The following is a 144,179-nucleotide window of genomic DNA, read 5'->3' as shown; positions in this document are numbered from 1 at the left end:
CTTCCTCTACCTGTGTTGGGGAACTTTGGGGTTATCTAGAGAAGTGTGTTGTGGATCTGGTCCTGTGACCTTATTGACAAATGAAAATGTGGTCCTGGTGGTTTCTCCTGAGCCCCTCTGGCCCCACCCATCACTATGTCAGAGCAGGAAGCAGAGATAGAGATGTGGAGGAGGATTAACACACAAACCCAGGGCACCAGGGAACCTGGACAATTCCAATGCAAGAGGTATTCAGGCAACTGGAATGTCCATGGGGAAGGAGCTAAGACCTTATCTCACCTCGATCTCATCTTCTGTCTGGTTCCACGTTCTTCTGCATGAAACCATACACGCATCTCTAACCTGGGATACACCAACCATGACCTCACTTACATAAGACAGTGCACTCTGTGTCTTGTCTGAGGTTGCCCGTAGGTCCAAGGGCCCCTTGCAACGCTCAGGAGCCAATGCTGTGACCCCAAAGAGCTATCCCTTCCTCATTCAGGGCCTGGAAATCAGAAACTTCTTAGCAGATATTTCCAGAATAAACAAAACATTTTTCTAAAACATGGCTCATGGCACTCAATCATTCAAGAAGCCATTACGAGGGACCTTCTCCGTGCTCAGACCACACTAAGAATTGCAGAGACCATCAGAGAGGTGTCAATACCAGTTCCACTATCCAGGGAGCCAACAGGTCAATGACAGATAATCAGAATAAAACTGATGGAAACCAGTAAGACGGCATGTGATCGGGGCATGTGGGCTGTTCAGAGTCACAGCAGAGATGAGGATGTACAGAGAGGAAGTAACATGGACCAACCAGTCCTATCTCTTTGGGTCATCACAATCCCTTTTGCAAAGAGAAGTCTAGTGTAATGAGTGATTCTCAACCATAGCTACTACCAATGTCTCGTGGGCAGAGGCCAGGGATGCCCCACCTGACACGGGATAATCCAGCCGTTCACACTGGCAAAACTGGGGGTATGAAGTTCTGCTCCAGCATAGCAGTTAATAAATCAGTCGGGTTTCAAGCCATCCTGACATGGGGCTAGATACTTAAGATACTGCACTCCTCAATGCCCTCACCGGCACAATGAAAGCGGAGTAGACTCTCTGAGGCAGACTCATTTTATCCCGTGCAGACGGAATGAGATGGCATGAGTTGAAGGCTGCAGGGCAGCTCCTAGCTCATGCATTTAAACGGTTTAGTTCTCGCAGTGGCTATGAACCTAAAAATTGTCAAACTGGAACAGAAACTTATGAGCTTCACCCCTCCACTCCCAGTTTTCTTCTCCCCCCACCCCAGCCAAGGAAAGTTCCGCAACAGGGTATAAAGTCCAACTTGGAACTCATGCTGGTCTTCCCGAATGGGTTCAGGTTACTCTCAGCACACACACTTCCACCATCCCCTGGTGAGATGCAAGTGTTCCCCACTGACCTTGCACCCCAGAGGCCTAAGACCCTGACTCCTATCCCTGCTATTGCCTAGCAGAGGAAGCCTTGGAGTCTCAGTGCCTGAGACAGTTTTGGCTTCAGACCACAGTTTTCTGCAAAGATCTTTCTTCCTTTGATTCATGTGAAGAAGCTGACTGCTCCTGTGGAGCCCCTGGGGCTCCTGCCTCATGAGGCACAGGTTGTACCAGTTCCCACCAGGAAGAGCAAGGGACAGGGAGGCTGGGGGAGGTGGGGCTGATGGGATAGATCGGAGGTGTACCCTGGAAACCTGGGCTGAGCTATGGAGTCCCAGGCCCATGAAGATTGAAAGCATCAATCAGGGGATGTGGGAGTCTGTTCAAGGAGCTTGTCTTCAACCCAGAGCCTTTCCTTTGTGTCTCCCACATCATCTCATTTTCTTCCTCCCTTGTTTTCTCCCTTCCTTCATCTTTCCCTTCCTCCCTCCTTCCCTTCCTTCTCCCAGGCTTGATCTTGGCAGCAGGGTGGCCATGGTCCCTGATACTTGTGCTGCCTCCCCACCTGCTCCTCATCTTACCTAGTCTCCCTCGTTTCTTGAGGAATCTTCTTCCAACACCTACACCGCCCCCTTCTCCAGTGACAATCAATCTCCTCTGGCACACCAGCAGCTGTTAGTAGTACCAGAGTCCAACCATGGCATTCCAATTCCCAGGCCAGGCCCTGAGAGGGTTCAGTGGGTACAGGAGTCTGCCACCAAGTCTGATAACCTGATTTTGAGCCCCAAAATTTACATGGTATAAAGAGAGCGCCAGCTTCTACACATTACCCTCTGACCTCCACATGTGTACTATAGCGCACACTTTGTACCCCCAACACATACAAAATAAATAAATCAAAGACAACCTCCCAGGCTACTTGCAAGCCCCATGTGGCCATTTGCTCAAGAGCCCGTGACATGCTGTCCATGCAACCATGAGCAAAAGTGACCCACTTCAGTGAGTCCTCGCCGCACACAGCCTGGCAGCAGAGGGACATTAGAAGACCATTTGTGTGCAAGTACAAAATTATGGCTGTGACGGTAAAGACAGAAGTGGGGAGAGTAGTCAGGTAGGATTGGCTTTCTGGAGAAAGTAAGAACCGAGTAGGAGGGAGGAATGACAAGAGGGAAGAGTAAACAGAAACTGGGCCCTAGTGTTGGGGAGAGGGGCGGGAGCCCTGACAGCAAGAACAGTGCTTGTGGAGAAGGAAGGTCGCATGGGTGTTGAAGGCCATCATGAACATGTCGGTGTTCATCCCAAGAGAAAGGTATAGCTATAGAGGGGACATAGAGGAACGCCAAAAGAATGTCTCAGACTGGAGAGATGCCTCTGTCAGAAAAGGGCTTGTCTTAACAAGCAGGAGAACTCAGTTTAGTTCTGCTCATTCCATACCTTTCAACAACTGAAGACCCAGCTGGAGAGAAGGTTCCGTGGATAAGGTGTTAGCCTCATCAGCATGATGAGTAGAGTTTTTGAGCCTCAGAACTCACACAAATGCTGGGCAGACGTGGCTGCCTATAACCCCCCAGCACCCAGGAGGTAAAGACAGAAGATGCTGGGGAAAGATGACTAGCTAGACAAGCCAGAATTGGTGAGCTGTCTGTTTAAGTTAAGAGTTTGTCTTAAAGTAGAGGGTAACCAAGGAAGATGACAACCTCTAACACCCACATGCATGCACACACATGTGCACATGCACATACATGTACCCACACATGTATACACATTCATACATGCGCACATGTGCGTGTGCACACACACATGAAAAAAATCAGGTGGGTGTGGTGGCAGCATCTATAATCATCAGTGGAGAGATGTGAGGTGACGGCAAACAGAACTTATCGCTGGAGCTCAGTAGTCAGCTATCCTTGCCCAAACTGGTGACAGCTCAGTCCCAGGAATGATTCTGTCTTGAGTAAAAGGTGTAAGCTACCTCATAACCCACACTTAAGGCTGTCCTCTGGTTCAAGTGTACACAAACACATGTCCAGTCATGCACATGAGCACAAGCACGCACAGACACGCACATGCACAGAAACACAGATCTAGCTGCTATACAAATGATATACTAGAGAAGACATGAGAATGGGGACGGACCAGAGGGACATTGCAGAGGTACAAGAGATCTGTCAGGGCAGCCAGGGCCTCCTAGGGTGGTAAGATGGGGGCAAGTTGGAGGTTAGATGTCTCCAGAGACTTGCATCTCAAGAGTGGGTTAGACACATGCTGAAGATAAGGGAGGGGACTTGCTTATGAAACGCTAATTGATGGAGAGCCCAATGGCTGGGAAGAAGTAAATGGGGGAAAAAACCAAAGATAGTGGGGAATCCTGATTGATTTAGGGGAGAGGAGGTCTGAGGGTTTTCGGGACATCCAAGTCCTCTCCTCTCTCCAGCCATTCATTGCTCATGTCCACCTGGCAACTACTCCCTCTACACCAAAGCATACATCACCATGCCTTTCCTCATTGAGGAAGATAATTTCCATCCCTCCCTCACCCCAAGCCTGGCTTTCCCTCCAAGGCCTCCTGCAGGGCTTTCATCTAGCATCCCAGACAGAAGCAGCAATGTGAGACCTGACCACCATCTTCCAAAACAAAGTTCCCAAAGAACCTTTCCCACACACAACCAGGCTCCACTCAGGCCTCTCCTCAGCTTGCTCTCTGATTATTCACCTGGGCATCTTAGTACCCTGCCTGAAGGACAGAAACTCTGCCTTGTAGTACAGGGGCCCTTCACGGACCCATGCCTGAGGTCTTGCTCTGAGTTGTCACCCGGTGCCCTTGTTGAATAACAGTCCCCCTTCCCGACTGATGGGGGCACAGCCGCATTTACATGTCAGGGTATGCATTCCAAATGGGCAGAGCGAACTGCTTGCTGAAACACCATTCCATCTTATGCTCCAAGCCGAGGTCGCACAAATGGATCTGTGCAGAAAACGCTCTTTAAAATGCATTGCGTGCATGAGTTTAAAGAGACGCCGGCTGCTCGGTGAATTTCAAAAAGGAGCAAGCCAGTGATGAACGACCTCAGGTTGTTACCAGGCTAAGGAACAAGGGGGCTCTGTCTGTCTGCCGGTAAATAAAGTGCAGTCATATATCACCAAGGGGGCTCTGCCGGGGGAGGCTCCTAGACCAGCAGGACAGGAAAGTACAGATTCCAGTTCATCAAAATAGCATGCAATAAGGATCTTATTTGGGAAAAGTATGAAAAGAGTCATGCTTTGGGGCTGGAGGCTGCCCCATATCCATTATAAAAGATAGGACCTGGGGTCCACCGTCCTGCTTGGACACATCTAAGCATGAAGGCGACTTCTGTGCAGAGAGGAAGTACTGAGAAGACTGCTTCAAGGATCGGGGCAGTTGTCGGAGTGGAGAGTGGGTGTTTATGGATGGGGTTGTATGTGTACGGATGTAGGTGTGTGGAGAGCAAGGTTTGGAAGCAGATGTTTTCTTCTGTTACTCTCCACCTCATTCTTGGAGACAGGGTTTCTCCCTGAATCTAGCCTCCATCTGTTTTCAAGCAGCCCTACAGGCCCTCCTCCCTTCACCTCCCCACAACTGAAATGGCAGATGCATGCCACCAGGCTCAGCTTTATAGGAAGGTTCCTAGGGCTGCCAAGGCCCTTTTGATCTCACAGTTCAACACCTTACCAACTGAGTCATCATCCCAGCCAAGGTTGTTGTTATTCTTGTTGTTTTAAATCTAACCTAGAGGGATTCTACCTTCAAAGTTTCCACCCTGGGCATGTGCTGCTGAGATGCATGTATGCAGTTTTAGGTCAGCCTGGCTTAATGAGTAAACAAATGAGTGGAGGCCATTGATGGTCTGTTAGCAATAGCCTTCTGTGTCTTCTCCTAGAGCTAGCTGTGAAATCCAAAGCAGAAACCATTAATAACGTTTCCCAAGTCCAGAGTAGCCTGACAAGGAGCATAGGGTGAGCTTTGGGGCAGCAGACATGCTCCCAGTGTTCCTGGCCTCTCCATTCGTATGTGGGAAGCTGGAGAGCTGTGAAAGGGCTCCACGTGAGCAGATGAACAGAAGTAGGGTGTATGGTCCCCCAAACTGGGTTTGGGGATAAAGGGCAGCTGTATCTCAGGTAAGCCACATCGGTAGCCTGTTCACACTTCTGTCTGAAGGCTTCCTTCCCATGTATTACAAACTGTCGCAGATCTCCCTGGCCCGGAAGCCACTGTTGTCACAGGGAGACCTACAGAGGCAGAGGCAGGATGAAGGATGGGCTCCGTCCGTCCTGTCAAGGTGATCAGGTGTGTAATCACCCTGGAGCCAGTGGTTTGGGTAATTATTCATACCGACTATTTTTTTTTCCAAGATGGACAGCTTCTCATCGGGGCTCAGGGGAGCTAGGTTTGCGACCTTGGACAAGTTATTTGCTTCTGGGAACTCTACCTCGTCGCCCCCACCCCCTAATCTGTGGATGAGCAGTCCTTGCCAACTGGTCTCCAGGGCATATCTGTGAGCCCTCCCCATCCCAAGCGCTTCAGTATTCCAGCCCATGCCGGGGGAGGGACATGATGAATGATGCATGGGCACCAGACTTGGCCCTGAGATGGAAGGCAAGCTCCTTGCTCAGCTCCCCAGGGTCAGCCATATTCATTAAGCATGTTCTTATTGAGTGTTTCCAGGGTGTCAGGAATACGCTAGCCACACAGTGCTGCACCATAGGTATGCTGTCTCCTGAAGCCTTCTCGGTCTGGCAACTTGGGATTTCTGGGGGAGGGGGGGTATTTGAACTCAACTCCAGAAGTACTTTTGTGGCAAGGGCCATACCCACTGCCTGCTAAGGAGACCACAGTGTGAGCTGTTCAAGAAGCTTCGTCGTTCCAGTGCTCAGCTTCCAATCTCAATGTTATCACACACAGCGCCATGATTCGAGTGTTGGTGTTCCTGTCTGAAGAAGAAGCAAGCTGCTGAAATGGCACTGATATGGAGGGACCCCCAGTAAATAGATCTCTCACTACCATTGCTAGAACAATTAGGCTCTTCTGTTGGGGCTTATGGGTATGCATGCCTGTAAAGTTCAGAGGTCCCCTTTGAGGGCTCTCTCCTGGCTTCTCAGGGGTACCTGTGCTCACTGGTTAGGCTAGCCTAATGCCGACACCTCCTGTACACCCGTCTCTTCCTCCCCAGCACCAGGATATGATAATCAGACCTTTCTCCTTTAAGTCGCCTTTGTCAGAATATTTTATCCCCACAGCTGGAAAGGAGACTAAGACCCTCGGCCAGCGTTTTGCAGACTGAGCCTTCTCACCAATACGTTTCAAATGCTATGAAAGAAAAAAAAAAAAGAAGGTTATCCTTGATACCATATGTGCTCTGGTAAGGCACCTGACCCTTGGTCTTCTTCCCTGAACGCCTGTGGCACAAACCACACCTCGATGTCGTCATTCTTACATGGTGGCTCTTGGAAGCACTTCTCTCTGGCGCTGTTTCTGGGAATAAAACATGGAATTCAGGCTCCCTCCAAAGTCCCACTGACAAGAACATCTGGTATGAAGAAACCCTTCATGGAAGATGAGATTGAATGCATAGCATTGGGAATTGGAGGTACTTGTCCCAGCAAACCCCACCTCCAGGGCTCTGGGCCCTAGACCAGGAAACTCTTGCTCCAAATCCCAAATTGCTGCTGTGTGGGCAAGACCAAGAACTATCGATATGGTGGCAGAATAAATGTTAGTGTGTCGATTTATGTGTTTCTTCCCCACCACATTTAAAAAAAAACATCCATTTAATATATCTCAATTTTCAGATTCTTTTATATTTCAAGAGAGAAGGTCTCACCTAACCCAGGCTAACTCGGGCTCACTCAGTATCCACCCGAAGGTGATGCTGATCTTTCTGGTCCTGTCTCTGACTCCCGAGGACTGAGGTTATAGACATACAGATATACAGACAGAAAACATCATATCCTGTTTAGGATTTCATGCAGATCTAGTTCTCCAGTCTAGCCCTCCACACTGCACAGTTCTCAACACTGTAGCCAAGCTTTAAAATCTCCTGCAATTAAATCAAGTGTTTCCAAATCCTAAGCTGCAATGAAGTCAATAGTGTTTACACCTCAGTGGTACTGGCCGTGTGTTGGCACCAAGAAACCTTATAATCCACAGCCCTGGCCAACCCAACCCCAACCTCATGCTTAGACCCCAGACGATAAATCAATTTTGACAGCAACCTGCACAGACACAGTCTGAAAGCATGGTGCACCACCATGGGCAGGATGTGGGTCTCATGCTTGAATTTCTTTCAGTGGTTTGAGAACAGAGCTCTATGCCTTCCGTCCAATAATATCAAATCCTAAGCAAATAGGACCTATCTTGGTCAGTGTGTGAAAGTGTTTTATCCATGCATGGCTCTGTTCCTTCACTGCTGTTGTGCTCTGGAAAGTTCGCTAATCAAGGCGTCCCCTGAACACCTGATCCCACTTTGCAAACCCCAGGCCTTCCCAGATTCTTTAGCGCTGTCTGTTCTATCAACTATCCCACAATTGTTTCCCTTGAGTACCTGCTGAGTCTAGAAAAGAGCCACCAGGACTATTGACAGAAGAGAAGAAAGGTTCCAAGGTGGCTTTCGAGCCTCAAATGAGGCAGTAAGTCTTAGGACAGCATCCTTGCTGAACCTTCCCCCCCTCCACCTGCCCTGCCTCTCAGGGCAAGAGTAAAAGGCAGAACAGCATCCTCAGAGATGCTCACATGAGGGGCCTAACAGCTTCCTCCACCTGAGAAAAGGGCAGGACATTTTGGAATCTAGAGATGACTCCGAAAAAGACTCAGGGTCAACACTTCATACATTCATCTGTAAACATGTAGCCTCTGTTGGGTGTCTGTCAGGTAGCCCAGAGAGAAGGCATGACTAAATGAAGTCACTCAGCAGTCCCTGGGTCTCCTAGTCCCTCTGAAGCTCAGGAGAGAAGATGACAAACACTTCCGTGGGGTTGAATTTCAACATTTGACAAACTCAATCCATCTGCTACTCCTCTAGCCCAGGACAGCCTCAGTCTGTGTTTTAGTTGAGGTTTTACTGCTGTGAACAGACACCATGACCAAGGAAACTCTTATAAGGATAACCTGGGGCTGGCTTACAGGTTCAGAGGTTCAGTCCATTATCTTCAAGGTGGGAGCATGGCAGCATCCATGCAGGCATGGTGCAGGAGGAGCTGAGAGTTATAAATCATCTGAAGGCCGCTAGGAGAAGACTGGCTTCCAGACAGCTTGGATGAGGGTCTTAAGCCCAAGCTCACAGTGACACACCCACTCCAATGAGGCCACACCCACCCCAACAGGGCCACACCTTCAAATAGTATCAGTCCCTGGCCCAAGCATATTCAAACCATGACAGTTTGTGATGCAGCTGCTAATCCTCCTCTAGCCCAGCATAGCCTCGATCTGTTGTTGAAGCCCTGGCTACACATTTTCCCACTGTGTCACCCTCCCTGCATGTTACAGAGGGCCAGGAACCTGTCAACATGCTCTGATACAATCTCTGAACTGAATGATAAGAGAACCTACCCTGTACGCAGTAACTAATCTTGCTTATCAGTTTGACAGGATTTGGAATTACCTAGCAATAAAACCGTTTGAGTGTGTCTTGAAGGAAATTTAGAGCTAGGTTTAACTAAGGGGGAAAACCACCCTAAGTGTGGGTGGCATCATTCCACTTTAGAGGTTCCTAGACTGAAGAAAAGGGAGAAAATGGTTTAAAATACCACCTCTCTGAGTCCCTCTGTGAGTGCACTGTAAACACCCATGTTATGCTCGCACCCCGGTCCTTCCTTCATGATGGCCTGTGCCCCTTCAAACTGTGAGCCTTCCCTGGGTTGCTTCTGTCAAGTACCTTGTCTCGGCAATAAGAAAAACAACTATGATGAGTGTCGTTTTAATGTCAACTTGCCACAAATGAGAGTCATTGGGGAGCTTCAACTACCCAATGATCCTGATGGCTTTGATTGGTGTGGGAAGACCCACCCCAAATGTGGCCAGCACCCTTTAGTAGCAGCGCAGACTAGAGGGGGCTTGGCAGAAGGAGACGAATATATCCTTTACCTCTTCCACTTCTCGATTGATGCTGACTTTATTCACCCTCATCGAGGCTGCTCATCCCCCCCCCCCCCGCCCCCGCTGGAATCAAAACCAGTGTCCCCAAGCTTTCAACCTTGAGTAAAGACCAGATGCTCTCTAGGAAATCTCAAGGGTTCTGCTGTTAGATTGGGGTTACTGAAGCACCCAGCCTCATGGACCAAACAGCATCCAGAGTCTCAACCTGTCAGCCTTTCAGGTATGAAACAGCTGTTTTGTTACTATTTTAACAGAAGCTAATTTCATAAATTAATTCTCTTTCTCCCCTTTATCCTCTCCCTCCCTCTATACATACACACACACACACTCTCACTTATCCTATTGGCTCTATTCCTCCAGAGGATCCTAATTTATTCAATAACTAATACAGAAAAGTGATACTGAGGAGAGATTTGTTGCTGTGATAAAACCCTTGTGGTTAGACTTTAGAATTGGTTTGTCGAAGAACTTAGAGCTACAGGTTAGAGAATCCCTGACGTGGTGCTTTCAACAGGGTAGACTGGACTTTCTGGTGAGACTCTAGAAGGCAAGAGTACTCATACACAGGCTGACAGCAGAGGCCCAGCTCAGGAGGCTTCAGAGAGGAACAGAGAAGGACTCCACCAAGACCAGGTCTTGGTATTAACTCTGGCCAGGCAACTGGCTGCTGACTTCCTGTGTTCTAAGAACTTTAAATGAGAAGGGACCCAAAAGTAATGGGTGGATGTGTTTGTTGAAGAAAATTTCAAGACAGACAGCATTCAGGCTGTGGCATAGTTACTGCTTGCTTCTCTTTACCAAGTTTACAGTGGAGGAAACAAGTAGGTTCAGAGAGATGAGAAATGGTGCTGTTAGACAGGCACTGTGTGAAAGTGTGAAGCTGTATACAAGGTGGAATGCAGAAATCTGGAACTGTCAAAGAGATTAGCATCATCAGTAAGGATCCTGGACTTAGCACTGGGAAAAACAGGAAAGGTACCCTGAAACTCATCTCACACTCCAATTTACACAAATTCATTTCAAAGAGGAGAAAGATCCTGAGCAGGAAACGCTGTGGAAGAGGTTCCCCACTCAAAACCTATTAGCCGGGAAAGTGTTTTCTCAGGTTCAGCTACCAAGGCACACAGAGGTCACTGCAGCTGCAGTAGAAGAGGCCAGACAATATCTCTGCCTCAGGTGGCAGCAGAGCCCAGAGCCTGGTAGCAGAGGTCCAGCTCATGATGTTTCATAGTAAAACAAAGGCTCTACTGGGACCTCTACCTGGTGCTGGCGTCCTGGGCATGCACCGAAGTCCCAGAGAGCTGCTCAGACCCTGAAAAGACATTGCTTGAAGCTGCAGAAGCAAAGCTAAATACGGTGGAGACTGTGGGAGATGCTAGGATTATAAGACAACAAAACCTTCCATCGTGGAGATGAACCAGCCCAAGAGAGAAGCTAGGTATGCAGTGCAAATCGTAATTGGAGGGAGAGGGAGGGAGAGTAATTACAAAAGCTGCTGGAACCTAAACAATGACACTAAAAATCCTAAATGCTAAGTGTGGGGCTGTAGGGCTTGTTGTTCAGCCAGCTTCCAGCTCCCATTAAACCCAGTCTTGTCCTGCAGTGTTCCCCCTTCCCCCCCTTGCCATTTTGTTAGAATATATAAAATAGGAGCCAGGAATGGCTAGCTGCCCATTAATGGCCCACACCTCCTTCCTTTACTCTCCATTTCCCCATGGCTTTTACTGCAATCAGAGAAGAGACTGTGCTAGAAAGCACACAAAAAAAGTGAGCTTAAAAGAAATAAATGTATCTTCATTTTGTATCTTTGACTTACAGGGGCTTACAGAGAGAGGCCCTGGCTCTCAGGAGAGAGTCTAGGCATGACTATTGACCTCCCCCCCCCCCATTATGGGATGCACTTGAGACTTCAGGGACCAGGAGCAACTGTTCTAATTTAAAAGTGACACTTCTGTGTGTCAGGTTAACAAGGGGTAGATATGTGCTGATAAGATTTGATTGTGACTTTGAAATGATTCAGATCTAGGAGACATGATCCATGGCTGTTTCTGTGAAGGATTTCCCAGAGGAAAGACCCTGAACGTGGACAGAAGTATCCCATAAGCTGACTTCTGAGCTGGATAAAGATGAGAAGGAGATCCAAGAGGCAGCATCCACCTCTTCCTGTCCTTGCTGTAGACACAGTCTAACCAGTTGCCTCAAAGTAACTCTACTGTGGACACAAAGTAACTGGCTGCTTCAAGCTCTCCCACAAGCCTTTCCCCGGTGGTGAACTTACACCCTCAGATATGAACCCCTCTTCTTGAGTTGCTTTTGTCTGGCAGTGAAAAAGAGGTGTCTTTTCTGTAATGATTTGGGGAAACGTCGGCAAATGGGCTGGGGAAGTCCTTGTGGTTGTCCTAGCCTCCTGGGAGTCAAGGGGGGCTAGCTGCCCTTTAGTGACCCACATCCTCTCTATTTAATCGCCACTTCGTTATGGCTTCTATTGCAGTGGGAGAAGACTCTGTGCCTTAAAATACATCAAAATAAACTTAGAAGAAATACATGTGTTCTCATATTCCTCACGCAGCTATCTCTGATGTTAAAAAAAAAAAAAAAAGTGGGGAGGTTCAGCAAGAAACGTAAATGAGCCTGTGATGGCGATTCTTGGTTGTCAACTTAACTACATCTAGGATTAAAACCCCCAAACGAAGGGGACTGCTGTGAGAGAGTCTCGCTTAATTCAAATTAGGGAGATCCTCTTCTAATCCAGATCTTTGAGGGTAGAAATGTATATCTTTAATCCAGATCTTGAGGTGAAAAGACATACCCACATCTTTTTGGTTTGTTTGTTTTGGTTTGATGGTTTGTTTGTTTGGTTGGTTGGTTGTTTTTGTTTGTTTGTTTGTTTGTTTGTTTGAGACAGGGTTTCTCTGTATAGCCCTGGCTGTCCTGGAACTCACTTTGTAGACCAGGCTGGCCTCGAACTCAGAAATCTGCCTGCCTCTGCCTCCCAAGTGCTGGGATTAAAGGCGTGCGCCACCACGTATGTCTTTTTTTTTCATACCCACATCTTTAATCCAGATCTAATCTGGGCCACACCTTCTCTGGAAGCCCATATAATCGCATGGTAGAAGGAAGTGTTTGCTCTTTGCCCGCTTTATCTCACCTAGCTAACCAGTCCAATCCTTCACTGGCATTAGAGCCTTCTTTGGGATCCAAGTGTATGCTGAAGACCAGCTGAGAATCTCTGGATTCTTGGATTTTCTGTCCATTGCCCGTCATTATTAGATTAGCTGGACCACAGCCTGAAAATATATACAACCCCTCTCATGTGTATATATATATATATATATATATATATATATATATATATGTGTATATATATATATGCATATATATGAGAAATAGATATAGTATAGACATCTATCAATTATCCATATGTGTGTGTGTTTGTGTGTGTATGGAGAGTGACACAGACACACACACACACACACAGATTCAGTCTATAAGTTCTATGACTTCTGTTACTCTAGAGAATCCTGACTAATACAGAGCCAGTAGATTCGGGACACTGGGGACCTGGCCCTTTGTCCCGCTCTGATCATGTAGTAGAGTGTGTGCTGTCTAGTTAGTTGCACTTGACCTTTAGAAAGGTAAAAGATAACTAGTTTTTGACATCTTGTATTTACAGGGGTCTGTTCTGATACTCCATATTGAGGGGAAATATGGAAAGACCCCCCCCCTGAACACACCTGTGTCACCCTTAATCTCTTCATGTACACTCATAGATTTCAACAAGGACATATTAGATTTTCCCTAAGGCCTTGCTAGTAAATATTTTATACACAGATGTACAGTTTGATAGATAGACAGATACATGATAGATAATAGATAGTGTCTTAGAGTTTTACTGCTGTGAACAGACACCATGACCAAGGCAACGCTTATAAGGGCAACATTTAATTGGGCCCAGCTTACAGGTTCAGTCCATTATCATCAAGGTGGGAATGTGGCAGCATCCAAGCAGGCATGGTGCAGGAGGAGCTGAGAATTCTACATCTTCATCTGAAGGCTGCTAGAACAAGACTGGCAGCTAGGATGAGGATTTTAAAGCCCAAGCCCACAGTAACACACCTACTCCAACAGGGCTACACCTTCTAATAGTGCCACTCCCTGGGTTAAACATATACAAACAATCATATTCCACTCCCTGGCCCCCATAGACTCGTTCAAACATGAGTCAGTGGGGGCCATACCTAAACATAGCATAATGCAAAATACATTTAGTCCAACTTCAGAAGTCCCCATAATCTATAGCAGTCTCAACAATGTTAAAAGTCCAAAGTTCAAAGTCTCTTCTGAGACTCATCTAATTACTTAACTGTAACCCCCCAAACAAGACAGGAAACCAGCAGGGCAAACTCCAGACTCTGTATCTCCATGTCTGATGTCAAAGTGGTCTGCATATCTCCCACTCTTTTTTTTTTTTTTAAATCTTTGTTGATGCAACAAACTTCTTTCTTCCGGGCTGGTTCCACTCTGTTAGCAGTTTTCCTCTGCAGATATCCCATGGCTCTGACATCTCAAACATCTTGGAGTCTTCAAAACAACTTTAACATTACAGCTTCTTGTTCCAATACCTTGGATCCACACATGATCTTCTGGGCTTTTGAAACAGACTTTGGTCATGTCAACACTACCCTCTGTAGCACTATAGGCTCTGGTTGACTCTACTGCTTTGTGGCTGCTGATCCTGGTGGTTAGCCCTTGGTACAATCATCTCTAATATGCTGGAGTTTCTTACTGTAACTAGGCTTCACAAACAGCCTCTCATAGGCTCCCTTTATGGTACCCAGCTTCATCTTCTTTGCATGGCTCCTTCAGTCCTGAGCCTTCAAATATACAATTAAGGCCACACATTCACCAATGGCCTTCTTTGGCCTCTCACAATGCCAAATCTCAGCTGCTTTTCACGACCCCTTTATGCTTTCAAAACCAGTACCACTGGGTGATTCTTACACATTACCAAGTCCAGCTGCAGCATGAGGTACAACCTTGGCTATCTCTGGAACAAAGCTTCTTTGTGCTCTCAGAAAACAAAACACTTCCCAGAAAATTTCATCTCAGTGATGCTGGTTTCTTAATCACCGATAATTTCCTAGTTCAAGTGAAGCAGCATCAACTGTCCCAGTGATCTCCTTCTTCTCTTGACTATAAAGCCAGAGACCACGTGGCTGAAGCTGCTAAAGTTCTCCTGTTTGCTGGGACTGGAACATGGCCCCTTTTATTCTGTTACCAGCCTTCTGTTTTCCAACACCCTCACTGCCTAAGCTTGGCTATCCTGGAATGTGTTCTGTAGATTAACCGTGAACTCAGAGATCTGCATGGCTGTCTCCTGAATGCTGGGATTAAAGGAGTATACCACCATGCCTGGATTTAAGATTTTCTTCACCGAGAACTTGCTCTGTTCCAGGCTAGCATTGAACTCAGAGATGTGCTTGTCCCTGTTCCCTGGGATTATAGGTTTGTACCACCCACCGTGCTTGAACCTAAATTTAGCTGGGTTAGATCTTTACCCAAAACACCATTCCCATAATCTGTTTATCTCCTTGAACATGGAATTCAGCTCCATTCTCCTTACTGGTGTCTTTTAATACTTGTACCATAAAGTGAACTTTAGTAACCACACAGCAGAATTTATACCAGGTCCTTTTGAAACTTCCCTTTTCAAAGCAATTAATCTAAATCTCTTCACATTAGCCTCAGGCAGACTCTTCAGACAATGGCAAAAAAAAGCAGCCTCATTCTTCACTAAAATACCACAAAAACAGTCTCTAGGCCACATACTGAAAATTTTCTCCACTGAAACTTCTTGGGCCAGGTCTGCATAGTTCAAATCACTCTCAGCAACAAAGTCTTCCATACTTCTACTAGGAGAGTCCATTAAGTCTCACTTAAAGGATGCCACTGCTTTTCAAATCCAAAGTTCCAAAATCCACATTCTTCCTCACAAAAGCATGGCCAGGCCTATCACAGCAAACCCCAGTCCCTGGTACCAACTTCTGGCTTAGGGTTTTAATGCTGTGAGCAGACACCATGACCAAGGCAACTCTTATAAAGGACAGCATTTAATTGGGGCTGGCTGGGGGCTGGCTGACAGGTTCAGAGGTTCCATCCATTATCATCAAGGTGGGAGCATGATGGCATCCAGGCAGGCATGGTGCAGGAGGAGCTGAGAGTTCTACCTCTTCATCTGAAGGCTGCTAGGAGAAGACTGGCTTCCAGGCAGCTAAGATGAAGATTTTAAACCCCAAGCCCACGGTGCTACACCTACTCCAATAAGACCACACCTCCAAATAGTGCCACTCCCTAGGCTAGGCAAATGGAATATCCCACAGATAGATAGATAGATAGATAGATAGATAGATAGATAGATAGATAGATAGATAGATAGATAACCAAGACAGAGAACCAATTCCCATCTATCAAGGAAAATATACTCCTCCTAATTTTTTTTTCTTTGCAGCCATTGAAAAATTTAAAAATTATCCAAAAGATGGGATGTAGCCTACAGGCCACAGTTGGGGCCTGGGACCCAACATTCTTACCCCTAAATCCTCTCTTGACTCCTGGCCTTGCCCACCAACTTGGTGCCACATCCCAGGAGTCTCCTGTGAGACAAGAATTCATGAATGGTACTCTCTCTTCACAAAGCTAAAGAATGAAGGAAGGGCTGCCATCTCTTATCAGGGGAGGCACAGGGCTGGGACGTGACTTCTTCCCAGATGAGTGCGAATGGGTGGATCCTTGCCTCTGGCTACCTTATAAGTCAACCTTTATCATATTGGTCTTGCTGCTGCTGTTTTTGAAACTGGGTTTTGCTTTGCACCTCAGGCTGGGCTACACCCTCCTATCTGGCACCTTCCTGTTCTTTTGCAGTGAAGAGACATGGCTGTGGAAACCCTTAGAAAGGAAAGCCTTTAATTGATGCTTGCTTACAGCTTCAGAGGTCTAGTCTATTAGCATCATGGAGGCACAGACAAACATACTGCTGGAGAAGGAGCTGAGAGTCCTACATCTGAATTGTCAGGCAGCAGAAAGAGAGAGCCTTCTCCAAGCTTCTTCTTTAAGCTTCTGAAACCTCAAAGCCTACCCTCAGTGACACACTTCCACCCAACAGGCCACGCCTCCTAATAGTTCCACTCCCAAAGAGCCTATGGAGGTTACTTTCATCCAGACCACCACAGCTGGTCTTGAGCTTGGAGATCCTCCTCTTTCTGCCTCCTGTGGCCTGGGATTTGCAGATGGGTATTCTCTTGGTGTTGTCCTTGGCAGCCCTCAGCTCTTGATCAGTCTACTCACCCCCACCCCCGCTTGTTTTCCACAACAGGAGAGGGTGTGGCCTGGGCTTCATTCCTTGGTGGGGGGCAGGAGGGACCACAAAGTGCAACAGAAAAAACTGATACCAGGTTCCACTGACACCAGCAGATAAGTGGGGTCTGAGTCACCCTGTGGGGTGGTAACTTCCTGGGATTTTGGCTTTCATGGATTCACCCCCTGAGCCGTTTGCTGACTTGCTTCTTGTTTTCTGGTCAGATGAGTTAGTTACATCAGCTTTCATGGTGGAAGTCACACTGGATGTCTACTGTGCTCCCAGCAGGTGTGCATGTGTAGTGACGTCCCCTGGGCTGATAAAGCACTATAAGACACATGTCCCTCCAGGCTGGGTATCCACTGGCCCTGGTAGTCCTGGTCCTAGATCCATATAAAAAGGAGCCAGGAAGAGCCAAGTAACCAGCCTTTCACAGGCTGATGATAGACCTGAGTCAAGGCTGGGACCGTGCTTATATCACTCTGTCCCAGTTTGCTTCCTGCTGCTGTGATAAAACATGGACCAAAACCAATTTGGGAGAGGAAAGGGTTTGTTTGACTTGCAGGTTCCTGTCTATCATCAGGAGAGCTAAGGCAGGAACCTGAAGAAAAGAACTGAAGTAGAGGACATGGAGGAACAATATTTGTCCCAGGCTCACGTTTAATTTCCTTTCCTTCCTTCCTTCCTCTCCTTCCCCTTCTCCCTTCCCTCCCTCCCTTCCCTCCCTCCCTCCCTCCCTCCCTCCCTCCCTCCCTCCCTCCTCCTTCCTTCCTTCCTTCCTTCCCCTTCTCCCTTTCCTCCCTCCCTCCCTCCCTCCCTCCCTCCCTCCCTCCCTTCCTTCCTTCCTCTCCTTCCTCTTCTCCCTTTCCTTCCTTCTTTCCTTCCTCTTCTCCCCTTCCTTCCTTCCTTCCTTCCTTCCTTCCTTCCTTCCTGCCTGCCTGCCTGCCTGCCTGCCTGCCTGCCTGCCTTCTTCCTGCCTTCCTTCCTGCCTTCCTCTCCTTCCTCTCCTGCCTTCCTCTCCTTCCTCTCCTCTCCTTCCTTTCCTTTCTTTCTTCACATATTTTTTTCCCAGCTACCTTTCTTATACAACCCAGACTCAACCTGTTTAGGGATCGTGCCACCCACAGTGAACTGGGGCCTTCAATAGCTATAAGTAATGAAGCAAATGTCTCCAAGGTTAAGTCCACAGGAGAATCTGATAAAGACAGCTCATCAAATCAGGTTAGCTTTTCCTATGTGTATCAACTAGACCACCAAGGTTTGGCATCCGAGACTTAGAACTCTGCTAGACCAGGAGAGTGCACATGTCACTTCAGCAGCGCTGACGCTCAGTCACTGGTTGTCTGCATTGCTCTTGGGGATCCAATGATTCTCTTCTCTGAGATTTGCTCTGAGAAGGTAGTTTCATTTTGATGTTTTTAAAATAAGAAGTGCCATTGTCCCGTTTGTTAGGTTTATTTTGTGTGTCAGTCTCTACAACCCTGGATCTAGCAAGCTGTTCCTTTAACATCTCCAGAGTAATATTATAGTATGTAATCTGAATGTGGGAGAATGCCCCCGATGCACTCCAAAATAGTTCATGATGAGCCCTCCCCCCTGTTAACTGCAAGGTTCTCCATGAGGTCTACAACACAAAGCAAGGCAGAGTACTTCATGCTGATCCCAAAGATGATGAGAACACTCTTAGGTCCGGCCAATGGGCCACAAAAATGTTGTTTTATGATAAGGCTGGAGCCGTAAGTTGGTGGAAGGCTTTGCTAAAGCCTTGAAGAGTCTTCTACTGGAGTACCAGCTACTTCTCAGAGAGTTAGCTAGAAGCTGAGGGTGGTTGGCTCTCAGAAAGCTAGCCAGAGATTTGGAGACTAGAGAAACTGAGGCCAAAAAGCTAAAGATAACAGGCAATCTACTACACCAACACAGAATATTCAGAATTTAAAAAGCAAAGGCAATGAGCCTAGGATCCACTGTGTAACCCTTGCCAGGCACGAGTGGGAGACACACAGGCAGGCTGAAGTGTCACTAGGTTGGTCTTGAAAATTAACCTGTTAAGATTAGATTCTTATTCCTTTCAAGTGGGTTTTGAAATATTAGAATTTTTCTTTTCTTTCTTTTTTTTTTTTTAAGGAAACAAATAATCCTATAGATCCGCCCCCCCCCATCAGATGCCCATCTTTGACATGAACCATCTCCTCAGTCCCCCCTGAAGTGCTCCGGTGTGGGGTGTGATTCCACAGCCACACAGAATGTTAACTTTAAAATGTGATAGAGGGGAAAAATTAGCATTTCCAGCGAAGTGGGAAGAGTGCATCTGATTTCAAAATGCATACAAAAAAAAAAAAAAGGTGCACCCAAATTGATTCTACTAACTCCAGGGCCATTTTGCCCCGTCAGATTGGAAATGCGTTTTTTGCAAAAGGACATTTATTTGTGTGTGTGTGTGTGTGTGTGTGTGTGTGTGTGTGTGTGTGTGTTGGAAAGAAATATGAAGATCTAGGCAGAGGGAGGGGGAAAATAGCACTGTGGAATTAATATAGCTTGGATTAATCAAAGCGCCTGCTTTTAAGCTGTATGCCCCCACAGAGGAGAGAATTAATGAGCACTTTATGCAATGAATATATTTTTTTTCTTTCATTATCTAGGTATTTCAGAGTAACGTGATTCTTCTGACTGGAATTCTCCAGGTACTTCTCTTTCACTTTGCATGTATAATTACAGCCTCAAGTTGTTTGGAGAGGAGTCTCAGGGTGGAAGAAAACTTCGGGGGCCCCTACCCTCATGCAAATGAAGACGGTCCTCACCATCCATTGCAATTCTCAACTGACTCCTTCTGAGCAAAGACGCCATTTTGGGATTATCCTCAGGCCAGTCTCTCCAGGACTGGTTAGGGGAAGGGGTGCTTTGATAAGAATAGAAATGCCCAGCCCCTCTCCAGGAGACTTAACTCTAGCAGGTTTGGGGCAAAACCTCAGAACCTGTATTTTTTTCAAAATCTATCTGGCAGATATGCTAAACCACCATAGTTAATGCATGAACCGCATTACAGTGATTTGTCAATCACGGCTGAACCTGATGTCTGTGTCTCAGACTCAGTTGCAATGTGAGACCCCCTAAGCATGTGTAGGCTCTGCAGAAAGGACCTGGTTTACTACCCATCCAGGCCCAGTGGGTCCTGGTTATACAGGCTGTGTCATCTGTCTCGGGTCTTCATATTCCCCAATTGTTCCAGCTTCCAGAAAATGGGGAGAGAGCCAGGGACTAGATGGATGGATTTCCCCAAACCCAGGCTCATGGTCTTATCCCTCCTCTGCAGCTTCGCACAACGGTAAAACAGGTGGCCAGAAGCAGAAGGGGAGCCCATCCAAGAAGGCTGGAGCCATTGAAAGCTCTGGGCACAGATGTCTAGTTGGTGGAATGTCCCCGTCCATCAGCAGGCATTGGAAGAAGTACCTGGCCATGTCCTCCACAGCAATGGCTTCAGCCATCTTCTGCAGGGCCCTCCTGAGCCACCTCCTTCACCAAGCTCCCTTTTAGACTGAAGTAGGATTGGTCACATGATTGGAGAAAAGGGGTGCCCTGGACCTGCCTCCCTTTAATCCGTACCCCTTGGTTTCATTTGTCAGCAGGCTCCAGCTCACATGACTAGGTTCACATAATTCCCAAAGCCCCACTCAAGATTAAAGAAAAAAGGAAAGAGCTGGTTCAGGAAACAGGCTGAGATGGCTCCTTAGCAGATACCTGCCCCACCTCCACTCTTTCTGAACCCAGAAACTTCAAATTCAGGCAAATACTAACAGCCCTCCTTCTGGCCACCTTCCCTTGGCCTCATTTCCATTAGCACAAGCAGTGCACCTTCCAAGGCCTGGGCTTGGGTAATTATGCTCTCATCAGTTCCTTTCACCTGCAACCTTCATTAGACACTGGTGTATAAAATGGCCATCTCTGTACACAGAGCCAACTGGGCAGAACTGGCCTCCCAGACCTCCACCCACGCCTGCTTCCTCCGAAAGGGTTGGCTGGCAACAGTTCCTAGTTCGCCCTGAGTGCTGGAAGTGACTTAGAGTGGGGCAGGGGCTTTGTGCCCCCTGCAGACCCCTGTCTCTCAGTGCTCACCAGTGGGGGGTGGGGGTGGGGTCAGTGATTAGAGTTGACAATTGTTCTTTTCTTGGCGTGGAGGGGGCAGGGAGCTGTTGGGTAACTGCAGCATCTTCAGTCCCCATGTCTTCCCAGTGCAGGTCCTGTCTCTGGGACAGACAGCTGAGGGAGTCAGTATACCGGCTGGCTCCCAATGCTGCCTTGGTCCATTCACCCAGTACCACGCATCAAATGCCTACGTGGTGGCAGCCACTGGTACGGAGGAGTAGTTCAGCAGGGACTCATCTCCGTCAATCCCACCAGGTTAAAAAAAAAAAAAAAAACAGGACATGAGCAATATGTAACTGTCTTTAACCAGCAGGAACCGAAATCTCTCTTGGTTAGACTTGATGCATTTTGGTATGGACAGATAACAAATCACAGCTGCTCGGCTACTTGTGAACATACTGTGGAACCTTGGTGTTATAATAAAAAAAATAATAAAAAATAGAGAGAGAGAGAGAGAGGCAGAGAGGACAGGACTGCCTGCTCGACAGACCAACGGGACCAACCAGACCAATAAGGACAGGCAGGGTGGAGGCAAGCATCAGGTGACTGAGGGGTAAGAGCTGGAATGGAGAAGGTGGAATTCACCAACATCTCCCTGGGGAGTACCCATCTACACCCAGGAGGCAAAGGTCTTGATGTTCCTGGAGACAAAGTCACTCACTCCCTACAAGCAAACTTGGGCTAAAGCTAAATGCCTGACCATGAAGGCAGAGACTCACTACCATGGACCTCTTCCCAGATTTCTTTGGTAGATCTGCCCTCTCCTCTGAGAACTGAGATGTTAAAATGCCCTACAGTGTGGATATGCCCCAGCCTCTCTCTAAGGAGCCTGGATTCAGAGCTAGCATCTATGGCCGTGTGCTCTGCACTCCCTTAGACTCCCGGCTTGCTGCGTCTGTGCCCCTGAGCAACGGTAGTTACATCATCTTCCCATCATGCCTTGAAGGTGATCCTGCCTCTGGAATCAAATCTGGATTGGAGACCTGTCCCCAGTGGCCCCTCTCTTTGTGACTGTGGCTCTAAGCAGAGACCTTTAAGAATGGTGGGGACAACAGTAGCCTACCATCCCAGTTAGGTGACAGCATCCTTCATTCAGACCACATCAAATGGTTTGGGGTCCCTGCATTAGCCAACAGGCAGATGTAGGAGTCTCCCTGGACCCAAGCCTACTTGCATCTATCAGCACAATAGCCAAGGTTATCTTTAAATCTCAAAAGGCTGTTCCATTTCTGTCCTAGAAGGATCATGGACCAGCCAGAGCTGGCTTTCCCAGATCGTGGTCCATAGCTAAGATGCTTGTTGGGAAGAAGGATGGGGCCAGCTTTCCAGTAGAGGAAAACGTGCAAGCAGACAAATGTCTCACAATGGGTAGTTACTTAAGTGCGAGTGTTAGGTAAAAGGAGTGGCTGGAAGACATCTCCTGGGTGATAGCAAACTCTGCAAACACTCAGCTGGAGTTCTCTTTGCCCCAGTTAGGAGAAGCCATTGTGCCTGCTCTGTGGGAAGCCTCCCGTGTCCTGCTGGGTGTTTCAAAGGCCACAAGCATTGACGAACCCACAAAGCCAGCATCATCAGCATCGCCTTCTCAAGTGTTAACTGGTTATTAGACCACAGATCTTTAGGTAGAGGACTTTGTTCCCTAACCTGTCTCTGATGGTCTCTCTGATATCCCCAAGAAAGGATCTCAGGCAAGTGTGGCTCTAACCAAGCCCCCAGAGCTCATCAAGGCCTCCTGTCTCAGTTTTGGATGCACAGCACTTAAGGCGTAATTGGCATGACAGAACGGACAGTACATTCTAGAACGGAACACAAAATACACTTTAAAATGGAATAGCAACTGAAGGCCATCCCTGCTGTTCAGAGGTGGACAGGAAGAGCACAGAGCGTCTCGTACCTTGGGGAGGCTGTTTCCCCACATCTGATTTGCTGCTCGGCGAGTCGCTGAGAGCTTACTGAAAATGCGCATTATTTTCCTCTCTTCCCTTGATCATATTGATTCAGAGAGTCCGAAAGGACAGGACATTGAAAGCAATGTACATTTACTGGGAAAAATGGGGGCGGGAGGGTGAGGTGTGTAAAACCCTGAATTTCAGCCATTGCAGACCTAGTTAATATTTCCTTCATCTTGTTTTGTTCTCTCTTTATTTAAACACGTGATTTGAAAAGGAAATTTGACACTACCATTTTGAATGGAAAAATCTGAGTCATTTGCCACAAATAGGGAGTTCTCCATAGTAATAGTCCATAATGTGTTTATTAGCATAATAACACTCTAGTTCCCTAAACCTACTCCATTTCTCATTAGGAAGCAAGGGGTTGAAGGAGGGGGGGGCTTTGGAATATGTTTTGGTCTGTAACTAGATGACACCATATTCTTTGGAAGACCGCCCCCCGCCCCCCACCATCACAGAACATTAGCAAAGCAAAGAATCCTTTCAAAACAATAGCAAAAAATGAATCAACCATTCTGGGAGCTGAAGCCAGGCCCAGGTTTCCCAGGAGACAAGGATGCTTGAGTTTGTGGCTCATCATTCACACCTTAGCTGTTTTCATAATAAATTAGTGCCGGGTGTTTTCAGTTAGCTTGTTTTGTTTTTTTAAGAAATTAAAATTTATACTTTGACTTTGTTTTGAGGATTTTACTTCTGGTTTAAAAAAAAATCAACACACAAGGGGACAAGGGAGAAAGTTCGGTCAGTTAAGTGGTTGTCATGAAGCATGAGGACCTGACTTCAGCCCCCACACAGCACCTATATAGGAAAGGATAAGATCCAGGTACAGGGATGGGCTCTGTAAGCACTGCTGGAGGAGGAAGGTTCAAGTGGATCCCAGAAGCTTGCTGGTCAGCCAGTCTATCCAAATCTGTGAGCTTCAGGTTGAATGAGAGACTCTTTGAAAAATTAAGGCAGAGGGCAATGAGGAAGACACAGACATTGATCTCTAGCCTCCACACGAATGCACATACATGTGCACATGAGCCTATATGCACATGTGCACAATCCCCTCACACACACACACACCAACATATGCAAAGGGCAGACTTGGAGGCATTCCTGGCCCTTCTGCTTAGACACACACAAGGGGCACACAGTGGGTACACACAGTCATTGCATAGGTGTACATAGTGAGCTTCCCTCCTTTCTTATCACACGGCAGGCAGGACAGAGACTATTCTGTTCTTTGTTTCAACAATGCAGTAAGAGGGAGGGAGGGCTGCCATCACTATCCAATGAGTTTTTTTTTTTTTTTTTCCTCCTGGCCTGTGTCGTGACTCCATTGTGTGGAGGAGGGGCAAATGGGGATATTGAACCAGCCCTTGCTGATGGTCTCCTTAGCAGCATTGTGATAAACAAACTTGGGTACCCATCGCCCGAGTGTCTATGGACAGTGGCTGAGTGAGTCCCAAGCTCTGCAATCAGCATAAGCTTTAAAAGATCATTTAGTGCTGGTGTCTGATGTCCCCATCCCTATGGGCTGGGGGGGCTGTGGCAAGGAAGTTGAGACAGGGAAATACAGGCTCAGAAAATTTCCCTTTTTATTTTCTCCATGTCAAGAAAGAGCTTCTTCTAGCGTCAGCCTGGAGAAGGAGGAGAAAAAAGATAATTCAATTTGAGCTGCGTACCCCCTGACTGGGTTCTGTATGAATTATGGATTTTTAAAAAGACAGGAAGGGAGGTGAGATATTGAATTTCCCAAACTGGTTTTATCTTACTCAATTTAAAGTTCATCTTCTTGTTCCGATTTAGACTCTGGCGTGAAAAGTGGCCCCACAGCATCTCTCCTGGTCTTCTCGCAATTAGTTGGTGGGTGTGCACAATCCCAGGAAACAAGGGGTTTGTTTTTCTGTGTTCAGTGGCTCCTGTCTATGGCTCCCATCGGCCCTGTCAGTGTTTGCAGGAATAACCAGAGTTCTAGACCTAGGCTTTGATGGGGCTTAACAGGGCTTTTCAGACCACCAAGGGGCTCACATTTGGGTGCAGGGCTGTTTCCAAGGGGGCAGACACAAATGGAAGATTTTTAAAGACAGAGAAACACAGGCAGTGACTCAGAAATGCAGCAAGCAGGATCCTGACATGGGGGACTGTCATCTTTATGAAGTCTTTTTTCTGAAACATCAGGCAGGCTGGAGCCGAGGGGTCTGTACCAGCTGTGACCTTGGGCGCCCCCACAGGACGTTTGCCCTTAAATCTGGAGACATTTAGGTTTCTCACTACTTGCTGGGGTGGATGGGGGTTGGGAGTGCTATTAGCATCTAATGGGAAGCCAGGCCAAGGACACTGCTAAGCATCTCACTAGCCCAGCAATGGTCTCTACAATTAAGAATGATCTCACCTAAATGGTCAGTGGCTCTCTGTATAGAAATCCAGCCCTAGCCCAATTCTGAGATAAAAATCAAAATTATGCAGGAACTGATAGCTACCTTGGAGCATTGGAAATATCTTCTCCACATATCCTAAGGGCTGGGAGGATGCTGGGTGTGTCCTGTATCCATCACTAGTCAGGTAGCTGGCACAGATGGACCCTCCCTGAGTCTCCCTGATTTCTATGCTACAAAGCACACACAGAATCTCAGAGGGGAAATGCACGAGAGAGAGAGAGAGAGAGAGAGAGAGAGAGAGAGAGAGAGAGAACTCAGAGAGCTTTCCCAGGATAATGTTACTCCATATTCCTATAGGCGCTCACCCTCACCTTCTCGGTGCACACATTTTCCAGCTAGCCCTGGGTCAGAATCGATAAGTCCTGAAGCCCTTTTTTATTTTTGCAAAATAAACAGCTCTTCTTTTTCTGATTATAAAAATGATACATGCACATTCTTTCTTTAAAAATTCCAACCGTACAGGAAACCATGAGAAAGAGACATGAAAAAAAAATCCTCCTTACAGCAGGAGATAAACAAGTGGAGACATCTTGGTACTCATCTTGCTAGCTCTCTCTCTGTGGTGTGGGCTTGTATTTATTCTTCTGAAATCCTGGGCTGCCTGTGGGGCCAGAGGGGTCGGGAGGGGGTGGGGTGGTGACTCTGTTCTCAACAGTTACTGTGCCATGGCTGAGTGGTCCTTTAGGGTGTTTGTCCAGTCCTTTGCAAGATACTGAACAGTCTCCTTAACTCCTCCAGGGAACCAGGCTCAACTGTGACAACTAAAAACTGTCTCTAGATATCGCCACACGTTCTTTGGGAAGAACAAAATTACCCCAGAACCAGAAAAGGGTCTAAGTTCCAAGTTGTTGTTGGGGTTATTTCGTTGTTGTTTTGTTTTGTTTTGTTTTTTTTCCCTTTCTTCTTTTCAATTCTTTCAGACGGATGGAAGAGGCTAGCCTCAAACTCTGAATTTTGCCTGCATCTGCTTCCTAAATGCTGGGATTAAGGGTGTGTGTATATGCCTGCAAGTGCGTGCCCCACCATGCCCCCACTAGCCTTTGCATTTCAATATGGAAGATTAGCCAAGAGCTTTAAGTCCATTGTCTTTCCTCAGCCTCAGTTTCCAGCCCTACAAAGGGAGAAGGAGATTGATCAATGAATGCCAGCCTGTACAATAGACTGATGAACTGTGTCCCAGGATGCTTTGTGGGGGTGGGGGCGGGGGTGGGAAGGGAGGAGAAAGCCTTAGGGTGTTTCAACCTTTCAGCCCAGGTCAGTGAGGAGTGCTGGGCTGTTTGAAGTTTAGTTTTAATTGAATTCTTTGGGAAACAGAAGTAAAGAAAGTCTGCTTTAATCCTGTAGGCTAAGATTGGGATGGAGGTAGAGGAGGAGATTGTTTGTTTGTTTGTTTTTTGTTTTGTTTTGATTTGATTCCATGTAAACCTTGCCATCTTTTGAGCTTCAGATATTTTAGAACAGGGGTGAAAAAAAAAAAAAAGAGAGACAAATTCGTGAGACCTGTTGGAGAGCTGAAAAACAACAGGGGATGGGAGAGGTGAGTCACAGGCTGATTTTATTGGATTTTCACGAAGAAAGCCTTGTTTTTCAACTGCTGCTGGAAAAAGAGGGGCCCTGGAAGCCTCTCTTTCTGGCCCCTTTCGCAGCCTGCCCCCATCTCCACACATACCCCATTGTACCCTTGGGTGGCTCTGGGAAGCTTTCTGACCTAACAGTCGTGTTGGGTGGTGGTGGTGGTGGTGGTGGTGGTGGTGGTGGTGTGTGTGTGTGTTTCCCATGAGAAGAAACAATCCCTTCCCTGGTCCCAAAGGGCAAACCTAGAGAGTGACCCCTCAGCAGGCCATAGCTCTCACTGATCCCCATTTCCTTGTCCATGGCATAATAATGCCCTAATCCTCCTAAGATGTCAGAGTCCCCCTTGACCCATGTTCCCCAGGGGCCTACAAGCCCTGAAAGTCTGTCTCTCCCCCTGCCCCTCACTGTCCCTCTGCCCCGGAGGGCCTAGGGCTCCATGAGGTCTCTGCTCCCTTTTGCTGACGCCACCTACACATCTGAGGTTCTCTGGCCAACAGTGATCTCGCCATCAATCTGGCAACACCCCAAGGACTGTGTACCCCCAGCTTAGTCCACAGTTGTACTGAGACCATCTCACATGACTGCCCAGAACCAGTAGATATTGGGGTGGGGGTGATGTGGTTTTTGAACTTCCAGCATCAGCCTATCATGCCCGCCTGGAACTCCCCCTGCTCCGCACTTCTGGAGCACTGATGTTCTTTAGGGACTGAGGTGAACATCGTCCATCCGTGGGTCTGGGGATTCATCCATTAAACCACCCGCCCGATGGCCCACACGTCACACCTGCTCTCCCTCTCTGTGCCTCACAGCCCTAAGCCAGAGCTCAGCCACCATGACTGTGGGACACATCCCATCCTTTCTCTGTCACCTCCTCCATGGGTGAAGTAGTGACACCACTCCAGGACAGTCCCATCAGCCCCTGCTGAGTCCTGGTCTCTACTTTGACTTCAACTAGCTGTCTCCAGAGAACTTTCCAGATTGTAGACTGAGGCATGTTCCTTGGCTCTGAGAAATATGCTGTGGTCTCATCCCCATCCCTGGTAAATATCCAAGCTCGGGGTGAAGACGGCTCTGTAGGATCAAAGCCTTCTTCTCATGCTCTACTTCCTGCCCCCACTAACATGGCTCTTCCTCTAAGAAGCCCCTTCTACACACTCTTCCAGGACTCTCCACTACAGACCCATGTCTACCTTGTCCTTGCTGTACCTTGGGGGCCCAGAGCAAGAACGGCAATGGGTGACATAGTCCAGTGGGCTGTTTGCCCTAGCAGAGTAGAGAGTGACTCACCATCCAGGAAGTGGGATGGCTCTGGCTTCTCTGCCCCTCCTCCAGCCTTCCCAGGAACCTGTCCTGGAGGAGTTTGCTCTAGGGAAACTTAGGTGATTACCTCACTCCCACCCTCTCCCTGCCTTGAACACTCTGGTCCTTGGCAACAGGCTGAGGACCCCCCTTTCTGCTGACCTGTGGGCACGGATGTTCCCTAGGTGTGAAGGCACAGACCATAGATGGCTCCATTTGCAGGCAGGTGCCAACGCCTGGTACTAGGGCACATTTGTTCTCTCAGAGGGTGGCATCAGCCCAGAATCACCTCAGATTACATGAACATCCTGCCTTTCGAGAAAGTGAAGAATTTCGGGGGAGTATAGGGAGGTATTTTGGGCAAACAAGGCCTCCTCTGAGATACGTCTGCCAAGTGATCTAGGCTTTCCTCTGCTTGTGGGAAACATTGCCAACGGGCAGGCTCATAGCCCTCAGATGGGGTGAGCTCTGCTGGATGGCCCCTGGCTGACCTTCTGATCATATAGGTTCTCCTGTTAGAGACAACCACAGCCTTTCCCAGAAACATCCCAGTCTATCAGTATTGCCACTCCCAGAGCCCAGACTCGTTAGAGCCTTCAGACTTGCCTACTGCCCATCAGGGCTCTTGCACATTGACGTGTCTCAACACCTCATCAGGGCCCTTCCTCCCCATGGCTCCACACCGTGGTACTAGACTCTTTCTTTTTACCCAAAACACAACGGCCTAGTGAGGGAACATCTGCTGTTCCGTCATAGGTGTGCACACATGAAGATGCTGTTGCCTGTGTAGCCAAGTTCTCCATGCATGCACATGCTACCGTGTGGCTGCAAACCCTGCTTCATCCTGAATGTTCCTAGGCTCAGTAGAGGTTTCCACCTCTGCATTGGCTCTTCCTAAGGCTCATGGGGATGCTCGCTCTTGGGGAACCAGGCAACAGGCCTCATGAGGCCACTTTACTGTTCTTGATCCTCTCCAGATTCCCTGCTTTCTGTAGCTTGTTTGTTTTGAGTCCTTTGTAGGATGCTCTTCAATGTTGACTGTCTAACGTTTGCTCTAGCAGTGTCTTTTCATGTTGGGTTGACCCAGGGTACTCGCTGTACACAAGAGGTCCCCAGGAATGCCAGTCTGCACTGTTCACTGAGACCCTGGTTTTTCTTCCACAGGAGGTTGCTCTCTGGAGTGAATGGCAGTAACCTGAATTCCTCTTGAGTTTCCTCACGTTCTATTTACCCATTTGCCCCCTTAACGGCTCATGGATTTTCAAAACATTTTTTGTTTGTTTAAACTATTATTCTTTTTGTGTGTGGAGGTCAAAGCACATCTTTGTGGAGTTGGTTCTCTTCTTGCGTGGGTTCTAGGGATGGAAGGCAGGTAGTAGAACCTCTCGGCGAGTTTCAGACATTTAAAGGCTGGGTTATAATCCTGGACAAGTATTGGTTCAGCCGCCCAGTTTTGACTCTTGGTAGCACTTACCATCAAACTTAGGTCACTCTGAGCTCTACATCGGCACATCCACGCTCCAGGCTCATCCAGTCCTACTAAGCACCATCCACCCATTTCCTTCCTCAGCAGTTGTATCCCTTAGTTAGTAAATGGCCTTTGCACCAAAGTCTAGGTATGGTCATTGCTTCCAAGAGTGACCGTGAGAACAGGGAGAGACATGGCCATGCGTGTGCCTGCCATGCCTGGTGAGTCCTTCTCTGTCTGTCTGTCTGTGAATGAAGGGAGACTTCCTTATACCACCGGAACCTTTGCTAGGCCACAGGTTCTCATACTTAACTGTCCCGGGCAGCAGGATAGTTAAGACAGAGTTGAAGACACGTGACAACCCACAGGCTATATGTATTTTAATTTGTTTCCTTTGAATTAATTTGTAATTAAGTTAGGTAAAAAAAAGTCAGTGCAGATAACAGACACCGTGATCTCCCAGTAGAGCCAATCATTTGTCCCCAGTATGATCTGGGACAAGGTCTAAAAAGCTTCTGTTGTGACAGGATGGGGGTAGTGGCTTCTGGAATCTAGTGAATAAAAGCCAAGGGAATTCACTTCCTTTGGTGTTCAAGAGGGCCCCCAGAATCTCAATCCAGCCTCATGAGAGCAGTGGCCAGGCCAAGGGCACACGTGCCTAGGGGTGAGGACCGCAGGGGACCCTTGTCCAGTTTCTCCCAGAGTCTTCTCCTGACACGTGTGGCTATTTTTGCAGTTCTTGATTCCAACCATTCTCTCCCACTAGTAACACACCCAGGAGAGTCTTACCTCTTTGTCAAGACAATGGCTACAGACAAGGAAGAGGGTGGGAAGATGAGGGCAGGTAGCACTAAGAAGGAGGCTCAGTGCAGAGGAGTGTTGGAAAAGCAGAAACAGCAGGCCTGAGGACAACGGCCTATGGCTGGTGAGTGAGTAGCTTGTTGGGGCTTCTCTTTGTCCTGGATGCTAGCTTCCCAAAGGAAGAGACCTGGAGTTTATAGAATTCATATCTGAGGGTTTTACTCTAGCTTCTGCTCACGAGGCAGCTGAGACACAACCTCCCATTTGGGCTTCACAGCCTTCACTCCCTGTTTAATGCTTAGCCTGCACTATTGGTTTGAATCTTTTTCAATTTCTCTCTATCCACCCATCCACCCACCTACTCGTGCATCTATCCACACATTCATCTGTCCTCCCTCCTACCCCTCATCCATCCACCCCTCCCTCTCTCCCGCCCTCCCTCTATTCAGGGTTTACTGTACTCTAAATGAAAGGTGCTCCAGCCCTTTTGCAGTTGAGTTTAATCTAATTAATGGGAAGAGACACTAAGAAGCAAGATCAAGCCAGGTGTGTGCTAGAAGCAAGCTGGGGAAGTGGGATGAGTGATGGGCACACCAGGCAGAGCTGGGTAGAGCGCAGAGCACAGATGAGACCAGCACCAAACAATCTTTCTTCATGAATTTATTAGGCAGATACTGTGTCACACTTGGGAGAGGCTGGGTGTGAGAAACTCAAAACTGGGTGCCTAACCCCCCCCCCCCCCCCGGAGCTCAAGTGGTTCACCAAAATGCCTTCTAGACTGGACACAGCAGTTTATGCCTGAAATGCTGGAGTCTAAGGCATAAGGATTCCAAGTTTTAAGGCCAGTATGGATAATTCAGTGCCATGAAGACCAGTGTGGATCTGATTGATGTCCATGCCACTCCTGTAGGAAAGAAAAGATAAGTGAAAGGAAAGCCAACAACCACATCAAGGAAGGTCTGGTGCCAGGAAGGAAGTTTCCCAGCCACATCAAGGAAGGTCTGGTGCTAGGAAGGAAGTTTCCCAGCCAAGGACACAGAAGAGTAGGAAGATACTATACAAGGTGGTACCAGCCCAGGGGAGCAGGACACTATTAGCCTAGAGCAGACAGGGTGGCGTCAGGTCTCTGGTACCCCATGAGCACTAACTGGGGGGCAGGACTAGCCTAGCAGAGGCTGCCACTGGGATCAAGCCAAAGACAGCAAGCATTCTCTAGAGCACCCAAGGGACTACTTACCATGTGATGCTCTGCAGACACCTTCAGGAGAGCCTCCACCCAACCCTCTGAAGCGAGCACAACAGGATTGAGGGGGGGCCCTCCAGAAAGGTCCTCTTGTCATCTTCCACATAGGCTGTTCTGTGTGCACACAGATGGAGATCCCCTCTTAGGGGCCCTGCCTCTGTCTCCCCAACCCCAAGACCCTAGAGGGTCTCTTTCTGTAGTCTCAAATGACCACTAACCCAGATCTTGGCCTGCTCACCCGCCTCCAGCTACGTGCACTGCATCGACAATGGGAAGATAGCAGTCTGAGTAGTAGGCTCAGGGCATTATGACAAGACCTCGAAGTTCTCCATGGCTTTTAGAAACAGCTATCTCTGACTCGACCAGCTACCTTGATGGGTGGGGGAACTTGGAGGATGAGTTCCGTGTGTCAACCAGCAACATTCTCCTGGAGATCGGAAGGAAGCTGTTGGCCCACTCCTAAGCTGAGAGAAGGCTAGTTCCTCCCAGTCATAAAACCCAAGGGAAGAACAGCCCTCCTCTGCCAAAGGCCTGGGCCTCTTATGCCTCTTGGTGTCTCTTTCAAGCACGGCAGGAATGTCCCAGCCTACCTCAAATAGCTGTGGTGCTCAGGAAGCAGTCAACTGGGCAGGAGCTAGTGGGGGTCCAGAGACACTCATCTCATGGCCAGATCTGTTTATGACCACTGCATCCAATGGACTCACTTGCATGTAGTAGCACAAAGAGGGCCATGGTGTGGCAAGTATCCTGTACAGTAAACCCTCTTGTTCTATCAAGGTGCCATTATGAACCAATCAAACCATTTCGAAGCAGCCCTGTAGATTCCCACGCTCCAAGAAGGAGCCACCTTGCTGGGCCTCTGCTCCAGCAAGACCCACCTCCCAACTCAAATGCCCCACCCCATGGGTGCTGACTGGGTCTCTGCCAGGTGAAAAATCAATCCTTACCTGAGGAGGTAGAGCCCCAAGTTCTCCTACTTAGCAAACCTTTTCCTCAGGACTAAATGTTGTGCTCACAGCAGAAGAGGCTAAAAGAGCGCAGGCTCCAATCCTTGAGGCTCCCCATCACACAAGGCAATTGTAAGGCTTCAAAGGTAGGATTGTGCTGAAAGCTCAGAGATGCTTAGAACAGAGAGATATGGGGTAGGGAATGTTAAGACATAAACAAAACAGACACACAGCCGCTAAGGTCATAGTTATAAAGCTCTTCAACTTAATGGTTCTGTCCTAGAGGCCAAACAGCCATCAGAAGACATATTTATGGGCAATCTTTTGGCTACTGTCTGACCATGTGAGACACAAGAGCCATGTTTTTGAAAACACAGGTCCTTTTCTAATGAATGCAGGTCGTTAACGAAATAGGCTTGGAAGTCATCTTCTAAGGCCTTTGTCCATGATCCTAGACAAATCATCTTCCCAGAGTTCACTTCTACAGGGCCCTCAGCCAGGCAAGCACTGAGGGCAAGAAATCAAGTCTAGAGATTTCAGAAAAGGCTTCCTTTTTTGTCTTTTCTGAAACTCTTTGGTTGAGCAGAGAAAGAAGATGGAGCAGAGCCATCATGCTCCCACTGGTCCAGTAGAGCAACAGTGGGAGGCAGAAACAAACAGAAGAACAGTGAGGCCCATCACGGAAAGACACATCTGATGGTCACCCACCCACCCTCGATCCCAACCATCAACATGGACAACCAACCCAGGCACCCATAGGTAACAAGGCTGGGACAGCTGGGGATGGTGTCAGGCCCAAGAGCTGCTCAGGACAGAAGGATCACAGGAATCCTGCGCTAAGTGGCTCTCAGAAAAGGGGTGCATCACCACCAAGCTGTGAGGGGCTGAGGTACTTTGTACTCCCTCTGAAGTCCTCCCCCCAGAGGAAGAGCACAGCTCTAGTGTGAGCCCTTTGCGGAGTCCCCTCCCTTCTGTGCAGCTGTTCCCAATACATCTGACTTGGCTAGAGATGTGGCTCCAGGTGTTGGCCATATAAGCCCCCTTTCCCATCACTCAGAAAACAGAGAAATGCCATGAGGTACACACAGCTCTCCAGGCTGCCAAGAAGGTGAGCCGGTGACTTCAGAGGTGCTGTGAGAGAAGCTACTGTAAGCGGGCCCCATCATCCTCAAGGACACTCTAGAGTTGTTCCTTTAAAACTGTGTAGCACCCAGTCCAGCTCTCAGCTGCAAGGAGAGAGGATGCTCTCTATCTTCACTTGGGGTGGATGTCTGTCTTATCTGTCCAGCAGACTACAAAGACCCATCCCTAGCTACAGGCTGAGTTGCAAAAAAGCTGAAGATCCCACAAGTACGAGGGAGGGTCCTTCTTGCTTACACTGTCAGTGGTCCCAGAGAAAGCCTCTCTGACTTGACCGTTTCCGTGAACATTGACCCAAATCCTCAGTTGAGAGCAGTTCAGACCTCCATCAGCCCCAAGTCACCCCTCAGCTTCTGCTCACATGAAGAACCACCATTTGCCTCCTGAATGTATCAGAACCCCTGCAAGGGCAGCTGGGAGTCACGAGCCACTCCTCCAAGTCGACAGCTCACATGTGGTCCTCAGTGCTTGTTAAGTGTGCCCCTATGTGCCTTCCTCATAGCTCCCATCCAGCTCATCCCAAACCTATGCCCTCAGCCCCAGTGGCTATCTCCCTCACAGTTCTGCTGCACCGAGGTCTCTGATGGCCTAAACTCATCTCAGCCTAAGTATCATCTTGGACCCCCTTCAAAAGGCCCTTCAGTTCCCGCCAGGGTTGGAAAATAGGCTCTGGACACCAGCTACTCCCTCAGTCAGAAGCTGGGCTTGACTCCTCAGCGACGTGGCCCTCGGCAAGTTGGGAGCTCGGCTGCAGCTAGGCTTCTCTCTAGTTGCCATGAAGTTGAAGTGAATTAAATGAACACGTAAGTCCCCCGAGGCCTAGGCCTCTGCACTGCAGACTCTACAAACAGGTCAATAAGAATGAGGGCTTCTGAATTACCAAGACTGAGCTTGGAGCAGTAAGCAGCCCACACAGTGACATAGTGACACAGTGCCATCCTCGAAGCCCACAGGACTTAGGCCTTGGGCTTCAGGAGATAGGGATCAACCAAGTCTCACTGTTTCCAAGAAAAATACTTTTTCCCAAGAAGCAAGACTGAGCTGGGGAGAAGGAAATGGAGGGAACCCAGGAGGCATAGGGTAGAGATGAACACAGGGGCCTCCTTCCCTGTCTGCTCATATGCTGAGAGAGGCAAGCTGCAGATTCCAGGACCATCTTGGTGACTTCTATCCTCTCTATGCCAGGCTAGGCCCCACCCAGTTGGGGTGAAGGGAGGCCCAGGGACAGACAGCTTAAATGTTTTGTTGCCATGGCAATTGCCTAACTCTGTGGTACAAGCCACAGGTTACTAAGGGGCCACAAGGAGGGAACTAGGCAACCGTGCTGGATTATCAAGCCTATCCCAAACCCCAATGGAAGTTCATTGTTTATCCCCTGGTCTTCTCTTTTGCAGACCCAGCTTATGTTCAAGAACAAGTCTCAGCCTCCTAGACCAATGTCATGGCAAAGTCAAAGATCACATGCCCAACAACTCAGCTTTGATGGCCCTGTGTTCCTGGGACCAGAACAGCTGCACTACTTCAGAAAAGGCAAAGGGCAAAGGCCTCCAAAAGCCAGCTCCCTCTTCAGATGAGTGACAAGGGTGGCTGGTAGCAGGCACCAAAGCTGAACAACAGGGGGCGGCCGCCCCTTGCCCACGGCCATCTGTGGACCATGTGGATGGCAGATTCAGAGGACCAGAGGTTCCTTTATGTTATAAATTAAGTATCTGATTATTTTAGTAAAATCGAATATCTAAACACCAATGAATAAGCTATTATTATTCAGACAGAAAGAATGGGGGGAAATGTGTGGCTAAAGTATCATTTATCTAGACAGAACTAGGACCAGAGGGTGTTTTCTAGTTCTGATCTTACAATGGTGGGTGTTCAAATTTGCTCGTTCTTTCTGAGGTCTAGGTCTTAGTCTGTGTTACTTTGGACCTATTCAGCTTCTTGCCTAGAGTCCTAAGGAAAAATGCAAGAAGCCCTAGGAACACCTTGACACTCATTTCTCCTTGACACCAGAATAGGTCCTGGCCCACAGGCTTTCTCCCTATCCAGTTCCTGTGAGAGTCGGTTTACCTGGGTCTTCCTGCTCTAGGCCGTCCTTGAAGCTTCCTCAGCTCTGCCTGTACTTGGCCCCAGCCCCAGCTCCTACTCCTCGCCTGTCCCTGTCTCCGGCTTATTCGTTGTTCTCGTGGCCCCTCTTCTCAGACCGGGCATTGTTCCGTCCCTAATTCTGACCATATCTAGTCATAGCAAATGCATCCTCCAAGCCCCCTCCCTCCACCTTGCTGCCAACTGAGCAACCATTTGGCCTGTGACATTTAAAACCACACAGGACCCAATGCTCGCAGTTGTTGGGCTACTGCTGCCTTCCTTGGCTCCACATGCCTGGCCCCCAGCACACTTGCTTGTTGACTGACAGCTCAGGCCAGTCAAACCCCTTTCCAGTCAGGCTTTCTTAATTTGGCTCCTTCATCTCACGGATGGCCCACACAAGCCCATTCCTGCCCCTATAAGGAAAAGCCAGGCAAGGGACTGGGGGCGTTTTGAGCGGCAGGACAATGTGTAGGCCATCTGTGTGCCTGTAATATGGGAGCACATGCCTAGAGCATGGTGTGATGTCCGCCACAGCTGTCCTCTTCTCCTTGGCTTCCAACCCCAGTAGACCCCATGGCCCTGCTATTAATATAATACAAAGAGGCCTAGCAACTGGCTAGGACAAAATATTTCCACTAGATAGTGACAACTGTCATTAGGTGGACTCCAAATGTCTCCACCATGCATTCTTCCCAAAAGGGCAGAGCTGAATGTGCCTGGGTGCCTGCTACTGAAGATGCGTTGACTTGGTCTTGGAAAAAACAGAGATGGCCAAAGACCGATCTGGAGCCGCCCCAGGGGAGCTGCAGGGAGCTCTTAAGGCTTTTATCTGCACTCGAGGCCCCAGGCAATGCCCATCCTGGTAGAATGGCACCTCACAAGGAACATGGGGTGGCTGCTTAAATGCTCCCTACTTTCTCTCCATGGGACAGAGAAGGTGGGTTCTACTTTTTTTTTTTTTCCTGAGACAGGGTTTCTCTGTGCAGCCCTGGCTGTCCTGGAACTCACTCTGTAGACCAGGCCTGCCTCTGCCTCCCAAGTGCTGGGATTAAAGGTGTATACCACCACCCCCCGGCCTAGGGTGGCTTCTACTTATCCGAAGAACCAAAACGACCATAACTGGAAGATAAGGAAAGTCACTGTTGTCCCAGACTACCAAGGGAGCTTCGTGCTTTCTACACCTTGAAAGGCTCCAGGGGAGATGCACAGCCACCACAGCCATCGCCTGGGCTTGCTGGCCTCACCTATACTTGCTGGCCTCACCTATACTTGCTGGCCTCACCTATACTTGCTGGCCTCACCTATACTTGCTGGCCTCACCTATACTTGGTAGCCTCACCTATACTTGCTGGCCTCACCTATCTGGGCTTGCTGGCCTCACCTATACTTGGTATACTTAAAAACCTCCTTAATAGGAGTAAGAATATGTACATGAAAATAGGATTCTGGAAGTATTTTGAAAGACTCATGTAAAGGCTCTGGCTGGAAGCAGGGCCTTTCCTGGCCCAAGGATTCTAGGAAGCAGCTCCCTGAAGCCAAAGGCCACAGGTCAAGCATTTTATGATAAAGGCTGCTTCCTCTGCAACCTAAACGTGTCCAGTGATGGTAAATGCCACAGCCAAGTCCCTCCAGATAATGTCTTCTGTCCATGTATTATTAGGAGGCAAATGTCAAGGAAAGAAAACAGGCCCAAGCCATTTATCCTGGTTGCATTCAACTTATTAAAACTAGAATCGGTCTCCTCTTCCCCAGAGCCTAACATCCCCTCTGGGCGTTAGGAGGCGGCTGGCGGTGGGATAGGATCACTGTCTGCTCCGCTGTTGAGAACTTGAGCTCCATTTCCAAAACCCACAACTGTCCTGTGCCCCCCCCCCACCACCACACATAGGTCAATTAAAAAAATCAGTCTGGGTATGGTAGCATATATCTTTAATCCAGCACTGGGTAGGTAGAGGAGGGCAGATCTCTGAGTTCAAGGCCAGGCTGGTCTACAAAGTGAGTATGTGATAGCCAGGGCTATAGAGTGAAACCCTGTCTGGGGGAAAGCAAAGGAGTTATGGAAGAGGCACGTTACTCTGTTAAATGCACTGAGAGCAATACGATAACAGGAGTCTGTAATGATCACCATGTACTCTACTTACACTGTGACTAACTCAACAATGCCAGGGGAGAGGCAGCAGGTGGGGCTGGGGACAAGGACCTTGACTTCTAAACTTGAGCGCATTCTTTAAATTGTGGCCATTCCTAGCTTCAAATGTCTAGATCCGGGATTAGAAGAGGGGGGTATCTCTTTTGGGCTTTGGCGCTATTAAAGGAGGGGTGAGTGCCTGTGATCCGAGTGAGCTCTTTAGGAGTCACCACCAAGGTTGGCAAACGGCCTTGTACAAGTCCGGTCACCCCCAAGACTAAAGAAAATGAACCCACAACCTAGAGCTCCCCGTTCCTTCCCTAGACCACACCACCACCCACTCCTCCTAGTCCTTCCTCACTTTCCATTCACAGCAAAGCTCAGAATACAGGTTGCTGACGTTAACCTTCCTCTCGGATGGGCAAAGAGTGGTTAAACCACGGTCACGCCCTAGCCCCACAGGCAAGGAAAACAATCCCAGCCCTCTCCCACGCAGAGACTCTGAGCACAAAGTCTACGTGGTATTCTGAAGTTATTAGATAGTACCTATCATTTAGACAACCACGCATACCCAGTGGAGCTTCTAGTCTGCCATGGGTTCAAGGAGCAGACATCTTGAGACACAGCAGGCTTGCCTTTCTTGCACCTCCACTGTCTGGTGTGAGGTTTAAGTAATCATGGGAGCTTTAGGAGATGGATAGACTTTTGAATAACCAGCAGAAAAAGTACACCACCAAACTACATTAGCTTTTGCCTTGGCCAAGTCCTTCCGGCCTTGTGTAGACTTGGCCAGGCTTGACTACTGGGGCATAGTATAGTTCTATTTCTAGCCTCCAAGGCACTTCTAAGTTCCTGCCTTTTCAAAAAGGAGCCAGTGGAATGTCAGCACTGAAGTGGTCAAGAAAAGAATGTGGAACTGTCAAGTGTCCATTTGGTTGTAGAAAGAAATAGATCTGATGTCAAGAGGGCTGGCATCTAAGCCCGGGCCACTCTCCCTGTGCTGCATTAAAATCTGAGAGAGAGCTCAGACTATGCAAACTGAGCTCACAAGCTGGCTTTCCTAAACTTTAAGACCCTCCCTTCCCTCTCCCAGCCTGTGTCCTTACTTGTAAACTGAGGGTGGCTAAGGCTGGGTCTCTCTGGTCTCTTCTAGTTCTAGAACTTGTGTGCAAGCCCAACAAGCCAGAAGTAATGTAGAACACTCAAAGGTGGGTTCCTTGGCACTGGCTTTCCTACTTCCGTCGGTGTCTCTCCATCAAGGGCCAAACTGAAGCATCTCTGCAGCATCTGATGCCTTTTCCTGTGGGGCCCAAGACTACTTCGAACCCCACAGGTTAGTGCAGAAGGATGCTTAGCATGTGGGAACTTGGAGTGCTATCACACAACCAGCTGTGTTCCCTACTTCTCTCGCTCAATGAAGGATACACATATCCATCCCCCTTGGCACACCCATGTTGTCCCCAAGCTTTGTGGCTGGCCTCTGCATTAGTCACTGAATGCTCTCTTACCACCTCCCATCTCATATATTTCTGTAGTCACCACCAACTCTTGTTTTCCCATTTACCTCTTAAACCTGGTACCAGATAAGAGCTTTGAAACAAACTTGATTAGGCACCTCCTAGTCCCAGGGTAAGGGCTTCCTACCACTGAACACCGCTCCCAGACTCATCCCGCTGTCCCACAATCCTGCTGACTGCCTGTACCACCCCTGCCACCACAGGATCGGCCTTCAGCCTCAGCTCAAGTGCACAGGACACATTCGCAGGAAGGCATCTCCTGGTAGATCCAAGTATAGGTTAGAGCTCCCTGTGCTGTGCTGTGTGCCCTAGAAATAAACCACTGCTTCTTTGGGGGCTCCGTAGCACCTGGCCAGAAGCCACTCTGCAGCATGATGCCCCGACAAGAAGAGGAGGGAGGTAGGCTCTACAACAGACAACCACCATCCAACCTCACTCTGGCTTCTCTGTATTCCATGGCCGATCTTGTCTCAAAAACAAGCAAACCCACTGAAAGGAAATTAGAGTTGTATTTCACAGACACAATGCAGCTTGGCTGGGTCTGACGGTTGGGGCTCTTTCTACCCAAGATGATTAAGTCGTCCCGCCCCCCCACCTCTTCCCACCACCTCGGCCACGGGCTTATCACCTTTAAAAGCATTACCGCCCCCGTTCCCAGCATCAATGCTAACACCAAACACCTAACACGCAGAAAGCAATGACTGGAGAGAAAAAGCTCTTTAAAAAACAAGTCAAACAAGGCTGCCCCTCTCTTGTGTAATTTCAGAAAACACAGTGAGTCATAAATTAAGGGTGAAGTAATTAGAAAAAACCCAGAAGAATAAAACCAGAAGCCTAACTAGATGGCATCCGACTGACTAGAGCAGCCACTCTCAACCTTAACTTTGCAACCCTTTTACACGGTTCCTCATGCTGTGCTGATCCAAGCCATAAAATTATTTTCATTGCTCCTTTATAACTATCACTCTGCTGTTATGAATCATAATATAAATATCTACATTCTTTCCGGTGGTCTTGTGTGACCCTAATGGGATCGCATACCCTCCACAAGTTGACAACCGACTGCTGGATGAGAACAAACCAGAAGAATGACATGAAAATAATTTTACAGTGAAAGCAGCGCAGGCCTAGCAAAGGCTGAACTCTACCCAAGAGCACAAGAGCTGAGAGGTCCTACCCTGAGATTTTATGATGATACAATTTCAAAAGAAATCTGTGGTGCTAAGCAAAACAAAAATTACCTTAAACAACAACAACAAAAAAGGAGCCTATTGCAAGGGCTGATTTGTTTTGTTTTGGAAGCAATTTGAAGAGACCATTTCTCTGCTCTCCTCCTTGGGTCTGTTGCTGGAGCACATGATGTGTCAGTTTTGTGACTGTCCTGTTCTGTGCTGACAGTGTTGGTGTTCTCAGGGTTTCCCCTGGGCTAAGGGCTTCTGTGTGGAACCATGTCATCTGCTAAGAGCGCTTCCACTTCCTCCTCTCCACGAGCCATGCTTTTGCTTGCTTCTCTGCTCTCGTTGCTCTTGGCCTAGACCATAATGGACATTCTGATTTGTGCCCATGTAGTAGAATGCTGGCTGCAGATCTGTCATCTATGGCCTTTGTTACACTACACACAGCTGCTTCTGGCTGGTTCAAGGAGTTTATTACAAAGGGATGTTGAGAGTTTATGAAATGGCCTTGGGAGTCCATTTCTGTGATGTCACACACTTAAAAAAACTCTGTGCATGTCTTTAACTACCCCTACTTCCCTGAAGTGAAGTCTATGTAATTGTGATGAGATATCTTTTTTATTTTTAAATATGGTTTTAAAGTTTTAAATGTATGCTTGTGTGTTACATGTGGGGTGTGGCTGTGCCATGGCTCATGGAGAAAGGACCACAGAACAAGTTGTAGGATTCAGTTCTCCCCTTCCAGGATACACGGGTGGGTGGGGTGGTCTTCAGGCTTGGCAGCAGGCTTATCCACTAAGCCATCTCACTGGCCCCCCTGAGTATTTTGTTAGGCATTTTTATTCTTGTGTAAAATCGGTCTATAATTTGTGTGTGTTCCTGTGTCCAACTTGCTGTCTGAAGAATACTGGTTTCTTAAAAAAGGAGCTTGGTAACGTTCCTGCCTGCCCTGTTTCATGGAGGAATTTGCTAAGTCCTAGTTCCTGGTTCTTTTTTTTTTTTTTTTTTTTTTGGTTTTTCAAGACAGGGTTTCTCTGTGTAGCCCTGGCTGTCCTGGAACTCACTTTGTAGACCAGGCTGGCCTTGAACTCAGAAATCCGCCTGCCTCTGCCTCCCGAGTGCTGGGATTAAAGGCGTGCGCCACCACACCCGGCTTCTAGTTCCTGGTTCTTGTGTTTAGGTCTGGTACTCTGCACAGTGAATCTATCTGAGCCTGATTGGTTTGAGTCAGGAGACTATTCTTACTGCACCAGCATCACCACTTGCTATAGATTTGTTTAAATTATTTACCTCATCTGCGTTTGACGTTGGTCAGTCACATGCAATGCAAATTCAAAATTTTGTATTCAAAAAGAAAATTTCAAACCACTTCCTTTGTATTTTCTAGTTTAGTGGACTCTATATGCTTCCGGCATTATGTGTTTGCTGCCTTTCTCACTTCTGCTGTCACAGGATGCATACAATTAGATGTGTAATGTAACCTTCCTGGCTAATTAGCCAGCTCTTCATCCTTTTCTTTGGGTTAAAAGCCTGCCAATCTTACTCATCTTTTCAAAGATCCAGCTCTTTCTTCCATTGATTCTTTGTTTTTTTCCCAAAATGCCCACGTTGCTGGCTTCTGCCCTGAGACACCTGTCTGCAGGTTACTCAGCTTGGTTCAACTGTTCATCTTCAGTGGGCTGTTTGTTTAGAATTTTGTGGGGCTTTAAAACACATTTTGTGTGTCTGTACACACACATACACACCTACCGATGGAAATCATAGGACAGCTTGAGGAAGGTCAGTCAGCTCTTTTGACCACAAGGGTCCTGGAGACTGAATCAGACTGACGCCTGCCGACCTTTTCCTTAAGGAAGCACACAGATCTATAAACGCTCTGGAAACCTCTTCACTATGAGCCAGTGGCTATGTTTGTTGTATTTATTTCCACTTGCTTCTTGGGGTTTCTTGATTTCCTCTTTTGCCCCTCACTCTCCTGTCTATCACAAGAAATTCTTTCATTTTCCTATATTTGTTAAGGCTTGTCTTGTGTCTTAATATCAGCTCTATTTTAAATTATTTGGGGAATAGTAGAATTCAGTTTAATTAAAAACAAAATTTCCCACTTAATTTCAAAATATCTAAAAACTTACCATATAAACCTTCTAATAATCATCTTCTGTCCTTCTAGAAAACAAAATAAGACAAAAGCCTAAAAGGCAGGAAAGAGGCTTAGGTAGCCTCAGTAAAGGTTAGTCCCTCCCTAAATTAGTCTTGGCATGAAAACTCAAAGCCCTGTCTCTGTGTCTCTCTTCCTACCAGCAGTGCTGGGCATTCAGTGGTGGAGGAGCTGAGCCCTCCCCACTCCCTCCAGGAGTCAGCAGAGCATGCATTAGAGAGCTAGCTACTGGGGGCCTCATCTACCAGACAATTCTAGATGTAGCAGAATATGAGGGAAGTGTATAAAAACCAATATCATCCCATAAACACATTATAAACAGCCTAAAAACCCAATGAAAAATACACCCATTCACAAAGCAACACAAGTATCAAATGCCTGAGAAACCTATGTGTGCCATTTCTTCAAGCATCAAATGCCACATTTTATATTCAAATTGTATAAAGAAAATACAAACTCTTAATATAGGAAAGACTTGAATACATAAAGAGACTAGGCTTAAGGTTAGGCTTAGGCTTCAGGCTTAAGACTAAATGCAGACGAGATCACGGCGCTTCCTCATTTAATTTATAGACTGAATGCAGTTCCAGGCAAAATACCACCAAGGCCATTACAGAACTTGATAAAAATGGTTTTTAAATTTGTATAGAAAAATAAATGGGCAAAACTCTCAGAGAGCGAGAATGCAGTGTGCAGGAGGAAGCCACAGGCTCTGTCCAGTAGGTCTTAAAACAACGAAGGCCAGGCTGTAAAGCAACTGGGGTACACACTGGGAAGACAGTACAATATAACAAACTCACCGGGAATAGACAAGATCACAGTAAGAAAGTGCAGACCACAGGAGGCAAAAATCTCCCTCAAAACCCACTTAGCCCAGGATAGACGCAAGATTCATGCCTCCCCCCCCCCCCCCCGCTTTCTTTTTCATAAGAGAGACATCAGAGAATGTCAAGGGGTTGGACAAGATGCTGTTTTCTGACTCTGAAGGGAAAGCAGTCTTTCCTGTTCCCCTTTCCCGAGTCCACTTCAAGTCCTCCATTCCTAAAGCACTCACAGTCACAGGCACGCCCAGGCAGCAGATTAAGACACAGTGTTCTCTAATTGTGCGAGGGAGGGACGCTGTGCCCACACATATTCTGCCTGCTCTGTCACACCTTTTGGTGGGCATCCAAACTACCACAGGGCCTTCCCATGCGACTGTGGCTCCCAGAGAAGGAAGCCACAGGAGATTACAGGACTTTACGTTTTCATCCTGCTCCATCCATCCAAGGGTTCTTCCATCACAGATGGTGGATGGGTCAGGAGGGAAGCCATTGCCAGTATGAGAAAAAGCTCACAATTAATGAAGGGTTTAATCACAACAGGGAGGACTGGGACCGTTGCCTTCATTTCTGGACCTAAGATGACACTCCAGTCATAAGCTTCATTGTGTACCATGCAAAGTCGTCATAAGTTCCATTGGGAATCATGTCATCCTAACACTGTACGTCAGTAAACTGGCTCAGGATCTCAGGGTGGTGACCAGAGAAAGGTAAACACAGCATGGACAGAGGCTGGTTAAAGGAGCCTGGGACAGATCACACAGCCATATGCACACCTGAGCTGAGCCCACAGGGATGGGGGTGGGGCTCAGCCCAACTCCTGCGTAGGGTGGGCTGGGCTGAGAGGTCCAGCAGGTGGCCTTTGAAAACAAAGCCAAGTGAGAAAAGGACACATACCTCAGAATCCTCTTTACCTCAAAGCAAAGCAAAGCTCTGTGCATGAGGCCAATGTTGCCCAGTTATCAGGACAGGCTGATTACAGAGCCCAGACTCATTTGCCTGAAGATAATTGCCTCAATTCTCCACTTCACTTTGCACATATAGAAAGAGTCCCAATCCACTGCGGCCTCAGTGACTAGACATGTAAAATTGGTCTAATCATCGTTTGAAGAGCTCAAGCTGAAAGGATTCTATGAGCCCGAGCCTGAACCACGACACCACTAAGGGCTTCTTTCCTCTAGCTCGAGGCTCGCCCACTCCCTGGCTCCCTCCCCCAGGTCTGAAGGGTGACTCAGAACCTCAGGCAAAGGAGGCTCTCTGTCCATGATGGCTGGAGGGGGGAGTGAGATGCTCAGAAAAGTTGAACAAAAGCCTAGCTAGGAGTAAGGCCTTTTGGGTAGCAAGTCCAGAGTAGCCAACAGTGTTTCTGCCCCAAGACGCCATTCTAGGTAGAAGCTGAGGCTGATGACATCCAAGATCAGAAGCACCTGGACTCATGTTACACACTGGTGTCTCAGCTGGGAAGCGGGCAGAGCCCATTTCTGACCTCTACAAGTATAAAACAATGATCAGAGCCTAGAAAGGCCAAGCTCTAGGGCCAAACAAAACCAAACAAGGACACACACACACTTTTCAGCAGGCCTGTGCAGCAAGCTCTGTGAGGGAAGGATCTACTGAGCACTTCTCTGGCTCCCAAGTGTAGATATTACTCATTCCACAGAGAGGGAAAGACAGAAGGAATTCTGTTATGTGTTGATCTGCATACAGTGGAGGGCAAGAAAAGGTGGGTCTATGGGTTCAGCTCTGACCATCTTACTCCCAACAGGAACAACACAGATAAACCCAATGATGGTCAGAGTAGAACCCAAACACATCCTATAGATACACCCCCCACCCCCGCTTTTGGCTTTAGCTGGCCTTTCCCCCTAAATTACAAAATCAGGAGTTTGGAGTTTTCACCATTTCTAACGGTTAGTCAACTAAGATCAGTGTGGTCTGAGTAACAGCAAAGCAGCACCTGGAGAGACAGACCACATGTCCCCACGATGCCTAGGCTACTTGCGGCACAGGAGGGAAGGGGCCTGTGCCCAATTCTCAGTTCAGTTGAGCATTTCTGGCTGACTGCCACAGGGACGGGTGGGGAATACTTCAAAGTCCCTCAATTCATTTCTCTCCAAAGGAAAGTTTAGAAGCTCTCCATCTCGAAAAACCATGTTCCCTTCCAGCGACTGTCTAAAAGCCACATTTGAGAGTGCTTGTGCCTGCTGGCCAGGCAGAGCAGAACCCAGCTGCCTCTATTGTAGGTCTGGTACCTGTAGCTCTGTGACGATAGCCTGCAAACCCCCGGACTCATGTGACACACTGGTTCCTAGTACGTTGCTCTGCACATCAAACAGGTAGAATAGGGGCAATCCTCTCAGTTTGAAAAATAAAAGCAAACCAGACGAACTGGAGGAACTTTACCTGTGGTCTCCCATGGATCCACGTCGCTGCCCAGCAGCTGCTGTTCATCCTCATTGACTTCGATCTCTCCACGATGCTAAGAACAGCGTCTAGGTCATAAAAGTGACTCAATTCATGATCACTAAATAGCCAATTTTATTTTGTAATTTCCAAGACAGCTCCAGGAGGGGAGGCCCAGAGGCCGATATAATGAATAGATGGCCCTGACTGACACCTTGGCTCCCGGAGTGAGAATGAAACTGAGGCAGAGTGGGAGGCTTGAAACCCCACCCCCACCCCTAAGCCCTCTCCTACAGCCCTGGGGAAGCAACTACAGAGGGCCATCATCAAACCTTGTCTTAGCTCTAGCAGTTTCACAAGCTCCATGGAAACCTCTATCTAACATGTAGTCATCTGTCCTTTGACTTAGCATATAGCATAGATTCTGCCGACACCAAGTCCATTCTCCTTCAGAGTCCTACTTGCTAGAATATTCCTCCTTGGGCTGAAGCCTACCTGTACACAGCACCCATCTAGAACCTCATTTTGCCCCCTGGAGCTATATCAAATAACTAGTAAAGCCTTTTCCACAGGACAGTCCTCTAAGCTCAAAAGAATCTTCCTCCCAATGCATCCAAATAAGAGCCCTTCCTTCTCTATGGCACTGTACGCAACTGCAAACTACCTTCCTGCCCAACTGGTCTAGAAGCCTCCTTCTTCAAAGTCTGAAGGTAATATATGACCATACTTTATTTACCTGCAGACACAGAGAACCCCTTGTGCCTCAGCTGGTAACAACCAAGGTTGTTCATCACCCACTTGGTCCCTTTTGAAATTCACCCTGCAGCAAGCACTTTTTAAAGTCATGCACATAATGCATTTTAAAGAGCATTTTTTGTGCAGATCCATTTGCTCAACCTCGGCACTAAGTGCAAGATGGAGCTGTCTTTTGGTGCAGCCCTGCTCCTCCTGGAGTCCGTGCTGAACACGTGTTGAAATGAATTTGTAACCTTACAGATGACCGGGGCTTGGAAATGTATGCTTTGTTAAATGTCCGTAGGCTGATTCAAATGCATCTTGCAAGAAAGAGCAGTGTTAATGCAGAGTCCTGGTCCAAGATATGTATTATGTAATGCGTATTTTTTTAATAATGTGGGTAGTCCTGGTGTTTCTGTATTAGTGCATAGGCTGTGGGCTGCCATCTCTATCACTGGCATAAAGCTTTCCCCAGAAAAATGAGGCACACACTAAAAACCATCATCTACCTCACTGCTGACAGCTGGCATCAGTTTCCATCAAAGGGGTATTTACCAGCACCCACAGTCCTGTTTTCCTCTCTCCGTGTGCCCTAAAATTGGCTAGACCAATGTCTTTGTGCTCCATATAATGTTGGCAGAACTGTTTTAACTGAAAAAAAAAATAAGGTTAAGTGTATGGAAGTGGTTGGACCCCTCAGATACCCCCAATTCATCAGGGTGGAAAGGCAGAGATAAGGATCTGAGATCTCAACATCAAACAACACCGAACAGGGGCTCAAGAGTCACAGCAATGCACTAAGAGTCAACAGAACACATCTAGATTACAGCCACACATTTGTTCATGAGATCTGCTAATCCAACCCCACTCTATCACAACAGCATTTAAGGCTATACATGAACTCCTAGACCACAAGATGCAGCACCAACAGTCAAGACACAGAGATATTATAATCTTCAACCATGCAGCGCACCTAGGACCTAAGTCTGTAACCCTGCATCTGGGAGCCTGACTCTGAGGTGCAAGTGTGTGAGGGTAAGTAAGTGACTTAGGACCAGCACCTGCTTCAAGACATAACTCACAATTCCATCTCCAGGAAGGAACCCGGGGAGGGGGGGCAGCTTGGAGAGGCAGCAGTACCTCTTCTTATGGCTCTTCACATGGACTCAAGGAAAAAAAAAAAAAACAAAAAAAAACAAACAGCCCACCGTGTGACATGTGTTCCATGTAAAAAACAAAAAACCTCAAAACAAAAAACCCAACAACTAAAACACCCTGCCAAGACTTCCTGCATCCCTATAACACTACTCTGCTAGTGTTATGCTTTTTTTTTGTTTTTAAAGGCACTCTATATTTAACAAGGCAAAAGGCAAGATAAACGAGCCCCACACCCACTTCCCACAGGGCTCCATCCCCTCCTGGACCTACCTGAGTCCAACGGCTCTTCCAAGTGCTCAGGAACAAGCAGGTCCTTTTACCTTGGTCTTCCGAGTCCAACAGCAGGATCCAGTGGTCTCTGGCCGCCCCCTAGCCATGATGCTCTTGCTGACGTACCTGTTTTTCTCATGTTGCGCGAGCTAGATGAAGTAATGATGCTGGAAGAATGAGCTGATGCTCTGGTTAAGATATATTAACCCCTCAAGACCCCTTTCTCTAATCCAAGACCTGATCGTGTTCCTCGCTATCTTCAGCACCTAGAACAGAGCTCCGCAAGTGCCGGGAACTCAAGTGTGTTGGTTGAACCCTCAGCTGAAATGTATGAGTCCGTGGCTCAAAGACTACCCTAAAAATCCACACGGAGAGCAGCAGTTTAAGTGTATTCTATTGGATACTCACTCTCAGCTTCCTATGGTCTTCCAGCACACCTCAGTGGAACAGTGTTCTCCATGTGCTGACTGTCGGCTTGCAAATTCCTACCGCTACAGCCGCGGGGGGCGGGGTTGTTTGCCAGTGGGGTTCATACCTTCTTGGAGGCTGCTCTAATTAATTACAGTTACTTTAACAGCCCTGACAAAAGTAACCACCTTTGATAAGGTTAGTGTTTACTTGAGGCTCCGATCCTCAAGCATTCACGCTCTTCGGTCATTTAACACTCATCCACGGACGGATCCTCATTCCCCTGAATATTTACAATTTTGCGTTCTGGTTTTCAGTTGTTTGGTGGCTATGCTCAGGGAGAAAAAGTTGAGGAGTGGGGACAAACCCCCGTGGGAATCTACACTTGGCTTCTAAAATCCGCTAACCTGTAGCTATCTTACGCCCTTCGCTCGCTAGACCTCGATATCCAGCCCCCCCACCCCTGCTTTGGCCAAATCTACTCAAACAAGGTTCCCGCCTGCCACCTGCCGGCCCACTAGGGTCTGCGCCATGAGCTATGCGCCACCGCACAGCTCGCGGGGAGGCACTCCCGCCCCCAAACACCTCCCTACTGCACATGCCCGGCAGAAGTCCGCGCAACTTTATAGGGCCCCATTGCCCCATCTCTCCTCAGTCTCCTCGATCCTCTCCCAGACGAGAGGATCAGTGGAGGCACCTCTCGGAGTCTTAGACTTCAGAGTCTGAGACTTAGCGAGAGGAGCCTCGAGGAGACTCCTTCTCTCTTCTTTACCCATCCCTTTCTTTTACTTACAGCCACAAGCTGAGGCGCGGAGCTTTAGAAAGTTCGCAGTGGTTTGAAGGTAGGTACATCCCTTCTTTTTGCCCCGAGGTGAGACTGGGGTCTCCAGACCCCAGCTTCTCTCCTCATAAGGTTAATCCTTTTCGGCTCCAACAGTCCTTGCGCAGTGGGGCCACTCTCTGCAGAGCCAGAGGGTGAGTCGGCTTCTCGGTGAGCACCTAAGAGGATGGATCGCAGGTCCCGGGCTCAGCAGTGGCGCCGAGCTCGCCATAATTACAACGACTTGTGCCCGCCCATAGGCCGCCGGGCAGCCACCGCTCTCCTCTGGCTCTCCTGCTCCATTGCTCTCCTCCGCGCCCTAGCCTCTTCCAACGCCCGCGCCCAGCAGCGTGCTGCCCAGCGCCGGAGCTTCCTTAACGCCCACCACCGCTCCGCTGCCGCTGCAGCTGCTGCACAGGTACTCCCCGAGTCCTCTGAATCCGAGTCTGATCACGAGCACGAGGAGGCTGAGCCTGAGCTGGCCCGCCCCGAGTGCCTAGAGTACGATCAGGACGACTACGAGACCGAGACCGATTCTGAGACCGAGCCTGAGACTGATATCGAATCCGAGACCGAAATCGAGACCGAGCCAGAAACCGAGCCAGAGACCGAGCCAGAGGACGAGCGCGGCCCCCGGGGCGCCACCTTCAACCAGTCACTCACTCAGCGTCTGCACGCTCTGAAGTTGCAGAGCGCCGACGCCTCCCCGAGACGTGCGCAGCCCACCACTCAGGAGCCTGAGAGCGCAAGCGAGTGGGAGGAGTCCCAGCGAGGGCCCTTAGATCAGGATCCCCGGGACCCCGAGGAGTCAGAGGAGCGCAAGGAGGAGAACAGGCAGCCCCGCCGCTGCAAGACCAAGAGGCCAGCCCGCCGTCGCGACCAGTCCCCGGAGTCCCCTCCCAGAAAGGGGCCCATCCCCATCCGGCGTCACTAATGGGTGACTCCGTCCAGATTCTCCTTGTTTTCATGGATAAAGGTTAGTTGCCCTGACCAAACTGGGGTCCCTGAGACAGTAGGGTGGGAGGAAAGAGACAGATGGGAGGCAAGGTGGGAAGGGAGCGGTGCCCATTAATCAGCCCAAAATGCACCCCGGAAAAGGAGAGAGGGCTCTTCAAGTCTCTCCAGGGCACCCAGGGGCGCTTGGGAGGCCAAAGGTTTGTTGGACGGCGAGGCTTTTCTGGCGCCTCGCTGGAGACAACCTGAGGTCCCCGAGCTGACACCCGGTGCGCAACATTGAATTCGGTGTGCCACACTGAATTCCCAGCGCGCCCCAGGTTTGGAGTTACACACATAAACGGCAAAGGTAAGTCACTTGTTTTCTACGTTCCCTCCCCTCCTACAGAAGTTAGTCTTCAGCAAGGGAGTTGGCTTTAGGTAGAGCCCTTTGGGCTCGGTATGGAGGTGCACGCACCAACTTTGGCCATCTGAGACTGCTGCGCCGCCATAGCTACACTATTGCAATGCGCAGAAAGTAACTGCGTTTGGGATTGGGTGACAACTCTGGAGCCTAAGTCGCACGTGGCATTCAGCCGGCGCGGAGCCTGGAAATCGGGTACCGGCATGGCCAATTTGGGGCCGCGGGACCCTGGAGACAGTGCCCCCCCACGCCGTGCAAGTAGTCTTGGCTAATTCCGCTCACCTCTGGAGGTTCGAGGAGGCCTGAGATCGTGAAAAGGGGCGCGCGCACCTCTCCCATGCGTCCTAAAGCCAACCTTCCCGCGCAGAAAGGAGTTTCTTGATAGTGGATAGTGCTTGGAGGACACTCAGTGGTGGCATAGGGGTCTTTACGGGTGCCCTTCTGGGCTACCTGGGTTGGCAGACAGCTAGGATCACATCGGGGTATCGCGCAGCTGGTTAGGCAGATCCGACTTGTCCGGAGAGGTCCGGGACTGTGCGCCTAGGCCCTAGAGGCAGGAGAGAAGGGATGAGAGCAGTAAGAAGTGGTCTTGGAAGGAGAGGTAAAGTGGATCAAGGCACAGGCTGAGTACGGGGGTCGTGGCTATCACTCTGACACCTTCAAAGGTGTACCCAAAGATCGTGGCGCTTCCTAAGCTGGGAAGATGTCGGATCCTGCGCTTTGGACTGAGAGGTGGTAGGGAGGATGCGCTACAGCCATTTTGGCCATCTTCAGCTCGGGTGGGGCCGTTTTTGGAATCTGTAACCTGTGGGGGAGGGGAGATCGCCGGTGATCTGCCCCAGCACCAAGCATGTAACACACCTTAGAATGCTTCCCCTCCAGCCTTGGGCGGAAAGGCTGATCTTAAGTAAAACGCACCTACTGTATCTCACCCATTCAGAAACTTTTTTTTTTTTTTTAAGTGTGCGCGGCTGGTCTTGCGGCGGCTTGAGATATTTTGATGGGATGATTTGAGAAATCTGGTTAAGAAAAGCAGTTTCAAAGCTTGAAATCAAAGCCGGCTGGGCTTCTGAGCTCCTGAGAGGAGAATGGTGCTAGAAGGAACACATTACGTAGTCTCCTTCCAGGACCTACCCTCTTTCCTGGGATGGCGTCGCAGCCCCCAGAATTTAAGTGAGAGTGGGCTGTGCGCACTGCGGCTAATTGCGTCTTTGGTCAACAGCGGGAAGCAGTTTGTTAGCAGTGGGTAGAGAATGAGCCGGTAGCTTGCGGAAAGGAGGCGGGGGCTTTTGGGTTGAAAGCGTGAAATTGCCTAAGTGAGACATTATTTTTCCTAAGTTAAAATGCTCGGCAAAATTAATGATGACGGTGACGTTTTCTTGACGTTAGGTACCATTTTGTCTTGTGATGTAGCCTGAGTTTACCAAGCAACAGGTTTCTAGTTAACAGGTGGAGAAGCCGCACTTTTTTTTTCAGCAGTTAGATTTTTTTTTCATTAGCTAAAAATTAGGATGCTGCCTTGTTGCTGGGATAAATAAAAATTTTAAAGTGTCTGCAGTTTCTATAACCCCCACCTCATGCTGCTCTTATAGAAGCCCAGAGCCAGGCGCAAACCTCTAATCTCAGCGGGGGTCGGGTGGGGATGGGGAGGCAGGTGATCTCTGTGAGTTCTAGGCCAGCCTGCTCTACAGAGCAAGTTCCCGAACTGCCAGGACTGCACAGAGAAACCCCGTTTCCGGGGAAAAACAAAAACAAACACCCCACCCCCCAACAAACCAAATTTAAAAACAACACAACAATAACTACAAAAGAAGCCCAAGTGAGCAGTGTAAGAGAGGCTCATACCCGGGGTATTCAAACAGGAACGCGCATTTTGCTTTCTATTAGTAATCTTCCACTGTCTACCTGAGTCACAGCTTTAGTCCAGCCTGCTACCGGCCCGCACAACCCTCCCCTCCCTCTCAGCACCTCCCCCTCCCTAGCGCCATCCTGACTCCAGGTGAAAAACCTCGGCGGGCTACATAGGAGCACACCACCCTTGTGAGAGCCCCAGCACCCACACAAGAGGTTTTGGTAAAACACCCATCCCAAGCCCATTTTCTGTGAAATAGTTCATTCGCTCACTAGGCTCAGGACTTTACTTTTCTAGCAGGTCCTCAAACATCCCTAACTAGCCCTTTGTCTCACCCTGTTAAAGCGGGGTTAGCATTTGAATGGCTGGCAAGCCCTTTCCCTTAGTAGATAGAATGGCTGAGGGAGATGCACGTGGGACAAGTGGGGGTCGGTGACAAAGCTAGTAAACTGACTTCCAAGAGCTTTAGGATCTCTCGCTGCATTAATCGTTTGCTTAATGGGAAAACTTCCTCCTGTGGTGGAAGGGTGCGATTAGTGAATTTCTTTTAAGTGATTTTCTTTTTTTTTAAATTATGTGGCAATGTTCAAATACCGTGTGGTGGCAAAAGCCAGATGTAAGTACTTTTTAGTTTATCAGTAAAACTTTTAACTGTATTTGTGAGAATTGGAGAATGAGATGGGAGGTGTAAACTCTAGGATTGATTTGTAAGTGTGTTTTTTTGTTTGCTTTTTTATGTGCCTGAAGCCTTTTATCCTCTGGGATTGCTTACAACCTTTGACTCTTTAGCCTACATTTTAGCAGCTGTGTTCCCTTAACGAGAAACTTGAAACATCAGAACTGGTAAGAATAACGTTTTTTTTTTTAATGGATTTACTTAATTTCTCCTTTTGTCATGCTCTAAAAGAAAAGAGGATGAGGAAACTGAGCAGAGACGATGGTGTGGGGGGCAAGCAGGACAGCAGCCCATCACAAAAGCAAGTCATGATAATCAATTGTTCAGGGCCAGAGACCTGTGATGTCACCTCGTTAGCTCAAATACCGCTTTCTCTGAAGTCCCACTTAGTAACAAGATGAGAAACTCAGGCCATACCTTTGATCCCCTGCTCCACATGAGGGAAGGAATGTCCTGTTGTGGGGTTTGGCCACTAATTAACCTAACTCCCAAACCCAGACAGAGTGAGAGACCAGCAGACTGAGACAAAAGGCATAAGATCCTGGGTGAGCCCAGGGTGCCTCTTTCCCACCTTGCTGACTGCATCCGTCTTCCCTCACACCCCTCTGCCTCAGTTTCTTCTTAAAGTGTGCTAGCAGAACAAAATGGTTCTCTCTGGTGTCAGAAGGGCAGAGCCGCACCTCTAGCTCTAGCGACGTTCCCAAATCTCAAACGTTTGACTAAATAAAAAGCACTAACTGTGAAGTGTGTTTGTGTTGTCGGACTCACTGCGTCCAGTCCTGGGGCCGGGGTTGGGGAGCGTGCGTGCGTGAGCACTCCTAAGAGCACCTATCAATGCTGTGTTGTGCTGTCCCGAATTCTCCCCTGCAGTTAGTGTCTAGAGTGACACCCAGAACCCAGCTGGTACAAGCCCATTGGGGATGCTAGCTACATATGGGACATATGGGAGACAGCCAGCTGACGGTACAGGCTAAGTAATGGCTTAGAGGCTCCTGTCCATTCTCATTCTCTCCCAGGGGCTTTTTTTCCAGCCATATCCAGCCAGTGGTTCCTGTCTCCACTTTTAGCACTCCCATCTTTTTATATGCTGCACGGTCTGGTAATAGCTAAGTTCACTCTCACACACACACCACAAACATGCACACACATAACAAACACACAAACACACCAGACACTCAATACTCACACCCCAGATACCTCTCACATGCACAAACACCACACTCATCCACACACATACCAGACACATGCACCTACTGATCCACAAACACACCACAGACACTCATGCTCACACACATGCACTCACCCACACACAAACATCACAGTCATACACCACACATACACACAAGCACACCAGACATACTCATACACACACCAGACACACACACTCATACACACAAGCACACCCACTCTTATACACACACCAGACACTCATATACAAATGTACCCACTCACACAAGCACACCATAGTCATACACACACAAACACCCCCCCACATATATATGTGTATATATATACATATATATACCAGACACACACATGCAAGCACACCACACTCATACACACCCACACTCATATGCACAGCAGACATATACCACACACTCACCCCCCACCCCCAGACACAAATACACATGCCAAATTTGGCTCCACTGCTGAGGCAAACAAAGCAAACACTTCTCCCAATAATTGGTTCTGCAAATTAAGTGACTTTTTATTGACCATTTATTTATTTCATGTTTTAACCCCTTTGGGGCATTTAAAAATTTGGTCTAATTTTACTAGTGTTTGTTTTCTTCAAGTCTCCTAGATAGGGAGCCCCACCCCAGCCATGAAGCAGAACAGCTGGTATGGTGAGGACCAGAGCACAGACACAGCCTAGTGACTTGGGTCCCCTCGTGCAGGCATCTGCAGTGCAGAGCAACATCACTTATTCACAGTGCTCAGCCACAGAGGCAGGGAAGCTCAAATGTGCACATTCCTATGTTTTTTCCTATGAGCTTATTTTATTTATTTATTTATTTATTTAGGGTGAACATGTTACACATTAGCAAGGGGATGTGGCTGTCCCAAGGTGAGGAGAGCAAAAAGGGTTGTGGGGTCCCAGGGAGTAAAAGAACATGCTATGGAGGCCCGGGAAGGAGCACACAGCCAACACATTTCATGGGTGCACAAAAGCACTTTGAAGAGATCAAACCTTTGAGGACACACCAAATATAGCAGGCTGAAGAGGGAGGATGAGACCAGGTGCAACAAGGAGCATCAGCACCTCGGGGTGAGGAAGAGTATTTTTAATCGCTAAAGATGGACACTAAAGGAGGATTTCAGATCAGTCACCCTTGAAGTCACCATCCCAGTCTTACAGACCTAGCCGGGGAATTTCAACTTCAGCTCTACAGAATGGAGTTCTCATAAGGATACCTCAAATTCATTAACCAAAAGGACTTAAGAGCTACTAACCTTACTTAATGGTTTTTAAAGCATTGGGTTTTGACTCAAGAAGACCAGCCTCTGAGGCTCCCATTCATACTCAGCACAGGAATGCAGGAATGTGAGAGTCCACAGGCTTCTCCCTCCCCCAGGCAATACCCGTCTGATTCTCCTGGCTTACGTGTCTGTTTCAATTAGGCTTCATTAGGGAAATTTGCTTTGGATGATTGAGGTTGCCTGAAAAGGTGAACAGCACAATCCCCTCAAATTCAAATAACATTCAGGCCCCAAAGCCCCTGGGTGCCTACAATTCCCACCATGAGTTACAGAAATCTTACATAGCCTTCTTACATAGCCTTTCTATTAAAACCAAAAGGCCTTCTGGGATCCCAACCCCCACTCCTTCCACCCCGCCCCTCCCTCCGGTAGACACCTTCCCCTGATTGTTTCTCTCATCTGCAACAGGCTCTTCTCCCTCGGTGGATTCAGCTGCATTCTCAGCTGTTCATGTGGACACCTTGTGCAGGCACAGGTGGCAGGAGCATGGCAAGCTAAGGCACAATTTGGTGGCTCTTCCACAAAGAAAGCCATTGATATCAAGCCACTGCTAATAAGCCTGAGGGAGGGGCCTGCCCTTTATCATCATGGCTTTTCATCCAGAGTTGACCAGCTGTATTCATAAATATCATTTCATCCCCCTAACATGAGCCCCACATCAGTCCATAGTCCAGTATCTTGCCCTATCTTCTAGGGACATCTTCCCTTTAATTAGCATTTGCCTCAAACAGGCCAGCCACACAGCCCCTTCTGCAGACAGCAATAAGCTGCTGCTGCCTCCACCGGCCAAGGCTTGCAGAGATGATGGCAGGGAGGTGGGGGAGGGCTGCAGTAGTCTTAATTGAACAGTAATTAATTGAACAGCTTCAAAGTCTTATTGCTACTCAGGGAAACACTCAGGAAACCTTTGTCACTGGGAGGCTGAGCGACTTAGTGTTTGCCTGAATTATTTTTCTATCTTCTCTTTTTCTGCATCTGGTTCCTTTGCCTGAAAATTAATGGCACACATATGTACTATAGGCAGAAAAGGCTCCTTATAAGGCTGCCCCTTCCCCAAAACCATAAACCAAAAGGAACCTTACTGCCAATGGTCTTGCTTTTCCTGGCTTCTGCGTCCCCGTCCCCCCCCCCCCCATCTTGCTCACTCCACCCTCCCTTCTACCCAAGGGACATTTCCTACTTGGCTTTCTCTCTTGTGGCCACAGGGATAAACCAAAGAAGTTAAGAAGCGGTTACTGAGGACGTCTGGACGGGCCTTGGGCTTTTAGCAGAAAGCAAAAACCCCAAAGGGGAAAAATATTATCTATATACATGAAGCCCTAAAATGTAAATATAAATACAACTGTTGATTGTAAACAAGCACCCAGCCCAGGGTACCATAGAAAAGTGGGACCACGCCTTTTTAGGTAATATTATACATATACATGAAGCCCTAAAATGTAAATATAAATACAATTGTTGATTGTAAACAAGCACCCAGCCCGGGGTACCATAGAAAAGTGGGACCACGCCTTTTTAGGTAATATTATACATATACATGAAGCCCTAAAATGTAACTATAAATACAATTGTTGATTGTAAACAAGCACCCAGCCCGGGGTACCATAGAAAAGTGGGACCACGCCTTTTTAGGTAATATTATACATATACATGAAGCCCTAAAATGTAACTATAAATACAATTGTTGATTGTAAACAAGCACCCAGCCCGGGGTACCATAGAAAAGTGGGACCACGCCTTTTTAGGTAAGGAAGCTGAAGCTGATGGAGAGTCAGCTTCTTTATGGTTGGTGTGACTTTCAAAGGGTCACCTGATTCTTTCTTACTTGGGCGTCTGGGCCAACTGCACTGAGCAAGTTGACTTTCCTCAGAGAAGCAGAGCCCAGTGGAAACAGGAGTAATCCTTACCAGCCCTTTCTAATATGGAAAGATCCTCTTCTCCAACTGATACACCATCTCTCTCATAGCCTGTCACTCTAGCATATACTGTGTGGATGGTCGAGACCCCCTAAGCTTAGCTTCTGCCCTTCCCACCTAGTCAGCCTTCCTCTGCACCCACTCCTTTCCCACCCACAGCTTTGTGACTCGCCGGTGGCCTTGTTTGACTCACATCTCTCAGCATTTACCTCCCCCCATCACAACCATTACAGAGTCAGCTGGACTAGGAATGACATATCCCTTGCCAGGGAGCTGGGGAGCTGGGCAAACAAAGGCGCCTGATTCATGGAACCCACACGACGACACCAGAATTAGCCCCAACAAGTTGTCTTCTGACCTACGCGTGAATGCATGCGTGCGCGCATACACTCACCCAAGCACACACACACACACAACTAAGAGAGGAGGGAAAAGATCCTTTCCTAGTGTAGAGCTGTAACGTGGGACCATTAGAAACCTCGCTCCTAGTAGGGTAAGGCCCCAGCCCAGGCACTCACCAATTGTGTCAGACATGTATTGAGCCAGCCAGATCACCAACGTCAACAGGCACCAGACAGTGAAACCCAGTAAGGTGACTCCAAGTCAACCTGTCCACTCATCACCTCCATCTCTTAACCATTCTGGACTCCCCAAGTCCTCTGGCCAGGCCATGCAGTTACCTTCTGCTCCTCGATAGGGAGGGCCCTCTTGAACTTGCTGCTCGTGTACAGCAGAGCCTTTGTACTTAGGTCTATGTCACTATAGGAAATTGAGAGCACAGGGCAGGGCATAATCAGGATTAAATCCCGAGCTCTGTTTTTCCCAGTATGAATTTACCTTTAAATTAAAGTGCCTTTTTAAAAAAAAAAAATTATTTTTTATTTTTAAAGTCCATGTAAAGACTCTTTCTCAGCTTTCCCAACCAGGGGCAACTCTGCATCAGAGGACATCTATACAAACTCTGAGGACATTGATTTATTCATACTAAGGGGGTGTTACTAGCGCCTGGTAGGCCTAGACTGGAGAAGCCAGATAATATCCTGCCTCACACAGGACAGTCACCATAACAAAACATTACCTGCCCCACGTCCCCAGTGTGAGGCTAAGAAGCCATGATGCACACACAAGGGCTGCTGCCACTTCAGCCTCTGGAGCCTGCCCTGCTCTCTCTCCTTCTGGCCTCTCCTTGGCTGTATCCCTCCACTGGAGAAATTTTATCTGGTTCATTTATCTCAAACCTTAGTAAGGCTGATGGACAATTTGAATTTTTGCCTTGTACCCTTCTCCTAAACTTCAGACCTTTCCTTACCAGGAATTGATTGTAAGTGTGTGTGTGTGTGTGTGTGTGTGTGTGTATACACACACACACACACACACACACACATATATATATATACAATAGTAAATATATATTGTGTATTGTATATATATATATATATATATATATATATATATATGTGTATCAAATCGTCCATCTTCCTTTCAATTCTGCCATGTCTGAAATTTAAAAAAAAAAAAAAAAAAGCCTCTACCTCCGCACCAGCCCCTCCCCGACTCTCCTATGTAATTCCCAGTGTCCAAAACCCAGGTGGTCGTCTTTGATTCCTCGGCCTTTTGTGACTTGTCTAATACGAGAGCTTCCAGGAAGCCTCTGGAACCCTTAAGTCTCTTTTATCCATTGTGTCTGGGTCTCTCTTCTCTCAGGGCTTCCGCTGCTGCAGCTTCTTTGTGCACAGCCCTTCCTTTGTTCCCTTTATCGGAACCACCCTCCATGTTGGTTCTGTCCTTTCTAAAAACTTGATTCAAATCCTGATCTGAGAAGGAGGGAGAAAAACACACCTTTCACCATCTACTCCATTTCCTCCTCTCCACTTCCTGCCCAAAGAGCCCGGATGCTGCATGGACGCCTCAGAAAGCACATCCATTTTCTCCCTTCTTTCCCACTGCTCCTACAAGGAGCAAAGGTGTCCGATCATTTATGTAACCAGACCCCACACTTCCTTACATTGGACCCTTTGTTCCAGATAGGTGAAGGTGTGCCCGCTCTGCCCCGCCCCTTCTATTCAGTCAAGACATCTTGCTATGGAGACCCATTCCAGGCGCCATTTTCTCCATCTGGTCTTTGCAACCCCTCCTATTGGAGGCCTTCTCTTTCCATTTTCATGCCGTTCTGCTCTTTCACAAGGAGACTGGCATGCTCTGGAGGTTTCTCCCTGTCAGAGAAGCACGATATAAGAAAGAATGTGGAACAAAGGATTCTCACAGATCATAAGAATGTCTGAACAAAGAGAACCTGAAACCATTTTTTTTTTCCTTTTGGATGAATGGTGCTTTAGGGATGGGCGTGAGAGGCCTGGAGAGCCCGCAAGACCCGCGTGGCGGTCTCCTTGGGTCTCCAACCTCAGCGTCTACTGACCTTTCACCTTGTGCAGGGTTCAGCATCTCTGGGAAATGAAATCTGTCCATCTTGTACTGCTCGTCTGCATCGGAGCAGTAAGCTCTCTTTCTCCATAGGCCTGGCCCACCACCTCCAGGCCCTGGAAAAGCCTCTCTCCGCGGTGCCTCGGCGATAGCCCTCTCTGTGTAGTGAGTTAGCCTACCGCCATCATGAGCCCAAGGGATGGTCCATGGGGGTCCCTGACCTTCCCACCTTGCCTTGGCGATTTAGGGCATCAAAAAGCTTGGCCCCCAAGGCACTCACGGCGACCGTGGCCTTCTAGGCCTGGCCGCCATACGCCCGCCCGCCAACCGCTTCCAACCAACCCAGCAAGCACAACCTCTTTGGGCGTTCCAACGCGGCGCCCCCTATTGGACCTCCCACCCATATCCGGTTTCCGGTCCGAAGCCCCCTGCTCATTCGCCAGGCATCCTTGATTGGCGTGACCCCAGCCCAATAGCTGACCTGTCGCTGGGGTCGGAGGGGAGTGGGCTAGTGGTTGAGACCCAGTTGGCCTATTCCGTGTATGTTCAAACCGTTTCGCCATTTTGAGTGGGGGTGGGGAGGGGGTAGTTGGCCAAACTTTGGACCAAAGTTCAAAGTGTCCGGCATGCAGTGTGTTGAGCCGTAGAGTTGAGGTGACACGCCTTCGGCAGGTCGCAGGCATTCTTTAGGGGTTCACTTTGTCTGCTTTCTTCTACTCAGGGTGACCACGTGGACGCTGTAGGCAAGGGGCTGTAGTGTTCCGAGCCTGCAGTGAGAAGAGGGACATGTTAGACTTCAGAGAATTAAATCTGCCGCGGCACACAGCATGCATCTTGCAATATACCCGTCTGCATGGTGCATAATTGCCGCAGCCTGCTTTATGTACCACTTCATACTCTATTTTCTCAGGGTCCTGCAGGCCAGACCTGCCCACTGCCTAGCTGTATTGCAACAAAAGACAATGCCTCGCGCCATCGCCATTACCTACTGGCAAAATGTCCGCGGTGTGCGCATGCCGCGGGCGCGCGGCAAAACAAACAAACAAAAAAAACCCCAGAACCCCAAAGCAAACAACAACAAAAAAACCCTCGCCCCTGCCCAGGATTAATCTGCAGATCCCAGACTTAAAGGATTTTATGATTATTCGCCGAGCCCACCGGGCGACGTGACTGTTTATCTCCTGCAACTCTGAGCCCACCCCGGCACCGCGAGGGGCGCGCAGCCGCGGGCTTTGTGGCCGCGCTTAATTTCGCCTGGGTGGACTGTTGCAGTTCAAAGTATAGCAAATGCTCTATGGCTCACAACATAAGGAGGAGGGGATGAAAGGGGGGTGGAGAAGTGCTTAAGAGAAGAAATGAACACGGATTCCGCTGGTGGCCGGTGGCCGGAAGACGCGAGTCTCGGCAGCTGTTGCCACCACTGCACGGTTGGTCGGTGGGTTAAGTGCATTTCAGGTTTTCTGGTCTTTAAAACCACCCTAAATGGGCCATCAACTACACTCCAAATCTCCTTTTGCCTTTACCCAGAAGACAGAAGTACAAGGCCTGAGCTAGGTAGGGGGTCTTCCGGTAAGCCTTACGCCCCCTCCCCTATTTGCACAAAAGCGGCAAACATGAATAACTCCTAAGGGGGCTTTGCTTGATTTTCTGCAGTGCACTGCTGAGTCCTTTGTTTCTACTGCATCACCGTCTATATAAACAGAGCGAGCCCTGACTACATCACACTATACCACTGCTGAGACCTCCGAGGTGTAATGGGGGTGGGGGACATTGAAGGGATTTGCTGGAGCCATCCCCAACAAACAGCACACATAAACATTAAAAAAAAGAAAAAGAAAAAAAAAGGAAAAGAAAAAGAAATAAAGAAAAGTACCCCAGAGCATTTACAAAACAAATTGCGTGTTTACATTCGGCACTTCCTCACCCTGTCTCTACCCTTCCGGTGGGCTCACGACCACCTGTCGCATTTTTGTGTGTGTGCCTGTACCCCTTTCCTTGTATCCTAAAGCCTCCTTTTCCTGACTTGGAGATGAGTATGGGTAATTGCCTGAGTGTGGGGTCTTTAGATAAGGAATTCACCGCATACTGGGGTAATCTGGGGTGATAAAGCCCTCCTGCAGTCCCTCCTCCCCTCGAGACGAATCAGATGGGGAGGGAGCCTTTCAGCGTCTGTACTCTAACAGACCAATGCCCACGTCTTGCGTCACGTGTCCCAGCAACGCAAGAGAGCTCGCGCTCTCTCTCTGGCCAGGGAAAAAGCGAGCAAGAGAGACTCGGATCAGTCCGGGAGAGGAGAAGACGGAGCCGAACGTCCCTACAAGGCCTCCGCTCATCAGCCCCCTTACCCAAAGTCGGGAGCAGCCGGCACCGGGAGCCAGCTCCCGGAGCCGGCTCAGCACTGAGACCGGCGTCCTCTGGCGGCAGAGAAAGAGTTCTATTTACGATTTTCGAGACGAATCGGCACGCTCTTAAATGCCAAGAAGGCGGAGCTAAAGTACAGCAAAGTACGAAGAGAGAGCAGAAAAGTTCTTAAAGTTGTTGGCCGACCACAGCCCGAAGGGGTAAGTGTAACTAGGAGGGTGACAGACTTCACCAGCAAGAGATAACTCGCTTCAGCCATGGTCCTGGGTTCTAGCCCCTGATCATCTATCCTTACAAAGTTTGGAAACTGAGGCTGGAGAATTTTCCAACAAAAATTTGAATTTTTAAAAAAAAAATTTTTTTTTTACCCTAGTTTGGCTGGGTGCTCCGTTTTACGGGGCCCCAAATTTATTTTGAAAAGTCGCCACCGTGTTATGGGCATGTTCAACTGCCTCCACGGCAATAATATGTCAGGACAACACGATATCCCCCCTGAAGTCGGGGAGCAGCCCGAGCAAGAACCTTTGGAAGCCCCAGGGGCAGCTGCCCCCGGTGCTGGGGCTGGCCCAGCCGAAGAAATGGCAACCGAACCGGACTCCGAACCGTCTAACAATGAGCCCGTCCCCGACGAGACTGGGAGTGAGATCAGTGGACCTCCAGAAGACTCCAAATCTGACATCCAAAGCCCCTGCCAGGCCTTCGAGGAAGTCCGAGTGGGTGGAGACTACAGCCCACCTCCGGAGGAAGCCATGCCATTCGAGACACAACAGCCCAGCCTGGGAGCTTTCTGGCCCACTCTGGAGCAGCCAGGACCATCTGGGACCCCATCAGGCCTCCAAGCCTTCAACCCAGCGATTTTGGAGCCCGGGACCCCCACTGGCGCGAGCCCAGGCCTGGGAGCCTATACCCCCCCACCAGAAGAAGCTATGCCATTTGAGTTCAACGAGCCTGCCCAGGGAGACCATAGCCAGCCTCCCTTGCAAGTCCCAGACCTTGCTCCAGGAGGTCCGGAAGCATTGGCCCCCAGAGCTCTTCCCGCGGAGCCCGGGAACATCAGATTTGAAAACGCTGGCTTCCGAGAAGACTACAGCCCTCCCCCTGAAGAATCTGTGCCATTTCAGGTCGGTGGAGAAGAATTCGGGGGCGATAGCCCACCCCCAGGACTCCCGCGAGTCATCCCACAAATCGGCATTGGCGGCGAGTTCCCGACAGTCGCGGTCCCGAGTGCGCTCTGCCTCGCTCCCGCCGAGAACGCGCCTCCCCTCTGGGTCCGAGGCGCCATTGACAGACCATTCCGCGAGGCTGTCAGATCTCCTCCTAACTTCGCATGCGACAGCCCCCCAATGGAGATCACCAGACCCCTGCTTGAGATTGGCAGAGCCTCCATTGGGGTCGACGACGACACCGCTGTCAATATGGACAGCCCCCCAATCGCAAGAGATGGCCCGCCCATCGAAGTCTCGGGAGCCCCAGATAAGAGCGAGTGCGCAGAGAGACCCCCAGTTGAGCAAGAAGCAGCCGAGATGGAAGGAAGCCCTACCACCGCCACTGCGGTGGAAGGAAAAGTCCCCTCTCCGGAGAGAGGGGACGGATCTTCCACTCAGCCTGAAGCAATGGATGCCAAGCCAGCCCCTGCTGCCCAAGCCGTCTCTACCGGATCTGATGCTGGAGGAGCTCCGGATTCCGCGATGCTCACAGATAGCCAGAGCGATACGGGAGAAGACGGGACAGCCCCAGGAACGCCTTCAGATCTCCAGTCGGATCCTGAAGAACTCGAAGAAGCCCCAGCTGTCCGCGCCGATCCTGACGGAGGGGCAGCCCCAGTCGCCCCAGCCACTCCTGCCGAGTCCGAGTCTGAAGGCAGCAGAGATCCAGCCGCCGCCGAGCCAGCCTCCGAGGCAGTCCCTGCCACCACGGCCGAGTCTGCCTCCGGGGCAGCCCCTGTCACCCAGGTGGAGCCCGCAGCCGCGGCAGTCTCTGCCACCCTGGCGGAGCCTGCCGCCCGGGCAGTCCCCATCACCCCCACGGAGCCCGCTACCCGGGCAGTCCCCTCTGCTAGAGCCCATCCGGCCGCTGGAGCAGTCCCTGGCGCCCCAGCAATGTCAGCCTCTGCTAGGGCAGCTGCCGCTAGGGCAGCCTATGCAGGTCCACTGGTCTGGGGAGCCAGGTCACTCTCAGCTACTCCCGCCGCTCGGGCATCCCTTCCTGCCCGCGCAGCAGCTGCCGCCCGGGCAGCCTCTGCTGCCCGCGCAGTCGCTGCTGGCCGGTCAGCCTCTGCCGCCCCAAGCAGGGCCCATCTTAGACCCCCCAGCCCCGAGATCCAGGTTGCTGACCCGCCTACTCCGCGGCCTCCTCCGCGGCCGACTGCCTGGCCTGACAAGTACGAGCGGGGCCGAAGCTGCTGCAGGTACGAGGCATCGTCTGGCATCTGCGAGATCGAGTCCTCCAGTGATGAGTCGGAAGAAGGGGCCACCGGCTGCTTCCAGTGGCTTCTGCGGCGAAACCGCCGCCCTGGCCTGCCCCGGAGCCACACGGTCGGGAGCAACCCAGTCCGCAACTTCTTCACCCGAGCCTTCGGAAGCTGCTTCGGTCTATCCGAGTGTACCCGATCACGATCCCTCAGCCCCGGGAAGGCCAAGGATCCTATGGAGGAGAGGCGCAAACAGATGCGCAAAGAAGCCATTGAGATGCGAGAGCAGAAGCGCGCAGATAAGAAACGCAGCAAGCTCATCGACAAGCAACTGGAGGAGGAGAAGATGGACTACATGTGTACACACCGCCTGCTGCTTCTAGGTAATGCGGCAGCTTCTGCCCCTGGGCAGTAGGGCCGCCCGGGCCACCCGGGGAGGGGGTGGCAGGGCCTTCCGGTGGGGCTTGGGCCTTGCCCGCGGGAGGAGGGGTCCGGAAACCCTGTTAGAAGTTCCAGGGAGGGACCCCCAACTCTGCCCTGGGGTGGGAGAGGGGCCTTTCGGAGAGTTCGGGTGGCCGAACTATATGCCCTCCAGGGAGAAAAGTGGTGCCGAGCGACACTGAGGGTCGTTACCGGCCGGAGGCCAGCGCCAGCGCCAGCGATCGTAGGCTGGACAGGCGGGGGCGTGAGGTGAGCCCAGAACTGCTGGGGTGGGCCCTTCGGGGCTCCCCCGGCTCGATTGTTCGTGACCGCGGTGGGCTAGGGCCATCGGGGTGCGCGCCCCCGCCTCGCCTGGCACGGCTGCTTCGACTCAGACAGCTTGTTGTTGGTGTGTGTTGGTGTCCATTTTCTGTGTTCGCCTGTGCATGACATGCTCAGTGTGTCCCAGTTTCCATCCCAGGCACTTTCAACGTACCCGCCGATTTTATATTTGTACTCTGAAATAGGTTACCTTGTGATTTGCGCCATGGCGTGGCCAAAACTTTCCGTGTCGGTACACTCTGTAATAACCTGTGTGCAGACTCTCTGCAGCGAGCAGAGGGAAAACGCGCAGGCAACGGTGGCGTGGCATCCTGGGTAATCTGCTGGGCCGATGACTGGGGGGAGTGGGGCCTGCCGCCGCGGGCCTCCATAACCTTTTCTCGGTATGTCTCTCTCTCTCTTTTCCCCTTTGCGCTAAGCATATCCTCACTTCTCAATACGTATGTCAAACCCTCCCACCTTAACAGTTGAAAAACCAGACACGCAGGGCTTTGGGGTTGTTCAAAACATGTGTATTTTGTATTCTGTGCACATGCACACACATACTGGATCCACCTGGGGGGGGGGGAGTAGAGCAGGAGGAAGGTTGGGGGGGGTACCTTAGCCCTGTTGGCAAGGCCACATTCAAAACACACAGGGTTAGTTTCAAGGGAGTGGGCGTGGCTGGATTTATATCTATATCTATATCTATAAAATAATTTTCTTCTTAGCGAAGAGCCCGAGGTAAGGCAATCACTTATATTTTTACAGTTTGTGGCAGGAGGGGGCCTAGTTTAAGAAGGTTGGGAGTTGTATGTTGGGAGTACAATCTTGCTTTTGTATTTTAATTGCAATTAAAATAAAAAAAAATAAATACTAAATGTGTGGACACTGCATGGGAAGCTGGGAATAGCCTTGTGAACTGTGTATATGTTTGCATGTCAATCTTGTTTTCAAGCAGCTTTAGCTGCGGGAAGGAGGACTGAAGGTAAGAGCTTCTATAAATCAGTTGAGGATTAAAAAAAATAAAGATTTTTTTTAGGATGACAATTAAAGAAATGTAATGCCAGCCAGATAGGCGCCTTTTGAGGCCCTCATCTTCCATCGCCCACTCCCCAGCTCTCCATGTCCCCAGCTCTCCATGTCCCCAGCTCTTCATGTCCCCTCCCCTCGCAGAAACCCCTCCCCTCATCCTGCAGCCAGAGCCCCTCCCACCACAGACTTCTCATTTCCAACCTGAGGCGTTCATTCTTCTTGCCAGATTAATCAAAACAGCAATTAACAATGGTCTGTATCTATGGCTTAAATAAAATCTTCTCGAGTGAATCTCCACAATTAATTTATTTTATTTTCTCAAACCTGTCAAGGGATCTCAGGATTACAGTGTCTAAGGCTGTGCTCCATTTGTCTGTGAAATATTTGATAATCTGTGATGGTATTTATTAAAGACATTGATGACATGACTGTGCTGCTGTGATGTGCCTCCCACAAATCATTATCTTAGACAGGATGGTCATTTTATTTATGCCTACCTGGGGGAAATATTGGTATCATTGAATCAAACACATGGAAAAGGGAAGTTGCTATAAATTTCAAATGCCCCTGTTACGTGAAAAGCATAGTCCCCTACATGACAAAGCTCGGACTTCACTGCAGGTCCATTTCCATACTCTGAGAAGCTGACCTGTGAGTTGGGGGTGGGTGGGGGCACAGATGTCTGCAGGTAGATGACCTAAAAGACTGTGCACATCTGAATCCCGGTTGGTCCCTTATACTCTGAGGCCGTAGTCACCTCGTTTGAGAAGCAAAGCTCTCCCAGGAAATTTTCATTCAAATGTCCTGCAGTAACAGGACTTCGGTCTTCTGTCTAGCCCCCACCCCCAATATAGGGAGAAGGAGCTTGGAAGTTTATGCTTTCTGCTAATGCAGCTCTCTGCACCAAACATCAGATCTGAGGCCAGCTTCTTTCAGAATAGCAGACGTTTCCCCCTTATATCCCTTAGATTTTTTTTTCTCTGGAGGGGATAATTAAACCCAAACAGAAGCACATTTGGGGGGGGGGTTACCATGGTACTGGCCTGTCTGCCCTTTGTGGATCTCAGCCACTCTGACCTTTCTATGCAGCGTCATCCAGAAAGCAGGCTGCTCAGCCTTGGCCTAGGCCTCGCCTGAGCCTCTAAGATGGCCATTGCTCCCTGCTGCCTGTGACTGCAGCAGCGCTGTCTGTCAAAGCAGGCTGCAGTTTCCCACTAGGCTGCTTTCATTTTGCTGAAGTAACAAGAGAGGGATTGTCTCTGGGTCCCTGTTATTGATTGGGGAGGGTCGAAGCAGAAGGAGAGGATTTACTCACAGTTATGAGACTTTTTCACTAACTGTCTAGCTTCATTACGGTAAACGAGGTATCTATGCCTTCTGCCCCTGAAAACGTAGATCAAATGACCATCCTGAAGCCTGTTCTTCATGTATCACTTCCACAGTCATCTGTTGCTTTAAAAAAAAAACATTTTTCTGTGTGCATACTCTGTTTTTATTGCCCAAACATCATATTGCTAGAATTATTTTTAAAGATAGATGATAGAAAAATAGAAAGATAATAATTCAATAAAAATTCTATAATGTCTAGAGAACTGAGGCTTTTTAACATAATGTAATCAAGGTCTGTTTTCATGTTTCTGTTAGTTTAAAATCTGTGGATTTTTTTTTTCCTTTCTTTTCAAAACTTCACTTAGATATTATTTCTTGGTTTAGAATGGCAAGGGGCTGCTAGATAGTATATTTTAGTATCTCTTGCCTTTATTACAAGCAGGTAAAGCGCTCTGTAGAATATGACCACTATAGTAACGCCTCATTTTTATAGCAAATCATAATTAATTATATAATAATTTATTTGACTACCAAGTGGTACAGTACTGCACTGCAATTCACCGTGCAGATTGTTTGGTTTTTTTTTTTTTTCTGTATTTTTTTTTATGCAGCCATTTTCTTTTTCTAAATCCAGAAGGCCTCCACTGAACTGTTTGGTGCAGTGGGAAGCCCATAGTGTCTCCCAACCCCCAAATTTCAAAGTTAAGGAAAATTTGCATCTTATTTCCCAATAACATCTGCAAGAATAACACGTTTTGCAGAAATCCTTTAAAAAAAATTCAACTCAAAAACATTTTTTTCTAAATAGGTAATTTTATTTTTATCTAACTCATATGATCTACCCTGAGGAGATGGTATGAACCATAGGGAAGGGGTCACCCCCAGTATTGGAAAGGGGGGTGGCTCATGCTTTTAACATTGTTAGTGGCCATCAATGATAATGATGACATGTTTTAATTGCATTTTGCATTTTAAAAAGCCTTCTGATTAGTCACATCAGCCCTTTGAAACAGTACTGGGCAATCAGAGCACTTTATGAGCACATCCACTCCACTCACAGAGATTAAAGGCCGGGGCCTCTCTTTTTTTTTTTTCCTCCCAAGGGTAGCAAGGTAAGTATGTGAAGGACCCAGGCCTCTAATTCTGAGCTGCTAACGCTCACCGAGCCCATTTGAAAAATTCTATATGGCTTTCTCAAAGCTGAGAGCATGACAGTTGGAGTGTTCTCTGTGATCTTAAAATCCCTTGTTAAACGACAGGTGTCTAACAGTCTGTTGCTTTCTGAATTCTAGCCAGGCCCTGACAGACCACCGACTGTAAATGTCTATTGAGTGAACATGAAATGTAAGCTGCCCATTTGGGGGAAGCCATTTTGTGGAGGCTAAATACTCACGTTTGCTTCACTGCTTCCCAACATAACACACACATATACATACACACCCAAATATTCACATACATACAGCACATACACAACACACATACACACACAACACATGCATATACCCACACACACAATGCATACACATATATACCACACACAACACACCGCACACAACACAACACACACAAACATATACACACAAACAACACACACCACACACATACACATACAATATGTACATATACCCACACATAAAAACACACACAATGCATACACATATTCATAATACACACAACATATACATACATTCACACACATATAACACATATACAACACACATATGCACACATAACATATAACACATACATACATACCGTGCATACACAACACACACAAACGTATACATACATACAACACATATAACACATATACAACACATATATACACACAACACAATACACATATACACATACAACACATAATATACCCACACATACACAACAAACACAACACATACACATACACACAATACAACAAACCACACACAAACATATACACATACAACATACACAACAAACACACATAACATAAAACACACATACATAAATGCACACACAATACATACACACAACATACAACACAACACAGATAAACATACAATATATACAACACATACTCAGCACACATATACACACAACACACACATACACACACGTACACATACAACACATACATATAAATACACAACACACACATAACAGATACACACAACACACAATATAACATAAACAAACACACACAAATACACACATAAAACATACATACATAATACACACATAACATACACACACAAAACACACACACACAGAACATACAACACACACATACATACACAACACACATACCATACCACACCACACACAAACATTCACACACATACCACACATACAACACACATACACACATAACACAACATACCACATACAAACACACACACACATACACATAACACACCACACACACATATGCACACAACACACATTTGCTTCACCCCACACACAAACACACACACACAAGCTTTTTTTTTCCTTTTGTTCTTCTTTTTGTATATAATGTAGCTTTTCCTTGACATCTCCTCTGAGAAAAAAAATCCATGAATAGTTAGTTTTCTTTAGCAGAGCTCAAGCTTATAACAACATCAACATCAGTAACAACAACAACAACTATTATTATTATTATTAATTATACAATTATATTAAATAATAATAATAATAATACAGTGCAGTTGCTTTTGTATGCACATTCCTGAATGGGCAGTGCTGCAGCACACACACAGGGTCTCCAATAACTTTTCTCCTCCTGGTCTTTTAAAAGTAACCCTTATTTTTAGTTTACAACTAAGTCCCATTTTTTTATTTATCAAGAATCCATGCATGATTTTGAAAAGCATTTGCTTTGTTGATTTATTTTGATGCAGGAAATTTAAATTTTTTTAAAAGAGAGGATAGCATAGTTGATTAAAATGGAAACCCTCAACTCTAGGCACATTCCCTTTTTTTTTTTCAATCAGTTTCCCCTCCAAATATGATAGGTCCACCCACTTCTTAGCAAAACTATGCAGCTTTTCAAATGCTGCTGTGTCTTCTAGGAGGCACATAAACAGCAAATGAAAATTAGTTTCTGAACTTTTTTTTAGCCTATGACACAGGTTAACTGCACCTTCCTCTTCCCACAGTTTTCATGAAGTTAAAATTAGTATGCCTTTTGCCTCTTTTAAACTAAAACTTCACAGAAAGAGGAGAACTTTTCTAAGTAGAAACAACAGGGCCAGAGTGAGCAGAGGCCAAGAACTGTGGACACTGGAATTTGGTGTCCGTGGGCCTCTGGTCAGCAGACACCAAGTCTCTGTCTGACCCCACCTAGCACGGTCTTTAGTCCGCTGGATGGAGTGCCCGTTGTTACATCACATTCCTAGGCTGACCTATGGACCCCTGACCTAGGGTCAAGCTCTTCAGAGAGACTAGAAAGAAAATGGGTCCAGCCTTTCCTTTGGAGTTTCAGATGAAGAATCTTTGAGGCCTTTATGCAGCTTAAGAATACTTAGTGGGCAGTTTCAGATGCAAGCTGCCAGAGGAGGCTTAGTCTCCAGAAGACTCAGAGAGGAGGATTATTTCTTCTTCTTCTTCTTCTTCTTCTTCTTCTTCTTCTTCTTCTTCTTCTTCTTCTTCTTCTTCTTCTTCTTCTTCTTCTTCTTCTTCTTCTTCTTCTTCTCTTCCTCCTCCATCTTCTTTCCTTAAAAGAAGAACCAGATCCTAGATGAAGCTTTTTACCATGTAAGAGCTAGAGTGTTTCACATGTGAGCTCCCCCAAATGTTAAGTTTACAACTTCTTTTTTCCCCTTATCTATTTCAAGTGAGGCTTTATTTTATTTTTGTATATTTTCCCTGAGAGACCGTTAACTTGAGCCTAGGCACTCCACACTTCTGGCTTCTACATTTTACTGTTCACTCCTTGTTACAGGGTTTGTAACCACAAGTTAACTCAAACAATAGACAAATGACATCTTGCCAAATTTAGGATGGCATGATAATGTGGCAGAAGAAAGAGAAAACCCTAAGAGGGTCATTTCCCCCCCGCCTCCTGAACAAGTACCATCTTCCATTCCTGCTTGTGCCTCCTCTACCTCCCCTGGGATTAGCTACCTATGTATATACTAGTTCAGGATTGTTAGATAGCTCAGGGGTCAATGTGGTTGTTTTACAAAAAAAGTTGTCTCTAGTTTCCCTTCCCATAACCAGATCACTGCAGAGGCCGAGCAGCTGATGGGAGTGTGGAAGAGGACAAGACCCCAAGAGAGAGGTAAGGACCTATTCCCCTCCCCCCCCAACCCCCAAAATGTTAACTTTTCAATTATTGCCAACCACCACAGGCTTGAGGGGACACAGAATGCTTTGGTCTCTGACACAAGACCTTTGAAGTTAGAATTATTGGAAATATTTTGCATGTGCCACACTGGAAGCGGTAACCAAGGAGCATCAGGCAAGTGACCTGTGAGAGAACCAGAAACACTAAAGAAGTATGCTTCCGGGGTCCTGAGGTAAAACCAACCCCAAACTGCCCTACAGAGTAAGTTATGAAGGCTCAGGAGATCTCAGGAATATTTCCCACTAAACCCAAACAATGGATCTTGCTAAATTTGAATGATTTAGTTAGGGGTGAGGAGAGAGGTATAAAAGTTCCGTCAATTGGTACCCGATTTAAAATCTGATGTGAATCAGTTGGTGTTTCTGACAGTCACACACATTTTGTGTGGGGGACAGTGCAAGTACTTAACCTTTGTTTCGTTTCTTTGATAATGGGAAGGGGGAAAACGCTTATGTGCCTACCTTCTCAGGAGTGTCACGGTCGAGCATGCTCACTGCCACCGCTAACGGAGAGTGACCTCTTATGAAGACTTCAGAACGGTCAGCTGGAGCCTCTCTTCTGACTTGCTGGCTCTTGCCTGTCCTTCTGTCAAAGATTCTGAGTACCTCTCTCCTCCTTCCTACATAACCAGTTTGTCCCTCACCAAACTGGTTGTTAATGTATAAAGAACTCTGAAGACATTCCTACAGGTAACCTGCACCCAGGTAAGTCCAAAACGGCAATTTTTTTTTTTTCACAACAAATGTCAACATGAATGGCCATGATGACACACACAACCCAAAGCTAGGCACAGATGAGTCTAGGACCCCAGAGCTGTAAAGGAAATGAGAGCAAGTATCCTGAAGCTTACCTGCTAGATATATTGAGTCCCCTGGGGCTTCTGAGACCCATCCTGGGCCTGAACCCCAGATTTTAAGGCAGTAAAAGTAGATTACCGGTCTCACTGATCCCTGCATTCCCTGAAGGATACAGTGTCAAGAGTAGGTGGCATTCCTGGGGAAGTGCACAGGTGTATAGTCGCACAAAGGATTCAACCATGTCCTTTCAGAACAGCACGCTCTTCAATCTTTTATTACACGTGGTCATCCCTAAGTGTCCAAGGACCAGGACCAAAGCCCAAAGGGTCACTTCTCGGGAAAGGCAGAGTTTATTTGTAATTTGTCTCTTAAGTTGTTGTATGTTGGTGTTACTGTGTTTAGCATGTCTGGAAAGTGTACGTTTTAATTCCTTGCATTGGCATCGAATGGCTCTGTTGGGCCTAGTGTATGCTTAGATAGCTGATCAATAAAATCACGAGTCACCCAGGAGAGCCTCCTGCCTACTGTCTCCTCAGGTAATCATTTTTTGGTGGTGGGCTTTAGAAAAGTCTAGAGACAGTAACCAAGGGTTGATATTTCAGGTGGCCACTAGATGGTGAGAGGGTATAAGGCAGGAGAGAGAGGACAGGGAAGGCCAGCAAGGTGGGGAAGGACCCTACTTTACTTTCATTCTTTGCCTGCACCTCAAAGTTGAGGCCCGTAGGGACCCCCCAAGTTTAGTCGGATCCACATTTTGTATATTTTGAGCTATGACGTATTCTTTTTGGCTATGCACTGAGACTGTAGGAACATTTAAAGGGTATCTATTTCACAGAGGGGTCTTCTAAGCAACTCCATTGACATTTTGTCACAGGGGGGGGGGGGGCTGGGACCTGTTCTGTATACTGTAGATATCTAATATCAATCAGACACACATAAGCGTACACATACACACACATATACACCCACATATGCACATGAACATACATACATACAAACCGCCAGCATGATCACCAAAAGCTACCACTACACACATTTTACACATACATACTACTACTAACAACATACTAACATCACACACACACACATACACACACACACACACACACACACACACACACACACCACCACCACCACCACCTTCTCACAATTAAGTATGATAGCCCAAATCTTTCTAGTGTCCACGAAATGTCACGCACGGTTGAGAGCTTCCCCCCCCCCCATCCCTTGTCCTGAGAAAGCTAGACATCGCACACGGGATATCTTGCTCATCTCCTGATAAGCCATCTGAAGGAAAGTTGCCCCTTTTAGTAGCCAATCAGCAATGTGCACACTAATCGTGCTGGCCTACGTTCTTGGATAGAAGCCATTTCCACAAATGTCTGAGAGTGACCCCCAGATGACCCTAAATAGGAGAGAAGAAGAAATTATTTCAGGCAAATAAACAATGTATTGGTCTAGGACACTGATAGGTTAAAGCCTAACTAGTCAGTGGGTAGCCAGTATCAGGGGCATACATTGATTTTTTTTTTAACTTTATAATTGTACATAGGGCTCTTTAAGTTGTAATAATTAGCATCATGCTAGCCTGTCTCCCTCTGCCTGGTGTGCACTGGTAAATTCTGTTACTGTAGAAGGGATATGAATATCCAGACAACAAGGGAGGGACCTGTACCTCCTGTGTACTCACAGATACTAAAAGAACCTTGACTTAACCTGTGCACACCAGCCTTAACGAGGTACACTCCAAAGACAGCCGTCTACCCGCGGAAAGGTGACCTGTCTGTCACCTTTGTGTGGTAATGAAAGTGAGGTGACCACCACAGTGAGGAGGGGGAGGAGGAGGAAGAAGGAGGAGATTGTCAGAAAGAAAACAGTGGTTCCAGAAGAAGTTCTGACCAAAGACATTTTCTGGTCAAAAGATTGCATTTAGGGCTTTGATAAAATGGTTTGTATGTCCCCACCTAAAAGTAGCATCCGCATCTATCCCCATGTCTACCCTTCAGGTCAAGGCTTAGTTGTCGCTTTAGTGGGCCCAAGTCACCAACTAGCACCTTATCTGTCTCTGTTCTTTTGTTTCTGGGGCTGAATGCAAGGCTTTATAACATGCTGACTGGGACTGTACTCCCAGCTTCTAACTTCTTAAAAGCAAAGGCATTTTCTAGTATTTTCCTCGTCTTCGAGAACGTAAGATTTTCATAGCTATCAGGATAAAGATTAGGGTGAATCAGTCAAAACAGACTGGGTCTGAGCAGTTAGATGCAGCCATGGCAGGTGGGGAACCAGCATTTGACATCCAAACTTCTTGCAGATTCGCTTAGAGTATTTCGGGTTCTGCTAAACAAAGTGCCCCCGAAAACCTCCTCACTGCCTCAATGCACAATCCTAGAAATTACTCAGGGAAAAACCTCAGAAGGTTGACTTTGAGATCTTGCCTGGGACCAAGTACATCTTTCCAAGGAAATGCTTAGAAGACTCAAGGCAGAACCCAAAATCCAATGCCAGATGTTAGGGAGAAAGTTTTTTTTTTTTTTTTTTTTTTTTTTTTTTTAAATTGGGTAGCCAAAAAACTCTGGGCTATTTATACTTCAGCATTCATGTGACTTCAGTTTCTTTCATTTTTTGCTCTTAGGAGGAGAGCACAGAAGGTCATTTTGTTTTGCCAAGCAGATATGCAAGTGAGGATTTAAGACGTACACTTAGGAGGGATCCCACTTTCTAGTGGGAGTATTTGGAAATGTTTCATGTTATCACTTTCCTATGTTGTCTCAATGGGGAAGAAAGTCCAATAGTCGGGGGACTGGTGTACAGAGAATCTCCAGTGTTTGCAGAGGGTCCTAGGATGATGGAGAGAGCACTGGTTTAAGCTCAGGGGTTTTGCTGGGACCTTGGTTGATTCTAACACTTGAGTTTAGAGTTCCATGTGCTTGCTTGCCAGGTGATGTCCAGGAAAGACTAATGATACATCTTGAAGTATTCAAGCTTACCTGAGGTTCTGCCATGGCCAAAGGGGTACCAAATTTGATGAGTTCCTTTAAGAGGAAGCCAGAAACTTCCCATGTCTCCCAGGTCTATGTGTATGAAGTACTCACAAGGGGTTTTAGGCCAGGAACATCTGGAGAAAGTGGGTCACAGAGTATAAACTCAATTTATTTGGCAGACAAATCTAAAACCAACATAGCGAAGGCTCACCCCCAGACTCAAGGTGCCCGGAAGTAAAACATTTTCACCCGGGGGAGTCCTTGAGGTAGCTCCCAACGGGAGGAAGGAAGGAAGAGCCTGACTGCCTTAAGTAGAAAATGGAGCCCATCTCATTTGCACCCCAAGTTCACAGCAGGAGGGAGGAAACAAAAGGCCCTGGGGCATTTTACCTGTTTGTTCTTTTCCTGTTCTCTCTCTTTTCTTGTTTTATTTTTCTTTTCATTTTCAGATTTTTTTTTTTAAAGTAGGATCTTTTTGTAGGGAGAACCTTTCTGAGCCAGAATTTATAAAATGCATATATACTTTAAAGGAAAGAAGGGAGAACACCCACTATTTAGGGCTGGGAAGTAGGAAAATCGGAACAAAGGAGGGCTGTTCAGAACTGGCTGGCAGATGGCGCTCCGAGTTTACAATTGAGAGCCTGGTGTTAGAAAATTCAAGCCTGCGCCTGCTTCAGGCAGCCCCCTCCCTTTATCTTCCTTCCCAGGGACGTAGCTCCGCCCCAGGCCTAAGAATGTGGGGTTTTTTTTGTTTGTTTGTTTGTTTTTAAGGTTTCAGGACAGCAATTGATATCTGGTGACAAGTATCCCCACTTTGTAGACCTTAGGAGGTCAGAAAGATAAAATACAGTGGGGTGCAAACCTGGAAGCCCCCTTTTCCTGGGCTTTGGCCTCCTGTGTAACAGTGCTAAGCTCTCATTCTTCCAGGAACAGTTCTGAGACCCTAAACATCCTTCTGTCTTTTGGGGAAAAGGTTGGGGGAGGGGTTCTTTCCCAGTTTAGAATCTTTTAATTCTATTAGGAGAACTTTTAAATAGAAGGTGTTGGTTAGCATCTCTGCTCCCCCCAGGCATAACACACACACACACACACACACACACACACCTTTGAATGGGTCCTTAAATGGCAGATGGTGTAGGAAAAACATCTTAGGCCATCTTTTGTCCTTTAACAAATGACTATTTCTTGGTCCCCTGCCTGGAGCTATCTTGTGTAGTAGCAGAGGTCAGAAATTTCATTCCTTTTCACCCAGCCAAGGGCTGGAAAAGAAATGCATACATAAGGACGAGGGGTACTTGCCCTGATCCCACTTCCCTGCCTCCTCCACAGCTACTGAGGAAGGTACATGGGCCTCCCTAGGAAGGGGCTGCAGACTCTACAGGGAACTTACCCTCTTCCACTAAGGCCAGCCTTAGTACTTCATTCTCCATAGCTTCTTCTATTTCTCTTCTAAAATGTAACAGTCAGAGAAATAAGATACAAAGTATTAGCTCAGGCTAACATTTCTGTACTCTGCTAGTCAATTCTTTTCAAACTTTGTTACAACTTTCCTTCCCTCTTGCCCGCTTTTGTTTATCTTTTGTTTTGTTTTCCTGAAGGTTTAAAAGGGTGGTCTTGTCTTTTCTCTCTCTCTCTCTCTCTCTCTCTCTCTCTCTCTCTCTCTCTCTCTCTCTTTCTTTCTTTCTTTCTTTCTTTCTTTCTTTCTTTCTTTCTTTTATTTTTTATTCTTTACCCCCACCTTCAGGGCTTCTGATATGTGAACTTCAAGGCTGTCCCTAGGTGTTAGTGATATGGGTATAGGTAAGCAGCCCGTTCTAGTACCAGTGGGCCTACCCACCAGAGGTCAGCAAAGAGCTCAGAATAGCTGGGTCTGCTTGCAAATGTGGGAACTGGTAGAATTCTCTAGATCAAATGTAGACAACCTAAACAGAAAACCGCCCCATATTTCAAAGGTGTGTGTGTGGGGGGGGGGGATCATCCTGCCTTAGGTCCCTGGGCACTTAGTTTGAACACACTGGAGGGGATGAAGTTTTGATCTGTTGTGATTTGATGGAGTTCTTTCTCAGACCAACTCCAAACACACAAATTCTTGCCTTATCAGGTACCTCACCCTCCTAGAGCCCCTAATCCCGTCTGGGGACCCAATGCCCACTTTCACTTCCCACTGAAAACCTTCCCATGCCTCAGAGTTGGCCTGGCCCTTTTTCTTTTAGGAGTAATGTTATTGTTAAAATGAAGTCATAAGATTACAACCCCGCCCCTAGCCCCGGACCCCCAGCCCCAAACCCCACTCCAGCCCCTGCCCTGTTGTGAGTGTCCTTATCTCTGGCTCCTCACCCAGATGTGTGGCTAAGAAGTATTTATTAACCATGGGTCCCAGGGTTCTTTATTTGGTTTCCCCCACCCCAGGCGTATGTACAGAGGCCAGTTCCCTCCTTCTGCCATCTCTTCACAGATCCTTGACTTAATTTAACCTTTTCACTCTGGTAGGGAACAGGGGAAAGGAATCTGGATCCCTCTCCCCTCCTTGCTTTCCTTTTTTCTGGGCTTTTGAAGTCTGTGGGGCCTTAAGAACTACTTGTCAGTTAAGATCACTTCCCTTAGCTAGTTCTTTATGGTTGGGTGGTGGGAGGGAAAGGGGCGAGAAGGCTACAAAGGGCATGAGGAAAAGAAGCCCCAGAAGATGTATGAGAAGAAGAGTCAAGCCAAAGTAGAGAAGAGAGAGCAGAAGGAAAGACTCTGCCATGTTAGTGCTTTAGTCCAGAGGAAGTCCCTGCCCTAGGGAAACTTCAAGTCTTGGAGAAAATCAGGGTTTTGAGTAGTGATCGCTGCCCAAGCAGAGATGGACAGCTATCAGTGAACAGGAATTGAGCACAGCTAGGCTTGGCTGGGCTTAATTAAGCAAGGAGGAAGAAAAAAGAAGGCTCAGAGGGTGACTAGATTTCAAGACCCACTTGGGAAAGCAGCAACCAGGAGGCTGGTGGTGGATCCAGGATGTCACCATGGCCCTGTGGGGTCTGGCCACTGGCTTCTCTGTCCCAACAGGCCCCATTTGCTTCCTTCAGAGTTTCTTACCTGAATCCAAATGATTTTGTTTAATTTTCACGTTAGTCTCCCCCCCCCCCCCACACACACACCCTTCTGCCACAACCCGATTTTCTGAGCGTTTCCACATGCTTCGCCCACTGAGTGGTTTTGTTCTATTTTGTTTTAAGCAATCTGGCACGCCATGGACCTTTTTTTGTCAGAAACAGAAAAACAAAACAAAACAAGAAAACAACCCACCCTATCTTTGTGAGTCCTTTGTTTCAATAATTATCCAGAACAAAGCCAGGGCAGTGCTATGGGTGGACGTGAGCACTTTGTCCACTGAACATACATTTCGGAGATTAAGGAAATCCTGAGAGTTTTGCAAGTTGATGGCTCTAAGAATTTGGCACCAGCCAGGTTCCATATGGACACTGTTTTCTGTCATTTTTTTCCCCTTCCTTCCTCCCTTCCTTCCTTTTTTCCACCCCACCACCCCGCTTTGAAAAACAACTTTTGAAGGTCTCCTGGGTACCTTCAGTTGAGAGGAAGGTACTTCTCTCCAGTAAGGAAGAGTAAGGGGAAAAAGAAGGGGTGGGTTAAGCCAGAGGACAAGGGGACAAGATTGATAGCTCAGCACTGGGGTCAGGGCACAGGCTGAAAGACACCATAACCAGACACAAGTCAAAAGAGTGCAGCCTCGGCTTCCTGGCTGTAGTCAGGAAAATATTCTGTCAGCTGCCTCTCTATCCTATGCTCTACTCTCTAGGTCAAGTTTAACAAAACAAAACAACTCAAACCCCAGCCCAGTTGGTTGTGCTAGGACCCTATTCTTCCACATTTGGGTTTTTGATTCGGCTCCTTCTCACGATTTAGATTCCCCCACCAGGAAAAGTTGTTGACCCTCCCCAACAAGCACCAAGAGTTAGAAATGTGTTGCTAATTGATTTGAGCTGAATTTGTATTGCTTTGAGACTTAGCAAAAACGGCTTGAGGTTGAAGGGAGCACAGGGTTGCTGTTCTCATAAGCCTAGAGAAGGACCCCTCCCCACCACACACACCAAACATGCTCATACAGGGAACCTTCTGTGACATTTTGGAATCTTTGGAATGGGGGTATCACAGCGGTTCTGAGAAAGAAAAAGGGGAAATTAAATGGGAATTTAGCATAAAATCGACGTGCCAGCTTTAGGCAGAGAGTCACTCTCTAGCATGGTTCCAAATGAAAACAGTTGTCACCAGTTAACGTTTCCACAGTTTTGACCATTGGCAGACCTCAGATTTACTCCTGTGTAGATTTTGTTAACCTTGGCAAAGCACATGGGAAACTATCTAGTCTACTATACATATGAGCCCATTTTCCCTCCCTGATAAGTTGTCCCCAAATTTCCAATCAACACGTATGTTAAATGTTCTTGTTTCTTGTCTGCTTGCCTAGTAGCCTTACTACGCATGCAGTAGCTGCCCACGTGTCTACCACACCTCTCAAGAGGATGAGTCCTGCTCAGGTTGGTGAGTCTGCCTTGATTTGGGCATTTTTATTCATTCATTCATTCAGTCAGTCAGTCCACTCAGTACATAAACACCGGAATGTGCCCTTCCCTGAGTGGAAGCCAACGGTATAAGACGTGGTTCTCCCCTTATGGTCCTGTGGTTAAAAATCAGACACAGGAAGTAGACAATGGTGGGTAATTTCTAGGAAGGCATTCTGTGAGAGTAGATACAGAACGTATGCAAAGATGGTTTCACTGGCCTTTCAAGAGCGTTCTAACCCAAGTCAGCAAACTAAATCAGAACTGACATGACATGATGCTGTTCTAATAAGTAAGCTGCAGGAAACCCAGGAGAACTTATCTCTGAGGGTCAGAATAAACAGACATCTGCCTCTAGGACAACCAACTCTTCACATCTTCGTGTCAGCCTGAGGCTGAGGAAAGTAGCTATGGTTGGCAGCCAGAGTACTTTCATACTGCCACAGCCTTCTGCCCTCCTTCTTAGCTCTGATCCACCATCTTAGATCCTAGCCTGCCCTCCATCTTAGCTCTGATCCACCATCTTAGATCCTGGCCTGCCCTCCATCTTAGCTCTGATCCACCATCTTAGATCCTGGCCTGCCCTCCATCTTAGCTGTGGTCCACCATCTTAGATCCTGGCCTGCCCTCCATCTTAGCTGTGGTCCACCATCTTAGATCCTGGCCTGCCCTCCATCTTAGCTGTGGTCCACCATCTTAGATCCTGACCTTCAGGCCTCTTTTTTTTCTGTTCCCTAAAACAGAAAGTCTGCATTCAAGTGCTGTCATTAATTCTATAGAATGAAAAATATCTAGATTAGAATGAAAAATATCTAGAATTTGCTACCAGGTTTCCTTTCACAAATATTTGTAGGTTGTCTATATATTCTTCTTGGAATTCAATATCTTAATCTATTCCTTTCTAATGTTTAGCCTGGGTAGGTTCCATATGCACTTATATGTATCTTTAAAATGTGTATGTTTGCATACAGTTAGGTTTTGTTTTTGTTTTTTGTTTTGTTTTGGCAGATGACTGAACCAAAGAACTCCTAAGTCAGTATTCTATAGTAAACCAAATTTAGATTTATAGGATCCTAAACTTCTCCTTTAAAATCTCTACCTTTCAAAGAGAACTAGAACAGGGACATGTACCTTGCTCCTTCTGGATATTGGGGGATGAGCTCACAGTGAATTTGAGAGGTGGGGATTTGGCCCAGGTCTCCTTGTTCAGGGCTGCAGGTGGCTGTGTTCAGTTCAGTTAATCCCATCAGCTGCCAAAGGCTTATAAGGTTACTCTTAATAAACAGTTCCGTGAGGCCAAAATGAGGAAAAGTCACATTTTTAATAATGAAGTCCCCAGAAATAGGAGAGGGGCAGTGCCAGAGACAGGGCGGGGGAGCTGGGCCCTCATTACCTGTTTTTCTCACCCCATTTCCCCCTGCTCAGGACTGTGACTGCCTAGCAACCTCCAGTACAGCAGAATGGTTTTCCTCTTCTGTGTTCCCCAGATGTAGAACCCCCCACCCCCCACCCCCGCCCCACGTCCCCTCAGCCCCCATAGCTCCAGGGCAGCATGCTGTGTTGGTAGTATGGTCACTTTGATTCTTTTAAATAAGAAATGGAAAGTCCAGGCATGGAGAAAAGACCAAGAAGAGCTAGTAAACAAGCCACAAAATAGCCTTGTTGTTAGCACGAGAACAGCCTCCTGGCTGTGTGGTCACAGCCAGAGGAAGACCTGGTGCTTAGTGGCACAGGTTGATTGCACACCTTAACTGGAGTCACTCAGAGGTGCATTAGCCAGCAATGATTCAGCTGAAGGAGGCCTAGATGCCTATTCTGACATGCCACATACTAGCGTACCCTCTAAAAACCCGGAAGCCTGCCAGTTATGCTCCCTAGTGTAACTTAAAGGGGGCCTTTCCGAGGTGTATGATATTTAGGAGAAGGAAATTAAGCTAATTTTGAAAGCTCCTGACATGTGAGTTTCCTTAAAGTATAAGTAGTTGAAGACAAGGATGAATATTATGAATCGCATCCATAACATGTGTTTAAATATATGTCACATTCCGGCAGCAGAGAGAGCTCCACACCCCTTAGGGATAAGGTCCTTATGGTGTTTGTTGTTGTTGGTTTTCAGCTTTTGGGTTTTGAATGTTACCTACCTTCAAGGTGGCTTGCATGAAGCTCTGTGATGGTTAATAGGAAGAGGGTAATCTTGTCACAAGATGAGACATTATTGCAGATAGACCCTTCAGTAACTCAGTGTCCACATCCATAGAAATGACCTTCCCTGCAGCTGGGTGACACTCAGCTAGGAACAAGGTGACTAATTATGCATTTAAGTTTCAACTTTATTGCAAGCTTGCAGCAGGAAGGCTGGCAACAATAGTACGCACACGTGCACACATACAGACACACACACACATAGACACACAGACACACACACATGCACACACACGCACACACATACAGACACACACGCACACACACACATGCACACACACACGCTTTCCCTTCAAGCATTAAAGGCATTTGGATTTTATCTTTCCTGATCAAACTTCTCCACTTCCTTCTAAATAGCTTCCTCTTGCCTCTTAGCTAAGCCAGCAGGGAGAATGGCCTCTGGGTTTTGCTAAATTGTGGATCCTGACAATGACGGGTGTGCAAAGCCAGACGTGGTGAGGCTACCATTCCCCACCATGAAAAATGGTTGTGCAGGCAGGCACCTTGCTGCAGACACAAGCCAGCTTGGATTTTTTTTTCTCCTCACCCTCCCAAAGTTAGGATTTTGCTTAGAATTCTCTGCTTCCAGCTAAGATCTCCATCAGCAAAGGGGCTGATTTCAGGCAGAGAAAGGACCACTTCAGCAAATGAGAGAAAAGGAAAGAGTGGCGAGCAGGTTCACTCAGGCAGCAGCAAAGAAATCAGCCATGCCATTTCCCTGACAGCTCCTTAATTACAGTGAAAGAACAAGATGTTTTCGGCTTGTATAGAGAAGTCTTATAGTAGGAAAAAGGGAAAGACCTGAAAGGGACAGGGGTTGCTGGGGTGCAGGGAGCAGACAACTGTCACCTCTGAATGACAGATGCTCTTGATAAGAGAATCTCAGCCCCTCTCTGCAGACTGTGCACCCATGCCCAAGTCTTTTGTTTTATTCTACCAGGAGGACAATGAAAGAAGAGCCAGAAAGGCTTCTTCTCCCTTTCCTTCTGTAGGGCAAGGTGAGATTTTAGTCCTCGGGCCAGTCTTTCTGGCTGGGGCCTTTCTCCAGTGGCTGGAAGACTTTTCAAGTGATCTGCCACATACCCCCTGTTGAAAATTGTGCTTTCTTTAAGGTCAGTGGCTAGGTCAGATATGCCATTATCATGTATATGCCTTAGAACTGAACAGGCCCAGAGACAGGAGTTGCTTCAGGCAGAGGCCATGTTATAGTGCTGGGGAGGAGTCAGAGACCTAGACATTGAGCCTATATATTCATGTCAAGCAAAACTCAGGAAGGTCCTTACATTTCTGGATTTATCTCTAATCCTCTGATCTCAAGCAGTTGCTTGGCCTGCTGGAAGCTCTCAAAAGCACTCTGGCATGTCTTGAAAAGAAATAAAAGTGAATTCTAAATGCTTTCTTAGAGATAGAAAGAGCCTTGGTTTCTGGAAATGGGAAAGAGAGAAGAGAGTAAACTGAGCATGCCCAAGGTTAGCTGTGAGATCTCTGGGGATGAGAACAGCAGGTGTGCATGCACACACACAGACACAGACACACAGATACACAGACACACACACACATACATACACGGTGTAAGCCATTCATCTTTGTGTAACCATTACACGTAGAATGTCTGCTAGAAGTCATGTCACTTTTGAGAGGGACCCCAGCCTTGAATGTAGCACTCAGGGTTATGTTTATCTTCTACTGACTCCAGGGTACACACTACACAGTCACCTCTACCGCGACAATGTGCGGTTTTCTTTTTCCTGCCGCCCCCCCTGACTCCCCTCACTCAGTTGACACACTGTCCCATACACGGACGATTTTGATGATTATTAACCAGCAGCTGACAATAAGCCAGTAAGGACTTAGGGCTTTGTGGTAGGTGAATTACTGCATTCACAAATCAAACCACTTTGTGTTCTACACGCAGGATTAACAAACAGAATGCCACATCTATGGTATCGTCTGGGAGGAGGGAATCTCAGGTGGTCGAGGGTACTGCGGGGATACAGAGCCGGCTCTCCTCCGAGCTAAGCCAGGTCCAAGCAGGGAATTTATCCTAAACACTATGCAGGGTGGCTCTGCCTGCCACAGAGATGCGGGAATGAATGAACGGCCATCTCTCAGATTTTAGTGGATCCATGTTAGGGAAAACACTTGAAAATATAATAGACAGGCCCTAGTTTGTTTTGTTTTCCCATTTTTATTTACAAAGCAATGCTGGGGGAGCTGGGGGAAAGATAACAAGGGCAGCACCCCAATTTATTGCCCTACCTGCTTATAGGTCTCATTTTAAAATGGTTGTTATTTAAAGGAGAAAAAAAAATATTCCAGATACCTTCAATATGGGGCATACCCAGCTTAGGGGTCAGAAAAGCCCGTGTTAGAGGGTCGGCATTTTCAGCGTCAGAATAAGAAAAGTGTTAGAGAGTTCCATCCCCTTTTAACAATGAGCAGGCACTCTAGAAAAAGAAAACAGAGAGATTTTTGTAGAAACACCAAGACCACGGGATCCTAATGATGTCTGAACGACTGGGTCCTCATGTCAGAATTCGTGTTGGTAGAGATTGGATGGTTGTTCATTTACATTTTATAGGGTGGTAGAATAAAAGAAGGCTGTACTTTAGCTGCAGCATCACCAAACCGCTGTGCACAGTACAGCCTTAAACCCTCCCTTTCATCTGTGTAGCTTTGCTCTGATGAATTTTGAGCCGTTTGGCACACCTTAAAAACCTAGGTTTTCCTTGGTTGAAATATGTAGCCCTCTCTGCCATCCCTATAGCCTTCCATAGTCCACCCCTGTGGTGACCTTTCTGACTTGAGTTTTTTTTTTTTTTTCTTCTTTGACACTAATACATCCTATCAAGCTGCTAGAAAGTTCAATTGTAAAAACTCATCTGGATGTCTTGTCCAGAAGCAATCAGTCTGCCTGAATATTTTCGCCCATCAGCTACCACCTACCCTGATTGCACCCACACACAGCCTGCATGCCGTAAGGAAGCTTAATTTTTAGGAAGCAGATCTGACTACAGAGGCAGCTGAGAAAGGGAGCTTACACATGAACAAGATGTGGACAAGATGCAGGAGTCTCTTGCCTTCTCTGGGTAGCTGCAGAGAGAAGCTGGGGATGAGGAAGCAGGCTGGTCCCTACAGGCAGGTGGGCAGGGAGAACGGACCGTTAGGATCCCCGCAGTAGCAGCAGCAGCAGCAGCAGCAGCAGCAGCAGCAGCAGCAGCAGCAGCAGCCTGAGAGGCAGGGTCTGTCTAGTGCCTGCAGCCATCTTTGATTCAGAGGAAGCAAAATCCATTCACCCTTGCTTTGTCTTAGGTAACAACCAGCTTGATCCAGTTCATGGGGGGGGGGGGGGGGGGAAGGCAATTAGAAGTGTTTTTATCACAAAAGACAAATGTCTATAATTTTAGTTTGGGACAAATTGACACACACCCCCTCCATTTTTTATTTCACAGTCTCCAAGACTGAGCCAAGCTAATCAATTCCCTCTCTTTTCTCTCATCTGCATAGATAATTTAGCTAGTCTCTGGATTCTACCTCCTGCCACTTCTGTCTTATCAGTGCAGTAGAAAGCTAGGCAGGTGGAAGAGAAGATGGCAGGTCAGTCTCTTTGTGGTTTAGTCTAGCTCTGTTTATAAACACCTCAGGCAAAGGGGAAATGCAGACACCATCCTGCTCCATCTTCCTCGTTTTTTTCCTCTGGGGTACAGGCCAGGCAGAGCCCAGGTATGACTTGGATATTTTATTTAACAGTCACGGCCCTCTGAACATGTACGTTTAGCAGTTTACCAAGTTTTGAGTAGAAAAATGAAAAGGTTAAGAGTTAAAAACATAGATTTTTTTCAGTTGTCCTGTTAAGCAGGGACCTTGGGATTCTAATGAGTCTCTGAAATCAAAGCCTTGTTGCTGAAATGGAGCAATTGGTGCTGAGGCTGTCACGAAACTGGCAGGTGGTGGGACAAGGGACAAGCAAGTCTCCACTGAGATAAATTTTTTTTTTGTGGTGATTTTGTTTCTCTCCAGGGCTTCTAGGCTGCTTGTAGCTAGCTGGCTTTTCTTTCCTTATCTCTTTTCCCTTCCCTTCCTCCCTCCCTTTCTCTCCACCCTCCACCCAGGTATACCTTTTCATTTTTCTCATTTTTTTTTTTTTTAAGAATCGAGCCTCTGTGTTTTCTTGTCATAGCCTCTTCTGTATCCACTTTAAAAATGAAATATTTGTTAAAAGTTCTCCCCCCACACAACCCCCAAAGCTTCACTTTCTCTTTGCCATCTGTACCAATCAATCTAGAGGGCATGAAAGTTTTACAAAGTTAGGGGAGTGAGAACAACAGAAGCAGATGAAACTGTAAGGCATAGTGGTAAATTGCAGTATTAAGATTGCTCCGGGATCATCTTTCTATCTACATTTTTGTTATCTCTAACCTACTTCATCGACAGAAATTAGACTATAGAGATTATTTAAGAAAGCGGCCCTTTCAGTGTGACAAGTCACTTTAAATGGCTGTGCTTCAGAAGCTTCCAAGGTTCTTGGATTAAAAGCTCTAGCTAGGGGCCGGGCATGCTCTTAGACATCGGTGTGCCCTTAAATTGCCAGAAGTATACAGGGTGTCTATTTAATGAGGAGGCTGACTATCTCTTGATCCCAGCTGAGTTCTCAATCAACCTTACTATATAGCTCAACTATCTTGACCAAAGACAGTCAAGGCCCTTTTACTCTGAGCAAAAAGGGCCAAAGCAGGACTCATCTTCTTGCATGTGGCTTAGGCAGCTCTGTAGCACCTCAGTGCTACCCTCTCATGAGCAGTTGCCATCTTACCAGAGCCCCAGGGTTTGGACTAATGTCCCACCTACCCCTCCTTTAGAATCACTAAGTGACAGCTGACCTCTCACCCCAGGGTACTGGCATTTTCTATAGGTGAAGGGAAACTTTTCCAGTCTTCAGTTGTTCGTGTTAGATCACTGCAACCTAGTGATACAAATAGGCCTAGTTATCATGGATGTCCTGCTTTGTGCCACCTTCTTTAATGACACCAATTTTGGTGACAAGCTTCCTCGAACCCTGAGCTTGCTCCAGTCACAGAAACTCTGTCAGATAAGCGTTAGAGAAGCTGCTTTCTTCTGCATTTCCTCAGGAAACATTATCCCTGCTTTCTGGTTCTGTGATTAGGGAGCCTCAGCTCCCTTCTGGCCCAAGGCTGATGCTGCTGTTAAAATGTTGAAGACTGAGAACACATGCTCTGCTGTGCCTGTAGCTGGAGGCTCTTTCCTGGATGGATGTAATGTTGGCATCAGTTAATTGTGGGGAAAATCTGAGTTAGGCCTTGTAATTTCAGCTGGTCTGTGCAAGTGATGGGTACACCTGTCACTCAAGCTAAGTGTCCAAGCTACAAGTCACAGCTGTAGCGTGCTTTCAGCATTAGCTGGTATTGTACTGTTCCTTAGGAAATAGAAACTATTCCGTGTGGTTAGTGTTTTGCCTATTAACCCTTAGGGAATTTCTTGGGGTCCTTTATTTGTTTGGCTAATAGGGGCGATATTTAAAACCAGTCTGTTATCCTCACCCAATTTTAATTTACTTTATCATTTTATGTAAATGTCCTCTAAAGGCAACACACATTTTTAATACCCACCCCCAGATATATAAAACCAGTCTGCTTTGTATTCTTTGTGAAGTCAGTGACATTCTTTTGATTTGGGGGTGTAGTTAGCACAAAAGGAATTGTAATCTGAGAATATAGTAGAGACTAATATAAGGGACAGAAAGCAATGTTCAAGAAAGGGAGAGAGGCCACTTGCCCAGTAATGAGTGGCATGCAGAGACCCTGGGATGTGGCTGTAGGTAAAGCTAAGGCCTGTAGCTCATAAGACATGTCCATTTATCCAATCTCCAGGCTTCTTACACATGCCTGGTACTTTTGGGCTACAGAATTTTCTCCAGTTGGACACTTCAAGAGTGAGGCAGAGACCTCAGAAGACCACAGTGCCATCTGGGCCTGGCTCGTGTTGAGGGTACTACCACTGGCTTCCCAGCTAGCACTGAGCATGAGTCCACACAAGGTCAGACAGGGACTTCTTCACTTCTCCCTTCCAAAGAGCCTTCCTCACTGGAGGGGCTGTGCATTCTATGCCCTGAGGGAAACAGGTGGAGTTAAATAATAATTATACATTTTTCCAATTTAAACGTGTGTGAGCAAACACAAAAAGATGAAAAGGTACCTACACCTCTAGATGAATTAAACATGTGATTAGGTATGTCACGTTGATAACTTAATTTGGGGTTTCCTAACAGCAGACAAAGAGCGCTGTGGAACTGAAGGACCCCTGGCTCCCATCAGAATCTCAGTTGTCCCAAAGTAGGACTTGTCAAATCATTCACCATTTGAAAATGCTTTTTGGTCAGTGAAAACCAAAGATATAAATGTATACTCACAAAGTCACATTCTGCTACAAAATATTTGCTGCCAGCTTGTGTTTTTAGCTAGCCTATTCTTACAATAGAACTAATTTTGAAAAACTGAATGCAAGGGGTTGGGGAGTGGGGAGATTGTTCAGAATCTGAAGATAATTAAAATATAAACATTTGGCAGAGGCTATTTTTTGTGTGTTTTATTGAGATATGGTATTACTCTATAGCCCAGGCTAGCCTCAAACTCAAAAAACTCTTGCCTTAAGTTCCAGAGTTCTGAGATTATAGTCATGAACTGCCATACCCAATGTAACAAACTTACCTTAGTTGAAGACATTGTATTTTAGCGGAGGGTTTCAGTACCTACTGTTCTTCATGTCAGGATCACATCACCAGTTGCACCGACTTTTACTTTAGGGAAAGCAGCTGTTAGTTGGGAGAACTCTTTGATAGTCTTTCACCCAGTGGTACTCTCTGCTAGGCTGGTATCCCGTTGAAGCTGGTGTGCCCTGGGTAAATGGAGCTGCCCTCTCTTCCTTCTGCACGTTGCTCATGAGGCCTGTGGTTCATGATGCTGCTGCTCACATCTTCCTAGTGGATCTTTCTCTTCTTTATCTCTTGCTGTCTAGAGTGGTTAGCCAGGAGAATCAATGCACCATTTAGAGTTAAATTTCAAAGGGGAGAGAGCTCTTATAATCTCCTTCCAGTCCCCTATTTTATAAGTTATAGGGAGGGGAATTAGGCTTGTTTCTTGTACAGGTGGCACTTGCCTATCTGGGTCACAGATAGTCAATGAAGGCTACAAAACAACCAGACCAAACCAAAACGCACACGCTGAAAAAAATGGGTCCAAATACCTTGGCCATTTGGATTGAACTAGACTGAGATTCTATTCTAAGTTAAAGGTATATTGTTTGAGGATTAGCTGATGGATATTATTCAACTGGGAAATTTCATGTGCTTAGTTCATTCTTCAGTAGTTGACTTAGAACTTGTGAAATGACATTTAAATATCTAATACAGAATGCATGTTTGGAGTTACTTTGTAGTTGAAATATTAACCAGTGGATATGACATGAAAAAAAAATGTCATGAGTGGTCATGACATTGGATGTTTTAAAATTTTCCAGTTCTGAGTATTAAAGCCTTCTTATGGAGATTAGCCAGGCCTAGAGGAGCTCCACACAGTACCTGCTTTCACCTTCAATATGGCCAAAGGTGCAAGTAACATTTATCTGCAGCCACAGTTCCAGTCATCTAGCTAATTAAAGTGCGGAGTGTGCTTTGAAGATAGAATGCATCACTAAGTACTATTATTAAAGCCTTACAGCTAAGGGTTCTGTTTCAGTGGAAGCCTAGTTATTGTTTCCTGGGCTATTAAAATAATATCATAATTGTGTTTTCTCTAGGCTCTTGGAAAGTAGCTTACAATGACCCCCACTAATGAAAGGCTCAAGAAAACATTCTTGTCCTAAAACTCAGTTACATCATTAAGTAGTAATACAATTTCGAAGATTCTAACCTATAGCAATGTTGTTGCTTCTGAAAGCAGATGAAACATTCTTACTCAGAAAGAAAGATACAGAAGGGCTGAGGAAAAAAAATTTACAAGCCCGCAGAGTTCAAACCACAAGCTTGAAGTGTGCCATCAAGCTGTATATTAGGTGACCCAGTATTTCAGGTTAGGAATGTGTTATTTCAACTTTCTGGCTTTAGCATGAGCCAGGGAGGAGCTTGCATCCTCTCTGCCAATATATTTTATGGTCTCACTTGGAGCGTTAAGGTTTCTGTAATGTCCATGTGTCCCTGACTCTGATGAGGACACTTTCTAATGCAGTGTTCCAGGAATTATGGTAATTCATTTGCTTTACTTTCAAAACAATAATGTAAGTGTCTAAAACTGCAGGGCAATCTACTAAAATCAATTGGTAACTCACAAGTTCTACATTGTGAGTTCTAACTCTGGAAGACTTTTGAAAAACAAAGCATATACATAGCTTTCAGGGCTTTGGGCAGGTCAATGCTAGGCCGAAACCGTAGATGGTGTCAGCTCACCATACCAATTAAATAAAATCTCTTCTTTCACTTTGTGTCAAGTGAAAACAGAAAACTGAACAGACCACAAAGCAGCTTGTGTTTCAGGCTCTTGGTGTCCTTTGCTTACCTATAAACCCTCGATTCCACCTGCTGCCATTTATTTACAAAGTAAATCCTTTCTTTATGGATCCCTGGTTAGTCATAATAAAATACAGGCAAAACTTAACAGTTAAATTTTTTTAAAAAGCCCCCCCCCAATGTCAAAGTTAGGAGTTGAATGGAGAGAACCCTGACTTTGTGTTACACATTTCCAGTACAATGGTCCCAATTGTGCCTTGCCTACATGTGTCACCGTATGCCATCAGACACTTCACTCTTTTTAAAGATTGGGTGTGATATTTATCTAATAGGGGAAGACCCAAAGCCTCTTCATTACACTCAGTGTATGATTATGTTGTTAGTGTAGAGGCATGGAGGCTGTGTTGGCTATTGTTAACTTAGCCTTACCTTTTAAATACAATGTACCTGCGCCTCAGCACACTGGAAGCCGGAAGGAAGAGGCTTTTGAACAACTGGAGCGGAACCGAAATTTTTGGCCAGGTCCTCTCTCTTCTGAGTCTTTAATTTCACAAATGACAGACGAATCAAATTCAATCAAGAAGTTTTTGTTGACTGTGTGAAAAGGTAAAAGGTAGGCCCTGTCTTCAGGCTATCCCTTGCCGAGGATTAGGAACGCAAGCACAGCTGGATTCTTTGCATCCACTCTGGTTAGGTTTAAAAAAAAAAAAAAAAAAAAGAGTATCAACCTGGGGCAGTAGTTGCTTTGAGGTTTTTCGACTTTTTAAAGCATGTGTTGTTATGAAGAGAAGCCATAATCAGCCGTGGATAAGAAGTAAATTTATTTTGAGGACACAGAGAAAGTCCGAGACTGAGTTAAAGTCAGCAAAGGCCCATTTGATAGCTTCAGCTTCCTGCTCTTAATTCCAAGTCGTCCTTGGTTACTTTCAATGGCTTTCTGTTGTTCTTTCGAAACCGTTTTTGTTTTGTTTTGTTTTGTTTTTAAAGTAGAGTGGAGGTAGAGCTGTAGTAGCAAAGACCAAGAAAAACAGTGCTCGGGAGTTTTATATGGTGCAGCCTTTCTGACTTTTGAGGTGGTAAACTTGAGAGAAAGAGTACCCGAAAACTGCTGAGCGAGTGATCAAAGGTTTCTTCCTAGTTTCAAAGATAGAGCTGTCCACAATAACTTATTCGAAGCCGTTGTTCTCCCTCTCCCCTCAGGCCCCTGGCTGTGTTTGTATTCCGAGTCTCCGTTTCTATTTCCTTCTCCCCAGCATCCCAAGTTTTGCGTACTGTGTTCAAAAGTGAAAGGAAGAATATGTTGGAAGAGAGTTTATGGTTACTTAGCAGATCTGGGGTTACTGTCGCCAGCTTTGTCCCATTCAGGGAAGGTGCCATGTCTTAGTCTGACCCTTGGTTCGGTCCACCTGGGCACAAGGTGCTTGTGGGCCAATTATTGAATGAATGAATGAATGAATTGTATCCAAATAGACCCCGGTGGCAGACCCTCAAGTCCACCCGAGGAAGGTGGTTCAAAATCTTTGACTTAGCCCAGTGCTCTCTACCATGTCCTAGCGTGGCCAAGGAGTGGGGCGGGACACTCGTGAGTTTTGAAACAATTCTCCAAAAAGTTCATGTTCGGTAAAGTACTTTTCCCTTTTATTCTAGAGCCCCGCGTGGCGCCCGAGCGAGGCTACCACCTCTCCCACCTAGAAGGACTCCGTATGCACCACCGCCATCCACCACCGCCATCCACCACCGCCATGGCTCTTCTTCTAGGCTGTCGCCTCGCCTGCATAATGCTGCCTGCTTCTTCTATCCGTGGTAGTCGGGTATACATAATACTGCTTGTGAGGAGATCCGAACCCCCATATGGGGCATTGCGATTAATTAGCTCGCCGCCACCCACATCCACGAGCACGCGCCGCAGGGTGGGAGGGGTGTGCCGCCGTCCCCGCGTGCGCTATCTGGGAAGCTGAGGTAAGAAGGCGCACATGGGTAAGCGTCGTTGTCATCGTCGCATAGTTTCCACGCTGCCCAGGGCTACACCACTACACGGAAAATTGGGAGGCAGGTCTAGGAGGCGGGGTCGGGTGCCCACCGTCTTGGGCGTGCCCGTACCCCTCAGTAGATTGTTCCCCGCGCCCCCTACCCACACTAGAGGTGCCCGCGCATTGGCCTTCACCCCCCCGCCTGCGGAGCAGCCCATTTGAACACGTCCTCGGTGGGCCGATTTTTTGCGCTTCCCCTTCGCTTTATAGGGGCCATTGCTATGGGTCGGTCCTCTGAAGAGGTTGGGGCGTCATCAGGCTGGTTAGAAAAACCCGCTCCGCGGCGGGGACACTCAGTCGCGTCGGCACCGCGGAGCGGGTTGCTTCAGGTGGCTGGTACCAGCGGCGCTCGCTAGCTCCCGGCTCTCTGGGCTCGGGGCTGCAGCACCGGCTGGAACGAACCCTTGTCCCAGCGCTTGGCGGCGGCAGGCAGACGGGCAGGCAGGCGCTGCTTTGCGTGTGAGTGCGTCTCACTCACATGTAAGTCCGGGAGCGTGGGGTCTTCCCGCCCAAGTGCGAGGTGCCCGAAGCAGGCAAGAGCCGGGATAGGGCAGAGGCGCCTGGCGCCGCTGCCCTGCCTCGCGCCTTTCAGGCACCCTCCAATTTGCTCTCTTTTCTCTTTTCTCTTCTCCATTGGCATCCCCAAGAGCTAACCCAAGGAGCACCTAAGGGTAATAGCAAACTCTTGTCATCTGCACCTTTGCACTTTTCCTTTCTCTTGTGTTATTATTTTTTTGTCTTTTCTAGACTCTTTACCCCCTTTTTGAGTTGTTGGGCAGTTCTTATTTCTTTCTTGCTTTTCGGTTTCTTGCTGTTGTTGGGTGTTTTTTTTGTTTGTTTGTTCTCGCTTTTTTTTTTGTTTGTTTGTTTGCTCATCCTATTTGACGCTAACTCTTAGGCAGCCAGTCCATCAGCCCCCTACGAAGCCCGGGAAGCCGCACTCGGTGACCCCAAGACAGCACAGCGGAGACTGCAGCCGAGCCCCCCGACACGGGGCGCACAGGAGCCGGGAAGCCCGAGGCCGGGGGCAAGCAGACCGCCCGAGCCAGGCGCGAACCAAGCACCCCGAGGTGGCCGGGGCACCATGCTGAAGATGGCCATGAAGCTCAAAGCCCGAGCGGCCGAGAGCGAGAGGAAGACAGCCGCGGCTGCCGCCGAAGTGGCTGCCGAAGCTGCCGTGGCGGCTGCGGTGCTGGCAGAACCGTTCGCTTCGCAGAAGAACGGGGTTCCCGCGAAGCCCCCGAAGTCCGTCAGGGTCCTCGTGAACGCCGGGCGCGATGTGCCGCCCGCAAAGTTGCTGACCGACAAAGAGCGCAAGAAGATGGAGAAGAAGCTGCTGGAGCAGAGGAGAAAGGAGGAGAAGAAGAGAGAGAAAGAGAGGAAGAAGTTGGAGAAGATGTTGAAGAAGAAGAAGAAGAAGAATGTGCCAGAAGCACCGCCAGTGGCCCGAGGCCCCGAGGGCGCCGCCGCCACCGCCGCAGGCGAAGACGAGGGCGCCGCGCAGGGCGCCGCCGGGTTCGGAGAGGGCGCCGCCACCGGGGGCGCGAGTAGGGCCTGGGCCGAATGGGACAGTGACACTGATGATGAAGATGATGCCTACTACGCGCCTCCCCGCGTGGGGGGCGTCGTGTGGCGACCTGGGCCTGCCAAGGCAGGCGCACTCAGCGCGCACATGCCCCTCGTGGTGTTCCTGGTGTTCTCGGTTCGCAGCCCCTCATGGGTGCTTAACTTCCTGCTACAGCGCCGCACAGAGCAGGGCCGCGGCTGCGGCTTCGTGTTCGGGGCGACCTGCTGCTTCAGAGTGTTCCTGGGCTGCGCCTTCTTCTCCTTCCTGAGTGGTCGTGCCAAGCGCAGAGGCCGTGGGCGATCCCGGGCCAGGGGCACCGGGCGCCGGGGGCGCGACGAGCGGCTCATCTAGTCAGCCTCCCCCCCACCCCTCCACCACCATCATCTACATCGCCATCGACCACCACCACCAACACCACCACCACATCCACCACCACCACCTTCCACCACCATTGCTGTGTAGTGTGGATCTTTATTAGTGCTTGTGTGTGGACACGTTTTCCTTTTTGGTTGCTCTGTCCTATGCTTAGTGCTCTCCTAGCTTTTCTCCAAGTTCCCTGCTTTCTGGCTCTCTCAGTGTCTCCCTCTCTCTCTCTCTCTCCTTTTCGAAATTTTCCTAAGTCCGGGCCCGCACTCCCTCCCTTTCCGCCCACCCCGGCCCCTTGGCGGCGCCTGCCCGCCCTGCTGCTGCAGGAGGAGGGGGATCGGGGGCCGCCCGGCCCGGGGGTGGAGCGCTGGCATCGTGTGAGGGGTCGTCACCACCGCGGGGCCGCCCCCTTTTCCCCCCGCCGCACGGCCAGGCCCCGGCCCCGAACTGCGGGTGGGGCGAGGGGGCGACCCCTCCGTGGAGCCGGCCCGAGCCGGACGTGGGTGCTGGGACCCCTGCCCGGCCTCTGGGCACCGCCTCCCGGCGCCCGCGCCCGCCCTCCCAGCCGCGGCCCTCCTCCTCCTCCTCTTCTTCCCACCCCCCTCGCCGCCGTCGCCTCCGCCTCCCCCCGCTCCCCCGCCCGCCGCGGCGCTTTTGGGTCGGGGCGGCGGGCCCGGGCCGAGGCAATAAGAGCGGCGGCGGCGGCGGCGGCGGCAGCAGCTCCCGCGGCTCCTGCTCTGCTCCGCCTCGGCCCCGGAGCGAGGGGCGGAGAGCCGCGCGCTTGCCTTAGTCCGAGCCGCCACCCTCCCCGCGTTCCCCGCTTTCCCGGCCCGCCCGAGGCCGCCCGCCCCGTCCCCGCCGCCCCGCAGCCCGGCCGCGCCCCGCCGCCGCCATGGGCTGCCTCGGCAACAGTAAGACCGAGGACCAGCGCAACGAGGAGAAGGCGCAGCGCGAGGCCAACAAAAAGATCGAGAAGCAGCTGCAGAAGGACAAGCAGGTCTACCGGGCCACGCACCGCCTGCTGCTGCTGGGTAAGGGCGGCCCGGGGGGGAGCGGGCCCGGCCCGGGAGTGCCGCGGGGCGACCCGCAAGGCCGCGCGCGCCGAGCCCGCCCCCCTCCCCGGCGCTCTAGCGCTCGCTCCCAGGCCCTCTGGCCCGCTGGGCCGCGCGCGTGCAGGGGGCGAGGCCGTCAAGGGGACCCCGGGGCGGAATTCGGCCGGGCGGGGGCTGCAAATTGGGCGTGGGGCCCCCTCGTTCGGTCTCGTCCCCTCAGTTGGCCACACTCCCCCCCGTCCCTGGCTTCGCGTCCTCGCGAGGCCTACTTAGTGCCAGGGGCCAGGGTGCGTGTCGGGAGGGGGAGGGGAGGCTCACAGGGCCCCTCGGACTGCGACAGAGTAGGGCTAGGGACAGGAAACGGGCCGGCGGGCCCAGGGAGGGGGACCCGCCTCACTGGGGTGTGCGATTTGTTGGGAGGGGGCCCAAAGAGAGGCCAAGGCCACTAGGGGGGGACTCGGGGACCTCGGCCGGGAGACTCTGGCGAGGGAAGTAGCCGCCGGGGTGGGGGGGCGGGTGACATCAGCCCCTCGGAAAGGACGGGGCGGTAAAGGTGGTGCAGAGGGGGGAGGGGGCGCGGGCAAGTCGTGGCGCCGAAGTGGGGGGGGCCAGGGAGGAGGGAGCGTGGCGGACTCTGGGCGCGACTCGGGGCGATTCGGGCAGGACCGACTGACTGTGCGCGGAGCAGACGTGTCCTGAGCTAGGCCAGGCCGTGGAAGGAAGAGAAGAAGAATCAAATCGAATAAGATCAAAAAATTAAAATTAAAAAAAAAGTACGCAAAGTGCCCAGTGAAGCCAAATGACACGTCATTTTACAATGTGACCTTTCCCCCCCCCCCTCTAGACTTACAGGCTTTTTTGAAAAGCAAAGAGGAGCATTAAATGGTAGCAGCTGACCCCCCAACTGTGCCCCCTCCCGTGCAGCCAACAATTAACACACAGGTTTTCCTGTTACTGGGCCTCTTTGGGAGTAGAGACACAAGTGAAAAATAAAATCCTGTCTTAAACAGACTCATAAATAAGATAAAACTGGAAAATGACATTTGTCTGTAAATGGCTTCTTAGTTTCGAAATGGCGTTTTTAAAATTTTTGTCCTTTTCAAGGTGGGAGGGGGGACTCAGCGCTCTGAGAAGACTCTGGGGTGGCAGCTGATGAAAAGACAGTAATTAGTTGTTTGGCAAGTGACATTTGCTTGTTTGGTTTTTCTTCTCTTTTTTCACTGCGGCTTTTCCTCCTTGGCAAAAAAAAAAAAAAAAAGAAAGAAAGAAAGAAAAAGAAAAAAGAAAGATAAAAGGGAGGGGGGATCCCAAGCTAAAAGGATCTCTCTCCTTCCTTTTTTTAAGGTACTGGGGTGGGGGCAGCAAAAGCACACAGGCACACACGAAAATTGTTGAAATGACCACAGAAACATCACACAACACTAATTAGAATGGAAACTTTCCACGTCTCAGTATTTTGGCTATCTGAATAAATTTGTGAATTCACTGGGAACAGGGTCACTTTTCAACAAAATAGTTCGATTATCAGAAATAAAATGTAGAAGGCTGTGTTAATTTGCGGTGGCGTTTGGTTTGATCTTTTTGGATGGGGTCAAGTCTTTGTTCTCCCTGGGCCACATTGAGTAAAGCAGAAAATTGTTAATAAGTGAAAATAATCCTGTTGGTGTTAGTGAGTTTGCAATTTCAGTAATTAGATGATATATGGGAAACTTCTAAAAGTGTAATCCTGCTGTAAATGTGAATATGTATACAGTCTGATTTCAAAGTACACACCTGGAAACATCTAGAATCTTCTGTATGGTTCATTCTTGCTCATATGAATGTTTATTTAAATCCACTATGATGTTAATCATACATCAAATTCCTAACATCTTTTTTTTGTGTGTGTTTACAGTGATTTCAAATGTCCCCACTTATTTGAGACTGCAGTTCTGAGCCCACCCTGCCTCCTTTCAAGTCTCTGGTCTACATGGCTGCATTGTGCCACAATTAATTGATGACCTTTGGCACAGAAATCTGTTGCCCTGGCTATTGGCAACATTTTACATTTCTTAAAAATGAAATAATTACCCACAAAGGAAACCTAATACCCCAACTTCCTTTTCTTTAACCCATTTTAATTTCTTTCAGGTAAATTAAGTAAATTTGCAGAACCACAAAACAAACAAACAAAAGCCTGGCAGTTATTTGTCAGCCCAGTTTTCTATTCTTACAAAAGTGGAAACTGAGGCACGGATCTAGTTCTGTCTCTGAAAAAAACCCGATGTCACAAATGTTCCCATTTCTGAGGGTGGAGTACTGAGGGACCTGATGAGTCCTCTGTTTCCTTCATGGAAGCCTCCCAATATTGCCTTTTATATTTAATTTATGAGAATTTTGCTCATTAGGATGGTGTTTGCTTTGAAATCAATGCTGCTGTGGAAACCAATTTTAACTTTTACAAATCTTGCTTATGGACTTGTGGAGAGGTGGAGGGGTGGAAAAGAGGAGGGGTGGAAAAGAGGAGGGGTGAAGAAATGGAGGGGTGGAGAATTGCGGGGAGAGGGGGTGTTGAACTGAATAGGGTGGGGGGAATAAATGCCTTTCTATCTGGGCACCAAAACAGAAACAATATGGAGAAAAAGAACAAGATTTAAAAAAAAAAAAAAAAAGATTGTTGTGGGAGGAGGGGAAAACCATTCCCCCAGAGAATACTGACTGAAGAGTACATGTGCAGAAATTTGGTGGAAATGGGGTGGGGCTGGAGGGTCCTCCAAATACTACCTATGAAAGAAAGAAAGAGAGAAAGAAAGGAAGGTGATTTAAAATGGAGGCCTGTGTTCCTATTTACTTCCTTGGTTGGGGAAAGCCTAGAATCTTCCTATTCAGGACCTTCCAGGAATATTTGTGCATATAATTAAAGTCTTATCCTTTTTTTGTTTTTTTAAACTCTTGGTACTGTTGAAGTTGCATGTTGCCTGATGCTCATGAGGTCTCAAGTGCCATGTTTGATAACAAAATGTGTTTGTTTTTTGTTTTTTTTTTTTGCTTTTTTTTTTTGCTCCCCCTGCCCCCGCCCCTCTGCTGCTGACAGATAATTGATGGTCTACCATTTCCCTCTGCAACATGGTGGTTGTATCCAGAGAAAAATGTATCTTTAGAAAGATTCCTTTTGCAGGGGAAGGGAGCTGGATACAGTGGATACAGTGTAGCCCTGTGGTTTTAGGGTGGACCTGAAGCATGCTTGAGAGCAGCTGCATTGTGGCGTTGGGAGGTGCTGCAGCGGGGCGTGATAGTGGGGGAGACTGCAGTGTCTAGGCATTGTCTGCCATTCCTAAGTATTTTAACCATAAAATGACTAACAAACAGGAAATTAGGTGGCTGCTGCATAGAGTTACCTTTGACCACATTTTAATACTAAATTCACAGTTTTGACTTAAAATTTTCACCCCTCCAGTGACAATTACGTCATTCCTTCATCGCCTCATGAGTTTAAAAAACCCAAAGAGAAAACAAAACAACAACAACAAAACTCACAAGGGAAAAAAAAAGTATTTAAAAACAGCAGAGCCCTTAGTTCTTGCTTGTTACTCTATGGTGAGGTACTTCAGGTGGATGCTATGCTGGATGTGTCTGTTGTTGTTCACCGCGTCGTCATGTGAAGGAGGTTTGCAGTTGTGTTTTGCAGTTGTGTCATTGTGTGTCTGTTGTGTGCTGCTTCTGCTGCTTTCCAAGGCCATCATCCAGGTGAAGTGTGACAAGCCTGTTTCTTAACCCACGCCCTCACTTTCCTTTCTCAGGTGCTGGAGAGTCTGGCAAAAGCACCATTGTGAAGCAGATGAGGATCCTGCATGTTAATGGGTTTAACGGAGAGTAAGTGTCAAATCCGAGCAGGGCACTGAGCAGGACAGGTGGTATGGACCTGGCCTGCAGGAGACAGGACATTTGAAGGAGTGTATACTAACCTCTAGAAAGCACAGCTGCTAATTGCCACTAATCATTTTTTTCTAATTTGCATATTAGACAGCCCAAGAAAGAGCTGATGGGTGCGCCCCCACACCCTTCTCAACCTTTGGGGCAACAAATAGGAATAAGAGTAGAAGCACCGGTGTCCACCCAAAGCGGCCCCTCGCGCTGGAACATGGTGCCTGGTTGCAGAGGACAGTGAACAGCACTTGGCTTGGTGACAACATCTCTGAGGCCAGGTCCTCTGCCGCCGCAGCCTCGCCTGCTGCAGTGCAGCTCCAACATGGCCGACGGGCCTTGGCCACCCCTTGGCCAGCCAGAGCTGGCCAGCACAGGAGGTTCCCACCCACCACCCTGCAGGTTTCACTGGAGTCAACTGGTGTAGGGTTTTGTACTCTCAGGAAAACATCTTTTCAGTTACATCTTCACTTAAAAATTGGAATCCACAACCCTTGCCGACAGGCTCCAAGCTTCTGAGTCCCTCCCTGCCTCAGAATAGTGGGATAGGCAGAGACTTATTTCTCTAATTAAAAAAAAATCAATACTTATACCTGAACAACTGAAAAGGAGGTATGAAAATGGCGCAGAGACAGGGAGTTAGCTACTTCTGCCCAAACCAGGAGCTATTTTGCCTTTGAAATGACCTTCCTGACTTAAGACAATATGGCGAGGCAATACCGCAGTGAGAGTGACGATTTTTTCTTAAAAAGAGACAGATACGTGGCAAGCAAGGGGTCCTGCCTTCCATGAAGAATGCAGACTGAGGAGACAGCCAATAAGTAGGGAATTGGCCTTTCCCCTTGGCCCCCGTTGTTCTCAGTGCTGATATGAAACAGCAAGGGTCAGGGACTTAGCTGACCCTAGGGAGGGGGACCAGCTTCTGTCCCCTACCATGCACCGAGTGCTGGGGAGACAAAATTGAGCAGCGCCTTTCAGGGTACCACAAGAGGATGTTCATGGAAACTTCTAGAATTTGTTAGTTTAACTAATCGGGTTTGAAAAACAAGATGACATCAGCCACGTGAAAGGCTTGGGTCCGTGTGCTCCTTAAGTTACAGCCCCAAAATTCATAGTTACTTAATATGCAGAAGGGAGGGGGGCTAGCTCACTGGCTTTAGGATTGACTAAATTACTACTTTGTACCTATAATCTATTAAATAATTCATTGTTGCCTATCAGACACCAATTCTGGAACTATTGATTCCTGATATACCTCTCTCAAAAAGCCTATACAAGGAGATTGGCACCTGTCAGTCAACAAAAAAGAACCCAGATAACACCCTGCCCCAGGTGTGAGGGACTCTTCAATATGAGGCTGGTTAAGCAAAAAGAAACGTGGCCATGCACCACAAATTATTTCTTAAAAAACATTCGTGGTGAAAGCTGGAGGAGGCTGCTAAGCAGCTTCTAAAAACGCGGTAGCCATTGTCTAACCTGATGAGAGCCAGGTCATCCCTGAGGCTTAATTACTTCACAAATTTCCCTAAAATCTTACTTTTTAATATTAGTTTTCTCTGAGTGTTAATGCGGTGGAGGGTTCCAAACCAGGACTTCTCATTTCTATTTTCTCTCTGAAAAGAGGAAGAAGCCTTCGCAGTTTGCCTTCCTTGTGGGTCTCCAAGATGTTAAATTTAGCCTGAGAAAGTGATATTCAGGCCTCCATGGGGGGCTGGATTCCTTATTTTGACACAGTCGAACGAACGAAGGTTCTCTCACTGTGGTATAGCAGTAAAAGCGGCTCCCTCTGACCCTCACCTCAGTCCCGCTCTCTCTGTTCTCGGACAGAGCTATTAAATGTGCCCTGCCTACGACTACATTTTTCGAGAGTAGAACATAATATTTATTTGACCTTCAGAAATAGAGGGCAAAGTAGATTTTCCTAACTCAGAGCTAACTTTCTGAAGTTTAATGCCAGAAAAAAAATTAATATTGGTTGAGCTAGTCGATCTCAAAGCTGAGTGTCAATGCCCTGTCCATAGCTCCCCCCACCACAGAAAGAAGTCAGGAATAGGAATGTCCCATTTGTGCTTTGGATTGGACACGGAGAAGATTCTGAGGAGCCCTATTCTCAAGAGTTAGGTCTGTGTCTCTGTTCCCTGGTGCATGTGCATTTAGCGAAAGCAGAGGAAAACAATTACCCGTCCCTCCTGTCTCCAGCCTGAGTCTCCTGAGGGCCCTGCTAATGCAGGAAGGAAGGTGTGGAGTCTCCGTAGACATCCCCATTTAGCCAGAAAAGCGACCTAAGGATTAGCCGGGAGGATGGTACGCAGGACTGTCAGGTTTTCTTACCTGGCTGTTTCAGGATGCAGAGACTGTGTGGGTTTTGTATGAAATTGCAGTGCCTTGCAGATAGGTGAGCTTTCAATCTCTCTTTAAAAGGGGCGGCGAAGAGGACCCGCAGGCTGCAAGGAGCAACAGCGATGGGTAGGCACATTCAAAACCAGAAAACTCTTCTAACAAACAAAACAAACATGAAGACCATAGCGGGGAAACTGAAGACACACACTGGGGAACAGAGCAGAGAGCATCCCAGGGCCATCAGCCATCTTGGTGTGCATTTGCAAATGACGTGTCAACAAGTAAAGTGCAAAACAGAGAAGGTTTTAAGAATAACTAGATACAGCTGGGGGAAGGTTAGCCATTTCGGCTTCCAATGAGAACTTAAGATTTTGAGAGTCGATGTTTTCCATATGGTCCCCCATATTTCCATATTTCCCCCAGTTCTCCATTTAAACCAACAGACTTGCCTTTCAAAACTGCTAAATTCTGCCCACACAATGGTCAGTCTGACTTTAAGTTTTCAGACGTATTTGGAAAAAAATAATCTTAACTTATTTCCTCAATTAAAAAAAAAAAAAAAATAAGCCTAACGCTGCAGCCCTTAGGCAGCAGGCCGTTGACAGCCTCTGGCCTTAGAAATTATTTTTAAAAAATTTAACTGTTAATGCAAGGCACTTTACGTTACCCAGTGAACAAGAGCATTTGTGACGGCACCCCACTCATTATCATTGTTTATTATTTTGCTTTCTCATCCCCACAACCATCTCATGCCCACACACACACGCACACGCATGCCAGACATCCATGCAGCTCCATTCGCGCTCACTAGCATGCAGGATGGAGGGGCCAATCCATAGAGCAGCTTCCAGCCTAGAACATGGACGAGGAATGGCTTCTGAGACCGGGCACGGGCGGGTCAAAGGATCTGGGGGTCGGGGACAAAGTGACTGACACATGTTTGTTCATCTGTTTCTTTTAGAGTCTATTACCCCCACTAGATGATGGCTACAGTCCTCCATCTTCGCTATGTCCTACCCCAGTTATCCCAATTTGCATGCTGGAATTGCCCGGTCTTAGGAAACAATAATAAGAATATTATTCTGTTTTCCTGGGGATAGGGGGGGTGGGGGAGGGGGGAGGGGTCCCTAACCTAACCTTTAGGCGTTAAGTTAAAAACAGAAAGATGGGATGAAGTCTTTAATTGGCAACAGCGTGGTAGAACAGCAATCAGAAAAGGCATCGATAGATTGATAATCTACTGTACCAAAAGTTGGCATCCGAGAAGTGTGGCAAGCCCCTAACTGAGAGAGCCTCCTATATATTGTGTGCTGTGCTAACCCCTTCAACCTTACTAATACCTGCACGTCTTTCTTCCTATGACTCTACAAGTAAAAATAACTATTAATGCTCCTGATAAATAAAACTCTCTGCATGTTTCAGCAATCCCTGTATCTTGCGTCTGTCTTCTGTCTGCTCTTTTGTCTGTCTTTCCCCACAAGCACAAAGATAGGGTTACAGAGGTGGAGCCTGGGTATCACATAGCCTTCCCTTACCACTTAACAGGAGAGGGGCAGGACCTACTAAAAAAAATGCTAACCCCACTAACCTGCCTTACACTTTGGGGGTGGGGGAGGGGGAGGGGGAGGGGAAGCATCATCCTATAGACTCCGCCCACTCCAACTTCCCAGTCAGTTAGAATCCCGGAACCGGGCACACGTCTTGCCTCTGTTAAGTAGTTTAGAGACATCTAAGGAGTTTTCTCTGAATTTCACAATCAATGTTAAATTCATTAAGCAGTATTACAAATGAGGATAAACCTGCCGGGCCCCTGGCAAGATGGCTTCATCTACATAGTAATCTCTTCAATGAAGAGGTTTGTTTTAGTACTCCACGCCCGAATTAGATTTTTAGATTTTCTATTTTAGCTGTTTTATACTGGATACACTCCCACACCTATTCACATACGTAGATGAATGCTGAACACGTTCTCAGAATATCTGTATTTTAAGACTGGAAGCTTTCCAATTATCATACTACTACTTAGAACGAAATATCAAACTGAATGAAGAGTCTTCCCTGGGGAAATGCTTCCTTCTACCTGGATGTCGACGGGGGTAGTTAATACCCAGCCATCCTCATTCTTTTCTGTTAGGGGGCCTTAAAACCAGGCATCTGGGGCTCAGTGCCAATGGCAGGAAGCCATTTTTTAAAAACCGGGAGTAGATTAGTCCCAAGGCAGGATAGGGGAGGCTCCTCTGAACTCTCCATTGGATACTGGGGGCATCAAACACATGCTTCTAGACTCCGACATCTATAGCTAGTCCCAGAGTCTAAAACCAACTCAGAAATGCATAACTTCAGAGCTGAGCTTCAACGTGCGCCGCCCCTCTCACACCATAACAGAACCAGCCCCTCTGAGGGTGGGCACGCCGTGTCTCTAAAACACTGGGTGGTACCCGGAGCTTTAAGAGTCTGTGGGCCCCAAGCAGCTTTCGGGTGTGTACAGATCCCACATCCTGAGTGCTTGCCCTAACCCCAGGACAGCCCCTCCTGCCTGCAGTGGCCATGGGGACTCGGGGTTTCCTCTTGCCTCCTTTTCCTGTTCTGGGTGGTGGGCTTGCTCTAATTACAGTGTGGAGCTAGAAGCAGCTGGCAGGGGTTGGGCTCTGATTTTCCCACTGTCATGGCCCTGTCAAAATCCTGGTTAGCCAAGCTCTCACCCCCTCCCTCCTGTTGAGAACACCCCCAACCTCTAAACCTTGCAGGCCCTCACCTAAGAGATGGACACCAATATAAAATATATAGTGAGATCATTCAGAACACAGGGCCCACTCCCAAAATACACACGCCTGCATGGAAAGAAAGCCCCAAATATCAGCTATTATAAGTCTTTGTTGAAAGAATGGGTTCTTTGGGTGTGGTCCTATTGGTGGGCATGAACATGACCCCCATATTCCCACTCTATTGGCAGGCACTCACATGGCCCCAGACCCCCACCCAATTTGCAGGCATGCACATGACCTCAGAACCCCACCCAACTTACAGGCATGCACATGACCCTCAGATTCCCATTCTATTGGTGGGTACCCCAGAAACCCCCAGGTCCCCACTATTGGTGGGCACCTCCAGATCCCCATCCCTTTGGTGGGTATCCACATGACACCAGACCCCTACTCTATTGGCAGGTATCCCCATGTCCCCCAAGCCTCTACCCTATTGGTGGGTATGCACATGGCCTCACGGACTCCCACCCCATTGGTGGGTATACATATGACCCCCAGACCCCCACCCCATTGGCAGGAATGCACATGCCTCCCAGACCCCACCCTACTGGCAGATATCTACATAATCCCTCAGACCCCCACCCCATTGGCAGATATCCACATGACCCCTCAGACCCCCACCCCGTTGGTGGGTATCCACATAACCCCCCAGACCCCCACCCCATTGGCAGATATCCACATGACCCCCCAGACCCCCACCCCATTGGTGGGTATCCACATGCCCCCTCAGACCCCCACCCCATTGGCAGATATCTACATGACCCTCCCAAGGCCCCCACCCCATTGGCAGATATCTACATGACCCTCCCAAGGCCCCCCACCCCATTGGCAGGTATCCACATGATCCACCAGACCCCCACCCCATTGGTGGATTTCCCCATGAACCCCCAAGGCTCCCACCCCATTGGCAGGTATCCACATGCCCCAAGATCTCTACATCTCTGTCAGGCACATGGCCCCCCAGATCTCCACCTGAGGCCTGCCTGCCACCCCTCCTGGCTATAGTAGCCTCTGGTCCCCATCTTGCAACTTTACTAATTAATTTTCTACCCTGTTCCATGGGGAGGGGGCATGATTTAACTTTCTCCATCTTGTGACTTCAATTTAATATCAGTAAAAGCACCTCTGCCCTACCTCTGTCACTGCCACCCAGTCCTCTACCTCACCTACCTCTGTCACTGCCACCCAGTCCTCTACCTCAGTTTCCTTATCAGAAAGGGTCTGTTCCTCTCCATGTCCTCACCCTGAGGATGCAATGCATGCTGGTCTTCTAATCCCCCACTGACCATGCAGAAGATTAGGCTCAGACAAAATGGGGTCTGCTCCATGCAAGGAGGTGGGGCTTTGCTGCTCCCCTAAGTACAAGCTCGAGATTCTCTATGGCTATGCCTGGCATATAGGCTGTCTCCTAAAAGACACAGCATTTTGAACCACTGCAACCTCCATAAATTAGCATTCCTTCTGGGGGACACCATCCACCCCCAAAACCAGAAGATGTGACCTGTGACCTGTGGGATCGCTGACTCTGACTGCATACAAATCATCCCAGAAAGGCCAGAGGCTGGTTTAAATAAGCAAACATCTAGCCAGCTCCTCCTCCAGTATCCATGAACCCAATGCCCACCAACAATGTGGGGACCAGGACTCCTAGCCACAGCTGGGGGCCTGTTCAAAAGTTCTGTGAGCCACAGAACCCCAAACAACATCTTCCCTCCCCGGTGACAGATGCATAGATATTTAAATAATTAGATCTACAAATATGGAAATGGAAAACCCTAATATCAATAATAAACACTTGTCACCTCTGGGTCTCACAAACTACTGAATCCCAAGTTCAGCATGCACTAACCCTACCTCCATACAATACTCCCTGTGCTAATCAAGAGCCACGCAGGAAGCAGCAGGGTGTGGTTGGAATGGACAGTAGACCAGGTGCAATTTCTGGTACAGTTAATCAAGATCTCGATGCCGATGCCATGTCTCTAACCCAGCCTCATCAGGCCTGTCCTCAGGACATGATTGGGAAATTATGATTTATTTTTATTTGGATGCCTTCAATCTATAGATCTAGCCCACAATTCCTTGGAAAACAGAATACTATGCTTTTTAGTTGACGTGTCTCAATGAAGATAACACCCTGGTGGGCAGGATGCAATATGATTTTCTTTTTTTTCCTTTAATCCCACTGTAGTGAGAAGGCCACTAAAGTGCAGGACATCAAAAACAACCTGAAGGAGGCCATTGAAGTATGTGTCTAGCTCCTTGCTCTTATCTTTTAGCAAGCCCCTCGCCCCATGGTGCTGCCCCCGCCCCCTGACCGATTTGCTAAACTGTTTTCAGACCATTGTGGCCGCCATGAGCAACCTGGTGCCCCCTGTGGAGCTGGCCAACCCTGAGAACCAGTTCAGAGTGGACTACATTCTGAGCGTGATGAACGTGCCGAACTTTGACTTCCCACCTGTAAGCTCCACCCTAACCCTGGTTTCCTCTGCCCCTCTCACCTTAGTCCCAGTGGGAACACGAGGGCCAGACTTGCATCAGGCCAGAGTGACCAGACACATACCTGCCGTGTGAATGCATAAGTTAACTCCAGGCATATGCCTAAGACTAAAGGATGATAAAGACATGATTAGGGCTTTGTCCAAAATGGATGAACAAAGTCCCATCACATTTTCTAGACCTCAACCTAGTCCTCCATTTATCAGATAGTGAATTTTTTTTATGGAGGAGAGGTCCTGAGCTAAGGCAAGCTCAATTATTCCCCTCATACACATGAGGACAGACAAAACCACATGTTACACATGGCACACAAGTCCTAATTGTCCAGTTAATCCAGCCTAGTACAAATATGCACCTTCCAATGTTCAGATCTAAACATAAATTACAAAATGGAACATTATAAGAAAAAAATTGTTCTCATCAGCCCTTTGCCTGGGAGCCTGACCCTCTTGACAAGGGTCTCTTGGCTTTCTAAAAGCTTTTTTTAGAGAGGGTAGAACTGCCCTGCGCCAAGCATGGACACTTTAACCCTTCGTGGGGGAAGCAAAGATTTTAAAGCTGGAAGAAGAGACTTGTCTAAAGTTAAGAAGTCATTGCTGCCTCTTCTTAGGCTTTTGTGGGGTTTGTGTTTTTTAGATGGGTTTTGGCTACAAACTTATGAGAAAAATTAGTACAGTCAGGTACATTTTTAAAAAATAGCTGTTGATTAAAACAATAAGAACAACAGCAACAACAAAAACCAACCCTCCCAGCAGAGAAACACAGCATGGATTCTACAGTCATCTGATTCCCATGATTCACAGAGACAAAATGGCAGCCTACCCACAATGCATCTGATGTCGCTGACATCTGCTACTCTGATATCTGGTCAATAGTCTAGCCTTGGCCCATGTCCCTCCCACAGGGTAGTACATATCCCTCCTGTACACATAGTTCTTGGGGGAGTTTACTCATTTGGTTTGCCCCCACCCCTCACAAGACTAACAGAAGCAGCCACCCAAGACTGTGAGCACTCCCCAGAGATGAAAGCATGCTAATTCATTATATAGATTTCTGGGAGTTTAACAGAACTGCAGGCTCTTTCTAAGCGCTGGTTAACACAGGGGCTCACACTTGGACTCACATAGCGAGCGATGGCCCTAGAATTCCAGGGGTGGGGTCCCTGATTGGTTTGAACTCAGTCTGTCAGCCAACGTTTTTCCTGGGTTCTCTTTCAGGAATTCTATGAGCATGCCAAGGCTCTGTGGGAGGATGAGGGAGTGCGTGCCTGCTACGAGCGCTCCAATGAGTACCAGCTGATTGACTGTGCCCAGTAGTAAGTAGCTGTCCCCCACCCCCACCCCCCCATGACAAAACAGAAGCTCAGAAGCCGGGTAGCTACAAACCCACCAGTAGTCAGAGAGTTCCAGCCTGGCTCATTTGTTTTATAAAGCTTTTAATTGCACTTTATAGAACACTGATACTGTTTTACATAAACAATTAATGCCTGTTAGAGCAAGGCAAAATACTTGCAATAAAGTGGTGTAACTCACGGATATGACCTCTAAGCATCTATGGGCACACACAGTGTAGCAAACACATACTGGCCTCCTCATATAAAATACACAGACTTTTTATTGCTCAGTACCTTATAAGGCACTTCAGCTTCATGACGGGAGGGCGACAGTGACCCTTTCCTAGGCCCACTCTCTCATGGGGACTTGTTGCTACATATATAGCATGTCATGACTTAATACACAAAGTTATATATTCTTTCAAGGAACTGAAAAGCAGTCCCCATAGGCCCCAGCCCCCACTCCTCCTCCGGCAAAGTTCCTGATTTTTCTCAAAAGTTTGTACTAAAAGCTGGAAGCACTAATTATAGAAACAGAAAACAAATGGAGATCCTGGAATTGTTTGTGATTTGTATTTTGGATCCAATTCAGGAGTTAAGTACAGATACAAGATGAGGAGGCTCAGCTACCCGGTGGGGAATTGCTGGGGTCAGTTTCTTAACTGATTAACACTGATTTAGCCAGGTTCTTTGGGGATTACACCACTTTAAGGACGTCTTTTTGTTGAAAGCAGTACAATCTACTCCTGAACACTGTACCACGTGGCACCAACTTCAAGAAAAAGAAAACAACTTTCAAGTTGTCTAAGAAGCCTCTCCCCAGCCTGAGTGCACAGTGGCCCGCTCATTTGTTTAACTGCCTTTTTGCTGGAGGCACTGGGCCTGGACCTGGTTGGTTCTTAAACTGCCAGGTTTGTGTTTGTTGAGCTGCAGTTTGGCTGGCCCCACTCCAGATGTCTTCTCACAAGATTTGGTGCTAAGGATCTATTTATAGAATTGTGGTTCTGTTGCCATGGCAACATGCTGGAGGCCAGGGTGGCTGGGGAGCTATTTGTGGGCCTGTGCTGTAATGTAAGATTGATTGGGCCAGTTAGTGTATCCTCTAAGCCAGACTAACTCGGAACTGGTAAAAAGGAAGGGGAAGGAGAAAAAAAAAAAACACAAAACAAAAAAAACTCAGGGGCTTTCTTTAAATAGACTATGCTCCTTTCTGATTGGTCTACTTTAAAAGAGTTCCCAGCCCTCTGGTCCGTGGCCCCCCAAATCCTCCAAACTCGTATTAATATTACTTTTTCATATTACATTATCTCAGTCTTGCAAAAGGCAAAAGTTAATTTTCCTGTGTTTATAGTCGAGCAACTTCTTGTTTTGTTTTTGTTTTGTTTTGTTTTTTTAAACTAAAAGTTTACTATCTCAAACTTTTTCTATTTCACAGACCCAGTAGATAGGAAGGGAACTTCGAGTTTGCTTCCTGTTCAAAGTGGTGAAAGCAAGAACAGCCCCTTTGTGTCCACGGCTTGTCTTGGCTCAGTTCTCAATAATGAATGAGAGTCTTCCAAAGCAGACAGGGAGAGGGCTGGCTCGGCTTTGTCCTGATAGGGAGAGGGCTGGCTCGGCTTTGTCCTGATAGACAGAGGCCTGTGCACCCTTAAACCCGCACCTGTACATTGCTTTAGGAAAGGGATGAAGTTTTAAACTTCTCTTACATGTCAAAAGCAAGGGCGGATCCCACCACCACTTGCCTTACTGGGTACACACTTGGCACACACTGACCACCATGTCTCCTTTTCTTCCAAGCTTCCTGGACAAGATTGATGTGATCAAGCAGGCCGACTACGTGCCAAGTGACCAGGTATGCGTGCGCCTCTGTCCTCAAGCCTGGGGTTCCACGTTGCTGGTTCTTCTGGGGCAATTAGGGTGAGACCTACTGACCCCCTCTTTGTTCTAGGACCTGCTTCGCTGCCGCGTCCTGACCTCTGGAATCTTTGAGACCAAGTTCCAGGTGGACAAAGTCAACTTCCAGTAAGTGAATCGTTGTCCCGTCCCAACTACCTGGCCTGGAGAGTGGTGGGCCCAGGGTAACCCAGTATTTTCCGGTTCCAGCATGTTCGATGTGGGCGGCCAGCGCGATGAGCGCCGCAAGTGGATCCAGTGCTTCAATGATGTGACTGCCATCATCTTCGTGGTGGCCAGCAGCAGCTACAACATGGTCATTCGGGAGGACAACCAGACTAACCGCCTGCAGGAGGCTCTGAACCTCTTCAAGAGCATCTGGAACAACAGGTGTGTGGGGTCTCCCCTACTTGGCTCAGCCTGTAGGTCTGCAGCTTGCTCTGGCCCCAGCTCTCACCTGGCCCCTCTCTCCTCAGATGGCTGCGCACCATCTCTGTGATTCTCTTCCTCAACAAGCAAGACCTGCTTGCTGAGAAAGTCCTCGCTGGGAAATCGAAGATTGAGGACTACTTTCCAGAGTTCGCTCGCTACACCACTCCTGAGGATGGTACGTCATGGCGCTGGTTTAGTCTGGTGGTTCTTGGGTAGAAGGTGTGGCTGAGAGTCCTTAGCCCCTCCCACTACGGGAAAGCCAGGGACATTTATTTCCCTCATTTTCATAGGCAGAGATCAAGAGTTTGGGGGTGATGGGCTACAATGGTGTCAGACTAGGTCTTCTAAGCTAATTAGCATAATTATTTATATATATATATATATATTTTATTTTATTTTATTTTATTTTTTTTTTTTGTAGCGACTCCCGAGCCCGGAGAGGACCCACGCGTGACCCGGGCCAAGTACTTCATTCGGGATGAGTTTCTGGTGAGTAGGACTTGTTTGTAGTCCCTTCCTCCTCCTCACGGGTATTCTCCAGTCAGTGCTGGATTTGGAGACTGAGCGGTCCAGGACTTCCATTGTGTTTTCCTGTGAGTTGATGACTGGTCCTCTGGTGGTGGGGTGAGGGGCTCCTGGAGAGGGTTGCCTGACCGAGCCCCTCTCTCTGCCTACAGAGAATCAGCACTGCTAGTGGAGATGGGCGCCACTACTGCTACCCTCACTTTACCTGCGCCGTGGACACTGAGAACATCCGCCGTGTCTTCAACGACTGCCGTGACATCATCCAGCGCATGCATCTCCGCCAATACGAGCTGCTCTAAGAAGGGAACACCCAAATTTAATTCAGCCTTAAGCACAATTAATTAAGAGTGAAACGTAATTGTACAAGCAGTTGATCACCCACCATAGGGCATGATCAACACCGCAACCTTTCCTTTTTTTCCCCCAGTGATTCTGAAAAATCCCCTCTTCCCTTCAGCTTGCTTAGATGTTCCAAATTTAGTAAGCTTAAGGCGGCCTACAAAAGAAAAAGAAAAAGAAAAAGGCCACAAAAGTTCCCTCTCACTTTCAGTAAATAAAATAAAAGCAGCAACAGAAATAAAGAAATAAATGAAATTCAAAATGAAATAAATATTGTGTTGTGCAGCATTAAAAAATCAATAAAAATTAAAAATGAGCAAAATACGGTGTTGCTCTTTGATTTGTGGCAAGTGGGTCCCAGGGTCCATGGGTGGGATTGGTCTCAGCATCCACTGGGAGGTGGAGAACAGGTCCCAGGGCCAAAAGTGGGCTGAGGAGTTGCCACTATAGACTGGGGGAACTTAGTTTTTGGTGCATCAAAGCTTCCACCCGTTATCCTGCCCCCAGGCAGTTGCTAGCTGCCCTTTGACCAATTGCTTCCCGGCATGAGGCTAGCATCCTACAGAGAAGGCTGGGGATGTGATGGGGTGGGGGAGATGGGAGTTATTTGGGAAACATTTGAAAGCATTCCCACTTCAAGCCACACCAAGATCAATTAGTGAAAATTAATTAAACACATTTAAGAGTTTTGGTTCTTGCCATAAAAGAGGTTAGAAGAAATGGTTATATAAGAAAATGAGAAATCCCATAAAAATATCCTAGGTGTGAGATTGGGTCAAAGAAATAGGACTGGCTAATAAGTAAAGAGTTCTGAAGAGTCAATAAGTACAATCATGGGGAGAGCACATGAATCCAATTGCTAAAGAAGATAGATAAAAATAAGAGATGGGGACACATTGGGGGGCAACATTATATTGCCTGTGAGAAGGGGGACACATGGGGGCCCAACATATGATTGGGCATGAGATGGGGCACATGTGGGGAGGCCCAACATATGATTGGGCATAAGATGGGGGCCCAACATATGATTGGGTGTGAGAAGGGGGACACATAGAGGCCCAGCATATGATTGGGTGTGAGAAGGGTGACAGATGGGGGCCCAACATATGATTGGGTGTGAGATGGGGGACACATGGGGGCCCAACATATGATTGGGTGTGAGAAGGGGGACATATGGGGAGGCCCAACATATGATTGGGTATAAGATGGGGTACACATTGGGAGGCCCAACATATGATTGGGTGTGAGAAGGGGGACACATTGGGAGGCCCAACATATGATTGGGTGTGAGAAGGGTGACAGATGGGGGCCCAACATATGATTGGGTGTGATATGGGGGACACATGGGGGCCCAACATATGATTGGGTATGAGAAGGGGGACACATGGGGGCCCAACATATGATTGGGTATGAGCTCGGGCACATGTGGGGTGGCCCAACATATGATTGGGCATAAGATGGGGGGATACACATGGGGGCCCAACATATGATTGGGCATGAGAAGGGGGACACATGGGGGCCCCACATATGATTGGGTGTGAGATGGGGGACACATGGGGGCCCAACATATGATTGGGTGTGAGAAGGGGGACATATGGGGAGGCCCAACATATGATTGGGCGTGAGAAGGGGGACAGATGGGGGCCCCACATATGATTGGGTATGAGATGGGGCACACATGGGGGCCCAACATATGATTGGGTGTGAGAAGCGGGACATATGGGGGCCCAACATATGATTGGGTGTGAGAAGCGGGACATATGGGGAGGCCCAACATATGATTGGGTATGAGATGGGACACATAGGGGCCCAACATATGATTGGGTGTGAGAAGCGGGACATATGGGGAGGCCCAACATATGATTGGGTATGAGATGGGACACATGGGGGCCCAACATATGATTGGGTGTGAGAAGGGGGACAATAGGGAAGCCCAGAGAAAAGCCTAACTGGATTATGACTTGGACTTGCCTCATCTTTACCCTTCAGTCTCACCCCAAATTTGTGCTTATCATACAGGAAAGAGCCCAGAGTTGAGCCCAGCATTAACATACCATGTCTCTGAAATGGACCAAAGGAGACATTAGTCAAGTTAATTCTGTAACCAAGACCACAAAGTATGCCAACTATTCTATTATCCAAATTAATTAAACCCACGTAGATTAAATTTTATAGTTTATCTCAGATATGGTTGCCACGAAGGGCCACAAAAGGAGTTCTTACCATTCACTGTATCTCTCTCTATGTCTTCCCAAAGCTAGATCACATTACCTCAACCTAGTAATTAAAATATGCAGATTTGGGTGCAAAATAAACCCATAGCTCTCTCTAAATAATCCAAGTAAAGGTGGAGGCTTGCTTCACAAGTATCCAGTCAAGCCCACAAATTCCCATAATCCCTCAAAAGCATCCAGTAAATGTATATTCCAAGATGGAGGTTTGCTGGGCAAATAGAAGACACTCCAGAATTCCTATAATTTTCCAACCCCTCTAGTAATCAAAATAAACATTCAGTCCAAGGGCCTGCTATGCACACAGTCAGAGCAACAGACAAACTCCCACAACCCCTCCAAACTATCCATAAACACAATCTAAGATGGAGGCTCACTCAATATGCAAATAGCAAGACCTCTTCAAGTTCCCATACTCTTCTAAAGATCCCTAATAAACATAATAAACAGTCCAGTGACATGCTATCCACGTAGCCAAAAAGACAGGACCCAAAATTCCCACAATCCCTCAAATATAAACATATATTCCAAGGTGGAGCCTTCATATGCGGATAGGCAGAAGACATGCCCACAAATTCCCACAGTGCTTCAAACCTATCCAATAAAATGCACAATTCAAGATGGCAGCTTTTATACAACTATCAAGAAGACACTGTAATAAATTCCCATGATCCTTCATTTGCTCCCCTCCCAAATAAACATAGAATAGAAATAAAGATGGGGCTGGTTAGGCAAGTAGCCAAAAGACAGGACCACAAATTCTCATGATTCCTCAAAACTAGCAAATAAATGTACAATCTAAGATAGAGACTTAATATGCAAATAACTAGAAGGCACACTCAAAAATTCCCATAATCCCTCAAAGCTTTCCAATAAACATGCAACCCATGATGTAGGGCTGGCATGCAAATAGATAGAAGACACACCTACAATTTCCCATAATCCCTTCAGACTATTCCATAAGTTCATAATCTAAGATGGTGGCTTGCTATACACCTAACCAGAAGACAGCCCTCCCAAATTGCCACAATCTCTCAAAACTATTTAATAAACACACACTTTAAGATGGAGGTTTAATTTGCAAACAGCTGGAATCCACCCCCATAAATTCTCACAATCCCTTAAAACTATCCAAAAAGTGTACAACCCAAGATGAAGGCTTGCTGTGCAAAGCTAGAAGACACTCCCCTCAAACCCTCAAAGTCTTCTGTTGATGATTTCTATTAACATAATAAATATCCAATCCAGTGACTTGCTATGCAAATAGCTAGATGATAGGCCTACCAGTTCCCACATCTATCAAAATTATCCAATAAATACATAATCTAAGATGAAAACAGCTAGGAGACACACCCACAACATCCCACAATTCCTCACACTGTCTGCTAAGCACACACTATAAGATGATGGCTTGCTAAGCAAATAGCCAGATCAGTCTACAAATTTCCGTAATCCCCCCCCAAACTAGACAATAAATACATAATCTAAGATGGAGGCTTTCTATACAAATACCCAGAAGACCCTTAAATCCCATAGCCTTACAAAGACCTCCATTAATTAACACAGTAAACATCCAACCTAATGATTTGCTATGCAGATCGCCAAATATGCCCATAAACTCTATGATCCTCCACTGACGTGCCCTATTAACATAATATTCAATCCAATGACCTGCCATACAAATAAATGAAGACAAGCCCACAAATTCTCACAATCACTAAAAACTATCCAATAAATATACAATCTAAGATGGAGATTTGCTATGCAAATAATTGCCAGTCCCAAATTCCTGAAATTCTCCAAAGACTCCCAATTAACATTATAAACATTGAACACAAGGCTTAGATGCAAATAGCCAGAGCAGCCCACACATACCACAATACCTCACAGACCCCAAATAAATTCAGAAACAAAACTCATTCTCTTGCATTCACCTAAAAATATAAAACTATATAAACAGCTACCAGGAAAGCTAAGATTGACCCCTCAGATTCTGTCCTAAGATGGCTTCCTGTAGTCCTCTCCTTCCTAGAAATTCTAGAGCCTCCCCTGGATATGATAGCTTTGCATGCACCAAATAGGCTTCAGAGTGGAAACACACTTTCCCAGGCCACAGGGCAGTTATGTCAAGTGACTTCCTAGAATCCCACCTTCATGGTTAAAGCCGGCAGAGACATCCGGTATGTTCTACGAGGAGGGCAGTCCAATTGCACCTCCTATAATGTCAACACTGATCATTGTTTGGCTACAGCTGCCATTTTATCCAAGAGTAATGAAGGCCTAGAGAAACCCTAGTGAAGACAGGTTTCTACCGATGGGTTAAAAGTCTGCTGCTTGACCACTGCCGGACCCTGTTGCCTATGAAGATGCTGGAAGACAGGAAATCATCTCCTAGTGTTCTGCCACAATGCCAGTTGTCAGGAGTCCAGAACATGTGACTCCAAGGGGAAATCCTGTAGGGTGCCATGGGATTTCACGATCTGGTGGGAGGTTGGATGCTCTTCGCTCAGAGACTGGCCTTGCAAATGCTCTTTCCTCTCTACAGGCCCCGGGGTTTGTCTCCGGGACCCTACAGCCTACTCATTTGTATTCAAGCCTTTTCCCCCACTGTAGAATTCTGCTTAAAACATTTTAAATTCCATTTCTCTTTTGTCCTGGTACTAGATTTACTAATTTTCATTGTGTCACTCTAATGGAAAATGGATAGTCATGTTCCTAATGCACAATGACTACCTCATACGTGTATTTTTATGTATGTCATGTAGCTATTTAAAATTCTAGAATTTTAAGAATTCAAAAAGGGTTCAGGGAGTCATTAAGATGCCACCGGGGGTATTTTGCTTGTTTGTTTTGTTTTGTTTTGTTAAAAATAAATATTCAGGCTCAATTTTAAGTCTTCATTTGAATGTAAAACAACGTATTTTCTAAAGGTAATGAGTTGTGCCGCACTGTACTCAGGGGTCACGAATTTCACACGATGGTTCAAAGACCTTTTGGAGACCAAAATGTAAAAGTAGATGGAGAGAGGCCTCTGTGATGGAGGGGCTAGAACCCAGTGAGTTCTCTGTCCTACTCCTGTGTCGGCCACCTTTACCTGAAAAGGAAGGATGGCACCCACAGAGCCTGTTTAGCATCAGGCTCCCTCAGAAGGCTGTCAGAATGGCTTCGACCATTTTACTCCCGTTATGGCGCATCATCTATGCCAGCAAGCTAGTTTGCTTTTATAGGGTTTCTGTACTAGCAGGGGAGAAAGACAGGCTCTTATTTACCAAATAAACAATCAAAACATTTACAGCTTCAGGCAGAGCCTCTGAAGGGTTAAGCAATGGAGATAATGGAAAATGAGGAGAAACTGGGGGGATTGTCTCTGTTAGACAGGAGAGCAGAAGGAGGCCTTTGGATGGAGGGGGCAATTTAAAAAATATTTATTTGTTTTATTTTATTTGTAGGAGTGTTTGGCTACACATATGCATGTGCACTGGGTCCTTTAGAACTGGAGTTACAGACGGTTATGAGTCACCATGTGGGTGCTGGGAACTGATGGTGGGTTGTACATTCAAGTGCAAGAGCAGCCAGTGTCTTAAACCTCTGAGCATCTTGCTGGCCCACAGGTGAGGGTTTTAAAGACAGGAGTGTGAAGGATGGGAAAGAGCTAGCCACTAGGATATGAAAGTGCCAGCTCTGGCACCTAGATCACCATTAATAATAAGTATTGTTGGTATTAATTACTAGTGCATTCAATAGATATTCTTCAAGTATTTGATCTTTGCCATGGACCAGGACTGCCCAAGGTCTTGAAAGAGCATCTCATTTTCTTTTAAACTCTTGGGAGAGTGTCAATTGTGGCTCTGATGGCAGGCCAGATCCTATTATATAAGCATGAGCTTAAAACTCAAAACACATACATTATATCTGCTATGAGTAATATATATATATATATATGTATGTATATATACACATATATATATTTACATACATATATGTGTATATACATACATATATGTGTATATACATACATATATGTGTGTGTATATATATATATATGTGTATATATATATATATATATATAAGAACTGTGCTTTTATTATAAAGAGTCCCTGCAAGATGGACTGTTGTGAAGTAAGTCGCTGTTACCCCATTTCTGCTTTAGAGCAGACCCTCTGTGTCTCCAGATAATTTTCCTCTATTGAAATGTCCAGATTCTGTGAGCAGCTAGAATTTCCTGGGCCTGGCTATGGCCTTTATTGATTAGAAAAGTTTTCAACTGTAAACAAGAGAACGCTGCCTCAGAGGGACATAGACAACTGGTCTGTGTCTTGCTGAGCATGAATTCCAAGGGCAGGGGGCTCACGAAGTTTCTCAGCAGCCCACCAGAGCAGGGCCCAGGCCTCCACATCTGATAGGTTCTCATGGCTGAGAGCAGACGGAAGTGGAAGTGAATAGACAGGCCAGTTAAAGGTCTTTTCTGTCTTTCTTAGATGCCATTGCGTTTGTCCCTTCTCTGTGGAACATGTAGATGGAGGTGGTTGAAGAGCCAGCTGACTGGACACCATGATCATATGTTTGTCATGTTCAGCTGTGTGTACCTTAATTTGAAGTCCAGTAGTGTCTGCAGGCGAGCACGGAATCCACCGCTTTCAGTCTACAGAGTCTAATTTGCATAATTCAGTACACATAATTTAGATGCTAAGAAGAAATAATTGTTCAGGAAAAAAAAAAGTACCTAATAAAATTGACCTCCACAGACACAAAAATCTAAGCAGAACAGTTCCCACAGTGGGACAAAGTCCTGATTGGAGCACGCTGTGACGGACAGGCTCCTGACTAGTGCGAGGAGAGCTCTGAGTATATCTAGCTTCTGCTTATTTCTATAAATGTGAATAGCAAAGATATTCTGCTAAGAAAGCTTACTGAGCAGTATGCTATGTGTATTGTATTTCAAAGATTTTATTTAAGCAGGGATATGGTACCACACTTGTAATCCCAGCACTTAGGAAACTGAGGCAGGAGGATTTTGAATTCCAGGTTACCCTGGGTTATCAGAATATATAGAGTTTCCAGATCAGGCCATGAGATTTGGTTTAAAACAAAAAGGAAAAGAAAGACAAAAGAAAAAGAAAAGTTATTTGGTTTTATTTTGTTTTTAAAGGCATCTGGCCCTTACATTTTTACAGGAGAATTGTGCTAAACCTAAAAAAAATTATATGATCTGAATTATTCTTAAATTATACCAAAATCTGGTAAAAGGAAAACATCAAGTTTAGCTTTATACAGTAAATATAACCTTGTCTCTGAAGCATGCTATCCTCTTTCTCAATTATGAGTATCAATGTAAATATATAAAAGCATTAGCAAACAGAATCAAAAATGGTATTAAAGAATAAAACACATTGTATCCAAGTATTATAGGAATTCAAGTTTGGCTCAGTATTGTTAAATGCAGCAATAGTTGCCAAATTTTAATGCTAGTTTATACTTTATAAATAAAATAAAAATTAATATTTTAATTATATATGATTGCCATATACAACACATGTACAATCTCTAAATACAATATGCATATACATAAGTAAATGCAATATCCTGAAGTCAGCATATTAGTTAATGTAGAATCTCAAAAGGTGTTTCCACTAGTGTCAGGAACAGGGCATAAGGAAGATTTGCCTCATGCCCCAGGCTATTAATATTATTATAGAGAGAATATGATTAATATTGGGCAGATAAAACAAAGCAAGGAAAAGCTTGAGAACCCAAAGGAAAAAGTTTAGCCTTTTTTTTTTTTGCAGATTATTTAATTAAATTATAACTTCTCTTTCCCAAGTACTCCCTAGAGAATAGCTGTTAAAATAAGAGGGTCAGAGCTGGAGAGATGGCTCAGTGGTTACAAGCACTGCTGCTTTTGGACCAGAGTTCAGTTCCCAACACACACATTCAGCAGCTCACCACTGCCTGTAACCCCAGCCCCGGGAGATCTGAGGCCTTCTTCCCGCCTCCTCAGGCACTGCACTCATGTTTGCACACATTCACATAATTAGAAATTAATAAAGAAAGACCCAGACTGGGATATGAGAGACTCCCAAGACTCAATGGGGGTGACCTTAGCTGAAATGTCCAACAGTGGGAAGAAGAAACTTGAAGAGGCCATCTCCAGTAGATAGACAGAGCCCCAAGTAGAGGGACGGGGTTACCAACCCCCTGTCAAAATTTCTGACCCAGAAGTGTTCCTGTCTAAAAGAACTGAAAGGACAAAAATGGAGAAGAGACTGAAGGAAAGGCTGCTCACTGACCAACCCAACTTGAGATCCATCCCATGGGGGTTGAGCACCAAGGCTTGACACTATTACTGATGCTATAATATGCTTAGAGACAGGAGCCTCGAATGGTTGTCCTCTGAGAGACCCTAACAGCAGCTGACACCCAATCATTGGACTGAAGTCAGGGACCCATATGGAGGAATTAGGGGAAGGATTGGAGGAGCTGAAGAGGAGGGTGACCCCATAGGAAGACCAGCAGTCTCAACAAACCAGGACCCTGGACGCTCTCAGAGACTGAGCCACCAACCAAAGAGCATACACAGGGTGGTCCAAGGCCCAGGTACTTCTGTAGCAGAGGATTGCCTTGTCTGGTCTCAGTGGGAAAGGATACGCCCAATCCTGTAGAGACTTGAGGCCCCAGGGAAGGAGGATTGGGAGGGGAGAGAAGGGGAGCACCCTTCAGAGGCAAAGGGGAGGGTGACTGGGATGAGGAACTGTGGTGGGGAGGGAGCAATGTCTGGAATGTAAGTAAATAAAATTAATTAAAATTAATTAAAAATAAATGTAAGTATTAACATGCTATAAAATTTAATAAAGGGTCTAGAGGAAGATGGCTCAGACATTTAGAGTCTTTCCTCCATTGCAGAGGACCGGAGTTCAGTTCCCAGGATCAATATCAGGCAGCAAACGATTTTTAACTCCAGCTCCAAAGAATCTGATGCCCTTTTCTGGCTTCCTCAGGTGGCACTACATTGCTGTGTGCACACATGCATGTGCGCGTACACACACACACACACACACTTAAAAATTAATAAAAGGGCTGGAAAGGTGACTCAGTGGCTAAGAGCACTTACTGTCCTTGCAGAGGACTTGAATTCAGCTCCTAACATCCACGGCATGTGGCTCACAACCTCATAACTACAGTTCTAGAAGAACTAGTGACCTCTGGCTTCCATGAACACCTGGGTGTATGAAGTGCTCACGAACTCTCTCTCTCTTTCTCTCTCTCTCTCTCTCTCTCTCTCTCTCTCTCTCTCTCTCTCTCACACACACACACACACACACACACAGAGTAAAAGAGACAGACAAACAGAGACAGAGAGATAGACAGAGAGACAGTATATACGCACACAGTGGGAGTAGTGTTGTGGAATGAACACCTGGATTATGCAGTTTCTATGAACACAGAGAGAGAGAGAGAGACAGAGAGAGAAAGACAGAGAGAGACACACAGAGAGAGACAGACAGAGAGAGAGAGAGACAGATAGAGAGACACCCACACAGAAAGAGATACACACACAGTGGGGGTAGTGTTGTGCAATGAGTTGAGGCCCCCAGGAAACAGAAGGACTGCTGATCTCTTTTTTTTTTTTTCTTGATGTTAACTCATTCCCTTGGCTCTTGCGGACAGACTTCCTTGGCCATCTTCAATGCTGCTTTACGGTCAAGTTCAAGTTTGAAAAGAACTGCGGCAGCCCCCCAGAAGCAAGGCCTGAGTCAGGCAGAAGGCACCAGTGTTCTTCCTCCAAGGAAATGAGGGACATGGCGCCAGATGGGGTGAGAGAGAAGCTGCTAATGTAGGTTTCAAGGAAGAGGGAGTTGGTGGAGGAATAGCATACGTAGAGTGAGGATCCTCAAACAACGAAGGATCAGAACACACTAGTGTTCTCTCTTGATGTTAGCTCACAGTTCAACAGTCCAGTCCATCATGACGGGGAAGACACAGCATCAGGAGAGTGAGGCAGCTGGCCAGATGGAAGCAGAGGGGGAGAAGGTGGCTGTCAGCTGGCTTTCTTCTCTGTCAGCCCATGGCTTAGGCTGAAGATGCCGTTACCCTTCATTAGAGCATGCCTTCCTTTCCACCTCAATTAAACTCACCAAGATAGTCTCTACACACATATCCAGGGGCTAGCCTAGTTTAAACCGTCCCTCAGAGGTGTGCCTGGGGGCTTATCTCCTTGGTGACTCTAGATCCTGTGCAGTTGATATCTATATCAAGCATCATACTCTGCAAATAGCTGGGCCTGCTGCTCTGGCCCAAGGGCACTTTACTGACTCACTTGCCACTGCCATCGAGGCAGGAGTCCTCCAAGAGCCAAGCCAAAAACAGAGGGAGTGCTGCGGAGAGTTACAATTGGTGACACATCACAGTTGACAGCAAGGACAGTGTGACAGACAGGACTCAAGAAAGGGTCTCAGAGGTTTTCTCAGAGAGACATGATCAGTGTCTGAGGGCAAAGATTCACAACTTGATTTAAACCCTGAAGGAAGGAAACAGAGCTTGCAAGCACCATCCACACCAGAAATATGTGTCGTTTTATGTTTCGTTATAATTAATGGAAATTCAATTAATTAGAATGAAAAGTAATATAACCAAAGAAACACCAAGCTGTTAATTAGATGAGGAGGAGGCAGTGGAGTGGGGGAGCTGGGGAAGCAGAGGGGCCCGGTGAAGTTGAGGTCATTTGGTTTCATCTAGGACATCATTGGTTAGAAGCAAGTCCACACCTTGACATACCGTGATGAAGAAAAGTAAAAGTGGGTGAGTGAGGTGGCTTAGAAGGTAGGGTCTCTTGCTCCTTCTGAGCCTGGTAACTTGAGTTCAATCCCCAGGGCTCAAACAGCAGAAGTGAAGAACAGTCCTCTCCAACTTGCCCTCTGACCTTTACACACAGCACAGGGACCCTCCTCCGGATATAAACTTACAAAATAAGTAAAGACATAATCTCAATCTAAAAAGAAACAAAGAAAGAGACAAAGAAACAGCGAAAGAAAACCCTGACACCCCTTCACAGAAGAGCAGACCCCAGATCTGCTGGGGTATAAGAGAAGATGTAGAATTAGGGGTTACTGGGTGGTGTGGATGTTGTGTTGTTGAGTTGGCTTCTTGTGACACACTAAACCATGCGTGACCTATGACACTCTGCATCCCAGAGACAACAAAATGTTTGCCGTGGGGCACTGGGAGAAAAGTTCCCGCCTGCACATAGAGGAAGCTACAGGTGGCCCAGTCACTCTGCTACCAGGGCCCCGGGGTCAGTAGCCCAGACCGCCTTGCCATTTGTACATCCGGTGTTGCCTTTGCCTTCATGGCCAACGTGGCCCACAATTTTGTTGGTTTTGGGTTTGTTTTTTTGTGGTTTTTTTGGTCCTTTTTGTTACTTGTCTTTACAAAACTCCAACTTTCAGTATTTCCAGTAGGTTCATTTGCTTAGATGGTTGGTTGGTTGATGGCTTTTTTTTTTTTTTTTTGGCCTGGACCTGATGTAGCCGAGGCTGGTCTGAAATTCACCATGTAGTCATGTAGACAAGAATGCCTTGCATCCACCCACCCAGCCTCTCTGCCCCCACTTCCCCAGTCCTGGAGTTACCGGTGTGTTCCATCACACCCAGCTGAGTTCTATATTTATCACATCTAAACAGGTTTCCTATCTTTCTGTCCTGTTCTTTCTTCAGCTCTCTCTGAGTTTCCTTTATTCTCTGCCATTCCCTTCTGGTGCTGTGGTGGGTCACGAATTCCAGGTCTTTCTTCTCTCCCATCAGACCCATCTACTGCTGACAACTCTGTAAGCATACGGCGGCTGCACCTGTACAACTAGGTGCCCCGTGCTCCCACTTCCATGGTCTCAACAGAGTTTGTAATGTATTCCTGCCTATCGATTGCCCGCCAGTTTGCTGTCCGAGTCCCACATTCATGAACTTTCTCAAATGTCTCCTTTTATTGATTTCTGCTTTCCTATCTTTCAGCTGGAAAACATCTTGCTAGGATTCCCAGTCTTCCTAAACTTCAGACAATCTCGTGGTCTGAAGCGCTCTACCTGGAGAGAGGGTTCTGGGTGTGCTGCAGCAGTGGGGAGGGCTTTCTGTGTGCTAACAGAAAGGTAACAACACTCTTTCAACATCAGTACCAAGTGAGCTTGCAATAGATCAAGACTAACATTCGTGTGATGCTAAGTGGGCCAGAACAATGGCAATAACGAATTGTGCTGTCAGCCAAAGTCAGAATCATATAATTATAGAAAGTGTTGAAACATCTGAATGTGTGAAAATATTCATTAATAGCATGTTAGTTAAACAGACTATGATAATTCCTAACATAACAAAATCTTACACAGCTAACGGCCTCTGTGCGGGCATACAGGCGTGCTCAAATGGGAATGGTGGGGTTCTGTCACCATCTTCCCTGGCATGAGGTAGGAGTCTCTGAGGGAGGGAGGCCACTGAGAGGCAGAGAGCGGCTTCCTTTGTAGAAGACGGAGGACCTTAGTGGCCAGTTTCAGGTGTGCATAAAATGAGCTTCTGGATTCCGCAGTTACTTGAGACTCTATGACGAATGAACTTTGAATATATCTCTGAAAATTCAAGGGAACGAACTCTCCTAAACTGTGAGTGTTTAATTATGCCTCTTTCCCTAGTGAGAGCTTCTCTGTGGAAATCCTCATCAAAAAGGTGATGGGGGCCTGGGAGGTGGAGTCTTCATCCAGGGCATTCATGGCCTTGCTGACAGGGTCCCAGAGAGCTGCCTCCTGTTTCCATCATCTGAGGACACATCAGAAAAGCGCTGTCTGTGAGAGGTGAGCCCAACCAGACCCCAGCACCTTGGAACTTTGGAACTGTGAGGAACGAATCTCTTCTGCTCAGAAGCCACCCCATCTCTGACTAAAGGTGCTACACCGGACTGAGACAACTTTTGAGCCCAGTATGTTGAAAACACACATGAGGGGTGTTGATGTAGTAGAACCTTAAGGTGCGCTCCCAGCTGAGGTGACAAAGGTGGTCAGGGAACACCATAAAGCTGACATTAAATGTGACAAGTTGTACTCTGAGAACTTACTCATTTGACCATTTACGTTGGAACTTAAGGCACCGTATTTGATGGGCTGGGTAGTGGCCCAGTGAGTAAGAATTCATAGAAACCCCTGGTTTAGACCCCAGCACCCATGTAAAAGCTACACATGGCTACACGAGCCTGAAACCACACTGCTGTGGGAGGCAGGATCAGGAGGCTTGCTGAGCTTGTTAGATTTCAGTCCAGCTCCAGGTTCAGGAAGAGGCCTGGTCGCAAGGGACTAAGGAGAAGAGAGATAGAGGGGGCATACATGATGCCTGCCTCTGGCTTCTATATGGGATGGACTCCCATACCAATATGTGCACTCACACACACAGTCTCACACACAGACACACAAAGTCACATACACACAGTCACACAAATGCACACACACATGCAGAGAGAGAGAGGGAGAAAGAGAGAGAGAGAGAGACTCTAATAGACTCATGGAGAGCTAATGAGTTTCTCCCTTTCTTGCTCGTACTCTGGAACATTTCTCCTCTATGTGACAATCCCAGTGGGCCTGAGAACCACAGCATCTCCTACTACCAAGACACTGGACTTTCTCCTGAAAGATTTTGCCACTGTCCCCTGGTCACACCTGAAAGTATCAGTAACATCTTTTCACAAGGCTGGAGAGATGGCTTGGTGGTTAAGAGCATTGACTGCTCTTCTAGAGGACCTGGATTCCATTCCGTACACCCACATGGTGGCTCACAACCACCTACAACTCCACTACCAGGGGATTCACATCCCTTGGATTTCCCCTTTTTTGATCTCTGAAGACACTGCATGTACGCACATGGTGCATGGACATACATGCAGACAAACCACCTATGCACATAAAATAAGAAAATTAAAATGTGAATTTTTTTAAAAAAAAGAGATTCATTTTATATCATTCAGTGTCCAGTGGCCAATTCTTGAATTGTTTCACTGGTGTTTTGGACCTTTTAAAATAAAAATTCAAAACATTTCCTAGTGTGACTCTTTGGTCTCTTTGTTTTCACAAAGAGGCCTGTCTTCCTTCTTCACTGCTGTTTGTGTGGATTGTTCTGATTTAATTCCTTCTATGTAGCTTTAACATATTTTTCTTCTGTATTTCTTAGAAGCTCAGAGCTGGACCTCGAGTGAGTAGGTGGCTCAGTGGAACTGTGTGGCCTCTGGAAAGGCACAGGTGCTGTCCACTCCACATTTGCAGACACCTGTTGGTGCTCAGGTCTGTGTTTATGAATTCATCATGTGTAGGAAAGGACCTCACCCAGTTCTCTTAGTCCCTTCCTTTTCTTTTTATGTACATTTAATTTTTTAGATTAAAATATAATTCCATCATTTCTCCTTCCCTGTCCTTCCTCTGATCCTGCCTATAACTGCCCCCACTCCCTCTTCAATTCATGACCTCTTTTTGTTAATATATATGTGTGTGTATATATATATATATATATGTGTGTGTGTGTGTGTGTGTGTGTGTGTGCGTGTGTGTGTATAAATATATATCTCCTGCTGGGTTCATTTAGGGTTGCTTGGGTGTATATGATTTCAGGGCTGGCCACTTGGTGTTGCATAGCTAATGATAGGGACCTTCTCATCCCTGCTGAAGGTTTTCTCCCCATCCTGGCATTCCTAAGTTGCCTGAAATTCTTTGTCTAGGGTTGTGGCTCTGGGATGGTTCGTATATACTTGCTATCAAGCCTGATGATCTGAGTTCAATCCCCAGGTGGGAAGAAAGAACGGACTTCAGAAAACTGTCTTCTGACTTCCATATGTCTGTGAGTGTATGCTTACACACACACACACACACTAAATGTAATTTAAAAATTAAAATAATAACAATATATCAATTCTCTTTCCTCCTTCAAATGTGAACTATTGGTTTCCACTAACATCCTTATTACCATTGTTAGTTCTGGCCCATTTAGCATCACACGAATGTTAGTCTTGATCTATTGCAAGCTCACTTGGTACTGATGTTGAAAGAGTGTTGTTACCTTTCTGTTAGCACACAGAAAGCCCTCCCCACTGCTGCAGCACACCCAGAACCCTCTCCAGGTAGAGCGCTTCAGACCACGAGATTGTCTGAAGTTTAGGAAGACTGGGAATCCTAGCAAAGATGTTTTCCAGCTGAAAGATAGGAAAGCAGAAATCAATAAAAGGAGACATTTGAGAAAGTTCATGAATGTGGGACTCGGACAGCAAACTGGCGGGCAATCGATAGGCAGGAATACATTACAAACTCTGTTGAGACCATGGAAGTGGGAGCACGGGGCACCTAGTTGTACAGGTGCAGCCGCCGTATGCTTACAGAGTTGTCAGCAGTAGATGGGTCTGTTGGGAGAGAAGAAAGACCTAAAATATTTGATTCTACAAGCTGTCCTCAAACTTCCATGCACACACCATGGCTGGCTGGTGTCCTCTGCCCTGGCCACACAAATAAATAAGCAAATGTAATAAAAAACTTTTAGTTAAATTAGGTGAAAAGAGGAGAGATGATTATATTTACTGCAGCAGCAACAACAAAAGTCCTTCAGAATCTATGTAATCAGAGTGAAAGATCTATATATCCATAGCCAGAGAACATTGCTGAACGAAATTTAAGGGCTAAGGGCACAGTTGGAAACATGGTCATACTTTGGAAAAAAAATGTTTCTAAGATATCCATCCCACCCAAAGTGATGCAGAGATCCTGTACAAGCCCTATCAAAATTCCATGGAGAGAGAGAGAGAGAGAGAGAGAGAGAGAGAGAGAGAGAGAGAGAGAGAATCCTAAAATTCATGCAGGACCACACCAGACCCTCAAAGCAAGAGAAATACCAGAGCTGGAGTTGGCATGTGAGCTGACTCCAGCATCAATCTGTGGCCAAGCTTTAGTAATAGAAAGAATAGCAAAGGCATTGGCTGTAAGATCGGACACGTGAGCCGCAGGAGGCCGTTGTAAGACCAGACATGTGAGCGGCAGAGCACCGCTGTAAGGATTGACACGTGGCCCCGTGGATCCCACAGAACCGGGAAAGCAAGTCTCTCATGGTGATTAGTCAATTTTAAAGAAAGATGACAGAGCGCCCCAGGTGGAAAGGTGTGGAGAAGATATCTTGCTTACAGAACAGTGTTTCTGCACAAAGAATAAATTAGATCTCTATCCTCAGTAAGTGAGAGGTAGAGAACGGATCTCCACACGGAAAGCAAAGATAACCCTCACTTGAGGCCGCGCCCCAAAGATCCCGTCAGTGTAGATAAAATGCAAAGAACTATAGAATTTATAGATGAAAACGGAGGAGGCGACTCCATGCCTTTGGTCCCAAGAGTGAGGTTTTACATGTTAACCTAAACCCCGCGACCCAAACAAACAGACCCAGGAGCCCAGCAAAGCACAGGCTCCGCACAGCAGAGGAGGAATAAGCAGAATGAAGAGCGCTGCAGATGCCGAGTGGATACAGCCCTAGTCACTGAGGAAACTACAAGCAGCTCCGATAACTCAGTCCGGACCAGAAAGACTCCAGTCTTAAAGGGGACAACAGACCTTAGCAGCTGCCTCCTAGATAGACAACCGGAAGTGGTGGGTAGATACCTGAAAAATGCTCAGCCTCATCCATTAGTCACTAAATGTCAATCAGAACCCTGTTGGCTGTCTGTCATTGGACATCGGAAGGATGAAAGGTGGCAGGGAAGGGAAAGCCTTCGAGGAACAGAGAGGTTGGTGCTCTGGGTGTCAGTCAGCATGGGCATTCTGGAAAACAGCATGGAGCTGATTAAAGACAAACAAGCCAACCAACCAGTCTGCAGGGATGGTTCAGGAGTTAAGAGTTCTGGCTGCTCTTCCAGGGCATGCAATTTTGGTTCCCAGCACCCACATGGCAGCTCACGACCGTTTTTTTTTTTTTTTTTTTTTTTTTTGGTTTTTCGAGACAGGGTTTCTCTGTGTAGCCTTGGCTGTCCTGGAACTCACTTTGTAGACCAGGCTGGCCTCGAACTCAGAAATCCGCCTGCCTCTGCCTCCCGAGTGCTGGGATTAAAGGCGTGCGCCACCACGCCCGGCTTCACGACCGTTTTTTAAGTCTAATCTCAGGGATCTGACACCCTCTTCTGACCTCCATGGGCACCAGGCATACATACGGCGCACAGACACACATGCAGGTAAAACATCCATGTATGTGAAATTTAAAATATTTTAAAACCTGAAACAGACCAAGTGTATGGTCCAGCAGTCACATGGCCACAGGAAATGAACTCAGTATATTAATGATGTGTGCACATTTCTATGTGTGCCACAGTACTGGTCATAAAGTTCAAGCAGGAGCGTCCAACGTAACTGTCACTCAGACGGTAAATAAAAGCAGATAAAGATAAAGAAAATGTGGTTATAGAGACACAAGGGAGTACTATCCACCCCTGAAGGATGGTTTCCTGTCTCGCACATCAATATGGATGAACGGAGGTGTAGTTCTTTCTTCATGGGAGACACACACACCACATGTGGGCAGGCAAGTGGCCACATGACCTTCTCACTCACTCATGAGTGGAATGTGAAGTTGAATTCACAGATACTGAGTGTAAAATGGTGGTTACCAGAGATGGAGAGTATGGGGTAGAGAAACAAATTTTCAGTTAGACAAGAGGAACAGCTTTTGGAGACCTCTTTTGCAGTGGTGGACTGCAGTTACTTGCAATATTCTACACACCTGACTTCTACAAAAGGGTACTTCAGTGTGCACACTGCCAAAAATAAATGAGATAAGGCTCACTTGTAAAGTGCTTGTCAAGCTAATATGGGGACCTCGGCCTAGAGATCTCCATCATTCACGTAAAAAAACTGTGCACAGTGTGACTGCAATCCCAGATTTGAAAAAAACAGACAGGAGGATCCTAGAAACTAGCCAGCCTTGTGAATCTGCAAGTTCTGGGTGCTGTGAGAGGCCCTGTCTCAAAAAAGTAAAATGGAGAGAAGCTGAGGAAGACACTGGATATCAACCTCTAGACTACACAGACAGACAGACAGACAGACAGGCAGGCAGGCAGACAGACAGGCAGGCAGGCAGACAGACAGGCAGGCAGGCAGACAGACAGACAGACAGACAGGTACACACACCACACCACACCACACCACACCACAGCACAGCACACCATACCACACCGGGTAGAAAATATGAGGTAATAGATATGTTAGTTAGCTTGACCTATGTGTTTATACTGTGGTCTTATATAATGTATCTGTTGTATTACAGGGTCGTGCAACACATCTCTGTGTGACAGTGTTATACAGTAACAGTTCGTGACTGCTATGAGCTCACACAACACATCCATTACTATTAGAGAGTCACATATCACATCTCTTTGGAGTGTAGACTCCGATGTTTCTGCTCATAATTTAGACTCACAACTTTTCTGTTTGTCTTGTAAACTCATATCCCGCCTGTCTGTGTCGTTGAACTGTAAAACGCGTCTCTTTAGATTGTGGAGTTGTAGTTTAATGGTCTCATACCAACTGTCTTTCTGAGTACAGATTCAAACTACATGCCGAGCTTCATTGTACCAATTTTTATCATACAAGTTGCCTGTCTCACATATGACCTTTCGGCTTGTGTTGCACTCTCATGCTAACTTGCTAGTTTTGATTATGCATACAAAATGTCTTGTGTATTATAGTCTCACAGAGCAGGTCTGTCTCCTCTGTGGACTCGAACAACATGTGTGTTTGTACTGTGGCTTTATAAAATCGGTCTGTATTGAAGGCTCGTAGAACTGTCATGGTGCACTGTGGTTTCATATAACATGATTTTATTGAAAGTCGGTTCTACAAGTCTGTTAGTATTGCAGGATCACACAGCCCTTCTGTCCATACTGTCGGCTCCTCCAACATGTGTGTTTGTGTTGAAGGCGATACGCATTGTATTGCAAATTCATAGAACATGTATGTTTGTTTATGTTGTTGTTGTTTGAATCAGGATCTCACTGTGTAGAATTGGCTGGCCTGGAACTCAGAGATCCACTTGCCTCTGCTTCTTGAGTCCCGGGATTAAAGGAGTGAGCCACCAAAAACTTGTTTGGTTGTATTGTAGAGTGATACTACAAGACTGATTTCTGTTGTCAAATTGTACAACCTATCTGTTTGTATTATGGACCATACAACCTATCCATTAGTGTTATAGAGTCATGCAACATACTTGATTATTATGAAGACTCGTGCAACATATATGTCTGGATTTTGATCTCATACAAACTTCTATTTGTATTGTAGATTCATACAACAGGCTGTTTTATTGTGGATTCATGTAACATGTCTATTTGTACTGCAGGCTCATGCAATGTGTCTGTTTCTATTGTAGACATACAACCTGTCATAATATGCACTACTTTAACATGTCTGTGATTATTGTGATTTTATATAATATGCCCATTAGTATTATAGACTCTTAAAACATGTCTTTTTGCATGGCAGACTCATACAACATGTCTGTATTGTGGAGCGATAAGTCCTATGTGTGCATTGCAGACTTCTAGAACATGCCTATTTGTATAAAGACTCATACCCCATGTTTGTTGCTATTGTGGACTCACAACGTGCCTGTTTCTATAGCAGACTCATACAACATGCCTGCTTGTACTGTAGAATGGTGCAAAATTTATCATGCACTGTGAACTCATACAACATGTACTTCCTCTCATAACTTGCCATTTTATGTTCCAGACTCATACAAGGTGTTGGTTGGAATTAGAGAGAGGGTTATACAACTCTTTTCTTTACAGTTCAGACTGATCAATATATATATATATATATATGTTCTGTAGTCTCTAATGACATGTCTACTTATATTATAGGCTTATATATCATGTGTGCTTGGATTGAGGACTCATGACATATCTGTTCATATAACAAACTCATATGATTTGTCTGTATTTGGACTTCCACAGCAGGTCTGTCTGCATTGTGGATTCATATAATATGTTTTTATATAACATGTTTCTTTATTATAGGCTCATATAAGATATCTGCTTGTTTGTAGACTAATACAACATGTATTATCCATATCCATATTGTATGAATCCATAATATATGTTATGGATTCATACAATATTTATAGACTTTATCATTGATAGACTTTATACAACCTTATAGATTATACAACATGTTTCATGCATGTCAGGTCATACTGTAGAATGATAAAAATTGTCTTCTTCTATTGTGGATTTATATATTATATCTGTATAGAGACTCATCTAACATACATGTTTATACAATAGATTCATACTACCACCCTCTTTTGTGGACTTAAAAAAATGTGCATTTGCATTGCAAACTTATACATGCTTGTTTGTAATGCAGAAACATGAGTGCTTATGCTTGTAGCGTGGAATTAAACATGTCTATATTTATACTCATTCAACATGTGTAGTTTAAATGTTTTTATTTGAAAATTTGTATATGATGTATTTTGGTCATATTCTTTTTCTCCTTCACCTTCTCCCAAATACTCCTCAACTCCATACCTACCTGATTTCATGTTCTCTCTTCTCTGTCTCTCCCCAACCTGAAACCACAAATAACTGGGAAAAAAAGTAAAATCAGAGTCAAAACACATAAACTTAGAACAAGAGAAAATCAATAATAAAAAAATTAACAAAACGAAAAGCATAAACACACACACACACACATGTTCGCACACTGTGGTGGTTTGAATATGCGTTGCTCAGAGACTTGCACTATTAGGTGGTGTGGCATCGTTGGAGGAAGTATGTCACTGCGGGCACAGGCTTTAAGACCCTTGTTCTAACTACCTGGAAGCGAGTCTTCTCCTAGCTACCTTTGGAACAAGAGGTAGAAGAAATCTCAGCTCCTCCAGAGCCATGCCTGCCTGGATGCTTGCTGCCTTGATGATAATGAACTTAACCTCTGAAACTGTAAGCCAGCCCCAATTAAATGTTGTCCCTTATAAGAGATGCCTTGGTCATGGTGTCTCTTCACAGCAACAGAAACCTTAAGACTCTCTCTCTCTCTCTCTCTCTCTCTCTCTCTCTCTCTCTCTCTCTCTCTCTGTCTCTGTCTGTCTGTCTCTCTCTCTCTGTCTGTCTGTCTCTCTCTGTCTCTCTCTGTCTCTGTCTCTCTCTCTGTCTCTGTCTCTCTGTCTCTGTCTCTGTCTCTCTCTCTCTCTCTCTCTCTCTCTCTCTCTCTCTCTCTCTCTCACACACACACACACACACACACACACACACAGAGTCTGTTTTGTGTTGGCTAACTACTCCTGAGCGTGGACCTGCCCTGGAGTCTGACTCTTCCTTCATTGGGGAGAAATGACTGTCCCTTTTCCAGTAGGTATCAATTGCAAATAGCTTCTTGTTTAGGAGTGGGACTCTGTGTCCACCTTCTCCTCTCCATGCTGGGATTTTGAACCTGTGCTTGTCTTATGTGTGCTGTCACACACTCTGGAAGTTCATATGTGTATCAGTTTTGTCCTGTCTGAAAGATGTTTCCTTAGAATCATCACCACTTTTGTATCTCACGATCTTCAACATAGCTATCTGAGCCTTGAGGGGAGTGGCTGAGTGGTCCAAAGTCTCTCCCTCGCTGCACATTGTCCAGTTTTGTACGCCTTTGATCCCATTTACTGCAAGAAGAAGCTTCTCTGATGAGGGGAGACTAAGACACTGCTCATTGTGTTGGCATAGCACTATTTCCCTAGGAGTCATCTTGTTGCTATGCTCCTCTAGCAGAGCAATAATCGTAGGTTTTCCCCAAGTCCCAGGACCTGTGTAATCTCAGATTCTCGGACATCTCAGGAGTGTCAGGTATGGGATCCACCTTATGGATTGAGCCTTTCAAAAAAGTGGTTGGTCACTCCCGTAACATTTATGTCACTCTCATACGAGTGTATCTTGCTTTTCTCCAGTAAGATGCAAAATACCTACTAGTACCATGAACACTAGTCAGTATGGGTAAAACTTCAAGTTGGCTTGAGTTTTCCATGTTTGATGTTATAAATAAGTTTTATCTTTAGCATTGGGCCTTATCATCAGGTTGCAGAGAGTAACTAATAGATTTGGCAATAGCATGTGATTTGGGGGGCAGTATAAGGGACCCCCTTTGGCCAACAACTCAATGGAATATATCTCATTGTGTGTTTGTGTGGTGCATTCATATAACATATGTGTTCATACTACAGACTCATACAATATGTCTGTTTGTATACAAGACTCATAGAACCTTGTGTTAGTACTATCAACTTATACAAATGTGTGTTTACATTTTGAGTTCATTCAAGAAGTCTGTTTATAATATAGAGCCCTACAATAAATTTGTGTGTAGACGAATGCAACATGTCTGTTTGAATTTCAGGCTCATAAACATGTCTGTTTGTATTGGAGTCCATACAATGTATATGTTTTCATTAAAGACTCATACAACATATCTGTTTGCATTTAACACATACACACAGCATATCTGTATTGCATATACAAACAAAAGCATATCTGTGTTATTGTGGTATCATGGAACATATCAGTTCACTTTGCAGATTAATATAGCATGGATGTTTCTACTGTGGCCTCTAAAAACCTTTCTGTTGACACTGCAGACTCATAGAACATATGTGTTTATATTGTAGGCTTATACAACCTGTCTGTTGAAGGCTCATATAAAATGTCTCATGGCCTCACACAACATGCATGTTTCTATTGCAGAGTCATATTATATGTCTGTTTACATTTCAGGTTCATATATCCTTTCTGTTTATATGAACGCAGACTCATTCAACATGTGTGCTTGTGGGGCAGGCTCTATGCAGCCTGTCTACTTGTATGATTCAACCAGCTGATTGTACTGCAGTTCACACAACCGGTTCTTATTGTAGACTTGTCGAACATGTCTGCTTGTGTTGTCAACTTACACAACATTTCTGGTTGTATTGTGGTCTCATACAAACTATCATTTGCATGTCAGGTTTGAACAACAAATCTGTTTTTACTGTGGATTCCTACGACATGTCTGTTTGTATTGCAGGCTCATGAAACCTGTCTGTGTAGTACATACTCATACAACTTGTCTATTTATACTGCAGACTGTTACAACATGTCTGTGGTTATCGTGGCCTCACATGTCTCATCCATTAGTATTAGAGGCTCATATGACATACCTCAACTTCAAGGCCATACAATGTATATGTTTGTGTTTTGGATACACACAACATGAATATTTGTTATTATAGACTCATACAATGTCCTGGCGTTCCATATCATTTAACAGGTCTGTTTGTAAGGTCAGCTCGTAAAATCTGTGTTTGTATTGCAGACTTACAAAGCCTGTGCATTTGCATTGTGAACTCATACACATGTGAATTTGTGTTACTGACTCATACCAATGTCAACCTCAGGATCATTCAACACAATTGTTCATATGGGAGTCTCATTCTACATGTAAGTTTGAATTGTGGACTCATACAACATGTGTGATTGCATTGTGAGCTCATACGATGTGTTCATTTGCATTGTAGACACATAGAGCATTTGTGTTTTTATTGTGGACTCATACAATATGTCGGTCTGTACACTCTATCTGTGTGTGTTTCAAGCTGACACATGTCTGTTTGTACTATGGACTCATATTACATGTCTGTTTTTATTGCAGAGTGATACAAAATGCATATTTGAATTGTAGGCTTATATAACATGTCTGGTTTGTAGACTTGTGCAGTATACATTTGTATTGTGAACTTATACAACGTGTATGTTTGCACTTTGGACTCATACAACATGTCTGATTTTATTGCAGATGCATGCATATCTGTTCATCTTGTGGATTTATGCAGTGTATCGGTTGGTATTGCATGCTCATTCAAACTGTAATCCAGATTCATAGAGCATGTCTGTTCATATTGTAGACTCATATAACCTGTCTGTGTGCATTTTTGGGTTAACACAACACATGTGTTTCTATTCTGCCCTCAAATATCTGTCTCTATTGCATACTCATGCATACTGTATTGCAGAATTATAGAACATGCCTGTTTGTGGTCATAAACTTATAAAACATGTATGTTTATATTGAGGAATAATACAACATGTGTTTTGTAGTTTGGATTCATACATCATGTTTGTATTGTTAGACTCCCACAACATGTTTATTTTTATGGTGGATACATACAACAAGTGTGTTTGTAGTATAGTCTCATACAACTTATTTACATTGCAGATACATATAGCATGCCTGGATTGTGGAGCCCTACAACATATAGTTTTATATTATATAATCATAGGACTTGTTTGTTTCTATCACAGAATGATACAAAGTGTCTGTTCCTAATGTGAACTTACAACACATGTATTTTTACTGTGAACTCCTATGGCATGAATTTTGTACTGGAGAATATGCATGTATGTCTGAGGTATGTACACATGCAACATGCTTTTTTTTTTACTTGAGTCTCATAAGATATGACTATTTATATTGTGGACTTAGGTAAAGGTAATATTGCTAGCTCAGACAAACTGTTTGCAATTCAGAATCCCACAGCGTCTCAGTGGTATTGTGGACTCATACAACCTTTACGTTTGTATCGGGGAATCATATAACATGCCAGTTTGGATTAAAGATCGTAGGGTGTTTCTGCTTCTGCTTCAGGCTCATACAGTATACCTATGTGTATTGTGGATTTACAACACATGCCTGTTTCTATTGCAGACGTGTATATCATACATGTTTGCATGGCAGATTCACGTAGCATGTCTTTTGCATTACAGACTCATACGACTGTCTATTGTTATTTCATATTCATTAACATGTTTGCTAATACTGTGGAGTCATACAAGTCTGTATACAGACTCATTCATTAACATGTTTGTTAATACTGTGGAGTCATACAAGTCTGTATACAGACTCATAGAACATAGTTGTGTTCAGATTCATACATCCTGTGTTTGTACATGAGAAACATTCAACCTGCCTGTCTATTGTTGCAGTCACATATCACCTGCCTGTACTACATATCTACTTGCATTGTAAATCTCATACAACATATCTTCTTTATTAAAAGTCATGCAGACTGTCTATTTGTACTTCAGATGCATGCAACATATCTGTTTCTATTATTAGGTCACACAACATTTCTATTTGTATTATGAATTCATATGTGTGTTTATATTGTCAGCTCATGTGACATGTATGTTTATACTGTAGGCACAGCACTTGGGTTTGTCTTGTGGATGCATAAAACATGTCTCTGTGCTTATACTCATTAGACAACATATCTGTATTGTAGGCTCACACAGCATGCATGTTTTTAATATGAATTCATAGAACATGTCTGAGCATATTCAGCTTCATACAACATGTCTGTTTGCATTATGCATTCATACAACACATCTGTTTTTATTATAGAGTCATATGACATGGAAAGTTTGTACTCTAGAATTCTACATTTCTGCTTTTATTATATGCTCACACCATTCATTTGTTTGTACTGAATATCCATACAAAATGTTTGTGTCATTTTGTATCGCTGACTCATACAGCAAGTGTATCTGTACTGTTGCCACATTCTGGTTTTTGTTGCAGAGTCATAGAATATGTGTATCTGCATCACAGGCTCATACATCATGTCTGTATTGACAGCTCATACAAACTGTATGCCTGTATAATGGATTCATACAGCTTGTGTTTTTGTATTTTGTACTCATTCTACATGTTTGTTTGTATTGTCTACAACATGTGTGTCTCTTTATATGGGACCCAAACAACATGTCTGTATTTTGTACTCAGACAACCTGACTGAAGACTTACATATTTGTTTGTGTGGCAGATTCATATAATATTCCTGCTTCTATTGTTTACCATCACAGCATGTCTGTTTGTGTGCAAACTCATGCAACATGACTGCATGTAATGTCTCCTGCAACATGTGTGTTTGCATTGTAATTCATGTGACATGTGCATTTGTATTGTAGATATATACAACATGCCTATGTATATTGTGAAGTCATGTAATATGTCTGTTTGTATTACAGATTCATAAAGCCAGACTGTTTTCAGCCTCAAACAGGAAGCAGCTTCAGCAGCAGCAGATTGGATTGCAGGAGCATACAAAGAGTCTGCACTCCACAAACAACAAACAAACGAACAAACAAAAATATCATTGTACTGGCTAGTTTTGTGTCAACTTGACACAGCTGGAGTTATCACAGAGAAAGGAGCTTCAATTGAGGACATGCCTCCATGAGATCCAATTGTAAGGCATTTTCTCAATTAGTGCTCTGGGTTGGTAGTCTTAGGTTCTATAAGAGAGCAGGCTGAGCAAGCCAGGGGAAGCAATCCAGTAAGGAACATTCCTCCATGGCCTCTGCATCAGCTCCTGCTTCCTGACCTGCTTGAGTTCCAGTCTTGACTTCCTTTGGTGATGAACAGCAGTATGGAAGTGTAAGCTGAAAAAACCCTTTCCTCCCCAACTTGCTTCTTGGTCATGATGTTTGTGCAGGAATAGGAACCCTGACTAAGACAGTAATTAAGCTAAATCTCTTCACCTTAGCCTCAGGCAGACTCTTCAGACAAGGGCAACAAGCAGCCACATTCTTCACCAAACTACCACAAAAACAATCTCTAGGCCAAATACTGAAATTCTTCACTGAAATTTCTTGGGCCAGGTCAGCACAGTTCAAATCACTCACAGCAACAAAGTCTTCCATATCCTTCTAGGATAGCCCATTAAGCCTCACTTTTAACATTCCAACGCTTTCTAAATCCAAAGTCTCCAAATCCGCATCCTTCCAAACAAAAGCATGGTCAGGCCTATCACAGCAATACCCTACTCCTGGTACCAATTTCTGTCTTAGTTAGGGTTTTATTACTGTAAAGAGACACTATGACTAAGGTAACTCTCATAAGGACAACATTTAATTAATTAGGGCTGGCATACAGGTTCAGAGGTTCAGTCCATTATCATCAAGGTGGGAGCATGGCAGCATCCAGGCAAGCATGGTGCAGGAGGAGCTGAGAGAAGGCTACTGCTCCCAGTCACCTAGGACAAGGGTATTAAAGCCCATACCCACAAAGCCATACCTACTCCAACAAGGCTACATCTCCCAACAGTGTCACTCTAGGCCATGCATATACAAATCATCACGCATGTGTATATTTCAAGCTATACTTTCTGCTTGTATTGTGTATTTATGGAACATGTTTGTATTATGTATGGAGTGACACTACATGTTTTCTGTAATGTAGACTCATAGGTAGACGTCTGTTTATACTGTGGGCTCACACAACTTGTTTAAGCGTGGTGCATCTTCACCTAAGCTGATTGCATTGCAGATGCCTGCCTGTATTGGAGACTTCCTCGGGATGTCTCTCTGTGTTGAAGACTCACAGGCATCACTATTGCTATAGCAGATTAATACACTTCTCCATTTGGCTTGAAAGCACATCATGGATCCTGTGTTGCAGTCTCACATGTCTGTTTGTGTTGCAGAACTAGACAACATGTCTTATTAACATTCCAGACTCACACAACGTTTTAGTTCCTAATGCAAACTAATACAAACAACATGACTGGTTACATTGATTGATTGTAGACTCACACAACATCTTTGTTTGAATTGCAGACTCAAAGAGATTCCCCCCCCCCCATGTTTCATTCCAGTGAGAGAGAGAGAAGGGAGATTGAGAGATTTCCTCATTTTTTAATTAGTCCTTTGGGAATGTCACTCAGTGTATTTTGATTGTATTCATTCCCAACTCCTCATTCATACACGCACACACATGCATGAAGAAAAAATGTATGTTTGTACATATGTGTGTATGCTTGTGCATGTGTATGCATATGTATGTGTGTATACTTGTGCTTATATGTTTATTATTGTGTATGTTGTATGCTTGTGCATGTGTGCACATGTGTGCATGTATGTGTGTGTTTTAGTGCATATATGTGTGTGTTTTAGGAGGATTCTGCAGTAGTAAGTTTCTAAGATATGACACTTTCTAGAGATCTTTCTTTCTTTCATGCTAGTTACCATTCCTTGTATCCTTCCCTCTGTCCTGCCCTTCCACCCTCTACTCCATTAACCCTTCCTGGTCCACCACTCCCCTTTACATTCCCCTTGAGAGCAACCCCCACCCCCTTGCTAATTTCCTGACATACACCTGCAGATTCAAAGCTAACATCCAAACAGATGAGAGAAACCAAGCAATGGTCACCTCTGCAATCTGTGTTGCCATGCTCAGAATGGTTGCTTCCATCTCCATTCACTTACCTATGGATTTCATATTTTTTTAAACAGCTGAATAATATCCCATTGTGTATATGCATCAGGTGTCCCTTATCCATGTGGCATAATTTCCTTTAAACTATATATGTATGTGCACACATATGTTTCCTTTTGGGTTTTCAGACATCTGATGTTATTTATGTTATCTTCCCTTCTCTCCTTCTGTGTTGCCCCTCCCAGTTAGAATCCTTCTCTGGAGATCGTTTCTACTTTCCTGGCTTTTGTGGTTACTTCAGGTTGTTGGAGCTAAGGATTCACAAGCAAGAGAGAGCGTGCAACACTTGTCTTCCTGGGCTTGGGTGACCTCACTCGGTGTATTTTCTTTCTGTTTGCTTGTAAATTTCATGATTTCCCTTTTCTCCGAAGCTGAATAGAACTCCATGGTGTTTATGTACCACATTTCCAGAAAATGAACGTCTAGGCTGCTTCTGCTCCTTAGCAGCAATGAGCGAATGAATGGATGAGCAAGCATCTCTGTGGTAGGATGTGAAGCTCTTTGGGGTATATGCTCAGGAGTGATATAGATGGATCGTACAGTGGATCCATTTTAACATTTTGAGGCTTCTGCATTGTGATTTCCATAGCGACTGCCCCAGTTTGCAGCCCAATCAGTTTGTGAGAGTTCTCTTTTCTCTGCTTCTCACCAGTACTAGTGTCTGTTGTTCTCTGGATTTTAGCTTGTCTGGTTGGAAAAAGATGAAATCTCCAAGTGCCTTCAGTTTGCTTTTTCACAGATCCCTCATGATCCTGTAAACTTTTAAAGAGATTTCTTAGCCACTTATTTGAGACCTGTGTAACCCTGGCTGTCCTGAAAATTAATATGCAGAGCTGGAGTGGCCTTGAGCTCACAAAGACCCTCCTGACTCTTCCTCCCCAGTGCCACCATACTTGTTTCTTGGTCATTTTTGTTTCTTTTTTTGAGAGCTCTCTGGTTGGATCTGTAGGAGATTTTTTTTTAAATGGGTCATTTGTTTTTTTAAACTCTTCAGGTTTTTTGGTTTTGTTTGTTTGTTTGTTTGTTTGTTTTTTAGTTCTTTGTATAGTCTGACTGTCAGGCTTTATTCAGATGCTCAGTGATCAGGGATCCTCCCCTCCCCCGGTCTGTAGGCTTCCTCTCCAATCATATATTTCCTTTCCTGAGCAGGAACTTTCTAGTTTTATGAGGTCCCATTTGTCAATCGTTGGTCTTCCTTCCTGGGCCTATGCCATCTTAGCCACAACTCCTTTCCCGCACCTGGACTTATGGGTAACGTGTTTTCTTCTGCAGTTTCTGTGTTTGGGCTTTCACAGGACATCTTTGGTCTATTTGGCTTGGTTTCTTTACAAGGTGCTACACATGGGTCTAATTTCATCCTCCTATATGTGGACACCCAGCTTTCCTAGCAGCCCTGATGAAGATGCTATGCAGTACTCCCTCTGGTGTGTATTTCTTGGCATCTTTGTCAAATATCAAATGGCGGCAGTTAAGTCCTCTCATGTCTGCGTCTTCTCTATGTCTGTTGTGTCAGTAACATGATATATATTTTTTTATTACTGTAGCTCTGTCATGTGTCTTGAAATGGATCACTCTTTTTGCTTAGGCTTCGATCTGGGTCTTTTATGCCCCCATGTGCATCTGAGGGCTTTTTAACACTCGTGTGAAGAGTGTCACAAAGATTTCGATTGGGATTGCATTGAATCCATACATTGTGTTTGGCAGAATGGTCACTTTTACAGTGTTAATTCTACCTACAGGTAAAATAGGAGGTCTTCTAGCGCCTATAGGAAGCATTTACAGTGCTTCCTGTAGGTCTTTAACCTCCTTGGTTATGTTTATCCCTTCTTCTCCGCTTTTGCTGTGGTTGTGAGGCTCTTTAACGGGAGTGTTTCCCGATCGCTGTCTTAATGTGTTTGCCACTGCTGTGTAGCAAGACTGTTGAATTTTGTAAGACGACTTCTTATCCTGATGCTATCCTAAAGCTGTTACTCGCTGCTAGGAAGTTTCTGGTGGGATTTTGGAATCACTGATGTATCACAGCATATCATCTGTGCACGGGGATGGGTGATTGAACAGAGAACACAGTGGACGTCATCCCGGTCTCACGCATAATTTTAGTGCCATTGCTTTGAGTTTCTCCCTACTTAGGATGCTACCAGCTGTGGGTTTGTCATGCACGGCCTTTATTGTGCTGAGAAATGTCCCCTCCTGCCCTACGCTCTCTAGGACTTTTATCATGAAGGCATGTTGGATTTTGTCAAAAACCTTTTCTATATCTACTGGGATGATATGATTTTGTTTTTATGTTGTTTTATAAGATTATTACATTTATCAACTTAAGTAGGTTGAACCATCCTGTTTCTTTAGGAGAAAGCCAATTTAGTCATGGTGGATTTTACACACACACACACACACACACACACACACACACACACAGTTTGCAAATACTTTATTAAGAATTTTCCCATCTATCTTCATCAGCCTATAGCTGTTTTGTTGTTGTGTCTTTACCTAACTTTGATATTAGAGTAGTACTAAATTTGTAGAAGGAGTTTGGGAGTGTTCCTTCTGTTTCTTCTCTTCTCTTCTCTTCTCTTCTCTTCTCTTCTCTTCTCTTCTCTTCTCTTCTCTTTTCTTTTCTTTTTTAAATATAACGAGATTGTTGACTGTAATTCTTCTTTGAAAGTCTGATAGAATTTTGCTGTGAACCAATCTAGGTCTTTGTTGTTGTTGATTTTGGAAGGATTTGTAGTGCAGTTTCTACCTCCATATTTGCGATGCATCTGTTTAAGTTGTTCATGTCTTCTTGGTTTAACATTGGTGGTTCAGCTGTATTTTAAAAATTGATTCATTTATTTTAGATTTTAAAGTGTGTTTTAAAGTATCCCCTTACACTACTCTGAGTTTCTTTGCTGTTTGTTGTGATGTCTCCTGTTCATCATTAATTTTTATTAATCTGGGTCTCCTCCGTCTTTCGTTTGATTAAATCTGGCAAGGGTCTGTCAATCTTGCATAACTTCTTAAAGAATCACCTCAGAGATTCATTGATTCTGTGTGTCATTTGTCCATTCTTCCCTCTAAAATAGATCACATACTGGGTCAAGAAACAAATCTCAACCAATACAGAAAAACTAAAATG

General features: G+C 46.6%; 3 protein-coding genes and 1 long non-coding RNA gene across 15 annotated transcripts; 3 read left to right on the top strand and 1 right to left on the bottom strand.

Moving 5' to 3' along the window:
• Positions 1–49,370: 49,370 nt before the first annotated feature.
• Positions 49,371–50,496, top strand: LOC110308334 (neuroendocrine secretory protein 55). Its single transcript, XM_029473731.1, has 2 exons — positions 49,371–49,546; positions 49,642–50,496. The coding sequence occupies exon 2, from the start codon at positions 49,712–49,714 to the stop codon at positions 50,456–50,458; it is 747 nt and encodes a 248-aa protein (XP_029329591.1). The 5' UTR covers positions 49,371–49,546; positions 49,642–49,711; the 3' UTR covers positions 50,459–50,496.
• Positions 50,497–63,022: 12,526 nt separating this feature from the next.
• Positions 63,023–112,832, top strand: Gnas (GNAS complex locus). 12 transcript variants are annotated; one of them, XM_029473733.1, is made up of 13 exons: positions 63,023–64,273; positions 64,583–65,381; positions 100,261–100,333; positions 102,806–102,850; positions 107,681–107,735; positions 107,830–107,949; positions 109,206–109,303; positions 111,119–111,173; positions 111,270–111,343; positions 111,425–111,604; positions 111,691–111,821; positions 112,068–112,135; positions 112,324–112,832. In XM_029473733.1, the coding sequence occupies exons 1-13, from the start codon at positions 63,023–63,025 to the stop codon at positions 112,468–112,470; spliced, it is 3,096 nt and encodes a 1,031-aa protein (XP_029329593.1). In that variant the 3' UTR covers positions 112,471–112,832. The 12 variants fall into 12 exon arrangements, with proteins under 12 accessions (XP_029329593.1, XP_021036407.1, XP_085688040.1 ...); XM_021180748.1 differs by having other exon boundaries at positions 63,023–64,429; XM_085831914.1 differs by adding an exon at positions 103,024–103,026 and having other exon boundaries at positions 63,023–65,381.
• Positions 75,945–79,292, bottom strand: LOC147005717 (uncharacterized). The gene is made up of 3 exons (XR_015044683.1): positions 79,142–79,292; positions 77,578–77,636; positions 75,945–76,321 (listed from the first exon to the last, which is right to left on the bottom strand). It is a non-coding gene; the product is annotated as an uncharacterized LOC147005717 (long non-coding RNA).
• On the top strand, positions 94,196–96,021 carry LOC147005716 (uncharacterized). The gene has a single exon (XM_085831933.1). It carries the CDS (start codon positions 94,581–94,583, stop codon positions 95,412–95,414), a length of 834 nt encoding a protein of 277 aa, XP_085688059.1. The 5' UTR covers positions 94,196–94,580; the 3' UTR covers positions 95,415–96,021.
• Positions 112,833–144,179: the final 31,347 nt, after the last annotated feature.

Source organism: Mus caroli, unplaced genomic scaffold (genome assembly GCF_978045245.1).
Source record: "Mus caroli unplaced genomic scaffold, Mus_caroli_1 scaffold_2, whole genome shotgun sequence".
Classification (NCBI taxonomy): domain Eukaryota; kingdom Metazoa; phylum Chordata; class Mammalia; order Rodentia; family Muridae; genus Mus; species Mus caroli.
Note: the sequence above shows the minus strand (reverse complement) of the source record. Positions and strands in the feature narration are given on the sequence as shown.

Coding starts and splice junctions, on each gene's coding strand:
- LOC110308334 (XM_029473731.1), top strand. CDS start 49,712: ATGGATCGCAGGTCCCGGGCTCAGCAGTGGCGCCGAGCTCGCCATAAT.
- Gnas (XM_085831914.1), top strand. CDS start 63,023: ATGGGCATGTTCAACTGCCTCCACGGCAATAATATGTCAGGACAACAC. Junction 111,822..112,067: donor CTACACCACTCCTGAGGATG/GTACGTCATGGC, acceptor TTTTTTTTGTAG/CGACTCCCGAGCCCGGAGAG. Junction 112,136..112,323: donor TCATTCGGGATGAGTTTCTG/GTGAGTAGGACT, acceptor CTCTGCCTACAG/AGAATCAGCACTGCTAGTGG.
- LOC147005716 (XM_085831933.1), top strand. CDS start 94,581: ATGCTGAAGATGGCCATGAAGCTCAAAGCCCGAGCGGCCGAGAGCGAG.